The sequence below is a fragment of the Ostrinia nubilalis genome, chromosome 9, assembly GCF_963855985.1.
Source record: "Ostrinia nubilalis chromosome 9, ilOstNubi1.1, whole genome shotgun sequence".
Taxonomy (NCBI): Eukaryota; Metazoa; Arthropoda; class Insecta; order Lepidoptera; family Crambidae; genus Ostrinia; species Ostrinia nubilalis.
In genome coordinates this window covers 1,083,176-1,227,354 of record NC_087096.1, presented here as the reverse complement: position 1 = coordinate 1,227,354, position 144,179 = coordinate 1,083,176, and the positions used below count along the sequence as shown (strand labels likewise).

At 37.6% G+C, this 144,179-nt stretch overlaps 11 protein-coding genes across 11 annotated transcripts; 8 read left to right on the top strand and 3 right to left on the bottom strand.

Moving 5' to 3' along the window:
* The first annotated feature begins 8,580 nt into the window (after positions 1-8,580).
* LOC135074895 (lipase 3-like) lies at positions 8,581-10,351 on the top strand. Its single transcript, XM_063969270.1, has one exon. The coding sequence runs from the start codon at positions 8,618-8,620 to the stop codon at positions 10,100-10,102; it is 1,485 nt and encodes a 494-aa protein (XP_063825340.1). The 5' UTR covers positions 8,581-8,617; the 3' UTR covers positions 10,103-10,351.
* Positions 10,352-22,054: 11,703 nt separating this feature from the next.
* On the top strand, positions 22,055-25,630 carry LOC135074361 (sucrose-6-phosphate hydrolase-like). The gene is made up of 2 exons (XM_063968620.1): positions 22,055-22,133; positions 23,887-25,630. The coding sequence occupies exon 2, from the start codon at positions 24,018-24,020 to the stop codon at positions 25,311-25,313; it is 1,296 nt and encodes a 431-aa protein (XP_063824690.1). The 5' UTR covers positions 22,055-22,133; positions 23,887-24,017; the 3' UTR covers positions 25,314-25,630.
* A 1,199-nt stretch (positions 25,631-26,829) lies between these two features.
* On the top strand, positions 26,830-30,563 carry LOC135074788 (uncharacterized). The gene is made up of 2 exons (XM_063969169.1): positions 26,830-28,369; positions 29,052-30,563. The coding sequence occupies exons 1-2, from the start codon at positions 26,830-26,832 to the stop codon at positions 30,518-30,520; spliced, it is 3,009 nt and encodes a 1,002-aa protein (XP_063825239.1). The 3' UTR covers positions 30,521-30,563.
* A 35,614-nt stretch (positions 30,564-66,177) lies between these two features.
* On the bottom strand, positions 66,178-69,509 carry LOC135074896 (ecdysone oxidase-like). The gene is made up of 3 exons (XM_063969271.1): positions 69,387-69,509; positions 67,812-67,945; positions 66,178-67,731 (listed from the first exon to the last, which is right to left on the bottom strand). Exons 1-3 carry the CDS (start codon positions 69,502-69,504, stop codon positions 66,664-66,666), a joined length of 1,320 nt encoding a protein of 439 aa, XP_063825341.1. The 5' UTR covers positions 69,505-69,509; the 3' UTR covers positions 66,178-66,663.
* A 3,029-nt stretch (positions 69,510-72,538) lies between these two features.
* LOC135074357 (ecdysone oxidase-like) lies at positions 72,539-79,737 on the top strand. Its single transcript, XM_063968616.1, has 3 exons — positions 72,539-72,657; positions 75,919-76,052; positions 76,341-79,737. Exons 1-3 carry the CDS (start codon positions 72,546-72,548, stop codon positions 77,871-77,873), a joined length of 1,779 nt encoding a protein of 592 aa, XP_063824686.1. The 5' UTR covers positions 72,539-72,545; the 3' UTR covers positions 77,874-79,737.
* A 7,147-nt stretch (positions 79,738-86,884) lies between these two features.
* On the top strand, positions 86,885-89,441 carry LOC135074358 (ecdysone oxidase-like). The gene is made up of 3 exons (XM_063968617.1): positions 86,885-87,016; positions 87,603-87,736; positions 87,932-89,441. Exons 1-3 carry the CDS (start codon positions 86,905-86,907, stop codon positions 89,429-89,431), a joined length of 1,746 nt encoding a protein of 581 aa, XP_063824687.1. The 5' UTR covers positions 86,885-86,904; the 3' UTR covers positions 89,432-89,441.
* A 367-nt stretch (positions 89,442-89,808) lies between these two features.
* On the top strand, positions 89,809-95,681 carry LOC135074359 (ecdysone oxidase-like). The gene is made up of 3 exons (XM_063968618.1): positions 89,809-89,943; positions 93,777-93,910; positions 94,108-95,681. The coding sequence occupies exons 1-3, from the start codon at positions 89,832-89,834 to the stop codon at positions 95,599-95,601; spliced, it is 1,740 nt and encodes a 579-aa protein (XP_063824688.1). The 5' UTR covers positions 89,809-89,831; the 3' UTR covers positions 95,602-95,681.
* A 1,433-nt stretch (positions 95,682-97,114) lies between these two features.
* On the top strand, positions 97,115-98,930 carry LOC135074360 (ecdysone oxidase-like). Its single transcript, XM_063968619.1, has 3 exons — positions 97,115-97,230; positions 97,996-98,129; positions 98,825-98,930. The coding sequence occupies exons 1-3, from the start codon at positions 97,119-97,121 to the stop codon at positions 98,909-98,911; spliced, it is 333 nt and encodes a 110-aa protein (XP_063824689.1). The 5' UTR covers positions 97,115-97,118; the 3' UTR covers positions 98,912-98,930.
* Positions 98,931-100,949: 2,019 nt separating this feature from the next.
* LOC135074763 (ecdysone oxidase-like) lies at positions 100,950-106,962 on the top strand. Its single transcript, XM_063969146.1, has 4 exons — positions 100,950-101,025; positions 103,964-104,097; positions 104,513-105,493; positions 106,222-106,962. The coding sequence occupies exons 1-4, from the start codon at positions 100,950-100,952 to the stop codon at positions 106,795-106,797; spliced, it is 1,767 nt and encodes a 588-aa protein (XP_063825216.1). The 3' UTR covers positions 106,798-106,962.
* A 21,534-nt stretch (positions 106,963-128,496) lies between these two features.
* On the bottom strand, positions 128,497-131,210 carry LOC135074356 (ecdysone oxidase-like). Its single transcript, XM_063968614.1, has 3 exons — positions 130,977-131,210; positions 130,701-130,834; positions 128,497-130,467 (listed from the first exon to the last, which is right to left on the bottom strand). The coding sequence occupies exons 1-3, from the start codon at positions 131,206-131,208 to the stop codon at positions 128,998-129,000; spliced, it is 1,836 nt and encodes a 611-aa protein (XP_063824684.1). The 5' UTR covers positions 131,209-131,210; the 3' UTR covers positions 128,497-128,997.
* A 664-nt stretch (positions 131,211-131,874) lies between these two features.
* On the bottom strand, positions 131,875-134,117 carry LOC135074762 (4-pyridoxate dehydrogenase-like). Its single transcript, XM_063969145.1, is given in 5 exon segments — positions 131,875-132,393; positions 132,590-132,881; positions 133,474-133,574; positions 133,699-133,886; positions 134,108-134,117. Coding segments are annotated over 5 exon segments (1,047 nt in total). The 3' UTR covers positions 131,875-131,937.
* Positions 134,118-144,179: the final 10,062 nt, after the last annotated feature.

Sequence of the window (144,179 nt, the reverse complement as noted above, 5' to 3'; positions counted from 1 at the left end):
TTAATTTTATCCCAATGGGGAATCGAAAAATTTTACATAGGGCTTTCAAGACTAGGCGCAGACCACCGATTTTTAGTTGGCCGATAGTTGTGCCCGATTTTAATTTGTATGAAGAATCGGCCAAATCGAATCGTGTAATGTGCGCACTTCCATACTGATCAACTGTCCGACTAAAATATCGGCCGACGAAAAATCGGTGGTCTGCGCCTAGGCTAAACAGTAGCAGATCCATATCAAACTCAGACTATGACAAAGTTCAATGGTTTTCGTTTAGAAAATAAGTCTATAAGACAGGTTGTAGGTAGGTAGGTACTACATGAAGAAAGATTGCGATCAAATACCAGTGCCTATTGTAGTGAATAACAAGGACAAAAAAGTAACATGGAGAGCAAAAATACGCTTCGAATTTCATGTTTGCTGTTCCAAAGATTCCGACAGGGGTTTGGGGTTAGGGTTGTCAGGTGTCCGGCTCTTGCCGGACGAAATTGTACGGTCTTGTCCGGCTTTTGTTAGGATTTTTATTTGGCAGCAGGGCAGAGCCTTATGTAGGTACGTACTTTTGAAAACACTGGCTAACATACCTATTTTCGTGTAGACAGTGCCGGATTAAGCAATTGATTAGGCCACCTGTTAAGGGGCACCAAAAAGAGCACAAAAATTTTGCTACCACTTAAATTATATTCCGCGAATTCAAGACAGAAGGGGGGTTATGCTCATGAATATCCAGCTTTTAGGGTAAAATGTCTGGCCAAATTAAGCATTGAGTCCGGCTGCTTTCGTGTTTTTGGACCTGTCAACCCTATTTGGGGTCGATTGTGCCCGACAAATAGGCTCTCTACATGCAAGGAATCCGCAGACGTGGCCATTCCGATGCTGACCCACGAATACCTTTGTTAAAATTCAAATTGTTGCGGTAAGCCCTAGCGATAAAATGGGACTGTTTAAAAATAGACTTCAATGTCTTACCTAGGTAAGTGCTTAGAGTCTAGAATTCTAGATCGAAGGCCGGTAACTATTAATTTTGAAGCAATGAGCTTTTTTTGAACCAATGAGCCTTAGATTCTTTTAAAAAGTAAGTATAGAAAGATTTATTTATAAAGGGTACATCAACAGCAAAACACGTAAGATGAAAATTTTACTTATTTCACAAAAACAACCTAAAAACCACACATTTTTAATTACCTACTTATTAGTTTTTTTCAATAATGACTTGAAGGGACTTTGACCATAATATAACGTTGAATCTATAACATACAATGAATCGCAAAATCTGTTGGTAAGCGCATAACTCAACAACGCCTGGACCACTTTTATCAATTCTTTTTTTTAAATGTTCCTTGAAATCCAAGGATAGTTTTTACGGCGAGAAAAATTCCAATAATTCCGGATAAACCCCGAGCGAAGTCGTGGGCGGAAACCTAGTGAATTAATAAAAATAATCGACTTTGTATTGTTTATACACGAAACATGGGCCTGATTAAGTAAGTATATTATTTTTCTGTATCATATTTCTGTGCAAATAAAGAAATGATTATTATTACAATCACATTTCGTTATCCGAACCGGGCACTAAGAGAAGTAATTAATAAACTAAAAAAAATATTAACTGAAAAAAATATTTCCAGAAAAAATGAAACTATGATTGTTGGATTCAAACACTCGTTGAATCGTTTCCCACATCCACATCGGACACCTGAAAACTAACGCTTTGATTTTGTTCCCGAAAATAGTTCCAGTGCCGACAAAAAATAAAAAAATGGCATCAACGATTTGATTGACCGCGTACAAAATGTTTTTTTATTCGTGCCTGTGTAATCTGTATTTGCCGTGCTAAACCAAATCTTTTTTTATCTAGATTTTTTACATTTGTTGAACCCGGCTGGCGATTTTCTATTGGCTAGAATAATTAATTTCGTTGCGGGTCCAATGACAGTTAACTTTCCCCCGGGACAAACTTGACCTTCACGGGTTGTGTTTATTGGCGTTCAAGCTGTAGATCCTGACTACACAGGAGTTGCAGCGGTGGGAACGATAACGGGACTATTCCCACCTCTCGTTCCCACCACTGCAACTCCTGTGTAGCCGGTGGGAACGATAGGTGGGAATAGTAGCGGCTAGAATGGGTCGGGGTTCGATTCCCACTAGGGGCAAAAGCAGTTGTACCCGGAGTCGTGGACGTTATTATAATATACCTTCTATGTTCAGTACACTGAATCCATAGTTTGTGAAAAAAGACACAAAATGAAAATGTACATTTAGCTTTTTTATTACCTACTTAGTTAGGTACTACCTACTTTAAGGTCTACTTACAATTAGTAGATTCATTATTTTCATCACGTGTCTTAAAAAAAGAGTTATCTTAGACATACATGAGACATGTGAAAACATGTTAATGGTTATAAGTTTTCTAAAATGTTAGTCTACATAGTTTCTACACTGTATTGTTTTCCTTGTAAAATAAAAATAAAATAAAAATAAAATACTGCGCATTAATATAAAAATATTTATACTTGCTTAGAAATATTTTATGATTTTAAAACAATAGCATCCGGATTTTTACCTTGACCTTAAACTTCAATACGTCAATGTACGTTATAGGTTTTTCTTATCATTTTACAAGTTCGTATTATCGTTTTATAATGTTGGTTAAGTTTGTCATTTGATAGCATCAGAATTAAATAATTATTTAATTTAATGGCATTAATTTTTTGTTGCGAGAAGCTCAAGACCGAACGAGATGGAGGATTGTTGTGGACGCCCTCTGCCCCATCTAAGGGACATAGGACCATAAGTCAAGTAAGTCAATTTTTTGTTGAAATAACCAAATTAGTAAGTATCACTTTTATTATTGGCTTCAACGGAAATTGAAAATTTTCACCAAAATTTTTTCCAGTCAGTCTTTTGATTCGAGAAATATAAAATCCCATCAAAAACAATACTTGTCAAAAAAACCAAGTCTCGCATGAAAACACGTGTAAACTAAATTATTTAGTGCGATGGCCAAGTCAATAATTTATGTAAAACGTTAAAGATTTCCTGGCCTGGACTTGGTATTACATGGATCTCACAACTTTTTACCGTAGAACAACTGAGTTGCGAGACTTGGTTTTTTTGACAAGTATTGTTTTTGATGGGATCTCATTTCTTTTTGTATTTTGTAAACAGTTCTACTTTTCCTTTTCGGTACCTTCTACTTATTGTATGTATATCTAACCAGCAACGAATTTTCTTAAAGTCCTCTCTCTGACTTATGAAATTTTCTTATTTTTGTAGGTAGCCTTCCGTTTTCTCTTTTCCGGTTCTACTTCTTGAGCTGAAAACCGGACCGAAATTGAAAAATTTTACTAGACTTAGCGGTTGCACTACCGTGCCCCCAAATATTTTAGTTTTTCCTTGATTCATACACCAAACACTACTTATATTCCAAATTTGAAGCTTCTAGGTCTGCTAGAAGTGCCTTAGAATTTTGATGATCGGTGAGTCAGTCAGTCAGTCAGTGAGTGACAAAATTAATGACAAAATTAAGAAACTTTGACCCGTTATAATTCTTAAACTACTGGTTCAAATTGAATGAAAGGACATCATCCATTTTGGTCCAAAATCAAAAGTGCCGGCCAAAAAATAAAAGTGCTGTATTCTGATAGAATACGTCCGCCTTAGCATTTATTACTATGGCACCAAAGCTGTAGCACCACTGTGCATCGTAGTATTTGAGTTCTAAAAATATATGAAACGACTGACTTTGATCTCAAATACTACGACGCACAGTGGTGCTACAGCTTTGGTGTCATAGTAACAAATGCTAAGGCGGACGTATTCTGTCAGAATACAGCACTTTTTATTTTATTGGCCGACATTTTTGATTTTGAACAAAAAATGTATGAATCGTCGATGAATTTTAGATCTCAAATACTCGACGCATAGTGGTGCTACAGCTTTGGTGCCATAGTAACAAATGCTAAGGCGGACGTATTCTGTCAGAATACAGCACTTGTTTTTTTATTGGCCGACACTTTTGATTTTGAACAAAAAATGTATGAATAGTCGATGACTTTTAGATCTCAAATACTCGACGCACAGTGGAGCTACGGCTTTGGTGCCATAGTAACAAATGCTAAGGCAGACGTATTCTGTCAGAATACAGCACTTTTTTTTGTTGGCCGGCACTTTTGATTTTGGACCAAAAATATATGAAACGTGGATGATGTCCTTTGAAATATACCGTGTCTTTACAATGCCTGCATGGATACTAAAAATTCAGTCTTCTAGTTTTATCCACAACGATGATACAGGGGGTCGAAAATGGCCTGAGTTGCTTCGAGAAAAGGATGGTACGGCCGTGCTGCTTTTTTGCTCGACTTGGTGGGGGCACTGCCGTGCCCCCAGATTATCAATGTTTATGTTTATTTTTATTATTTATCTATGTGCAATGTCCATTATTAAAAGCTTAATGAGCTCATTAAAGTCTGTTTTATTAAAATTCAGCAATCTATCTAAATATATAAGACTCAAAGTTGACTGACTGACTGACTGACATAGTGATCTATCAACGCACAGCCCAAACCACTGGAGGGATCGGGCTGAAAGGACATTGTCAGAAACCGCCTAAAAACCGCCCAAAAACATTAACCCATCATAATTATTTTCTATTTTTTTTAATACATTAAGCACCCTTTCATTCTAATGGACACTTAAGCATTGAAAAATTAAATAAATAAGTCTTTTAACGTTTATTCTATAATACTATTACAACTTCCGGACGTTTTGGTGCGTGGCATGGTCTAAAACCTATCAAGTTCCATAATTTTTGCCGATAAAATCTGTACGAGGCATTACCGTACTTTATTGCTGGGAGTCCATGTATAGTGATGTTCCTGCGGCCATCATAGACAATAAAATATTGATTTTGAAAATAAAATAAATCGATTAAACTGCTTTGAAGACTAGATTTGCGTTAAAAGCTAAAAAGATATTGACACTATTACAAGAAGCTATCTAAAGTGTCCAACTGGTCGAAGGTCGTAAATAAAATAAAAATAATTAGGACCATAAACTGATATTCATGGTATCATAACTGTAAAAGTGTCAGAATCCGATGTTGAATCCAATGCCAGTTGAAGTGTGAGAAACATATATCAACCTAGTATAGTTGCCAGTCTCTCATAATCTATGCCAATGAGGGGTTTCGCGATTGAAAAATCCGCCAGATGGCAATACGTAGACGTGAGGTCCAAATGCTGCATGATTGGTTATTTTTGACATGACATTGACAGATATCCACCAATCATGCAGCATTTGGACCTCGCGTCTACGTATTGCCATCTCGCGGATTTTTATATTCTCATTCATAGCACATGTATAATAATAGACCAAATGAACTTTTATAGATTGTGAAAGAGAAGATAAAGATTTTATTATTTTATTAAAATCTTGCCACGAGGTAGTTTTTCAGTAGAAACCAGGATTGGATAATCGCAACAGGCAAGTATCAGAACATTTTATAAATATTTTTAATCGATTATATCCTTGTGAATCGTTTTAATAAATTGTCATTTTACTTTTTCAATTAAAACTTTTTCAATCCCTAGTCTTGTCAAACTGTCATAATGTCAACAAATTATAAATGTCACGTCAGTTGACTCAATTTCAGTCTTCTGTGCGTTTATTGTATTTTTATTTCAATGAAATAGTGCTAAAGGGTTAGTACTAAAAGTGAAAGCCTTTTTTCAGAAAGAAAACCAATGTGGTGCCCTTATTATTCATACTGTTTGAAAGTTACAAGTCAGTGATACAGAGTTGCCGACATTATAACTCCGTAGTGATACCATACCAAAGAAGAAGTTTTCCTAAACACTTGTGTTATTTTTATATGTGATCAAATAAAAAGGATTAATTCTACTGCTCAAATGGAATAACTTATCCCAAGAGCCGGATATAAAAAAAAAACCTCTCCATAGAAATTATCACCATCACGAGGATGTGAATTTTTTAGAGAATTTTATATTGGTCCTGTAAGAAAAGTAGTTGTATTTCAGTAGTAGAATCAACCCTTCTTGTTTCATCAGCAAGAGTAACTATAAAAACGCCCTGTAGGTAGGTATTATTAAGCTGAAGAGTTTGTTTAGTGTCAAAGACTGTCACACAGTGTAACTTAAATTGGCATATTATGATAATGAACATAAAAACTTAAATAAATTTTATGTTAATATTTTTTCTATTTATTTATTTTCCCAAAGCTTCACAGTGACAGCTGAAACAGCAATACTGTTGTAAAACTAAACTTGGAACAAACTGTTACAAATATTTTACAAATTAAAATAAAACCGCATGTTGCTTTACTTTCTCGTATAGGTAATAAATGTAATTAATGGCTAGATTATTAATGTTACTTTGTTACCCTCAATAGTGAGGAGATCTTATAAAATGGTAACCCTGATTTTCATTGTCATTCAAGTGCTCTTTCTTCGCATAGGCTTCTGTGATTTGGCCAAGGGCCACACACATTGCGATAACATTATGCGACATTGATTTGACAGCAGCGGAGTGGTCTTGCGACTATGCAAAATGATACCCTGTAATCGTAGCGCATATAGACATAGACGGGGCGGGGCACATAGCTCGTAGAGCTGATGGCCGCTGGGGCAGGAAAGTTCTTGAGTGGCGACCACGAGCCGAAAGACGTAGCGTGGGCAGGCCTCCCACTAGGTGGACCGACGATCTGGTGAAGGTCGCGGGAGGTGCCTGTATGCGAGCGGTGCAGGATCGGTCTTCGTGGAAATCCTTGGGGGAGGCCTTTGTCCAGCAGTGGACGTCTTTTCGGCTGAAACGAACGAACGAACGATACGTATTACCACTATTTACCAGACATTACTATTTATTGCATACTCGCCGGATTACACGTAGGAGCACGCGCGTTACAGCTTCGGCCTTGCATTATTATAAGATCTTGTTCCGCCCTTTTACGAACTTCCTCCGTGAGGATATCCCCGCCGAATTCTATGATGAACCTATCAAAAGTCATATTCTGCAATGTCAACCCACCACAAGGTGGACCGACGACCTGATAAAGGTAGCGGGAAGGCGCTGGATGCAGGCTGCTACCAACCGTGCGATGTGGAAGTCATTGGGGGAGGCCTATGTTCAGTAGTGGACGTCCTGTGGCTGAAATGATGATGATGATGATGAAATGAATGAAAATGACAAATCTTCGAACGTGTGTAATACCATGCCAAAGTAATCATATAATTTTGGCACCTTAATAACTATTGCCGTTTTTGTTGTAAAGATCATGCAGCGCTACTTGCGGATATTATTGGAAAGAAAACTATGTAGGCTCTAGATCTGAAGCCACTTTAACGAACACGAAGTGCTCATACAATGCGGCGTATTTTCTTCCAGTCTTTAGTCAGGACTTTAGTCGAATTAAAACCCCGGTTGAACGTGATATAGCCGCACTAGAATACGATGCTTTTTTGCATAATCGCAAGACTTCGTTCCGGTGTCGACCGAATGTTATCATGATGTATGTGGCCCAGGGGTTACCGTAGCCGCTAAGGTTTGAAACTTCTTGCTTAAAATATTGTAGTCTTTGGCATAGACTACGACGGTAGTCATGGAGATGGGAGTTTGTTATCTCGTGTCAGATGTAAATGGTGAAAAGAAAACTCATGATTCGTGTTATTTTTAAGCAATATGTAGGTATTTTATAAAAGTGGAACCCCGAGTGATCTCCAAAACCCATTCTATTATTATATACGATTCGGCTTCGATATCTATAATACAATAGAACTCCTATTTTATTTCATGTGTCAGATGACAAGGGTGGAAACAACCTACGATTCATGTTGTTTATTTACGTGCAATATGTGGGCATATTATAAAAGTGGAATGCCGAGTTGTATTTCTAAAACTTGTTCTATTATTTTATACTATTTGGCTGCGACTCGGCGTGACGACAATACAAAACATTTTTCGCGAATCGGTGTTCATACATTCACACAATACATTAGACGCCATGTTGTCATAAACGACATATTATAAAATCGCTGTGATTTAATATTCTTAATCATTAATTTTATGGCAAGTGTCCATCAGGAATCATTGTCCTTACACACAGAATCGTATTATTTCGCTTTCGGGTAGTAATATGTCAAAATTGTTGGTTTTTAGGCGAACAATGTATGGAGAACGAACATTGTCCTTTGGCATGCAGGTAGACGTTATGACGTAGGCATCCGCTATGAAAGGATTTTACGAAACTCCACCCCTAAGGGGGTAAAACGGGATCCACGCGTACGAAGTCGCGGGCGGCCGCTAGTTTTTGATAATTCTGGTATCATCATCTGACAGATCGTTAACTGCTCCGTAGAGATAGGTCATTGGAAACTAATTATAGACTATTATGTACGAGTATGATTCCAAGTCTTTGTATCGTTTCATTCCGGATTCAATGATCATTGTTTTTTATTAAATTAATCATTCAATGATTATTTGTACACGACAATATACTTTATCTGAATGACGTCCGGGCTTGATCCCGGGGGTCAGCAGGAATATGTTGTTCTAGTCAACGTGTGAACTCTGAATCAGTATAAGCGCGAATCTTAAAACGGTCAACATGTCTCAGAAGTTAATTATCTGTGCTGTGCTAATTATATCGCAATTTCTGCCAAATAACGGCTACGCGCTCGACGATTTCTTCAAAGAACAGACAGATGTAATGAACACATTCTTCAAAAACCAATTTCAACGCGTGGAACAGGCTGTCAACACACAATACGACGAGGCTGTTAAAGTGCAAACGAAAGTGAAAGATTACATAGAAGAACAGAAGAAGAAAATCTCCGACGATGTCAACAATTACGTCGATAAAGTCAAAGATAACGGAAGATACTTCGTCGATACGTGGTCCTTCATGCCAACTGAAGACCCTGAGTCGAGACTGGTAAACCCAGATCTAGTTTTGTCTGTTCCATCAATTATTTCACGAAACGGTTACAATTGTGAGACGCACACGGTTTTGTCCAAAGGTTACCTTCTAAACGTACACAGGATACCAAGACCGAAACATGGAGGACAGATACCGAAGAAAACGGTTCTGCTGCAGCACGGACTATTCGCGAGTTCTGCTGATTGGATCATGAATGGACCAGAGAAGTCTCTCGGGTATATTCTGGCAGATGCCGGATACGATGTCTGGATGACGAATATTAGAGGGAACAAATACTCCAAAGAACATGCCTGGTACAAAGAAAATACCAAGGAGTATTGGAACTTTTCATGGAACGAAGTGGCGTTGTACGACATACCGGCTGTCATAGATTACATTAGGAACATAAAGGGGGAAGACACGAAGATAGCTTATGTCGGGCATTCGATGGGGACCACGATTCTGTTCACGATGCTGTCGCTGCGACCAGAATATAACGATAAATTAAGCGTAGGCGTAGCGTTGGCTCCTGAAGTTTTTATATCAAATATGAAATCCCCCATTAAATCTCTAGCCAGCATCGCGAGCCATCTTGCGCACACCGAGATGATATACGGCGCTCACGAGTTTTTACCGAAAAAGTCATTTTTGGGGCGAATGAATAAGATGTGCGAGGCTGAGAATATGGATGTTTCTGTGTGTAATAATGTTGTATTCTACATTTGTGGAGCAGACGAGGAGCAGTACAACAAAACTTTGCTGCCTTTCTTTCTGTCAAACTTGGGCACGGGTACGTCTTGGAAGACTGCTCTTCATATGTCTCAGATGGTGTTAGCGGAGAAGTTCCAGCAGTTCGATTATGGTTATGCGGAGCGGAATCAAAGGATCTATGGGTCAGATAGTCCCCCTGAGTATGATTTGAGCAAAGTCACGTTGAATGTTACGTTGTTTTGGGCGAAAAACGATTTGTTGTCAGATGAGAGGGACGTGATGAAGCTCCACGAAAAGTTGCCGCATTCGACGCTGTACTTAGTGCCCTTTGAGAAGTTTAACCACATGGATTACTTGTGGGCGAAGGACGCTCCCAGATTAGTTAATGACAAAGTTATGGAAGTACTCAATAAGGCCATGGACACCGAAAACAGAAACGTATTTTTTTCGTTTAAATTTTAAAATGTTTTGAGTTTTACTTGAATTAAACTAAAATGCTACCTCCCTGGAACTGAAAAATATTTGTAAGAAAAATATAACGGCCTATTGAGCTAGCTAATATAAAACTTGTATAATTAGGACTAGGTAATTTTAAAGTATATTTTATCTTACTTGATATCAGTATTCCGTCCAAAATGTATATTATTTTAAGAAATATGTGTAGCCTATTTTAATTGTATTTCAAAAAATAAAATTCATTTTTTAAATGTATTGGTCTTCTTTTATTTTAGAAATAAAATACTTCATAATGTTATTCCTTTTTAAAGGGATTTAGGACCCTAATTATGATGGCATAAATAAGAAATCCCTTTTACTTATGTTTTCGTATTTTTTATTTATTTTAATTTACTATTAAAATACATTATTAGGTATGTTTTATAAGTAGGTTAATAAAGTATTACTTATACTACCTACTTATTCTTGATTTCTAGAGATTGAGTGAACCCAGTCATAACAGACTATTAAGATAACTTATTATTCTGTAAATAAGTACGAAGCCGTTGCTATAGTTGCATGAATAAAATTGTTAATTAAAATTAGTACCTAACTGATACTATAAATTATTAATTAAAAAAAACTTTTTTAAAAACAAACTTTATTCTGAAATGCAGTTATTGTACCAAAACGAAAAAAAAAATTGTATGCAAGGTTCAAATAATTTCGAAAGCTTGTATCGCGCATGGAATTTATTCCTCTATTTTTCTGATTGCGCTTAATTGCTCTTCGGACGAAGGCGGGGCACGGGTTGGTTTGCAATTAAAACTAATGTTATTCATAACAACAAATACGTCATTTTCTTGGTAGTAATAGCCATTATCATGTTCATAACCGGGATAACCGAAGGATGACTTTACAACGTTATGTTATTGTAGGTACAGTCAGCTTCATACTACACTCGACATCAAATAAACCGCACCTTCTGCGACGCGAACATTAAAGATTTTCTTCTGACACAATCATGGTGCCACAACAATATTGGTGTTATTTGAAAGCCCAATAAATATCCTTAAAGAAAAACACATTCAATTTCTAAATAAATGATTAACATATACCATTAGGGCATTTCTACGGGGACGACCGATCGACCTACTGGGGCGAAAAAAGTACCTTTAAAATTGAAGTACGGACTTGAAAAAAATCACACGTATTTATAGGACTCTTGACTTGATGGAGAGCATATTTAGAAGACCGCCAGGTTTTACATCTCGCCTTGAAAAAATCCGAAAGTTCAAAAACGGGCGAAATTTGGCCTAAAATGGAGTGTCCGGTTTCCAGAATTTACTCGTTTTTGCTTCATAACCTTTGAAATAATAACTTCCCCATTATGAAACCCACATTCACAGAACAAGGGATAGTTAATAAAGCTATATAAATGAGTTTCTTTATTGTAAGTCCTTGGGTTTTAATACAGTAACACATTTAAATTTTGTCCGACATGTGTGCCTCAATTCCGTGATTTTTACTTTTGTGCTCCTATATCACTAACAACGCACAATACGAACACCCACGCCTGATTCCCATAAACTAGCTGTTTCACTCGAGTGGTCGAGCAGTATAAAAGAGGGATCAGTCGCTTTGAGGAGCATTTTTCAGAGGTTTGAAATCACTCAGAATTTTTGGTCACTGGTCATTTCTCAAACCGGTGTGCGATATTAACAATGTTCATGAAGTATTTAATGAGATTACTGCTGAATTAATTAAGTATTTAACTGATATCTGCCATTACGTTTGGTAGAAATCGTTGTAATTTATAATATTTTCGAGTAATTTTATGAAATGTGATTTTTCCTCAATTCCGTGGATCTCAATTCCGCGGAATATGGGGCATCGAATTGAGAAAACACGTACACCGAATTGATATTAAATGAAATTAGATACTTTTATTGTGCTATAAATTGTTTGTGTAACTTAAAATAATAATGAAATCAATAGAGCATAATAATAGGGTGAACTACCAATCATTGGACCGTACCAGTCATTGGACAGAAGACAATAAAACTAATTTTTTGAGGTTTCATTAAAAAAAAATACACTGCTATTGCTATCTTATTAAAATAATTCTTCCAGGTTCTTCCCTCGACCTTCACAAGATCGTCGGTCTACCTAGTGGGGGCCTGCTCACTGGTCCGTGGTTTCCACTCGACAACTTTTCAGTTCCAACAGACATTATCGGTACGAGCTATGTGCCCCGCCCACTGCTACTTGATTTATGCAATTTTACGGGCTATGCTGGTTACTTTGGTTCTCTTGCCGATATTCACATTTCTGATTTTTATTAGGCTCATAGTAAGCGACCAAGTTTCACATTCATACACCATCACTGGCAACACACACTGGTAGAAGACTTTTGTCTTAAGACGCTGCGGTATTTCAGACGTAATAGCGAAGCTTCCCGATCGATGATTAGCTGAGTTGAATTCAGCGATAGACCTCTTTCTCAAAGTTGGACCTAACTATCTGGACTCTTGTCCCAGGTATACACAATTGTCAACAACTTCGAGTGTAGTCTCCAACCTTCAGAGAAGTGGGTGCAACACGGACATTTGACATGATTTTTGTCTTGTCCATGTTCATTTCGAGACCCACTTGTTGAAAGGCTCTACGGAGGCCATGACTCCAATATCATCCCCGATATCGCGACTCCTTGGTCTTCTGTATAATCTGCCGTAGCGTACCTGTGTGTGTACCATAATACTAAAGCCTTTTCGGAAACAAGCTTGTTCGGAAGACTGGAAGTCGTCGAGTCTGCGAGCGAGATGATTCGAAAGGACTCTCGAAAACAGCTTGTAAACACGCCTCATAAGTGAAATGAGTCTATAATGCTATCACCACACTTCTGTGCCATGCCGGAGGCGTTTTTCCTTCGAGAATGACGTAATTGAACTGCTTCTGTAGAGCCTTTAGTACCGGCGAAGCTCAGCTATAATGCCGTAACACCTGGTGCCTTGTTGTATTTCAGCTATTTGAGTGCCATTTTAATCGTGTACAAACTGACGTCCGATATAATATCTTCGGTATAGTGTCAGGTCAATCTAGCTCTTGGGTTTCGCAATATTTGTTTTATGTTTAAGGTTAAGAATAAATAAAAAAGAGACCCTGTGTTATGTATTTATTTGTTTTGTTTAAATAAAATTAAAATAATATTTATTATAGTTTCTTATTAAAAAATTAAACATATTGATTAGGATTTTTGTTTTATTCCATTGGTATTTCAGACACATAAACCTAAAATGAACCATCTAACTAATAGACCAGCAATCAGATATCAAAACGTTTTAAGTATTTGTTATATTAATTATTGAAATACATTAGATATTTCTTCATAATGTCATCAATTCTAAGTTTGCGGAGCGATTTTTATATTAGGAGATTCATTTAACAATTCCGTGATTCATTTTCTCAATTCGGTGCTCTCTCAATTCGATGCTTAACATTTCTCATAAACCACTTCACAATATTTAGTGACAATGCTATTTTTACGTTCGGAATGGAGTAACATTTATTTTTTTGTATTGCAACTACTTTAAAAACGAAATATAAATTTTAGCACCGAATTGAGAAAAAATACACCGTACAGTAGAAATGCCCATTAATGTGACTTGAAAACAGACCTCACTTTGGGCTCACCTCTGGGATCAATTAGACCAATTTTTATGGTTATAAAACCAAATAATGATCTCACGTGTCCTCTTTAACAGATGGATAACGATTAATCCCAACTTAACAGTTTTAAAGCCATAAAGTTGGCTCAAACGTAAATACCTATTTTTTTGAAGAAGTGACTCTGGATCCTTCTACAGACACATTTTTGGGGTAAAAGCCTTTCCTTGATTGAAATGAAATTTAGAACTAGGCTTTTAAATGGTGCCAATATTGTTGGGAAGTGGGGATGCATACTTTTGAAAGTGCTTGTCGCGGGAGGTGCGATTTATTTGATGTCGAGTGTACTCGTATATCGGCGTTACTATTTTTGTACAACAGATTATTGCCTTGTCCTACTTTGATAAATTGATTTTTATGCAAATGGTTATTATAATAAGCAGGTCGATTTTATGCAATGAAATAAATGAATCAAAGTACCCGTAAAGTTGACCAAAGGTTCAGCCAAACCAACGCGATCACACGCGATCAGCCGGCGTGCAGCGATGGCGACCAGACTTAAATGCATTGAACGCCATCGCTGCACGCCGGCTGATCGCGTGTGATCGCGTTGGTTTGGCCGAACCTCAAGAGAGAAGGAAAAATTGTTTTTTACAATATACGAGTAAACAAAGCATACTTAAAAAAATGAAGTAGTTACTCCTGCCTTTGCATTGATATCTTTCATGTTTAAGTATTATGTTTTTGTTATTAGCGGATAATTTTCGTGCCTGACTGTACTTCAGACGTTTAATACTTAATAAACAGATACTTAAAACGTCTGTGCAGTTCTGAATGCGCTTTATTTGCACTAATAATGGTTTCATAGTATTTCCCTTGATATCGTTTGCATGTTGATCTCTTGACTTTAAATATTATAAGTATTTTACTAGCTAGCTTGTGCCCCTGGTTTCGCGGATGTGTATTTGTAGAGTATAAATTCAGTCATTGTTCACGGGAATAGATATAGAAGATTTTTTTTTAAAAGATACTGTAAACGAAATATTGACGGAGTTTCTTGTGCTGATTCTTCTCAGCTTTTTAAGATTAACTCTACCTACCCTTTAGTGCTAAAACTATTTTGGTTGCTCTTTAAAGGGCATTTACTGAAAATATTTACTAGGATTTCATACGACATACCCATAAGGAATCGATACTTATTATCTTTCTTGTAAATTCGATTTACCAATCTTTGTCAGCGGTTTTGGCGTGAAGAAGTAACAGAACAGACAGACTTTCACATTCACATTAGTAATGCATGGTTGTTATGTGTTGTCTAGACGGTAATCCAATTAGGGGTTATTTAGAGATATTTAGAGATACTCAACTTGCCACGTTTCTGTTTATTACGTAAATGCAGGTCTTAAGGTTAGGAAAACACGAGTTTACTATTGTTAATTTGTTACGTAATATGAGTAGATAGCAAAGACTCTTAGTTTTATTGATAAACTAGCTGTGCCCGCGACTTCGTATGCGTGGATCCCGTTTTACCCCCTTAGGGGGGGAATTTCGTAAAATCCTTTCTTAATGGATGCCTTCGTCATAACATCTACCTGCATGCCTTTCAGCCCGATCCGTTCAGTGGTTTGGGCTGTGCGTTGATAAATCACTATGTCAGTCAGTCAGTCAGCCAGTCACCTTTGAGTTATAATATATTTAGATACTTAAGGCCGCAAAGAAATAAACTAATTAACTAAATAATTAAGTAAAATACACTTCTACATTACGAGTATGTGGTATGGTGTTTATTGTTGTACCTTACAAAACTGATAATCAGTAGAACATTAGAAATTAATTTGAGAAAAAACAATCCCTAAGGTTTTCCACAAAGACCGTTCCTTTGGGGGAGGTCTTTGTCCAGCAGTGGACGTCTTTCGGCTGAAACGAACGAACGAACGAAAAATTTACTGAGTTTAGGCAAAATAGCGAGGTTCAAAATGAGAATGATATTTAATTTATTTACTTAATTAATTTAGATAATCGACGGACGCAACAGCTTGGCTTTCCTTTCGGCTGCGTTTAATTTCGCCAAGTTTCAGCGCTCACTTCGCTGCAAGTTCTAGACTCTAAAACAACATTCTGAAGGCTTCTAAATTTCGCAACGAACCAACAAGCTTCTGCTTTAATGATAGAGTGACGTTGAATTGGGGATTAAAATTGCAGGATATAGTTAATTAGTCAGGAGTCAAATTTATTTATTTAATCATGAAAATCAATGGTATGATGATCAATATTATTGTACAGTCTCGTTCTATCGCAAAGAATCGCTATTTGATGAAAGCGAGAGAAAAAACGGAAATGGGTAGCTGGAACTGTGGTCCACTGTGTACATACCTACTCGTACATTTTAAATTAGAACGAAAATAAAGTAGTGTAATTCATGTAAACGTATTCTGTATACATTTTCTTATCTGGACCAAGTCTTATCCTGTTATCAAAGTCAAAGTCAAAATTTCTTTATTTGTTTAGACTAATAAATAGTACCTACTTACAAATCGTCAAATATATTGCTCTTAAGAAGCCTTTACATGTTTCATAATCTTTTTACCCTACCAGCGCTTCGAGACCAACATTTGGCAAGTGCTGAGAAGAAGCGCCGCAACAAACTCAGTCACCACTGTCTGCCGGTTAATATAAATAAATATAAATATCCTGGAAATTTGTCGTTTATTTGGTCACCCCATAATCTATTTTGTTTGTCCCAGTCCAAAGTTAGATATTCATTGCACATCCCGCCGCAGTCAGGGAAAAGTTTCAGATTTTTTATTACCTCATTATCTTGCCTTATTTTAATTCTGAATTCGCGGAGGTTGTAACTTGTCACTGCGTCTCATTATGGGACTCAGTAGTTTTCCTGAATGTGGCACTGGCGTTTAATTAAAAATAAGGGTTTAAATAAATTAAGTAAGTATTTGAGAATACGATTTCTACGGTAGAGACATCTGCTTGTTTTGGCTATTGGCTGTTTGTGAAATACCTACCTACATAGTTAATTTCTCATAAAATATGTATGTGATTACAGTCCACATTTAATAAGAAATAAATGTTCTTTAACTTAAATAACGGTTAAACGGAAGTCTGTGGTGTGGTAGACTCTTCAACTTGGAGGTACTAGGTTTGATACACAGATGGGTCATGGTATCTTTTTGGCTATAATATAGTAAGATAAGAATGATTGTCTGAAAATTAAATAAAAATAAGATGTCTTGTATAAAATTTAGACCGAAATCTGTGACACTGATATCTTGGTCCGATGAAGTAAATAAACGTGATTCTTGATCAAGATCTGTGGTACTATGAAGATGATTGATCTGTGATGAATATCTTGGTCCTAAGAAGTAAATAACATGATTCAGTAACTGCAGGAATAAGTACGTAATGGTAACAGAAAAGGGGAATCACAATTTGCATTCTAAAGATGGCTGGACCTTGACTTCTTGATAAAAGTTCAAAGATAAGTTGGAGTAGGTATCCAGTATATTGAAAGAACTAAATGATAATGGGGCACACAAAAAAGTAAGTGTTTAAATTATGATATTGGTATTTCCCTCGATTCGATCATTAAGTACTTATGTTATCATTTGTATCGCCTTTATGAACACTACTGCCATAAAATAATGTTTTTTTTTAAAGACGTTTGAGTTTATTTTCAACAAAAGAGTGTGGAGGTGATCTAGCGACTATAAATTCCTATTCGTTCCCGCTGTTTATTGATTTGTTGACTAATCCCTTAAAAATCCCTCAGGGCTATTTTCCACATTTGCGATTTGTATATTATCAAGATCTTTAGCTGGGCAGCCAAAAAATCTTAACAGCTTGACCCTTGGTACGACTTGGTAGTAGTACCATAGGGCTTATTTTTCCCGATACTTATAGATCTCGACCCAATTTAAAAATCCACAAACGCTGCCAACAACACCGGTCCAGAGGGACTCAACACTATTGTCTGCAAAGACAAAGGTTCTATTCCTCGAGGGAGCGCGTTCGACACGCTTCCGGAAGTGTTACAAATAGAGTACATAATAACTTCGGGGATTTCCCTGATAGGGTATTTCAGGTCTAAACGTTGAAACACTAAAGTGGTTTAGAAGTAGATTTAGCTCTCCAGCTAAACATTTATTCATCAAACTCTCTTAGCTATGGTAGTTTTTTCATTCATCATCATCATCATTTCAGCCTTAACCCAATGCTTTACATTTTGATCGAGTGGTAGCGGTCTGCGTCCAGCGCTTCCCTGCTACCTTTTATGATGTAGTCGGTCCACCTTGTGGGTGGACGTCCCACGCTGCGTTTTTCGGTACGCAGCCTCCATTCCAGAATCTTGCTGCCCCATCGGCCGTTAGTTCTGCGTACCTACTATGTGCCCTGCCCATTGCCACTTCAGCTTGCTAATCTGTTGGGCTATGTCAGCGACTTTAGTTCATAGACATTTTGTCATATTCATAGACAAAAGTAAGTTTTTGAGCAGAACCACAGATAATTTGCAGAACCAAGGAAGTTACACAACAAAAAGTCTTCGAAAAGTCCGACTCCAACAGACATATTTTACAAGATAGCGAGCATTTTATCTACTATTATCAAACATAGATAAAATATATAGATATCCACTTCAGATCAAGATCAAGGACAAGTAATACAATGGAATGATAACTCAAAGGAATATTGTATACCTAGACGACTTCACGTCAAGCTTTACACTGCGATATCTTATTTAATTGTAATAGGTAATATTTTGGAACAAAAATCTAAACTTACTTTGATATTTTTACTTTGTTAAGTCTAATGAGCCACTCATTGATACTCAGCCACCTGATTCCGGAATGTCCACTAATATAAGTGCATGGTGATAACATAGAAGTCTATGGTTAGAGAGTTGAACTATCCCAGATCCAGAGGTCCTGGGTTCACTTCCTGGACAGCAAAAGCTGGCTGGACAAGTAAATTGAAAAACCTCTGCAATCTGGTAAAACGCGTGTATGTTTATTATATAGAAAACTTAACACTTCCATTTGGAGTCTTATAATTACTGTAAGCCAAGGCGCAGACCACCGAGTTTTAGTTGGCCGATAGTTGGGTCGCGCTGTTAATCAGTACGGAGTACGGACATGTGTATGAAAGTGCGCACATTACACCGATTTGGTATCGATCGATTCTTCATACAATGGGAATCAGGGCCAACTATCGGCCAACTAAAAGTCGATGGCCTGCGCCTAGGCTAAATATAAATGTTAAGTCAAATGGCATGCTCTTCACTAGCTTAGACAGTTTGATTAAATTTTACATTATAGAAAATTAAAATTAATCGAAATATTCCAGAAAAAAGGCGGGTTTTTTTCTGTATCTTTGAGCGAATTTTAATAAGAATCCATCAATATGGCAGCCTTGGCCAATTCCCGAGCATGATTGTTAGATCTCCATTACAAATTCATCTACAAACGAAAGATTTATTAAAACGCTCCGAGAAATGATAAATGGGAGCTTTGGCGTTTTATTTGAAATTTCATACTCACTAACTTCATTTTATAGAAGTGTATTTTAGCCATTTTTTGGCTTCAGCTATTATTAATATTATAATAATAAGGAGCAAACTTTTTAATCGTTTGTATTATATACTTGTATTGCATTAGCTCTGAAACTAGTAGGTATTGGACCGATTTCATAAATTCAATGTCGTAAATGCAATACGAAGTTTGCATCTCAATAGGACTGGTAAGACAACAGTCTATCGTGTGTAAGATTTTAAACTTTGGCGTTCCATTTCAACTAAATTAGTAAGATACGGGTCTTAACGCGACGTTTATTAATAATTGTAACTCATTAATAAACGTCGCGTTAAAACCCGTGTCTTGTAGTCTATCGTGTGATCGAATGGATCGGTATTTTGGGGGCACTGTAAACGGGATGTTCATGTTAGTTAGCAATAAATTACCACAAACTGTTGTAGAATTGCCCATTCATAAATTTAAAGCACATATCAAAAGCACCTTAATGAAAAAGGGCTACTATAAAGTTGATGATTATATAAAAGATAAAAATGTTTGGAATGTTTAACTACCTAGCTCGCATCAATACTTATGACTAGAGATGAAACGGATATCCGGTAACTATCCGGTAGGCCGGATATCCGGCCTAAATTTACTATCCGGCCGGATACCGGATAGTAACTCACTATCCGGCCGGATACCGGATATTAAAAAACCGGCCAAGTGCGAGTCGGACTCGCTCACCGAGGGTTCCGTACAAACCTGCAAGGTTTACAAAGTTCGTTCATTACGACAATCGAGTCATAACTATGGTATTTTTATTGCAAAATGAAATTCATAAGTTTATATTTATTAAAAAATATATATTTTGTAATGTAACTAAAAATTTAAGGTTTTCGGAATTTTTCCTTCATGTGTGCTATAAAACGTTGCTTCATGCCAAATTTCAAGATTCTAGGTCGACTGGAAGTACCCTTTAGGTTTTGATTCCCTTGCGAGTACTTGCGAGTTTCAAAATATGCAGCTTAAATTGCTGTTTCTTTTGATTGCGTTGACATAGAAGTTTGATTTTGTTACAACTTAAAGGTATTATAGACCTGAGTATTTGGTATGAATTTCAATTTAATACCTCTACGCGTTTATGAGGAAATGGGTAGTAAGTTTAAAATTATTAAAAAAAAATATATTATGTGATGTAACTAAAAATTTATAGTTTTCGTAATTTTTCCTTTATCTATGCTATAAGACGTTGCTTCGTACCAAATTTCAAGATTCTGAGTTCACGGGAAGCACCCTGTAGGTTTTGATTCCCTTGCAAGTGTCGAAAATTTGCGGCATAAACGGCTGTATCTTTTGATTGCGTTGGCTTAGAAGTTTGATTTTTTCACAGCTTCAAGGGACAGTAGACCTGAGTAATTGATATAAATTTCAGCTTCATACCTCCACGCGTTCCTGAGAAAAAGGGTCTTGACAGACGGACGGACGGACAACAAAGTGATCCTATAAGGGTTCCGTTTTTTCCTTTTGAGGTACGGAACCCTAAAAACTACGATAATTTCCTAGTAATAAAATGAAATACATTAATCTTTGAGGTAAACATCAATAAAATGGCCTATAATAATGACGGCTATAGAATAAAAAGTTACAAAAAGGCATATCAAGGCCTTTAAAAAAACTAATTTCTTTTGCTGGGCTATTCACTCTAATGACGAATACATAAATAGTAAATATCTGTTAAGTCGAAATATTGCCAAATAAAATAGGCGATCTTTTTTTCACTGATGGTCTGATGTCATGATGCAGTTCAGTCAGATTATGCAGTAAGTAATTTAATTTTTGCTATTCGATCACCTACTCACGATGGCAACCGAAATCGCCCGAATTGATCTGCCCCCTAGACAAGTGGCAAAATCTGACATTCTATTCAGAAAAGTGTGACTAGTCTACTTGCTCTAAAAAAAAATACATTATTGATTTAATATTCAACAAATTGTTTTGTTTGAAACCGAACTCCGGCAATTTCAGCCGCAGATTTAAAAAAAAAGTACTAATAGACCCACTGATCGCTTTCGAACATGCAACGAGACAATGGGTCAACTATCCGGCCGCCGGATATCCGGCTATCCGGCCTAGCAGCTGGCCGGATATCCGGTATCCGGTATCCGGCCAAACAACTATCCGTTTCATCTCTACTTATGACTATAATTTGTATATTTTAAAGACTGTAAACCCTTGAAAAGGAGGCTGACAATAGTGTTTGAGTTTCTTGCGCTGCTTCTTCTCAGCACTGGCCCATTTATTGTCCCGAAGCAGTGGTAGGGTTAATATTGGGACGTGTAAAAGTGCTTTTGAAAAGCCTATTTGCAAAAATAAATGAGTTTTATGAGTTTTAGTATTAAAACCTACCTATACCTACTATAAGCGGGATCCTTTCAAAACCAGTTCTTGCAAAAAACGGGATGCTTCAGTGGGAATAAGCCCTTAGTATTAAAACGGGATCCTGCAAAAAACGGGATGTTCCGTGGAAACAAGCAAGTCGTCTGACATTGAATCATATTCCAAACAAACAGATAATGTCTGGTTTTGTCTAGCTGTCCTGACACCCCATATTTTCTGGTTTCCACATCTTGAAGGCATATCAGATTGATCGCCGGCGCTATCAGTCGCCTGTCACTCACAGAAATTGTTCCTACGGTGAATTATCGTTATCGGGCTTTTGATTAAAATCAAATAAGATTTTGGAGAATACCATTCACACACTTCAAAGGGGACGAATTTTGTGTAGATTGCTGTTTTGAAACGCTATTTATGAAAATAAGATATTATACAGTTTGTTTCTACAAATCTATTTGGGGTTGGAATTTAATAAGGTATTATTTGTGTTAAGGTTAATTAATTAATTAATTAGTTAATTAATTATTTTTGCGATGAGACCAACATAAATTATGTTTCATTCAAGTCAAAGTCAAAATTTCTTTATTTGTTTAGACTAATAAATAGTTCTTACAAATCGTCATATGCTCTTAAGGAGCCTCTACATGTCTCATAATCTTTTTACCCTACCAGCGCTTCGAGACCAACATTTGGCAAGTGCTGAGAAGAAGCGCCGAAACAAACTCAGTCACCACTGTCTGCCGGTTAATATAAATAAATAGAAATAGTAGTAGTAGGTACATTCGATTCAGGAGCAGTTCACTGAATTTACCATGCATTCTTGTATGGTGTATCATAAGAATGGGTATACAAGATTGCGTGGTATATTAAACAAGGTAGTGACGTGCTAATATCTAGACTTACATATTAAGGTACTAGTAGAAATGACTCGCATACATAAATTTGAATAACTTGGATTGACCAGTCCCCGAAAGCAGCGCCTGTTCACAGACATGACGAGTGAACCAGCCATCGCTTCACTCGACCATATTAGAGGGAATGTAACGACCCGCCTCACTACGCCACCACCCCAGAGACATTTTAGTGAGAATGACAGTGCCAAGTTATCTCTTTAAAAAAAAAACTAATAATAAAGCTAAGTAACAGTCCAGATTGAGAAGCATGACACTATAACATTTGAGAAATTATTATTAGTTTATACAATATTACTTTTCATTTTAATTCTTTTTAGTGCGAGCATGAGAGGACCATAATCCTACTCCCAGGATGACTTATCATTAAGAAAATCTCGAGTTGTATAATAGGCTTTTTAAGCATGTGATCTTTAACTATACCTTTAAATTTATTATACGGTAGCTCTTTATATTTATCAGGGACTTTGTTATAAAAATGGATACCTTGTCCCATAAAAGTGGCAAACACTTTATTAAGTCTAAAAGCGGGTATAGCCAATTTATTTTTATTTCTAGTGTTAATTTGGTGAATAGTTATCACTTTTCTTTTTGAATTCGTTAATATTTTGTTGAATAAATAGAATACAGTTTAAGATGTATTGTGAAGCGGCCGTGAGAATGCCAATTTCTTTAAACAATTCTCTAAGGGACGCTCTTGCTTTCATTTTATACAAGTATCTTATCGCACGTTTTTGCAAAATAAATATTGTTTCAAAATCTGCAGCTTTGCCCCATAGCATGATTCCATATGACATTAGGCTATGAAAGTAGCTAAAGTAGACTAAGCGAGCTGTTGAAACATCGGTTAATGACCGTATCCTTTTTATTGCATTTCAGTAGATAGAAAGGATAAAATCCTAAGTTAAAAATGATTTTTGTTTCAATATAATTTTTGTCTTTGATGAATATAGTAAATACGTGTGTGACATTCAAATGTTTCTATTTGTAATTTCTTTGTTTGATTTAAGTATGTGAATGTATGTTAAAAATGTAAAAAAAACTTATTTTCCTGGAGAAATCTCCTTCGTTTTGAAGTTTCATGAATTATGTAGTAGTTATTTGTAGACATTTTATGATAATAACCTAACAGGTAATCACGTTGATTGGAGTGCTACTTTATAGGGGACTAAACAAAACCCTTAAAACAATACCTTATCAACTTCACATTAAAATATCTAGATAATTAATTCCATATAAATGACTGAGCAGCTTCAATTATTTCGATTAACGTCCACCATGGCGTTTTTACATCAACTTGTAATTCTGATAATTGCAGTCGCCGTCTCTTTACAATCACCCAAAGGGAGAACCAGCAAAAGTAAGCTTGCAGATTACATAGCTCATAAGAGAGAAGAGATCAATCAGCGGTACAAGCTTCTCTACCACGTCACTCCACCAGTGGGGTGGATGAACGATCCCAATGGGTTCTCCTTCTACAAAGGCGAATATCACATCTTCTACCAATTTTACCCTTACGACAGCGTGTGGGGACCAATGCACTGGGGTCACTCTACAAGTCAGAACCTGGTCGACTGGAAGGAGCAACCAACCGCTTTGATTCCAGGAATAGAACAATGCTTCTCAGGCAGCGGCGTGGTCGACGGAGACCAGCTTGTGCTCATGTACACGGGCCACGAAGATAGAAATACTCCACCCTACTACAGGGAAACTCAATACCTGGCTTTCAGTAACGATGGTGTCAATTTCGAAAAATACGAAGGTAACCCAGTCCTCTTGCCAAGTGGATCTCCAGATTTTCGTGACCCTAAAGTGTGGAGACATGGAGACCATTGGTATGTAGTTCTTGGGAGTAAAAGTGACGATTTACAAAGAGGTAGGGTACTTCTTTACCGGTCAACAGACTTGAAGAACTGGGATTTTTTGTCAGTTATTGGAGAATCAGACGGAACATTGGGATACATGTGGGAATGTCCAGACTTTTTCGAGCTAGACGGGAAATATATTTTACTTATGTCACCACAGGGAATGGAACCTCAGGGTGATAGATACAAGAATACCTTCCAAACAGGCTACATCATTGGCAATTTTAATTATGAGACTTTTGAATTCGTGCCCGAAGTTGGGTTCCAGGAGATCGATTATGGCCATGACTTTTATGCGACACAGACAATAGGTAACGATGGTAAAAGATACGTGGTTGGATGGTTTGGAATGTGGGAGGTTCCTCACCCGGAAGCGGCTGATGGCTGGGCGGGCGCTATGACCATCATTAGGGAGCTGAAACTCGTCGGAGACAGAATCATTCAGACACCTGTCGAAGGTATGATTAATTTGAGAGAACAAGGTAATATAATTTCATTGGCCCCCTATAATGTTGTAGAATTTGAGAAGACAGCCGAAATTATAGTAAATCCAGATTTGAATCAAGCGATTGAACTTCAAGTAGAAGGAAAATATGGTGGTGGAGGAAAGATTTGGCTGAAATGGGATCCTGCAGTTAGAAAAGTCATCATAGACCGTGGCTCCTATGATATTCGTCAAGTGGAATGGGCTCCGATAGGTTCTCATTCTTGGAGGATTTTCCTGGACGCCAGTTCCGTAGAGTTGTTCTGTGGTGAAGGTGAAGCGGTGTTCAGCAGTCGGGTGTACCCTGATGGCGATTGGAAAGTGACAAACCTAAGTCCGCAGACATTGGATATTGAAACTTATCATTTAAGGAAAAGTATTACAGAACTAAATTAAGTGGGGTGGGTAATAGAGTCTAAAGTTTTTCTATGGTTATTCATTAGGTTGATATCACTGTTTTTGTTTTGCTTTATTTAACTTGGATTTATTATCTTACAGGAGTATTTTGACTTCTAAATTGATTTGTATTAAGTAATTGCAGATAAAATTGTATTGTAGGTAGGTAGATTTGGAATCGAAGCTGCGTCTCTGGCAAATTCGGGTCACATAATATACGAGTACCTAATTATATACGTTACATTTAAGTGTTCATATAGTTCATGTATGTCACAATGTTCAAAATGTAGGTAATAACTTTAAACATTTTGTGTGAAAAATAAAGCATTATTATTAATCCCATATTTTTTTATTCACCTTTTAGAAATATCCTACTTCATCAGTATTTTACATATCCGGATTTCAATGTGTTGCAGTCAAGAACAGATGCTGTATATGAACACAAAAATTGGGTGACAGGTATTCAAAATTACAGCCTTTTGTTATCGTTATAGGCACTACTTCTTTGAAAGACGTTATGATAACTGCATTAAAATTTGCTGTTCGTAAAGTTCCAATCCTTGCAATAGATAGACGATAGAAAGAGGTCATGATACTTTATAGCTTATTCTGAGATGTTTGTCCGTGGAATTTATGTGTATTACAAATGGCAAAATCACTAAGGCTGGGTTGCACCATCTTACTTTAACTTTGACAAACGTCAAAAATCTGTCAAACTCCATACAAAAAGCACCGGTTATCGTTATAGTTACGGTCAAAGTGGTGCCACTCAGCCTTAATTATCAGATTTTTTGTACTGTAACGTCAAGTATATTCTTAAACGTACGTAGTCATCTGTCTTATAATTAAGTTACGTAGAGGTATATCTAGTTTTGCTAGTGTAACAAAGTGATTAGTGATAATTTAAACTCCTGTAGGATTATATTTTTATGACAGGTCAGTAAAATATTATTCTAAAATATATTTATAATGACGAAAACCAAAACCCACTTCAGCCCAAGACGTTTAAGTAGGTACTTAATATTTTATCAAAGGAATATTTTGAATAATTTACACTTATGAAGAGTTCGATACCTACTTGACACTTCAAATTAAAGTTGGTATCTCCGCTAAATGGGTTCCACTAACACAGACCACTCATTTTGTTCAATTATCATAAACAAAGTCAAAAATGTATTTTATTTTTTAGAGTATTACTACTTGTATTACAAATCGTCATTTCTGTATTGAAAAAACTGAACTGAATAAGAATGACAACTTAACTTTCCTTCCTGAACATACATAATAATATTATTTCGTTACCAGTCTTCACGAGTTTCTAAAAATGGTCATTTAATGAATAGCTCAACAAATAAGCAAATCACGTTGAAATGAGTTAACTACTTGACTAGCTACTTAAAGGGAACTAAACAGAACTCTTAACGATATCTTATCATCTTCACATTAACATCTTCAGATAATTTTATTGTCCATATAAATGATTGGGCTGCTTCAATTAGGCTGATTAATTTCCATCATGGCGGTTCTCCATCAACTAGTTTTGGTTCTGTTAATCGCAGTCACCGTCTCATCAAAAACGTCTAAAGAGACTAATAAGACTGAGCTTGCACAATACATAGCTGATAAGAGAGAAACCATCAACCAACGCTACAAGCTTCTCTACCACGTCACTCCACCAGTGGGGTGGATGAACGACCCAAATGGATTCTCTTTCTACAAAGGCGAATATCACCTCTTCTACCAGTTTTACCCTTACGACAGCGTGTGGGGGGCGATGCACTGGGGCCACTCATCAAGCCCTAACCTGGTCGACTGGAAGGAGCAACCGACCGCTTTGATTCCAGGAATAGAACAATGCTTCTCAGGCAGTGGCGTGGTCGACGGAGATCAGCTTGTGCTCATGTACACAGGCCACGAAAAAATAAACGAATCCATCTACAATGAAACCCAATACTTGGCTTTCAGCACTGATGGTGTCAATTTCGAAAAATATGAAGGGAACCCAGTCCTCACAACAAGTGAATCTCCAGACTTTCGTGATCCTAAAGTGTGGAAGCATGAAGATCATTGGTACGTAGTTCTTGGGAGTAAGACTGACGATTTGCAAAGAGGAAGGGTACTCCTTTACCGATCAACGGACTTGAAGAACTGGGAATTTTTGTCAGTTATCGGGGAATCAAACGGCACTTTGGGTTACATGTGGGAATGTCCAGACTTTTTCGAGCTAGACGGGAAATATATTTTACTTATGTCACCACAGGGAATGGAACCTCAGGGTGATAGATACAAGAATACCTTCCAAACAGGCTACATCATAGGCAGTTTTAACTATACTACTTTTGAATTTGTGCCTGAAGTTGAATTTCAGGAGATAGATTTTGGCCATGACTTTTACGCGGCGCAAACTATAGATAATGGTGGTAAAAGATACATGGTTGGATGGTTCGGAATGTGGGAAGTTCCACATCCAGAAGCCGTTGATGGTTGGGCTGGTGCTATGACAATTATTAGGGAGCTGAAACTCGTTGGAGATAAAATTATTCAGATACCAGTCGAAGCAATGGTGACGTTGAGAGAACAAGGAACTACAACGTCATGGGCACCTAATGCGACAATAGAATTTCAGAAAACAGGTGAGATTATAGTTAATGGAACTTTGAACCAAACTATTGAACTGCTCATCGAAGGGAAAGATGGTGGTGAAAAAGCTTGGTTGACCTGGGACCCTGTAGTTGGGAAAGTGATTGTGGACCGAGGTTCCAAATCCAATGATACTCGTCAAGTGGAATGGGCTCCGATAAGTTCCCATTCCTGGAGGATCTTCCTGGATGCCAGTTCCTTGGAATTGTTCTGTGGTGAAGGTGAAGTGGTGTTCAGCAGTCGGGTGTACCCTGATGGCGATTGGAAAATGACAAACTTGAGTCCACACACGTTGGAAATTGAAACTTATCATTTAAAGAAAAGTATCACGGGATTGTCGACTGGGGCGGGTAGTAGAGTTTTGAGCGGCTATGTGAGTTCAATCTGCTTACTATTTTTAATTAATTTACTTAATTGACCCACTTTGATGTAACAGAGTAGGTCATAGTACAATTTTGTAAAAGAGCAACACTTTAACCGTCTTACTAATAAAAAGTTAATCTTGTTTAAAATAACTTTTCCATACAAAACGTTACTTTAAAGACGGATTCAACGGGCGTATAACTTTTATTAGTTAGGGAGTAAATGTTTTACTAAATTCAAATACAAAATAAAAATAATGGCAGGGCTGTTTAAATAATAGTAATATTTCTGTGAACGTTACTTTGTTATTTAATGGACTTTCTTTTGATGTATGTAAATTAATGTGTAATGGAATCCATCCTAGAGGTTCGATTTGAAATATTATTATTGCTTTTATTATGAATGTTAGTTGCTATTGTAAAGGTAGATTTTTTTTGTTACAACAAAAAGAAAATAAATAATTATAGTTTTATATAAATCATTGATAAATTATATTTTCCACATCACAATAAATAATTATACCCTTGCTTTATTGATTTCTTTGTTTTAATTTACGTGTGTTAGTATACTATAACAGTAACATTGCTCAACATATAAAAATATAAAAAATACCCCCAATGCTATCTATTGTATCTAAACAAAACTCTTCAGAAATATCTTATCACCGCGATCAGCAAATACAGATAACTGCTCATATAAAAGAGTCTCATCTCAGAATCGATACATAATCTTAAGTCATGGCATTATTACACCAGCTTGTGGTATCTTTTTATGTGATAGCAGCAGTGACGTCAAAGTCGTTTCGTCAACATGACTCAGTTCTAGAAGTTGAAGAGTACATAGCCAATAAGAAAGCAGACATCAATCCTCGGTACAGACTTCACTACCATGTCTCTCCACCAGTTGGATGGATGAACGATCCTAATGGCTTCTCTTTCTACAAAGGCGAATACCACCTCTTCTACCAGTTTTACCCATACGACAGTGTGTGGGGACCAATGCACTGGGGACACGTATCTAGCCCCAATCTGGTCGAGTGGCAACAACTACCTACGGCTCTGATCCCAGAACAAGAAATGTGCTTCTCAGGCAGCGGGGTGGTTGACGGAGGCCAGCTAGTGCTTATGTACACCGGTCGTATAAACCTAGACGTTGAGCCCTTTTACAACGAAACCCAATATTTGGCTTACAGCGACGATGGTGTTAACTTCCAGAAATATGAAGGGAACCCAGTGCTCCCGGCAGCGCCGAATGGATCTCCAGATTTCCGCGACCCAAAAGTGTGGAAGTATGAAGACCACTGGTATGTTGTGATTGGCAGCAAGACTGATGATGAAAGGGGAAGAGTTCTTCTCTATAGATCACCAGATTTAAAGACTTGGGAGTTTCTATCAATCATCGGAGAATCGCAGGGTGACATGGGTTACATGTGGGAGTGCCCAGACTTCTTCGAACTAGACGGAAAATTCATTCTCCTCATGTCCCCCCAAGGAATAGAACCTCAAGGGGATCGGTACAAAAATACCCATCAAACTGGTTACATAATCGGCAGCTTCAACTACGAGACGTTTGAGTTCGTACCAGAGGTTGAATTCCAAGAAATTGATTTTGGACACGACTTTTACGCTACACAATCAATGGAAAAGGACGGGAAAAGGTATGTTATTGGATGGTTCGGTATGTGGGATGTTCCTTTCCCTGAAGATGTAGACGGCTGGGCTGGTACAATGACTATTGTCAGGGAACTGAATCTAGTAGGAGATCGTGTGATAATGAAGCCAATTGACGAGATGGTGATTTTGAGAGAACAGAATCTAATTACTGGAGCATTGGAACCTAATTCTGTCGTAGAATTTGAGAAGACAGGTGAAATTATCGTGAATGGAGATTTGAGTGAGAACATTGAATTGTTGATTGAGGGCAGCAACGGTGGTGGAAAGGCTTGGGTAAGATGGGATGCTGGAGAGGGCAAAGTAATCGTGGATAGAGGATCTAATGACGTGCGCCAGGTGGAATGGGAACCTATTAAATCTCACTCTTGGAGAATTTTCTTGGATGCTAGTTCTCTGGAGTTGTTCTGTGGTGAAGGTGAAGTGGTGTTCAGCAGTCGGGTGTACCCTGACGGCGATTGGAGGGTGACCAACCTGAGCCCACAGACTTTAGATATTGAAGCTTACCATTTGAGGAGAAGTGTTCCTGAATAAGTTATACTGATAAGATTTAAGATAATAAATACTTAAATGTAAACTGTTATATTTTTTAATTTTGAAATATTATCCCAATGACAAATCTAGTTTTTTTATAATGATAAATGAGACGTTCTTAAGGTAGGTAGATTAGGTACTATTTTTTCACATACCTATCCCTAACCCTTGAACTATATTTTAGCCAATATGAATGAGTGTAAAAATATGTTGTTATGCAGCTGCACAAATATTTGCACCCAGCAGGATTTGAACCCGGAATTTCATTGTATTCCATTATGCAAACTGCCAGGCGGCTGCCAACTATAGACATTAGTACCGAGTAAGGCTATTTTTCATCCCACATTAATATTCAGATCAATTACTGTACTGACCCCTCGACGTACATTTGCTAAGCCTAGGTCTCTAGTATTGTAGACCTAACTCACAATGTAGTTAGTCACAGTAGTGCCTTAGGTATTTATAGCAGTTTGTCCCCAAATGACTGAATCACCAATTTCAGGGACAAGGATCTAGTAAATCACAGTCAAAAAATTATTTTTAGAAAAATATTTTTATTGAATTTAATAGCTTTGTAATAATTTGATAGAGAATTTCTCTTTTTAAGTTTATGTAACCTGTTTTGAAAGGAATCCACTCATTCGTCATATCTATAGATATTCTCCCAGTCTAAAACTTACAATAAGTGATAGATACTATTCGTTATCGTATCAAATTCGTTCGTATCGTATTATGTAATCATCTCACAAAATAGCGTTGAGTACAGTCAAGTGCAAGTGGCGACAAAACAATTATTCTGGTTAGCCTGTATATTGCAACCACGTTAATTTTGGAATTACGTTGATCTTTCTAGCTCAAGCCCGCATCTTTTTCTGACCTAGTCAATGTTGTATCTCTACTACGAAGCTATGAAACCTAGCTACAGCCTCCAGCTATAATACCGTTGGAAATAGCGGGTTCCTACAGCTTTCTCACGTAAAATTACATCAATTTTTTTTACATGCTTTTATTTGACTTCCCCTGTTAGTATGTGTGTGTATCTTGCAACTGAATTTTAGACCAGTTATCCTCAACAGATTGAGCTGAATATTGGTTTATTTATGTAATTTCCATTTTACTTAGGAGATGACATAGGTAACCTACTGACTAGAGTTTTATTGTGACCTACAATCGTTAGTCAAGCTCTGAGACAAACCCACAATTATTTATGTAACCAAATGCCATTAATTTACTAGTGGGCAGTTGCAATTTCTACAATAGAGAAGTTTCGTGATGTTCGAAACATTTTTCACTGAATGGGATTAAAATATAGACCAAAACTAAAAAGCCGCTGAAGTTATTTTTGAAATCCATCAAGAAATGGCTGAGAAATTAATTATTTAAATTACCTTTACATTTTCGCGTGGAACTCAAACATAGGCGGTGCGTTGTATTCACGCCACCTGTGCTAGTTTCAACCACAATTCTTACCACCCTGGTGCGTTGTCGAGAATGACACTATCTGTCGAAGTTTTCTTCTTCTTTTTGTATATGTCAAAAAAAGGTTACATAATAATTTTACTAACAAAGAATCTTGAGTGACCCTGGCTGAAAAATTTAAAACTACTTAGATTTCATCATCAGACCAGCTCAATGGTGCCATAACATTGCATTGTCATCGTACTTACATAAGTATACCCAATTTCAGCTCAATCGGTGGAGAACTGGTCTTAAGGCGATTAGTTTTTTTTAAAGAGATAACTTGGCATTGTCATTCTCACTAAAATGTCTCTGGGGTGGTGGCGTAGTGAGGCGGGTCGTTACATTCCCTCTAATATGGTCGAGTGAAGCGATGGCTGGTTCACTCGTCATGTCTGTGAACAGGCGCTGCTTTCGGGGACTGGTCAATCCAAGTTATTCAAATTTATGTATGCGAGTCATTTCTACTAGTACCTTAATATGTAAGTCTAGATATTAGCACGTCACTACCTTGTTTAATATACCACGCAATCTTGTATACCTACCCATTCTTATGAAACACCATACAAGAATGCATGGTAAATTCAGTGAACTGCTCCTGAATCGAATGTACCTACTACTACTATTTCTATTTATTTATATTAACCGGCAGACAGTGGTGACTGAGTTTGTTGCGGCGCTTCTTCTCAGCACTTGCCAAATGTTGGTCTCGAAGCGCTGGTAGGGTAAAAAGATTATGAGACATGTAGAGGCTCCTTAAGAGCATATTTTATGACGATTTGTAAGAACTATTTATTAGTCTAAACAAATAAAGAAATTTTGACTTTGACTTTGACTTTAAAGTCCTCAATGACCTTGGGCGTTTGACCTTCACGCCGCGAGCAACACCCGCGTACCCCGCACCAAAAACTCCGATTTGACACCGATCAAAAATACACGGGCATAGGTAGATACAGAATAGAAGCTCTTTCTTCATACATTACTGCCTATTATTTTAAACTTAAATTGATGAACCTTGATGTCGGTGTCATTTAACTCAGGCGTAAAGGTATTTAATAAAAATAACAAAATCCATGAACATTTTGTACGGGATAAAATTTTATTTTATTTTTCGTAAATTTTCTAATGCTTTTGTCGGTTCAGTCGAGCTTTTATTTAACTTGCAATTTATGATGTATGTAGGTAATTACATAAATGTATTTGGGTCCGTGGCCGAGTCCCCCAGTATTTGACGCACCCGTGGTGGACGCCCCCGATTTAAATAATTTTAATATCATATTTTTTTCGGCTTTTGCACTAAGTACAGTCAACGAAAAAAGTTTCACAAGCTAATTATTATACTAAACTATGCATGTTTGACGCTATTTATGCAATCTGGGAGCAAAATTTTAACCCAAAACCAGCAGTAGTAAGAAACAAAAAACTTTTGTAGAAATTATTTTCATTTCATTAGATTCATTTTTGTGTTTAATTCTACTGGCCTAATAAATATTTATTCGTTTATAAACATTTTTGTGCCTGACTGTACATTTGATTAAAAATTGCTTCAAATCGAATTTAACTGACCGGGGGCGTCGACCACGGGTGCGTCGAAAACTGGGGGACTCGGCCACGGACCCGTTTGTTCGGGTGGAATCTTGCAAGCTGAATTAGTTGCAAGCTGAATTAGTTAGACCAACTTCCTGACGACAACTAGGCTAGATGACAAAATTTCAATTATTTGTCCGCCAGACAGATAATTAGAAAATATTAGACTCATATTTTTTATTTTCTTTCATAATTAAATAATAACAGTGCTACATCGAGTTGAAATGGCGCGATACGCCACGCTTGAGTAGAATTTTTACTCAAATGTGACGTCACGCGACATTTCAACTCAATATAATACTGTAATTATTCGATTATGGAAAAAATTAAAAAATATGAGTCTAATATTTTCTAAGTATCTGTCTGACGGACTAAATAGAATTTCGATTTCATTACCCAGTCATCATCCCTATTGGAAAGCATTAGTACCTAGTATTGTCTATGGCCTAAAAAAGCAAATGTTTCTGCTTTTGTCTATCACTTATGAAGAATAAACTGAAAATGTATTTGTCTTTTTATTAGAAATCCTTCATCAATTGATTGAGTTCAAATTTCGGATATACATGTAATTCGGGTGACAATGCAATATTGTGATGACATGGAGCTGATCTGATGGTAGAGCTGGAATGCCAGTGGCCCCAGAGCAACTCCGGGAATAAACGATTCCATCGAGTTTAGGCTCGTTTGATTTGTATTTATTTATTATTATACCTAAATAATTTCATTACAATCTTCTAAAAATGCACAAAAACTTAAAAATCTTGAAAACGGTGATATTTTTACTGGGGTCAAAATTGGACGTTATCCGGGAGACCATGGCGAGGCCTATCGATGGTTGAAGGGTTATCCATTGTTTTTGGGACACCCTGTATAAGCAAGTACCTAATGTATGTAAGTAGGTACGCTACTTCGAAAATCATGAGTCTTCAATTCTTTAAGGGAAACTGCAGGGTCTGATGATGGAGCTGGAATGTGGTCATAGGAATAGGCTAGTTTCTTTAAAAAAGTCTTTTGGTCCGTCAATTTTACATTATCAAAAAATATTGGACACAGGATATTTTTATTTTTCAATTAAACAAGTAATTACGAAGATAATGATGCGATGAAATTCCGCGTGACGACACAAATCGCCACATTTTTAAGCATGCCTTGACGTCATGTGCCTCATCTTCTGAACTTTGGTGCGCTTCATCTCTTTAAATTTTCATAAGTTTAAAAAAGTGAAAAATACATTTAGAGCTTTTTTTTGGTAAGTTCACCGACGGACTTATTCAAACTCTTGCTACTTTCTTGCTTTATCCACGAAACATCCCTATTCTTCGAAATTATTACGATCTACAAACGGAAAATCTCTGCTACTACGCCGCAGTAAATTCCCCATCATAAATAAAAAGTTTTTTTTTAAAACAAGCTCTTGTATGCTAATAATTTTGGTTTCATGACATGCTCCTAAAATTCATCACCTTATAAGAGGATTTCAGTTTTTATCTGCGAAACTTTTTAATAATATAGGTACGTTTCATGGTTTGGTAATTTAGGGAAGTTTATTTGCACTTAACATGAAAAATATGGGATCAATGTACTGAGTACCTATGCACCTTCAGTGGCAACAACAAGGTCTACTGGGTACCTATAGTCTACTAAAGGCATGAAATAGATTAATTTCACTAAAAATTAAAACCAACTCCAAAACGAATCACCAAAAGGTAGGACACTGACACCGACTCCGAAAATGGCTAATTTTGTAATCAGTATCCAAATTTTTAATAAGCTCTATAGAACAATTCAATACCACTTTATCTTAATTTTTTTTAATGTGACAGGAGGCAAACGAGCAAACGGATCACCTGTTGGTAAATGATTACTGTCACCCATAGACACCCGCAGACCCAGGGGCGTTACAGGTGTTATTTTTAATTGTGGTATTTTCGCGAAGAAACATATTTAAAATCTAATTCTAATAAGTATGAAAAATATAAATTGTTTTCTTCACGTAAATCGATTAAGTTACAGATTCTGACTAGCTCCTAATTTGGATACTGATTGCAAAGGCCTAGTAAATAAATAACGTAATAATTTTTCTATTTGTATTTATCTAGTGCAGTTGTTTTGGAGTCAATTATAGTTTTTTTACACTAATAGATTCTATTCAGGTAGAAAATAGCGTCTGAGCGCGTCATAATTCAATTGTATTGTCTGACTGCACGTACTCTATGAACAATTCTGACATAAAATCTATTGTCGAACAAAAGCTGGGTGGCACCATCTTACTTCAACTTTGACAAGCGTCAAAAGTCTGTCTAACTCCATACAAAAAACACCGGTTATCGCCAAAGCTACGGTCAAAGTTAGGTCACGTCAGGTGGTGCAACTTAGCCAAAGAAAAAATTCATTTTGATCGCTAATGTCAGTTTGCAGCGAGTGACACAACCTCCCCGTCTGAAGGCCAGCGGCCGACTGCCGCCCGCACCCCGCGAAGGCCCCCTCAACAGCAAAACGTTCGGAATTTATCAAAAGTAAAATTTATGAATGAAAGTAATGTTCGATTAAAAAACGCAACGTGTCATTTAAAGATTAAAGAATTCCCAATCTATTCGTGCAAAAATCTTTTAAATTAACATAGCCGTTTTGGAGGAGTAGGGAATTTAAGTAAAAAATCGATGTCCCGTATTTATTTTTTTAATCCAAAACAAAGAGACGTAGCGAAAATTCAAACGTCACAAATGTAGTCCTTGAAATGTTGTATAACATATATTTTTTTCAACTATTTCTGTCCAGCAGTAAAAGAGGAGTAGTCTTTACAAAATGCCCATTTGGCGCGGATTGAGGACACTAATCGCCTTAAGGCGATTAGAGTCCTCAATGACCTTGAGCGTTTGACCTTCACGCTTCGAACAACACCCGCGCACCCCGCACGAAAACTCCGATTTGACACCGATCAAAAATACACGGGCATAGGTAGGTACAGAATAGAAGCTCTTTCTTCATACATTACTGCCTATTATTTTAAACTTGAATTGATGAACCTTGATGTCGATGTCATTCAACCCAGGCAGGCGCAAGTGATCGCCCGAAATGTTATAAACTAGCGCACCGTATAGGAAGGTATTTATATTTAACAAAAATTACAAATCCATGAACATTTTGTATGGGATAATATTTTTTATTTTATTTTATTTAGCTTACAATGTATGTTGTGTGTAAACTATGTTTGTTCGGGTGGAATTTTGCAAGCTGAATTATTTACGGCCGAATACTGAAACACTACTCAAATCTTTCACTCAGCTGACGAGCTCCTAAATTTAAGTATCCTTCAATTTTAAATGGTATTCTCAAAGTGGTAGCGTTTGCGCTACTCAACGGATTTGAAGCCGTGATCAGCTAAGCAGCTCTCAAAACACAAATGATGACTTTACGTTTTTTATACATTACACGCAGCATCATTTGGTTATGTATTGTCTTTTATGGAAATATACTCAATCAACTTAACATAGAACAGTTTATTTTTAGTTTGTATTATATATAAATCTCGTTTTATTATATAAAAAAAATAATGCTTGCATTTTTATTTAATTAAAAAATAATAATTTAAAGGTGATACTTTTTATTGTTGAAATCTATTAAGTGGCGATCGTGGACCGAAACGTAACCACAATTGACATTTATCATTGTTGACAGAGCATCAAATTGACAAATCAACAACTCTTCGAAATGCTGCTATAGATGACCCACGCTGAAGCGTCTTTCCGTTCTATACATGGCCAGAACGCACCCATAGGAAACTGCTCGTGTATATTTTGTAGTGCCCGTTTGTAAATCTGTGACTCCAAACTATACACGAATTTTGCGTACTGATCGTGTATAGTTTGGAAGAGCTTAGTAAAAAAAGTCATATCCAAACTATACTCGATTAACTAGTTTCTACTACACCACTTACACTTGACTAGAGTGTGTTTAGTTGATATTGATTTAGTAAAATATGGAATTATATTTAAAATTGCATTTATTCGATATTATTACATAAAATATTATTATTTTACTGAATCTATAATAAATCTAGATTTTTAACACTATTGTAAGTGGTTTTTGAAATAAAATTGATTAGGTAGATTTCAAATTAAATAACAATTATTAGTGTAATCATAAATTCATTTAAAATGAGAGAGAGTGAGAGAAGAAAGTTCAACGTGCATTATTAATACATTATGCGAGACTTTAAATGCTAGGTTTGTATTATCGGCCGTTTGGTGTAGTGTTTCGAAACGGACTACTATTCCGGAGGTAGCGGGTTCGATTCCCGCACAGTACAAACATTTGTGTGCATGAACATATTTGTTTGTATTGGACTGGGTGTTTTCTATGTATAGTATGTATTTACAAAAAAAAAGTATTTAAGTATGTATGTTTAATACTTAGTATTATGTAGTTTGGGACTAGAAGCGCAGTGTAAAATGTCTAAGGATATTTATTTATTATTTATTTTATTTATTAACTTTTATCTCAAGAACAAAATCATTTTGACAAATTTCCATACCTACATAATTCTTAATTTAAGAGTTATTCGAGAATTGGTGAAAATTAAATATCAGCCCCAAAACAAATATCTTTTCTATGGCAGAATACGTGTCGAAAGATGATTCAGTGTTTAAAGTAGACACGCAGATATTAATTAATATGTAATAGAAAGAGATATCAATAGGACAAAATGACTAGCATGCAACTACTCGCGTATAAATTGTAATCACGCACTTATTACAATACATACGTGATTAGTCCGTATGCGTACTGGCGATGTATATTTTGGAGTAAGATATTTGCCCTAAGTCACTACAAAGTATACGCGAGCAGTACGCAGCATATGCGTACTGGTCGTGTATAGTTTGGAGGAGCTTAGTAAAAAAAGTCATCTCCAAACTATACTCGATTAGTTTTACATCCTTGCGTTCTGGCTATGTATAGAATGGAAAGACGCCACGCTAAACTGTCCCACCAAACTCAATGACAGGGGGGCGCTACCATCGTTAAACTAAATGGTTTCCAACATGGCAAAAATCGGAACCAGCGATCCGGTATTGACGGTGGCGCCCCACTGTCAATGTCATTGATAGGACAGTTCAGTATTTTGGAACTATATAGCTTAAACCCATTTGCGATGTCCCCATATTCCTCAGAAATAGGCCTGTTTATGTAAAGCGATTTCATAGCAGCTATTTTGGTTGTTACTTTGTGCACTATATGATGTACAGTTGGCTGTTCGATGTGGAAGAATCACCTAGTACACGTTCATAACTTCCCGTTGCCTAGAACCGTAGAGTTATAATAAGTATTTGGTCCACTGGTTGTATGGCGTTTGGTGAGGTGTTTCAAAGAGCTTCCAAATTATGAATCCAGAAACAACACCGTTTCTTTTGAGACGCGGAACCTCGCTCGGAAATGCATGTCATTATAATAATATTTTTCAATAGCGTTCAGCCTTATTGCGTTCCGTTATGTCGACTTTCAGTAGCAACAACAGAGTCAACAACAACAAAAGCATGAAATAAATTAATTTTCACTAAAAATTAAAACCAACTCCAAAACAAATTACCAAACCGTAGGCTGCCAGTGCTGCCACCGACTCCGAAAATATCAATCATGGTATAAATTTGACCTAGTAAATAAATAACGGAATATATTTTCTACTTTTACTTATGTAGTGTAGTTTGTTTTGGAATCGATTTTTTTACACTAATATATTCTATTTAGGTAGATAATAGCGTCCAAGCATGCCTTAATTCAATCGTATAGTCTGACTGAACGTACTCTATGAACAACTCTGACATAAAATATATTGTCAAACAACGGCTGGGTTGCACCATCTTATTTTAAATTTGACAAAAGTCAAATATCTGTCAAACTCCATACAAAAAAACACCGGTTATCGCCAAAGCTACGGTCAAAGTTAGGTCACGTCAGGTGGTGCAACTCAGCCAAAGAAAAAATTCATTTTGATCGCTAATGTCAGTTTGCAGCGAGTGACACAACCTCCCCGTCTGAAGGCCAGCGGCCGACTGCCGCCCGCACCCCGCGAAGGCCCCCTCAACAGCAAAACGTTCGGAATTTATCAAAAGTAAAATTTATGAATGAAAGTAATGTTCGATTGAAAAACGCAACGTGTCATTTAAAGATTAAAGAATTCTTAATCTATTCGTGCAAAAATCTTTAAAATTAACATAGCCGTTTGGGAGGAGTAGGGAATTGAAGTAAAAAATCGATGTCCCGTATTTATTTTTTTAAGCCACAACAAAGAGACATAGGAAAAATTCAAACGTGTCAAATGTAGTCCTTGAACTGTTGTATAACATATATTTTTTTCAACTATTTCTGTCCAGCAGTAAAAGAGGAGTAGGCTTTACAAAATGACCATTTCACGCGGATTGAGGACACTAATCGCCTTAAATTCAGTTGCAAGATTTGTCCCACACATACTAACAAGTGAAGTCAATAATGATTAGGCGGTTATCACACTGCGCCGCGCTCCGCCGCGGAGCGCGTGATTTTCATATAAAAAATCACGCGCGCGGACGCGTTGTCAGTGTGAAGTGCCTCGCGTCACAAAATATAACAGAAGGTAAACTCCATACTAAGCGCGCTCGAGCCACGCACACATAGACACCGCTCACGCACGCGTTATCAAGACTGTCTCGGACGAATGCGAGGCGCGACTGCGTTCGCTTGAGTGACGCTGCTCACGCGTTTGTGAAATATTTTTTTTTGTGCGAAAATGAGTGAACAGCAAAAAAGGGGTATTATAATATTTGTTAAGTAGATGGTTGCTTACACTCAATATTAAAAACTAAATTTTCGTTTTTTAAACTAAGAATTGATTCCGGGAGGTAAGTAAAGTAGGTAATATTTGTATTTCAATAGTTCGTTTAACGTTGACAAATAGAAAGCCAACTCAATTATTAGGAATATCGAAGTGTTTTAAAGAGGTTTTAGGAATTTTTTTTTTCTTTTTTTTTTTTCTAATTATATCGTATATTAAAGATACATTACAAATTAATATTAATCTGTTTCCACTTTATTTACAATAAAATTACATGTCAAGCTACACAAACCTATTTAGTCTTATTTGCGGCGTAGACAACTTACTATTCAATTAGTTCATCTACCTCGATTTAACTAATTATAAAGAAAATATATAGATATCTGTCGTCAATTAACTGTAAGGCGGTTATCACACTGCGCCGCGCTCCGCCGCGGTATGCGGGACGACAGATTTAATCATTGTATAGAAAACCTCAGTTTGTATAGAAAACACGCTTATTGGATAATAGTGTCAAATACCTAACTACATACTACGTCTTACTACTTCCTTCTCGTGTATTTGTTCAAAGTCAAAGTCAAAGTCAAAGTCAAAATTTCTTTATTTGTTTAGACTAATAAATAGTTCTTACAAATCGTCATTTTGCTCTTATTGCAAACTATTACTATAATAATAACGTACTAAACATAACTACATAATTATACGTGGATAATGTTTATATCTGTTATTGTCTTTCTTCCATAGTATTAAAAGTTTTATTTTTCTATCATAAAGAAATAAACGCAACACGTGACAAGACAACCCTAGCACGACGGCCGAGCGCAGGTAGGCGAAGCGAAGTACATACATGAGTTTACCTTCTGTTATATTTTGTGCTCGCGTGTTTTCTGTACAAACTGAGGTACTTGCATACAATGATAAAATCTGTCGCCCCGCGCTCCGCGGCGGAGCGCGGTGCAGTGTGATAACCGCCTTAAGGCTTGTAAAAATTGGATCTGTCAACAGCACTGGACTAGGGGTGATTCACTGTTTGTACTCCGAATGAGTGCCGTGATGTCACCGATCAAATGGCGCGAAATATTTGTTATGCGCAACTTTGGGGTCCTGTAACTTCTATATTTGCAGAGATATTTCAATGATTCTTTCACGATCACAATTATTATTGGATTTACTTATATTTTCAAGTTTTATTTATAGAAAAAAATTGGAAACTTCTCCATTGAAGTCAAGTTTAGCTCGTAGACTAGGATAGAAGATATCTAAAACTAGATGACGTCAATGTAAATAAAAACTGAATTTTTTAATTATACGAGTAAAATTAGGAAATTCTTAAGCAAAATTTTTACTTAATGGAAGTTGAAATATTAATTAGAAACTAATTAAAATATTTCCAGCGAAAAACTAAATTTAAGACAAAAAAGAATCCATCAATCACTATTAGAATTTGCTACAAAAAATGTTATCTGTTTAAAGAAAATCAGTTTTTTTCCATAGTCTATTGGGACAATGTTTTCATAGTTTGTCTTGATAAGATAAAGGTACTTCTTAGATTAATATAAATAGACTATTTTTCTAATGTACGTACAGTCGTCAACGTCAAAAGTACATTATTGGAAATACCCTTTACAATTACCTAACATGTTACAGTGCAGTACGAATAGCACCTGCCCAAAATATCGATAGGTGCTCTAAGTGAAATAGGCCAGGTGCTATTCGTTCAAGTGCTATTTCACCGGGAACTCTAAGTGGAATACAGTTTGATCGATCATATAATTTCTTTCTTTCCGTGGTTTTAGAAAACAGTATTGGAAAACAATAATTTATTATTGCAGGCAGTCTTATCGCTACAAAGCCATCTCTTCCAGACAAAAGAGTGAAGAAGAGTATCAATTATGTTCCAGAATTGGCACCAAATTAAAAAGTCTAGCACAATTAATTAATTTGCCTGGCGCTATGCTGGACTAAGCCTATTCTGTCATTTGTCACATTCTGATTTAGTCCCATTAATCATGTTACCAAAGCCCATTAATTTTCGGTCAGAAATTTGCACAACTCAGAGTACTTGGCTTTGACTATCACCATACATCACATCAGAAGTTTCGAGTTTAATCCAGGGATGTCATGGATATAATATTTCGGTTATGTATACGGATATAAGACCTAATATTATTTCGGTTACAGTTACGGATATGAAATCATTTCAGATAATCCGATAGATTCGGATAATTTCGGTTATAGATATTAGAATGTAAAGAAAATTGTGTGCCAGACTACCCCTTCAAGTACCACCGAATCAAGACTCAATAGAAATAAATTGTTACCGCGGTATCATGTGACCACTTAGGTTGTGAGTTAGGGTTCCATGAAATAAGCCAGCTGGTCTACGATACGCAAGACGTCTTACGCTTTTATCCGAAACTGACTCTTTTGGTAGGTTGGAATTTGTTACGGATATTGTTTTATTTCGGATATCCGATAGTTTCGGTTGCGGTCACGGAGCTCCATAACATCTTTGGTTTAATCTTCGCAGTATTATTTGAAAGTTTCCAGTTAGTTTTGTAGCTTTATTTTAGTTAACGCCTTCGCAGTTTGTAGTGAGGCTCTCTTTGGTTCGGGGTTTGATAGGAATCAAACCAAGTGGAACACGAGGGGCTTGTTACAAAAAAAAAACGTCTGTTGAACACTTGTTTAAATTTACATTTAGTATGGAAATGACGGATTAGCAAGCTGAAGTGTCAATGGGCAGGGCATATAGTACGCAGAACTGACGGCCGATGGGACAGCAAGGTTCTGGAGTGGAGGCCGCGTACCGGAAAACATGGAAAGCATTGGGGGAGGCCTATGTTCAGCAGTGGACGTCTGAGATGATGATGATGATGATGAAGGGCCCATTGTTTTTATTAAATACCTACTATTCATATGTTTAGCTACCTACTTTAGTCATTGCAGAGCTGAATCAACCAGATCTATTTTGGTTATTTATACGTATTAGACACGTTATAAATGTAGAAGCTGATACCCATAGTACAAGGCCAAGAGCTTCTTTGCTGTGTGGTTATAAAAAACACTGCAAAAGGAATAGAAAGGCGATTATCGCACTGCACCGCACTCCGCCGCGGTCCGCGTGGCGACATATAACGAATCCCGCGCGCAGACGCGTTGGCAGCCGCGCGTGTTTTCTGTACAAACTGAGGTACTAGCATATAATGATTAAATCTGTCGTCCCGCGTACCGCGGCGGAGCGCGGTGTAGTGTGATAATAATCGCCAAAGAAAGCAAAGTTTACTTACTGTGAGAACGTCGTGTGCGGCGTTTTGGTAGCAATCGGTCGGTCCAGCTCGTCTCATCACTGGCACTGGTAAAGCTCGTACACGCGTGATGTCTGTCGCAGAGCCCGCACTGGAAAGATTTGCAATTTAGTTTCAATCGTTCAACAAATATGCTGAGTTTAAAACTGTTTATATTTTTTTGAAGGCAACGAAAGACTTTGACGTTGACAATTATAGCACAGAGCAAGTAATCACAATGTTTGTTTTTTTTTCTCTTTCTAAACAACGGCTATTAATCCACGAGAAAGGGAGAAGTCAACGAAAAATTCTTGACCTGCCTGTTATAACTTGGTATCGATGTGATATTTAAATAAGTAAACTTAATTTATTTTTATTTTATTTTCTTGTTTTGTAGTTTTTTTAATTGTCTTCCCTTTGTATTTTTTTTTGTTTTCTAACTATGCATTCATACCCTTGGACACAAACATTTGTATTTTGATTTGTAAAGTTAAAACATGCTCGCTCTATGTAACTCCTCGCTCAAAACATAGTGGAACTGATATAAACTTCCGCAGGCAGTCTAAAACGCATTAATAAGCTCCAGAGCTCATTTCTCCCAACTTTTACTCTAGTTGCCGACTGCCTCTATAAAAATGCAAATTCCTCATCTCCTGCTGCACGCGAAAGGCACGCCACTGCTTTTACTGCACCAACTTTTAGAAATTTATGTGTTTTGAACTGTCTCTGAAAAGCGCACAAAACTGTTCATGTTTGAACATAATTTTTACTTTAAAAATCGAAGACTATAGCTGTACAACACCGAAATGTTTTTTCATCAATATTGCATGGGGGTTCCTTTTAGAACGTAGCGTAGGTGCTCACTAAGAACGGATTTTACGAAACTGCACCCCTAAGGGGGTAAAACGGGATTCACGCGTACGAAGTCGCGGGCGGCCGCTAGTTAGTTACAGATGTATCTTGAGCCCTGTTAAGTAGGTAGCTATAATATACATAAGTATTACAAAAATTGTACATCGTGTAGGTATAGAAATAGGTTGTGAGAGACCGGTGTCTGAGCTAGGCGAGGGGCCTGTATTACAGAGAAGTACTCTCATCTCTCGGAGGTAAATTGCTATGTTTTCCAGGAACGCTTAAACTAAAAATTTATTACTTCGGAATATTACGTCAAGCACAAACGGTACGATTCATCACGGGATATTAAAAATTACCCTTTATTAAGGCGCCCATAAAGAACGCACGTACTCCGCACGCGCGTGGTTGTTAATGTTATTACTTGAGAGGGTAATATTAATTTTTATTACATATAAAGTACTTCAAAGTAGGTACTTAAGAATAAGAATAAGAATAAGAAATTTATTCATAATGTTCATTACATGTCAAATTTTCAATATATTTTCTTATTAATAATAAACAATTGCAGCTTTCAAAACGAGGTCGAATCAGGAATGAGAGGATCCGTAAGTATTACCTTTTAAATATGTATTACAACTTTTTAACACCAAGTGTATGTATTACCAAATGCAACGACGTTTTTATTTTATTTTATTTCAGTAGAAATGGAAGGTACAAGTATAATACTTACTACAGTTTGGAGAGCAGGCGAATCGTTTTAGAGTTCGAATTTGTATTATTTGTCATGAATTAGGTACATTACCATTATTTAATAGTATATCAGGCGTTATTTTTGCGGAAATCCATAATTACTTATTAAAAAGATAAATTACTTAGCTTAAAAGCTTGATAGTTACCACCTACTATATCAGGACAACACATCGGTGGATTTTGCTAAGAAGTAAGTACCTATTTCTTCTCTCAAAAAGCTCAGTGCTACGTTAGCATCTACGTTTTGATTTTAATGGCAAATACGTTTTCCATACAAGAAATATGATATTTTATTATGTTTACAACTTTACATCTATGGCTGTGACTACGAAAGTTCTAGATATTGTAAGAGACCTGGCAGTGGCGTAGCAGTCGCGACATAGTCGCGTTACAGTCTTCCCACCTCAATCTGTAAGCACCTTTGTATCCAAATCCTTTATCTTGTAAACTCGTGAATATTTGACGTTTCAGAATTGAAATTAAACTCTAAAGACGTTTAAATCATGATTTACATTTTGAACTAAAGCAAAAGACGTGTCATCTTGTCTAGATTAAACCCTAAACGTGTCTAATCTGGGCTTAACCAGAGTAAATACAAATGAGTAGGTCATCTTCATAGGAACGCCCGAGCGCGGTTTTATGTGAGCTCGCCAATACGTATGCGGCGCGCACGAACACACTGACAAAAATTAGCGTGGATTAGCGGGGAGTTACGCCGAATTTGGTCAGTGTGTGCGTGCGCGCCGCATACGTATTGGCGCGCGCTCACATACAAACCGCGCTCGGTGCGTTTCTATGAAGATGACCTACTCATTTGTATTTACTCTGGCTTAACTCCGGATCTTTGCCGAACCGAATACTATCGTTAATCCGGTTAGGCGGCGGAATTCACTCGTTCCTCGTAATCCGGTTAAAACAATGAGCTTCTGAACAACTTTGCCTTCTGATCCTTGACGGTTACGGTATAGAACGTAAGCGATTGCGGTCACTGGTTTAGTGTAGTTTGAACCTTTGATGTGATAATACGGATTAGCTTTAGCTAGATATTATACGAGTACCTACCTAGTCTTTCATTTACCATACTGATGTTATAAAGAGGGAAGATTTGTATTTTTATGTCGTACGATAATTTCTGGCAAATGCCGTCCATAGCTGGACAAAAGCACAACAAGCATCTCCAAAGGATTTCCACAAGGTTTCTGGTTCGCGCTTACCTACAAATACTTCCTAATTCTAGATGATTTCTGATTCCAGTCGCTTCCCTCGACGTTCATCTTCTGATCGTCCACCTACATTACGTTTTCCAGCAGTGGACGAAATTTGGTTGAAACCAACAAATTGGTTTCTTTAATCCCTTCGATCAACAATATTAACTAGATATCGGGTCAGTGTAAAAATCTAAAGCCCGGTCTGTGAGCACGTAGAATTTTGTCCAATGACCCCAAGCTACCCATCCTTATCGCGCGCGCGTAATTATGTTGCTGTCGCGCTCGCACACTTACTGCGGGCGCCCGTCGCACAGTCGCGACAGCAATATGATTACGCGCGAGCGATAAGGATGGGTAGCTTGGGGTCATTGGACAAAATTCTACGTGCTCGCAGACCAGACTATAGTTGGTATTGGTTGATCGAAGTTTAATCCCTATTATATCAAGCTATTTCCTATTTCGTCCTATTTTCCACCCGCTCTCTCTTCCATCAAAACCCGCTGTATCGCTCGAATCAACATAGCCGGATTACTGCCAGTTAACATGCTGTGTCTAAACAGCCTGCCAAACGTTACTCCCAACTAATCATGCAGTTTTAACTTTAGCTTAACTTGGAATGAAGTAGCATGTTAAGCTTGTTACTCACCGGGAGCATTTGATATTTGCTCTGCGAGCGTTCATTGCATTGCTAGCTTGAATAAGAATGGGGCTTATTAATTGGATCATAAATAAAATCTATAATATAAAAAATAATCGCAAAATGTGTTGGTAAGCGCAGAACTCAACAACGCCTGGACCAATTTTACCAATTCCTCGTCCGAAGATGGTTTTTACGGCGAGAAAAATTTTAATAATTTCCGGGAAAACCATAAAAAAACTCGAAACCTCACCCCTAAGGGGGTAAAACGGGGTTCATGAACACGAAGTCGCGAGCGGCCGCTAGTAGGTATATTATTTTCCGATAGTCCACTACCTGATTGATTTTTCCTTCTAACAAAAGGTAGTTGACTGTGTCAGTTAAAGGTTTTTTACAAAAACTTTTACGAGTAGGAACCACGAATTAAATCTATATATTATAGAGGGTGTTAGGTAAATGGCTATATGAGCCGACACTAGCCCATGTTAACATGGGCATATAAATGGTATGGCGAAGTCAGAGATATCATCATTTTAATTTTTTTAATTTTCATACAAAATAAATTTTATAAAATCCGATTTGTATGAAAATTTTAATAATGACTGACTGACTGACTGACTGACTGACTGACTGACTGACGTCTGACTGACTGACTGACAGACTGACAAAATGATCTATCAACGCACAGCCCAAACCACTGGACGGATCGGGCTGAAATTTGGCATGCAGGTAGATGTTATGACGTAGGCATCCGCTAAGAAAGCATTTTACGAAACTCCACCCCTAAGGGGGTAAAACGGGATCCACGCGAACGAAGTCGCGGGCGGCCGCTAGTAATATTATAAAACATTAATGACATCTGCTAAAAAGGTGTTGGTAATAATTTAACAATCTAAAGAATGCGTATAAAACACCTAGAACCACTGGTCGCAAACAAAACACACTCGCAAATCGCAATGCCAATTCACTCGATGAGTAGCAATCCTTAAGCGAGTCCCTTTACGTTTGCCGAAATAGTTTGCAAGATGTTACTCAGCAAATGAGGCAGGGTTGAACCGGGTGAGTGACAAGTTGAAGTGGGTTGAATACGGAATGCACTTACAAACAAACAACTTTGGTAACGAGCCCAAAAACTTAGTAACTAATTTCTAGATTCCTCCTATTTCAGGTATCAACCCACCATAGTCTCATTATGTATAATTATTTGTTAATTTGAATTTGAATATTATCACATTTAAGGGTTCCCTATCCATAGGATGTCCACTTACCTACCTACTGTGTGCTTAGATTTATGTAATATTTGTAAAACAAATCTACTCAAATATTATAAAGAGGAAAGATTTCATTGTTTGTATTGAATACGCTCCGAAATTACTGGAGCGATTTTAAAAATTCTTTCACCATTAGAATCCAATATCCCTGATGAACATAGGCGATACGAATTTCGCCGGGTCTAGTTACTACTATAATTGTCTGTACCTACACCACCCAACTGAATATTCATTACAGCAATTACGACAAGCCTCTAGCCTAGATGCAGAGTAAATACAAATGAGTAGGTTATCTTCATAGAAACGCACCGAGCGCGGTTTGTATATGAGCGCGACAATATACTTATGCGGCGCGCACGCACACACTGACAAAATTCGGCGCAACCACGACTGGCTCCCAGATAAATCCACGTCCACGATAAATTTTGTCAGTGTGCGCCGCATACGTATATTGTCGCGCTCACATACAAACCGCGCTCGGTGCGTTTCTATGAAGATAACCTACTCATTTGTATTTACTCTGCTAGATGCTTACAAAGCTGAGGGTACTCTAATAAATCAGATCAGAATGAGTAATAGGAACGTGATTGCAATCGACAATAATTCTTGAAGGCAACAAGTTAATGTAGCCTCTAGGAAGCTGTAAGGGTTTGTACCCACGCTAGTCTCGTTCTTTGCAGGAACTGTTTTTTGCGGGATCGTTTAGTAATTTCGTTCGTTTCAGTCGAATGATGTTCAAAATCAAAATCAAAATTATCTTTATTTTTATTAGACTAATTAAATTAGTACTTACAAATCGTCAAATGCTCTTAAGGAGCCTAACATGTCTTATTATTTTTTTGCCCTACCAGCGCTTCGAGACAAACATTTGGCAAGTGCTGAGAAGAAGCGCCGCAACAAACTACTGAGTTTGTAGCTGCTGGACAAAGGCCTCAACCAAGGATTTCCAGTCCTGCGCCGCCCGCATCGAGGCACCTCCCGCAACTTTCACCAGATCGTCGGTCCGCCTAGTGGGAGGCCTGCCCACATTACGTCTTCCGGCTCGTAGATACGTTACGTGATTTAGTAATATACCGTGTTTTATTAATATTAACATTTACACGAACGAACACTCTGTTTGCAGCGTCCCGCAAAAAACAACCTTTCAAACACACATAATGTACATTCACACGACAGTCCAGTTTTGCATTATCCTGCATCTGGATTGCCGTGAGAACGAGCCCTGAGAAGTTAGTATACCTATCGTTTTCAGCCAAATGACGTCCACTGCTGGACAAAGGCCTCCCCCAAGGTTTTCCACAATGAACGGTCCTGCGCTGCCCGCATCCAGGCTCTTCCCGCGACCTTCACCAGATCGTCGGTCCACCTAGTAGGAGGCCTGCCCACGCTACGTCTTCCAGCCCGTGGTCGCCACTCGAGAACTTTCCTGCCCCAACGGCCATCGTCTCTACGAGCTATGTGCCCCGCCCACTGCCACTTGATTTTGGCAATTCTGCGAGCTATGTCGGTTACTTTGGTTCTCCTGCGGATCTCCTCATTTCTGATTCGATCACGCAGGGAAACTCCGAGCATAGCCCGCTCTATTGCCCTTTGGGTGACCTTGAGCCTTCTTATGAGGCCCATAGTAAGCGACCACGTCTCAGCTCCGTATACCATCACTGGCAACACACATTGGTCGAATACTTTCGACTTGAGACACTGCGGTATTTCGGACGTGAGTATATGGCGAAGCTTCCCGAACGCTGCCCATCCGAGTTGGATTCGACGATTGACCTCTTTCTCGAAGTTGGATCTACCTAACTGGACTGTTTGTCCCAGGTATACATAATTGTCAACAACTTCGAGTGTAGAGTCTCCAACCTTCAGAGGAGTGGGTGCAACACGGACATTAGACATGATTTTTGTCTTGTCCATGTTCATTCTGAGGCCCACTTGTTGAGAGGCTCTACTGAGGCCATCGAGCATTGTGCCTAGATCCTTCAAGGTCTCAGCCATGACTACGATATCGTCCGCGAATCGAAGGTGGGTGATGTACTCGCCGTTGATATTTATGCCAAATCCGTTCCAGTCCAGAAGCTTGAAGACATCTTCCAGGGCGGAGGTAAACAGTTTTGGAGATATGATGTCTCCCTGTCTTACCCCTCGCTGCAACTGGATTAGAGGTGGGCGCCGATAAAAAATTGGCCGGCGGCGGCGCGCCGACTTTTTGACCTCGGCGGCGGCGGCGTCGGCGGCGTGACCTTGTTTGACCTTTGTTCATTAGGTTTTTTTTAAATCTGCTTTTTTAGTATCTGTCGTCAAGACTAATCAGATGATTTGCAGTTGGTTGGGGTTTGAGCCACTAGAGTGGTTTACCCTAGTAAATTAGCTCTCTTGATCATAGATACTTTGATATTTGGATAGCGGGTTTGGTTGAGATCAGGTTCTCATGTATTTCCTAAAGGCGAGCGTACCAATGTGCCGATAAAAGTACCCTTAACATGTATTTTTGAGCTCTTTGGAGGCACATAGTTAATGTTGGATTAGCTGAATGTCGGTGAAATATTATATTTAGTTCTGTTTTATTTATATTTATGGTCTTTCCATGTCATCCTACGGTCCAGGATTTTAATGCAGGTTGATTGCAGCAATTTGCCGAGGTCTAGATTGGCCGGAGGATAAGTTTCACGTCTTAAATGATAATATGGTGAGACTTCGGGGCTTAATTACATGCGCCACTTGGTCAGCCAAGCAGCTGACTTTGCAGTCTAGTCACTTTAAGATTACAGTTACATTTGAGGAATGCCGCAGCTTTCTGGTGTCTCGGCTACTTTACTAGTAGATGTTATAGAGTATCGGACCAAGTACAGAGTCCTGGGGTACTCCAGCTCTGCAGCTAAAAAGAGGATATTTTGTCACCGAGTTTGATTTAAAACTGTCTGTCACTGAGATGAGAATACATCAGCAGGTAGTAGAAGTGTGCTAGAAGGTACTTTTTAATTTCATAGAGTAGTCCTTTATGATAAACCCAGCTGAAGCCGCAGCGAAAGCAGACGTACATGATTCTTTCTTTTCCAAACATTGTACTGATTATGATTGGTATGGTTTCTGCCAAAATTTATGGCCGGGTATACTGTATTACATGGGTCATACTTAGGCAAGGGAATAAACGAGCAAGAATGATCCTTTTCCATAATTTTAACAATACAAATGACAGATTAATTGAGCGATAAGAGAATTCGTTAGGCGACTTGCCAGCCTTATGGATCATTTCCAAAGTTAAGAGGCGAGGCGACTTGCGAGGTTCTTCTCACTCAGTGTGGTCATTGTCAAGACCATGGACTTCATGGTGATCAGATCAAATGCAAGTGCTTTACGAGGGTCCATTTTGGCTATTTCTTTAGCTTAGTCATCTCTCTTAGCGTTAGTTCTTTCGTTTCAGCCGAAAGACGTCCTGCGCCGCTCGCATCCAGGCACTTCCCCAAATAGTCGGTCCACCTAGTAGGAAGCCTGCCCACGCTACGTCTTCCGGCTCATGGTTGCCACTCAAAAATTTTACTGCCCCAGCGGCCATCAGCTCTACGAGATATTATTATGGGCCCCACCCACTGCCACTTGATTTTAGCGATTCTGTGGGCTATGTCAGTCACTTTGTCCTCCTGCGTCTTTCGTCCGCAATTATTAGCGTAGTAGGAATCAATCTTCTACTTTGAACTTGAGGAGGGTAAGCGGAAATATGGCGGTCAACTCCTCAGATAGTCAAGTATAAAGATGTCCAGAAGCAGCACACGAAAAGATGCAAAATGAGCCCTCTCAAATCACATGGGAAGGTTTGGAAGCACAGCACCTAGAATGGCGGGAGATTGTGTTGTATAGAGGCGAGTCCGCGAATTCAACGAGCAGCGCACAACTGAACTCAACGCAAAACGCGATGATGTAAATGCCGTCCATCTGCCGCCATTCACCATAATTATGTTGGCGGCGGGTTACTCTCAATGTGCGAGGAGTTTAGGTACCGCGAAGATCGGCTATATGTAAGCCATCTTCGGGCGCACCAGCGCCGCTAAGACAGCTAAGTCGAAGTGGTCACTATGACCGAAATCGATCGAATGAATCATCATCGAGACTTGGAGCTATGCCTGCCATAGGAATCAAAGGCAGGCATAGCTCCAAGTCTCGGATCAAGTCCAATGCTTGATCTTATTTTTTTTTATTGAATTGTAGATTTTTTGGATTATCCGTGTCAATGGGTTTAAATAAACCGGCTTGTCATGTAGCAAAGGTCTGAGATTTTTCTTGTCAGTTCGCACTCATGTAGTCCGGTAACCGGACCTAATAAGCGGAGAACACTTTGAGGGAGGTATTTTGTTGCCTTCCAGAGGTTGTGGTTCCCATTTGCAATCCGAGACATATTTGCCAATCTCTGTGTGAGTGATTCGCTTAAAGAATAGTCCAATAGTGTGGGTTATCTGCCAGACGAAGGCAGGGATTTTTTTCTTGACAGCAAGAGGGACCGGCGCCTCTCGCGATCAATTATTTACTAGACCAAGCAGTAACTTGAATAATGTACTTGATTAACTGTTAATATAGTTAGTATTAAGTTACTCAATCCATTTATTAGTATATCAACGGCATTAAGTTCGCCTTGTGTATCAATTTATATGGCATTAAAGAATAAATATTATAGTTAGTTCTTCTGTTATATGGTTTACTGATGGGTCAAAAATGGGCCCTAACGTAGGCTTTGGCGTGTATGGAGAGCAGCCAAAGCTTAGGCTATCTCAAATCCTGGGTAAATTTGTCTCTATCTTTTAGGCAGAAGTCTACGCCATTATTGAATGTGCGGAAGCTAACCTGCGAAAAAATTATGCCAACCACATAATTTACATTAACTCAGACAGTCAGGTAGCGCTGATGGCCTTAAACTTCAACTTAATCACCTCAAATTTGGTAGAAAACTGTATGAGTCGACTGAATACACTAGGAAAACGTAACAGAGTAACGCTGAGATGGGTTCCAGGTCACGCGGGAATCGTGGACAGTGAAAATGCCAACGAACTGGCCAGAGCGGGAGCGGAGGGAACACAATATGGTCCAGAACCCTTTTGTGGCATTCCCAAAAGTCTCGCTCGAATGACCCTGGAGAACATCTATTTAAACAAATCCTTTAAGACATGGTCAGACACGCCAGGATTAACTCATTCTAAAGCTTTTATAAAATGCTCTATGACCGAAAATGCTCAAAGCAGATCATAGGACTGAGTAGGATCAAAATGCGCATCTTAGTTCGAGCCTTCACTGGACACTGCAGCTTAAACAAGCACTTGTCCACTATGGGACTGTCCGAATCAAGAACGTGCAGGATGTGCCAAGAGGCAGATGAAACGCCACTACACATTCTCACGGACTGCGGACCTTTGATGCGCAAGCGGAGCTTACACCTGGGCAAACACATCCTAAGCCCACAAGATGTAAAAAATATCGCCCCCCAAAAGATACTGCAATTCCTAATGGATGCAGGAGTCAGGACTCGGAGGCAAACTGTAAGGAAAATAGCGGCGATCACAATAGATCGGTACCGGTCGCAGTGATACTAGGACTTAATTGAACTAGAATAGCCGCTCAACTTAATAAAAAAATAGTTTTTCTGCGTTTGAAACACATTAGTACCTACAGTATAGGAGAGGAATAAATTGCAAATAGTTTGTACAGTATCAGTATCGGCGCGCCGACAGCTGGTCGTCGGCGGCGGCGGCGTGAAAAAATTCGCGGCGGCGGCGGCGCGCCGGCGTGGCGCCCACCTCTAAACTGGATAGGTTTCGAGTCCCGATCCTGGAGGCGGACCGACATTGTGGCGTTTTTGTACAAACCCCTCAACACTTCGATATATCGATAGTCAATTTGGCACCTTTGGAGAGACTGTAGCACTGCCCAGGTCTCGACCGAATCGAAGGCTTTCTCATAATCCACAAACGCCAGGCAAAGTGGTTGATTACACTCCTCGGTCTTCTGTATAATCTGCCTTAGCGTATGTATGTGGTCTATGGTACTAAAGCCTTTTCGGAAACCGGCTTGTTCGGGAGGCTGGAAGTCGTCGAGCCTGCGAGCGAGACGATTCGTAATGACTCTTGAAAACAGCTTGTAGACATGGCTCAGAAGTGAGATGGGTCTATAAATTCTTCAACAAGGTTTTGTCACCTTTTTTGAAGAAGAGAATACTTTTCCCCACCGCCAACAGGAGGCGTGTCGTAAGAGGCGACAAACTCCTGTAGCACCGGACGGGCAGCAGCGTCTGCGTGCGAAACCAAGAAAAAAACTGCGATCGCCAACCCGCCTGCCAAGCGTGGCGATTAGGGCAAAACTCTCCAAATGGTGGCACAAACAAAAAAACGGCCCCTAGTCCCCGGCGGCCCCACTATCCCGGACCACGGTAGCGGTCACGGTAACGGTGGGGCAAGGGGTGCGAAGAATCCCCGGGGGATGCCAGGCTACCAACACCGACGACCTCTGGCCCTGGCAACCTATAACGCTCGCACACTGCGTACAGACGTGAAGTTAATGGAACTCGAGGAAGAACTGAGCAGGTTACGGTGGGATATCGTAGGATTATGTGAGGTCCGAAGAGAGGGGGAGGACATCATAACTCTCAAATCCGGAAACCTGCTCTATTTCCGGGAGGGCGACCAGCAGTCCCAGGGTGGTGTCGGGTTTATCGTCCACAAGTCCCTTGTCAACAACGTGGTCCAGATCGAGAGTGTTTCGGCGAGGGTAGTGTACCTGATACTCAGAATCACCAAACGGTATTCGCTGAAGGTCATACAGGTATACGCACCGACCACGGAACACCCCGACGACGAAGTGGAGACCATGTATGAGGATATTTCCAGAGCCATACATAGCTCCCGGTCCCATTTTACCGTTGTGATGGGGGACTTCAACGCGAAGCTGGGTAAACGAAGCGATAATGAGCTGAAAGTGGGGCAATTTGGGTACGGAGAGAGGAACGCACGTGGCCAACTGCTGGCTGGCTTTATGGAGAAGGAGGGCCTCTTTATGATGAACTCCTTCTTCAGAAAGCCAAAACAGCGAAAGTGGACATGGCTGCATCCCAATGGCGTTACAAAAAATGAGATAGACTTCATCTTGTCGACGAAGAAGCATATATTCAATGATGTCTCTGTGATCAATTCGGTCAAAATCCTGTTTTGACCGAATTGATCACAGAGACATCATTGCATATCAGACCCAAGCTCGAGAGATGTCGACTGATGAAGTCTACGCTCCGTCCAGCGCCCATCCAACTCCAAAACCTCAAAAGCTTTCAGCTCGAGTTGCCAAATCGTTTCGAATGCCTAGGAGACTGCGAAAATGTGGACGAATACAATGACAGGTTCGTGGAAATTGTCCAAACGACTGGGTCTAAGTTCTTTAAAGCCCGTCGTTCAAAAGGAACCAAAAAGATCTCTGACCTCACCAATCAACTCATGGAAGAGAGACGGAACTTGGTTCTGCAGTCCTCTGAAGATGCTACTCAGTATCGGTGCCTTAACAGGCAGATCTCCAAGTCTTTGACTCGCGACCTACACCAATTTAATACAGACCGTATTAAAGAGGCGATTGAGCGAAACAAGGGCTCTAAAGTGTTCGCAAGAGATTTGTCTGTTGGGCAAAGTCAACTGACCAAGCTGAAGACAGAGGATGGCGGAGCCATTTCGTCGGGGCCGGAGATATTGGAAGAGGTCGAGAAGTTCTACGGACAATTATACACGTCACAAATCTAGCCGAAGACCCAAGAGCTAGACTGACCCGACACTATACCGAAGATATCCCGGACGTCAGTCTGTACGAGATTAGAATGGCTCTCAAACAGCTGAAGAACAACAAGGCACCGGGTGATGATGGAATTACGGCTGAGCTTTTGAAGGCAGGCGGAACGCCGGTACTAAGGGCTCTTCAGAAGCTGTTCAATTCCGTCATCCTCGAAGGAAAAACGCCTACGACATGGCACAGAAGTCCTAATATACCTAAGTCTTGTTTATTTTGTAACATGTATATTTGTATATTTTAAAAATGGTTCTAGATGGGATTATTATTATTCCTAAAATACCATTATTTGGTTTGAACAGGAACAATAAAGGAAACTTGGCTATTGAAAACTTTGAACAAACAAGTGATAAAATTTTATGAATATTTAGAATGGAGTTTACTAAAATATCACAGAAACTTCTTTGCGGATAAAGTAACATTTAAATATTCTGTTTTGTCATCAACTTTTGAAATGGTGATTTCTCAAGAATCCAAGGTTATTTATCAGAAAGTAGGTGTACCTAGTCTACAACTCTTGTCTAATTTATAATACTCTCAATACAACGCCTGATGCATAAAAAACCTAGTTAAACACAAAAAAAAAATGCAGGTTTCCAATGTATTTTCAGTTTTGATATTATATTTTAAGTGGTATTAAGCTTCAGGTATTTTATAGTAATCGTTCTAGATTTTTGTGTTTCAATCAATATAGTATATTATTCGTTGAAAAAACCTTTTTGGGATGCTAAGAATATAAAAATGTGAAGCAACAGGCACTTACTATCTGCTCCGTTGAGTCCTCGATAGAAGATTCGCATTTTTCTTCACTGCACTTAAATTATTTAAAGTACGAGTAACAATTTAATACACAGAAAGAACTAAACGAAGCTTTGGAATCTAAAACAGCCTATATACGCCATATCTATGCACCGAAAGCTAACTCAACCAACATCCAACATTTTTTGACAACATTTTCACTATAAATTTATCACTATTATGGGATTTTGCAACAAAACACTTTTCTAGGTAAACCGGTATTTACCCTCCCAACGTTTCAACTCGGTTGCACGAGTCGTAGTCGCGGGCAGACTGAAGAGATGCGGCGTCGTCTGCTCGGGCGCGATGAGTTTTCTTTACCCACCCGCATTTGCACAATATTTTCGTCCGTGGTACAGTCAGTCTGACAAACTACACTAACAGTGTCTGGGTTTCTTTTAGACTGCCTAGGACGCGATTTGCACTTCGTTATCACCGGATTCCACGCTGATATACTTTTTAATTTCAATGGCTTTTACGTATTAACCTAACATGGTAATATGCCCATCAGTTGAGAGGATTTTTGGGTCTAGAAGTTCCATCCAGTGATTAACTTCCGAAGTTTATCTTTATAAAAATGTTTTGTTGCAAAATCCCGTAGCAGTGTTAATTTTTTTATTGACAACTAAGTAAAATAAAATCATAGGTACTAGCCACAAGTTTTAAGAGGTTTGCCTTGCGTGTAACTAGTAGGTAGTCTATTGGCAATTTTTTCTTAAAATAGTTGCTAAATTTTTCACATGTAAAACTTTTTTAGGAGTCAGGTAGGGATGTATGAGAACAAGAGTGTGCATGGATACATTGACTCATTTAGCCAAAATCTACAGCTACTAAAGAAATTAAAAATTAATGTCGGTTTTGGTGACTGAAATGGGAAGATCCGTCTCGATTTATCGTACGAAGTGAAATATTTCAGGCTGTAATTTTAATTGACCAAAGCTGGGACAGTCGTTCCGCTGGATATAGCGTCGAAATAGCAATTTAAACGAGCATTTTAAACAATTGGCGCCATAAATCTACCCGCTTTACAGCCGTCTTTGTGGGTAGTAAAGTAAGAGCTTGGAGTAAGAGGCATCAAAAATTGTCTCTGAAAAGTGCTTTTCAAAAAATCAAAATCAAAATTATCTTTGTTTGTATAGACTAATTAAATTAGTACCTACTTATAAATCATCAAATGCTCTCAAGGATTACACAGAGTAAATACAAATGTAGTAGGTCATCTTCATAGAAACGCACCGAGCGCGGTTTGTATGACCTACTCATTTGTATTTACTCTGCTATACATGTCTCATTCTTTTTTTGCCCTACCAGCGCTTCGAGACAAACATTTGGAAAGTGCTGAGAAGAAGCGCCGCAACAAACTCAGTCACCACTGTCTGCCGGTTTATTTTGTTATAAGAATTAATGTTATGATTAAAATTCGTTAGTTCGGTTACTTTAAAAGAAATATGGGCTCACTGCTACCATTATTAAGCATTAAGAATCTAGCCAGCTGTTAAGTTACTCAATCATTTAATTACATTTCACAATGTGAACAATTTGTTACAAAAACATAACCCTCTATCTGACGCAGTCGGATAAGAACATAGTTTTGATCACCGCGGCACCGTGAACTCTGTCGAGCTGCGGGCACAACAACAAATGGAGGAGCAATCGAGAAGAGGAACATTAATTGATCTGATGAACAAAAGTTAAGTCGAGTGCGTTAAAAATATATGAAGATATAAGTTCTTGAAAGTTTCCGCTAGAGGCGCTGTACAATCCGTCATACATTTAATCTCACCTTGTTACGTAGTCGACATCGAATGCGTTTGAAGTAAACTCACACTACACCCTCTGATGAAAAAAGTTAATTTTAAAGCACCCAGATCACACTGATCAAGCCGGCTAAAGGCCAGAGGCGTTGAGAAAATAAATCTAGTCATGAAGATGTGATTATTTAGGGCAAAGACAAGCTAAGACACTTGGCCTCATTTTCTAAAGACGTATTTTAATATTCATAGCGAGTTGTCCTAAAATTGGATACTTTACAAGATGTCACAAAAATGTTTTCAAGAGTTTCCATTATGATAATATTTTGATAAGTTACTAGAAGTTCATTTCCTGAATAATTGACTGCCATCGTTCCTGGAACACAATATTGTTTTATGGCCGTAATTAAAATATTAATCAGCAGTGGACCTGTGGCTGAAACGATGATGATGAGAATTAAAACGAAGTCATTTTAATAGGATAAAGAGAGATACAGGGTTGATAATATGAAAATGTTTGTAGCATCCATTAAATTAGTGTTTTTAGACACAAAATCTCGCGTGGAAAGTCGCAGGCAACAGCCACTAATAGGCTAGTTTCCTAAAAAACTTTTAGTTCGTTAATTACATTATCAAAATATATTGGACACGTATATTTTTATTTGTCAATCAAACAAGTAATTACGATGTTACGATTACGATACGTTAAAGTTCCGCGTGACGTCACAAAGTGATACATTTTTTAGCACACCTTGACGTTTCTTTTATACTTTGGCGCGCTGTATCTGTTTCAATTTTCATTAGTTTACGTGTCGAATATTTTTTGACAAATTAACTGACGGACTAATTCAAACTCTTGCTGTTTTACCCACAGGAAACATCCCTATTACACTATTCTGGTCGATATTTGGCTTGACAGTAATTAAAGAAGCCCACACAAGGACTATGGAATTCCTAAGAACCCCCGGATTCCCGGAACGAAATAACTTGCCCTGATGAGATACCGAAAAGGCTACAAAGCGGCTAAAGGAGGGGCTTTTTATAATAATTGGATCTTTCGAAATTGAGTAAATCTGACCCTTATTGAAGAAACTGGCCGTACATTATTTTATTGTCCTTTTTTGTTTTGTGCAAAATGGATGTTAGACCTAATTCAATTTTTTATCAGTCGTGTGTATTATAGTGTAATAGGGATGATGACTGGGTGGGTAATGAAATCGAAATTCTATTTAGTCCGTCAGACAGATAATTAGAAAATATTAGACTCATATTTTTTTTCCATAATCGAATAATTACAGTATTATATTGAGTTGAAATGTCGCGTGACGTCACTTTTGAGTAAAAATTCTACACAAGCGTGACGTATCGCACCATTTCAACTCGATGTAGCACTGTTATTATTTAATTATGAAAGAAAATAAAAAATATTATGAGTCTGATATTTTCTAATTATCTGTCTGACGGACAAATAATTGAAATTTTGTCATCTAGCCTATTGTGTTGAGCCTGTGGTTGACCTTCCTGCCAGAATGTAAGGTAGTTATTTTTTAAAATCACAAATGCTTACTAAAAAGAAATACTTTCTATTGGTAAAAATTGTATAAAAATCGAGACAGCCTACCTAGTTCCTGGGAACGCATAGAAAAAACACAAACTCAGTGCATCTGTCATCAGTGCATCAAGGGTATAAATAAATGTAGGGATGATGATACTTGACAAATGAACGGAGTCCTTTTGGGAAGTGCAAAAATGAATTAACAAAACTCTTTTGTAGATTTTATCTAAATGTCAACGCGGGTTGTCCATCTCTGTCGACCCCTGTCACGCCGACGAGTTAATGTTTCGCAATCGGGGATTGACTCGGCCATTTATAATGCAGGGGCACTTGTAACTAGGGTTGCCAGGTCCAAAAATAAAAAAGCCGGACTCTGTGCTTCATTTGGCCGGACATCTTACCCTAAAAGCCGGACATATGACGGGACAATTACTGTCATAGCTCACGAGTGAATACTATCGGTTTCCCAAAATGATACGTGCGCTTCATAATAATCTGTGGCTCGACTTTTGCCTGGCGTCGACAGCCACATAAAAAGCCGGACAGGCCGGACAACACAATATTTGGACACGACCGTAAAAAGCCTAACATGTCCGGCTAAAGCCGGATACCTGACAACCCTACTTGCAACGGGAGATAGGCCCGGAACTGACGAAGGTCCAGTTTTATACAATTATGATGTATTTCTTTTGTTTCGGGTATCGGACGAAAACAACAGAGGTGTGATTTTCAAAACGCCATCTATGATGTCGCCTGATAGATTGTTTATTGTTTGAAACGAACCAACGACCGAAGACCTAGGTGAACAGAAAACCTCATAAAGCTTGCAGGAAAGCGCTAAATGCAGGTCGTTGCCAACCGGCCAACTGCAAATCATTGGGGGAGGCCTATATTCAGCAGTGGACGTCCTGTGGCTGAAATGATGATGATGGAGGCCTTATAATCTGCGATGATACAATTAAAATCACGGGAACGAATCAATTATGAAACTGTGTAACTAAATTAATCACTGCCTCCCGTCCTAACCCGAACTTTCTAATTTAACCCGTTCAGCGATCGACACACGTCAATCCGCGCCTAACCGAATCCGTAATTGTGCCTCACGCTTGGGAAATTTAAACTGCCTACCCACAAATAAAACGGATGCAGTAGGTAGAATGGGCTGACTTTTTTGTAATAGTTGGAAACTTAATTTCCGTGCTTTAAAGCGATTTAGTGAAAAATATTATTGGCAGGTAGTTGCTAATTGCTCATAAGATAGGCCCCCTTAATTGATATTTATTGTCCGTGGTGCATAATCTTTTCTTAAAGGTTTTAAACCTTTGTTTGTCACCTGTCATCCGCTTTGCAATGGAGGGAAGTCGAACCTTAATTTCGAACTTCTCCTATGTTCTTCTGATTAATTTCGTTGCGGGTCCAATGACAGTTTAACTTTCCCCCGGGACAAACTTGACCTTCATTGGTTGGGTTTTTGTGGCGGTCCATCTGAAGATCCTGGCTACACAGGAGTTGCAGTGGTGGGAACGAGAGGTGGGAATAGTCCCGAAGAAATTTAATTATGTTAAAGACTTACTTAATCTGTATGGTTTTGCAACTTTGGATTTTGCAAGAGAATAGAGCTAAATTGATAACAATGTTTTTTATGCAGCTTAAGGCAGAAGAAAGTGTTTGACTTTCTAGGATGGTACATTATCTGCTCTGTAACTGTAGTAAGTGCCTATTCACTCTCGTCTTGAAAGGGCCTGGATTATATTATTAAGGGACTCAAGAAAAAAGTTCACCTGATGACAGGAGAAAAGCATTAACTCGATTACCTACATCTTAGGAATAATGATGAAATCACAATGTTGAATGACTGTCAAATGCCTCAATATCATGCTGATAATTAACATAGGTGATAGTACATAATTTGTGTATTAGTTTTTACACGTTTCATTCCCTACTGATTGCGATTGCTGTGTACCTTTGTGTTCTATGGTAGGTTAATTTATATCTGTTCACATAATATCCAGAATGCCGGAAACGTAATCTAATCGATTGGAACTGTGCATTTAATGATTAGGTACAAATTAATTAAAGGGATTAATTTAGAGGTAAAATTGTTTGTAAATTATGTGGTAAACCATAAAACATGCATAAAATACTTCATAATAGTAAACAGGCACATTGATAAAAAAGTAAAAACAAATGTCATACATAATTATTTTAATGTACTGTACGTTATAATTTAGGCCAGATGCTGTAATAAAACTTTGTGTTATGTCTCCTATTGTTTTATACTATGTAAGTTTATTATCTATGTTCCTCAACAACCCATATTGTGGGCTTCCTTGATCATGTCAGCCGCTTTCTCAGCGATCATGATGGAGGGCGCGTTGGTGTTCCCACTGGTGATGTAAGGCATGATGCTGGAGTCCACCACCCTCAGTCTGTTCACCCCGAGCACGCGCAGCCGGCTGTCCACCACGGAGCCCATCGCGCAAGAACCAACGAAGTGGAACCCTGAACTGATCATGCACTGCACGTAACACTTCCAGTACGCTCGGCTCCCTTCCGCAAAATTCTGACAACTTGGCAACGATATCAGCTCAGCTCCAACACTCTTCATATAACTCGTATTTGCAATCCGACCTATGTCTTGTACATTGCTCACTAAGTTTTCCAAATCGTCTTCCACAGCAAACGGTCGGACACTAATCGATGGATTCTCTTTCGGATCCAAACTCTTTAGTGAGATTACACCCCGTGATTTAGGTTTCACGTTTTGGATTCCTATATACACAACTTTACTACCTCTTAATTTATTATAAAAATACTCACAGATTTTATTTTGATAATGAAACATTATACAATTTGAAACAAAGGTTTGATCATTGATATTTAAAGGTAGAACCTGGAAATCAGGCGATCGTTCTGATGCATTAAGCGTCAAAAATCCGGTTGGCAAAATAGAAGTTACAGTGTAAGGATTTACAGGCATTGATGTTGGACTTTCTGGAATGCGAATCAGTAATAATGTGATGTGGTGGTTTTGTAAATTTTCTCCTACCGGAAGATCTACTATTACTTTTGTACCTAAACTTTGCAGTTGTTCTTTTGGGCCAATTCCAGATAGCAACAGCAGCTGCGGACTGTTTACAGATCCTGCTGAAATTATAATTTCTTTTCTTGCATAAATTGTAAAGGTATTATTGTCATGATCAGTCACTACAACGCCTGTTGCAGTATTTCCACTAAATTTCACTTTTGTTGCGAGGGTATTCTTTAAAACGTATAGATTAGGGCGATTTTTGATGGGAGACAAAAATGCGTTGGCTGTGCTTTGACGAAGACCGCTTGCAAATGTCACCAATTGGTCACAGAATCCTATATTGTCATTTCCATTTATGTCTCGAACGACCTTGTATCCCATTTCTTGAAAAACTTCTTTGAATATTTCTGAATCACTATTATTGACCTTGGTGACGGCAAGATATCCCTGAGTGCCATGGAATTTTCCATCAGCAGAATTCAGAATATCGGCATCTTCAAGTCGTTCACTTTTCATAAAATATCGAAGTACATTAGAGTAGTTCCATGACGGATCGTTTACAACTCTGGCCCATAAGTTGAAATTTTCGGGATGTCCACGAACATAATACATTCCGTTGATACTGCTGCAGCCGCCCAACGTTTTGCCTTGGTGCGCGCGGTACCTGTACTCTGCTAGACATGGAAATGCTTCTTGATCTTTATCTGAAGTATAAGTCCAATCTACGTGTGAATCTAAAAGGTAAGGGGCTAAACCTGCAATCTTAAGAAAGTAGAAATTATTTCTATTTGATTCGCGGTTTGATAAAACTTTACTAAATGATTTAATTATTATCTTACATTGGACTCTATGGGCGGGTCGGGGCCTGCCTCTATCAGCAGCACCGTCACCCTCGGGTCCTCCGTGAGCCTGTTGGCCAGCACGCTGCCTGCTGAGCCCGCGCCCACGATCACAAAGTCAAATGTTGCTCCATCTATAAAATTAGTGAGTAATTTATTGTATTTCCTTTGTATACAATCTCTATCACCCTGTAGTAGTTTTCTAGCATTTTTTTAAATCTTCTGATGGATGTCATTCAATTAACACATTTGTTATTACATCATCGCCAACGTCATCACTAGCTTTCAACAGACCACTGCTGGATTTATGCCTTTCCCAGAACCCTTTTATTTTTCGCATTAGTCTCTAACCCACTTATTACAAAAAGTTAGACTCGGTTTGAACCCTGTTTTATATTGACATTTAGTATGGAATTGTCACTTTAATCCAGAGTTCGTCCCGGGTTTAACTTTTTTGTAATAAGGCCCTTATAGTTGTGTTAAATATTTAAGTAAGTATTTATGACTTTTTCATGAAGCACGGAAACTGTGTAGGTAATAAGGAAATAAAATATGATTGGGAAGATCAGACAGGATAGATCCTTACCTCGTATGCCAGAATCTGATTGTGGATATCTGAAAGCGGTAAGCTGCAACTCTGCCAGCGTCGACAAGGCATATTGTATTCTCGCGATGTTTGCCAAAAACGCGTCCAAGAACATTTTTATATGCCAAAAAAATTAATTATTACCAACTATCCTATCAAATTACATTTAACAAGGTAGGTACCTACATATATTTATCATTTACTTGTGAATTGTATGAAACAATTGAAAGCCATAAGAAGGTACCTACTTAAAGAAGTTAATGCACCATTAAAATCTATACTAATATATGAGCAATGAAGGTACCGTCTGTTTGTTAAACATCCGAACCTAAAATTCTAAACTTATTTTCATTAATTTGATATAGGTAAGTAGTGATAGGTCGAAATTGGGAGAAGGAAGGTGAAATGCAAAGTTTGTCCAAGGAACTAATAACTAATTTCATCATCAAGTGTGTTTGCTTAGAAATTATGATTGATTTGCGCCCATGTTTTGATCGGGTGTGTAAATTCTGTGACAGAATTTTGATCGGGTGTCGCTGGGTGAAAATTCTGTGAGGGTACCCACTTCGGGTGAAGCCGAGGACATAAGTAATATAAACGTGAATCGTGATACAAAAGGAGTCATTAATCATTTAATAGGTTAATGAATAACTATCTTGGCTAACGTGCAGTTTAAGTTTTTTATTATTGGGCTTAACCCGAAGGTAAACTGGTAGACACGTGTTAAATAGATAAGTAGGTAACTAGATTATTAACTTAATTTTAAGTGATTAATTGAGTGTAAACAGTACTTAGGCGGGTCGTTACATTCCCTCTAATATGGTCGAGTGAAGCGATGGCTGGTTCACTCGTCATGTCTGTGAACAGGCGCTGCTTTCGGGGACTGGTCAATCCAAGTTATTCAAATTTATGTATGCGAGTCATTTCTACTAGTACCTTAATATGTTAGTCTAGATATTAGCACGTCACTACCTTGTTTAATATACCACGCAATCTTGTATACCCATTCTTATGATACACCATACAAGAATGCATGGTAAATTCAGTGAACTGCTCCTGAATCGAATGTACCTACTACTACTATTTCTATTTATTTATATTAACCGGAAGACAGTGGTGACTGAGTTTGTTGCGGCGCTTCTTCTCAGCACTTGCCAAATGTTGGTCTCGAAGCGCTGGTAGGGTAAAAAGATTATGAGACATATAGAGGCTCCTTAAGAGCAAAATGACGATTTGTAAGAACTATTTATTAGTCTAAACAAATAAAGAAATTTTGACTTTGACTTTGACTTTGACTTACTATTTAAAATTTAGTTACCAATTTATCTACATAACACGTGTAAATCAGCCTTTAAGTTCGCCTTATGTATCAATTTATATGGCATTAAAGATTACATAAATAAATAATTCCGTATAGCAAAATAACAGTCAAATAAACAAGAAAAATTTATGAACATCATGGGTAGCTAATTCATGTTACATGAGACATAATATCAAAATGGTGGAAACATTTGCTTTACAATTCGCGTAATTTTCTAAACTTTTAACTTCTCCAAACACACATATTATTATCTTCCTTGATCATGTCAGCTCCTTTCTCAGCGACCATGATGGTGGGCGCCATTGTGTTCCCGCTGGTGATGTAGGGCATAACGCTGGAGTCCACCACGCGCAGCCTCTCCACGCCGCGCGAACCCTGTACTGATCATACACCGCGCGTAACACGTCCAGTACTCTCGGCTCCCCACCTCAAAGTCCTCACAACTCGGCAAAGTCACCAGCTCTGCTCCAATGCTCTTCAAATAAGTAGTATTAGCAATCCGACCTATATTTTGTACATAGCTCACTATATTTTCCAAATCTTCTTCTTCAGTATACGGACGGACACTAATCGATGGACTCTCTTTTGGATCCAAACTCTATGAAATCACCCCCCGTGATTTAGGTTTGACATCTGTGATTCCCATGTACACAACTTTATGACCTTTCACTTTATTATAAAAGTGTTCACTGATTTGATCATTATAATTGAACATTATGCAATCAGAAACGACTCCTTGATCGTTGATAACTTGTGCAAGAACTTGGAAATCAGGTGATGTTGCTGTTGCATTCAGCGACACATGTCCGGTCGCCAAAGAAGAAGTGTAAGCATAAGGATTTACAGAAGTTGACTCATCTAGATCTGGTAACTTAAGTACTAAGAATACAACATGATGATTTTGCAAATTTTCTCCAACGGGAAGATCTTCAATTACTTCTATATCTAAACTCTCCAACTGCTCGCTTGGGCCGATTCCCGACAGTAACAGCAGCTGTGGACTACCGACGGATCCAGCCGAAAGTATAACTTCTTTGTTTGCGTTTATGGTAATAGTATTATTATCATTATCGGTCACTACAACGCCTGTTGCAGTTTTATCATTTATTACCACCTTTGTTGCGAGGGTATTTTTTAAAATGTGTAGATTAGGGCGATTTTTGATGGGAGATAGAAATGCGACGGCAGTACTTTGACGAAGACCGCTTGCAAATGTTATCAGTTGCTCACTGAATCCTATAATATTGGCCTTCCCATTTATATCTCGAACAAACTTGTATCCCATTTCCCGGAAAACGCCTTTGAATTTTTCTGTATAAGTATTATTAACTTTGGTGACCCCTATATATCCGTTAGTGCCGTGGAACTTTCCGTCTCTAGAACGAAGGATGCTGAGATCTTCAAGACGTTCGCTCTTTTTGAAATATCGTAGTACGTTATTGTAGTTCCAAGACGAATCATTTACGGTTCTGGCCCATAAGTTGAAATTTTCTGGATGTCCCCGCACATAATACATTCCGTTGATGCTGCTGCTGCCTCCCAACACTTTTCCTTGATGTGCGCGGTATCTGTTGTCGGCTAGACATGGAAATGCGTCTTCATCTTCATCTATAGTGTAGCTCCAATCTAGGTTTGAGTTTATTACATATTTGGCCAAACCTGGAACCTGGAAATTGTGTGGGTAAATCACCAGATTGTTTGGTATGAAATAAAAATGTACATAACTGTAGTAGGTATATATCTTACATTAGATTCCATAGGCGGGTCGGGACCAATCTCTACCAGCAGGATTGACACATTGGGGTCTTCCGTGAGCCTGTTGGCCAGCACGCTGCCTGCCGTGCCCCCGTCCACGATCACGAAGTCAAACGACGCTCCATCTGTCATTGTTGTTGATATTTTTATAAGATTAGGGAAAAAATTAGGTCACATAAAACAAAAGAATACAGGGTATGGTTAGTAAAACAACGTCCATCTCAGGGGTGGTAGTACACTACAAGAAAAATATAAAATTTTTACCATTACCACAGAATAATAATAAGTACTACCACAGAATAATAATAAGTACTACGTACAGAAGTTTTACTTCGCGAAGGTATTTAAAAAAATGTATGCTCAATGTCATTAACAATATGGTGTAATTTAGCCTGTCTCAAGAGTCAAGCACCATTTTGTTGACAAACGTCAGTGATCGGCACTGCGCCGAAGCTATAGGGCTGACTTCGGTAAAATGATGTGACGTGAGGTGCCAAACTGCGGAAAATGGCTGAGGAAATACATGATTTAGCATGAATTATCATGAATAATATTAACTACTTATTTATCTCTCAGTGTCTTGAGGCAACTTAAAAAAGTACATTCTGTGTTTTTATTATTATTTAGGCAGTTAAAAACTGCACAGTATTTAGTTTCTTCCATCATACACAAGAATACGCGTGCGTGAGTCAATGTTCGCTCGTATGTGAGGCCTTGTCGAATAGTATCCTGTAGGTGCGCCATCGTGCGTGTTTTGTTTTCGATGTAAACTCGCGGAGATGAACAGGCCTGGTACTACGTACAGAAGTTTTACTTCGCGATGGTATTTAAAAAAATGTATTCAATGTCATTAACAATATGGTGTAATTTAGCTTGTCTTAAGAGTCAAGCACCATTTTGTTGACAAACGTCAGTGATCGGTACTGCGCCGAAGCTATAGGGCTGACTTCGGTAAAATGATGTGACGTGAGGTGCCAAACTGCAGAAAATGGCGGAGGAAATACATGATTTAGCATGAATTATCATGAATAATATTAACTACTTATTTACCTCTCAGTGTCTTCAGCCAACTTAAAAAAGTACATTCTGTGTTTTTATTATTATTTAGGCAGTTAAATACTGCACAGTATTCAGTACACCATTTTCTTCATTTTTTTCCATCATACACAAGAATACGCATGCGTGAGTCAATGTTCGCTCGTATGTGAGACCTTGTCGAATAGTACTCCTGTAGGGGGCCATCGTGCGTGTTTTGTTTTCGATGTAAACTCGCGGAGATGAACAGTCCTGCTATTACTTTCTTAGTAAGAAACCTTATTCACCCTCGCGTACCCTGCTACACCACCGAGCACAATACATGCGGCCACCGTCCCAGCAGAGCCGGGGGACTGACCGATAGTTCGCCCGCATAATAATACCATTTTCCTGATTTCATAGATTTTTCCATGATAATTTTAAGGTATTTTTTTTTATATTTTTTTGACATGAGTGTCGTGTATTCTACCACTTCTGAGATGGGCGTTTACAAAATCACACCTGTATAAGAGTAACAGAAGGAAAGCTTACCTTGTAAACCAGATTCTGACTGTGGATATCTGAAACTGGTGGGGTGTATTCCATCTGCTATCGTCGACAGAGCACATTGTATTCTCACCAAGTTCTCCAAGAATGTATCCAAAAACATTGTGAAAAATAACAGACTCCTAAAATTAGAAAATAGAGTTTATATACGAGTAAGTCTGAGCGTCATTCAATTTCAATTAAAAAAATACGATTTAGATAAAATACGACAGTTTTATGTTAATATGCGCCTAATTTGACGGGAAAATCCAATTTTCCTCTGTGTTAAATGGGATTTACAAAGTAATGATTACCTACGCTCACCAGAAAAAGCTCATAAAAATGTCCAATGTAGAGTATTTAACAGAATAATGCCAAATAGCATTATTAAAGTAAAATACCTTCTATAAGTTCATTCATTTTCGGATTTTCGTAGAGCATTGAAATAACAATCACTAGAAGATATTTGGAACGCAACAGTAAAAAAAGTCTTATTATAATGGTATCTCTTAATATTGTACAAAGTTATAATTAAAACCGATAAATGAAACATAATATTTTTATTATCCTACAGAATATTTTGCAAATTATATCCTACAGGAAGATCTGCTATCACGGTCTTTTTAATCTCTATAGGTATACAAGACAGGAGAGGTAGCTGTGGTGTGTATAGTTCCTACTGATAATATCACTTCTTTGTTTGCTTCAACTGTTTAATCATCATCATCATCATCTCAGCCATAGGACGTCCACTGCTGAACATAAGCCTCCCCCAGTGATTTCCATTTGATCAATTGGTAGCGGCCTGCGTCCAGCGCCTTCCTGCTACCTTTATGATGTCGTCGGTCCACCTTGTGGGTGGACATCCCACGCTGCGTTTTCCGGTACGTGGCCTCCACTCCAGATTGTATTATATTGTATTGATGTAGCGATGTACGGGACTATTCTCACCTCTCCTTACCACCGCTGCAACTCCTGCGTAGCCAGGATCTACAGCTTGACCGCCAATTAAAACCCAACCAGTGAAGGTCAAGTTTGTCCCGGGGAAAGTTAGCTGTCATTGGACCCGCATCGAAATTAATCAGAAGAAAATAGGAGGAGTGTAAGTTGTAAGTTCGATGTAACGATTTAGTAATCTCTAGGTACCTGCCTTGTTTTACATTAAAAAATTACAATCCAGAGATAAGACTGTTTGTAGGGTAGGTACCACCTAAGGCAATTTTACCCATTAGCGTAGTACTTATTATTATTCTGTGCATTACTTGGAGGAAGATAGTAAAACTAATTAAGTAAACAACCCCAAACATTGTTTTTACGTTATTTTTGAGATTTAATTAGTCTGCTTGATAAATTGGATGTTCAATATTTATTTATTGTGATGTAGCAGCGACACACGCGTACAATCACATACATTACTATGTTTAGTTAGGTATATGTAGTTTAAACATGTTCGTGTATTTCATGCAAACATTACTTCATTGATTGCTTTGGTTAATTACTTACGTGTATTTAAAAAAAATATTAATATATTATTATTTGTTTAATAATCTTGCTTATGAAAATAGCAAAGGAGTCTAAAGGCGGTGATTCACTTGCTTTTATGTATAACTGAACGAACAGTAGCTTGCATGCTTTTTAACGACAAGTGCAAGTTACTGGCACATTGTGGATGCATATTTTGCATTGCGTCTTTGTTTACAACTAAAAAGATTAAATAAAATTCAAACGTGCAATGGTCACGTTATTGGAAAGCGCAGCGTAGGACGTTCAGCTACAAGGTGGACCGACGACCTCATAAAGGTAGCAGGAAGGCGCTGGATGCAGGCAGCTACCAACCAGCCATTGTGGAAATTATTGGGGGAGGCCTATGTTCAGCAGTGGACGTCCGATGGCTGAAATGATGATGATGATGATGAAATGTGTCATGTACTCATTCACTTGCCAGATTCAGGTATACCAGCATAACGTATGCACATGGAAGTTGGTCGCACGTGCTAGAAACTGGTATGCAAGTGAACTAAGTAGTTCTTCGTTCGTTCGTTTCAGCCGAATGACGTCCACTCCTGGACAAAGGTCTCCCCAAGGATTTCCACAAAGACCGGTTCTGCGCCGCTCGCATCCAGGCACCTCCTGCGACTTTCACCAGATCGTCGATCCACCTAGTGGGAGGCCTGCCCACATTACGTCTTCCGGCTCGTGGTCGCCACTCGAGAACTTTTCTGCCACACTCTAGTTTTAGTTTTCAATTTGCAACATTGCAGGCATGAATCACCTTAAATAATGCAATGCAAATAAATGATTCGAATTTGAATTTAAATGAAATAAAAAACATTTGGGTTTTTCTTTTTGAAAAAAACGTGTTGGTAAAAAATGTGTATAAGATACACGAGTACTTCACTGTTGTTCTGTTATCACACTTTGAGTCGTGAGTGAATACACGAGTAAAATAAAACACAGCGACTACACAAGCTATTTAATTAGATAGACGTTATATATCTTACAATTGTATACCATATTTTATGCAAATAAACAATTATTCTATTCTATTCTTAGGTACATCGCACTTGTACATACTGCCTGGTTCAACAAACCTTCTTTTTGACCTATGTATTAAAAACCGGTTGTTCAAACATTTAATGAAACGACTTATTTACATTATCGAACTGAAATGTTAATTGAATAAATTAACGACACAGCTGAATTATTATTATCAGCTACACAGATAACAGATTAGTGTTGTTCAAATGCCATATTGAAAGTAATCCTACTAATTTATAAATACGAAAGTTTGGATGTCTGGATGTTTGTTACTCTTTCACGCAAAATTGTGATGAAACTTTACAGTATTGGTGAAGCCGCGGGCAAAAGCTAATATTTCATATTATCGACAGTTCAATTCCACTATTCATTATTATCTCACTATACTGGTTTTAATTTTCGGAAAAGAAAAATGAAAATTCTGACTGTTTCTTACAAAAGATATAGGTTTGCAAATTGCCGATGTTTAACAACAACTAATTAATTAACTGTTTAACAACAACTGGTTCATTTTCACTTGCTTTTTTCTAGTCTATCGATAGCGGGATCGGTACAACACTAGAACCGTGCACTACCTACTAAAGTAAGTCGTGCACTCGTGCCCCAAGACATTTTGTTGACAGCAAAATGTACGTGACAGCGTTCTTGTCCTATGTTGCTAAAATACAACAAGCGTTTTCCACAATATCAGTATTTCAGTTGACTGCCTGGCGCTACCCTCCTGATGCGACTGTGACTGGTGTGTATCAAAATTATAGTACTCTTCATCATCATCATCATCTAGTATTATAACAAAATGTTTTTTGTGCCGTTCACTCGATCGGACGTGTCAGCGCTATGAAAATAAATATTTAATTTAACTATTCACTAGCAAAATCGCGACCTACATTATCGAAACTCGGAAGTGTTTTATCTGTGTCATTTATTTCTAATTGAACACTGAACTTATAATGATTTGTGTATAGACTTGATAATATGGAAGGAAGTCCCTTCAACCGGAGTGCGCTCACACAGCGCAGCCCTCCGCCCACGCCCACGCAGCACGCGCCGCCCGCCGCCCCCGTCATGGAACCACTCGAAGTGGTGGCCACTTCAGAACTCCAGAACTGGATGAAAAGCATCGAACAGTGCCTGAATGAGGTGTGCATAATCTCATCGGAAGGAAAGCTCAACACTGACCAGAAACTGAGGATTAGTAACCTGTGCAGAAAGGTGAGCCATGGAACATCCCAAATGGCCGTGCAATACCAGTCGCTAAAGCAAAAGGCCATTCAAGCTCATAGCAACATACAGGTCCTTAAAGAAAGTCAAGACATTTCACAGCAACTTCAAGACCTCAAGAAAAGCATAGAAGTGACCTCAAAACCTATCTCGGGAGCGTTTTCCTTTGCTGACATGGTTAAAAAGAGTCCTGTCAATTTTATTCAGCCCAAAAACTTCAGTTCTGTGGCGATTTACCCGAATGATAAAATGAAGTCAAGCGAGGAAACCAAGTCCCTAGTGCAAAAAATAATTAAGCCCGAAGAAATGAAATTGCACGTGAGAGGTCTACGGAAAACTAGAGATGGTGGCGTTATCATCAGTACCAACTCCAAAGACGACATCGAGAAGATAAAACAGTCAACGCAATTAAGAACATCAGGCCTCATCATAGACGAGACGAAGAAACGGAAGCCTAGGATTATAGTACTGGGTGTTCCTGCTTCCATGGATGAAACTGAGGTATTTAAATGCATATACCATCAAAACCTAGCCGAAAAACTTCAAAATACGTCACTGGAAGCGTTCATGTCCTCTATTAAGCTAAGCCATAAATCAGAGAGGAAAGACACCGAAACCTGTAATTATGTAATTGAAGTCACAGCTCAAATACGGAAGACCTTGATAGCAAATGACAGAGTTTTTGTGAACTGGTCATCGTGCCCTGTTAAAGACTTTACTCTAGTGACAAGGTGCTACAAGTGTCAGCAGTATGGACACGCTGCTAAGACCTGTCGTGAAGCTAATATCACTTGCGGCCACTGCGGAGAAGTGGGTCACGCATTAAAGGATTGCAATAAAAAGGATGAGCCCTCAAAATGTGCGACCTGCTTGCATTTCAAAAAGCCCAACAATCACAAGACAGGTGACGCTGAATGCCCTGCTAAGAAACTAGCAGAACAAAGATATATTAACACCATAGATTACGAAGGCTCCTAAGAGCGCCCCTTGCGAGTTTATGTTTGTCATGATGTGTCAGTTTTATCATTAGCTAATTTACTGCCTAGATTGTTAAAATTAACTTTTACCATTAGTACCTACTAGTAGATAACTCCATAATTAATCACAGAGCTGAGCTGTCCCACTAACCTTTTATCAAATCTACCTTAACAAACCCGAATTGCATTTAAGTATACCTAGAGTAAACATAAATAACTTGTATGATTTTTGCAACATTGAGCGTGACCCAGTTTATTATTTTTGTTTACGCAGACACTGTATGTTGGATGTTTTTAATAAAGTATGTAGAACAAGCAATATTATGTAGCACATTGTATTGATTTGAAATCTTAAATGTAACTTGTGTAGATTTTAGTTTTTAATTTAAATATTATTATGTATAAATATTAGATTATATATTTTGCTAGAAATAGTTCTATTAATAAAGTAATGTAAGCCTTTTTTTTTGCCTGAGATACAGGAATTATAATTCTTAGTTCAGGCACGTATGTACTTTTACCTATTATAGTTTAATATTAGCCTATTGTTAAAAACTGTCACATAAGTTATTCAATAAAGAATTTATTTATTTATTTATTTATTTATAATACTGCAGGAGCAGCATCATATAATACATCAGCGGTGTCCTAACGTGTCGACACTGTTCGCGCACGTTTACCAACAAGATTGGCTACTGTAGCCATGTGAGGGCACATGATCGGGCAGCCCAGCCCTCTTATTGCGTACTAAAGGAATTTTGTCGTAGTTACCGTAGCCGAAAGCGGCTTGGGAGTATATTATATATACTGCAGGAGCACCCTCTCTCGATTCACCAGATAGTCCAGTCAATAAAGTAATGTGAGGAACACAATTTCTGACTTCGTGACTTTATTTAGATTAGTTAGGAGGTGAACATATCAAAAGTCCCCGCCCTTAGCCCTTGAGCCGGTGGAGAGGGGGGCTTGAAGGTCCCATTTTTCGGTTTTTCGCTTAACTCTCACAAACTATGCGACCTAGAGACATGGCCACTATGAACCAAAAAAAGCTGATTAAAATATAAAGAAAAACTTGACTAAGTCACATGTAGCAAATTTAATCAGCTTTTTTGTTTCATAATGGTCCCTGATTAAAGCATTCATTGACTGGACTAAGAGGCTAATTGAGGATTTGTTCTACTATTGTACAGATGGCGGCATGTCAAGTTAAGCATTGTGAGATCGTATGTAGTTGTAATGGAAGAGAATTTGCTGCAAAAATGAGATGGGTCTTATGTGCCATCGTATGTGTAGAAGAATAATATCTTCAAAGTAAAGAAATGTACGATTCGATTCTCAACACACTGACTGCAAACGAAGCCTATATGTTTACGTACCGAGCTTTACCCAAAATTTGAGGTGGCTTAAGCCATATTCAGACCCAGAACGGTTTCAGTCACTAACCGTACGTTGAGATAAATATCAAATAGCCCTATAGTCTCTGACTTAACGAATTTATACCAAGTTATACATAAGGACAAACTTTTACGAGTTTATGAGGTACAGAGTGACCATTATTAGCAATTACCACAAGGTAACTGCTACTAATGGTCAGAAATCACCTGTCAAGTCATTAGCGACCAAGTCAACCGTACCGTCACCGAACCGTTGGGGCGCTACTGAGTTAGAAATATTTCTTTTAAAACCAATATCAATCCCTCGCTCACCACAATAGTCGACGGGCGAAGGATCCTAGGATCTCGAGCGTTCGGCTATTGCCGCTAATACTTCGTAGTCAGAACTAATACTATATTAATGGATTCCAGATGGAGCGTCGTTTGACTTCGTGATCGTGGGCGCAGGCTCGGCAGGCAGCGTGCTGGCCAACAGGCTCACGGAGGACCCGAGGGTGACGGTGCTGCTGATAGAAGCCGGCCCTGATTCACCCATCGAGTGCAATGTGAGTTATTATTGAGCCATTTGAGCCGGGTCAGCAAATAAGCTCGTTTGTTCCTTTCAATGAAATGACGTCCACTGCTAGACAAAGACCTCCACGATGAGTGATCCTACGATGCTCGGATCCAGGTACTTCCCGCAACATTCACCAGATCGTCGGTTCAACTAGTGGAAGGCCTGCCCACTCTACGTCTTCCGGCCCTTGGTCGCTACTCGACTTTCTGCTTTAACGGCCACTAAGCTCATAATATACGACAAGTCCAGTTTGTAATTAATAAATTTTACTTTCCAGGTTCCAGGATTGGGCTCGTATGCCAAGTCGTCGTATTTGAACTGGAAACACGTCACCGAACCAGATGAAAATGCTTATCAATGCTTGGAAAATTACATATACCCCGTAGGCCATGGCAAAGTTCTGGGTGGGACTAGCAGCATAAACGACATGTACTATGTTCGAGGTAATCCTGAAAACTACAACACGTGGGCTGATATCATCAAAGATGATTCGTGGAATTACAAACATGTACTACCATATTTCAAAAAAAGTGAACGTCTGGAAGACTCGGCAATATTACATTCACGCTATCGAAAATATCACGGAACCAATGGCTATATGAAAGTCACTAAAGTAACAATCAGTGAATTTAAAAATTACAGGAGCGTGTTTCAAGAAATGGGCTACAAGGTACTTCCTGATATAAATGGCGATCAGCACGTAGGAGTTTGTGAACAATTAATGACGGTTGCCGATTGTCTTCGTCAAAGTACTGCTAATGCTTTTCTGTCGCCGATAAAAGATCGCCCGAATCTGCATGTCTTAAAAGAAACTCTTGCTACAAGAATAATTGTAGATAATGGCAAAGCCACAGGTGTTGAAGTAATTGATAATGATAACAAAACTTTAACAGTCAAAGCAAACAAAGAAGTGATAATATCAGCAGGAGCTATAAACACACCACAACTTTTATTGTTGTCTGGGATCGGTCCAAAAGAGCATTTACAGAACTTTAACAAGACGGTCGTAGCAGATCTTCCTGTAGGATATAATCTGCAAAATCATCAATTTATACTCATGGGCATTACAATGCCAGGAGCAGAAGCGATACCTGTACCTGTAAATCCATATGCTATAAACTCGGTTTTGGCCACAGGATACCTGACAGCAAATGCATCCGCAAAATACCCTGACTACCAAGCCTTCTTTTTAAAAACAGGTGTTGATGGATTCGTTGAAAGTTGTGTGTTCTTCAATTTTAACTATGATCTATGCGAGAAGTTGTATAACGAAGTTAAAAATATTAATTTCGTCGCAGTCGCAATAACAAGTTTTAATGTTAAAACTCGTGGAACAGTAGCACTAAAAAGTTTGGACCCAAGAGATAGCCCTCTTATTACTTTAAAACCATATTTGGAAGAAAGTGATTTAGAGGACATGATCAGGAACGTAGAAGACTTCGTAAGGATTGTGAATACCACGTATATGAAGAGTGTTGGCGCGAAGTTCATAACGTTACCCAGCTGTGAGGACTTCGAGGAGGGAAGTAAAGAATACTGGAGGTGTTACGTGCAGTGTTTGGTCAGTTCTGGGTTCCACTATGTGGGGACCAGCGCTATGGGATCCGTGGTGGACAGCCGGCTGCGCGTGCTCGGTGTTAGAGGACTGCGGGTGGTGGACGCCAGTGTCATGCCCACCATCACTAGTGGGAACACTAACGTTCCCACTATTATGATTGCGGAGAAAGCCGCTGACATGATTAAGAAAGATAACCACATGCACAATCAAATTATTCCACGTGATTTTAATATTCATTGCAGGTCATTGTAGTTTAGATTAGACTTCCTTACACAAAGAGGCTTCCTTATAGCATAATTATCATTTAATTTACCCCCACGATAATGTGTGTTCTAGATTAATCCTACTAATTCCTACTAATATTATAAAGGCGAAAGTTTGGATGTCATGATGTCTGGATGTCTGGATGTTTGTTACTCTTTCACGCAAAAACTACTGAACGGGCTAACATTATAGGCTATAATTTATGACGATCTGTGACATACTAAATTTCACGTGGATGAAGCCGCGGGCAAAAGCTAGTTTGATATAATATTATGTAGAATGTTCATTTCGAATAAAAATGATAGTAGAGTACTTAGTAGATTATAAATGATTGCTAATTTTTAGTGATGGGCCGACTATGGTCTTTGCCGACTAACCGACTAGCCGACTAATCGGTTTTCATATTGCCGACTAGTCGGCCGACTAATCGGCAATGCCGATCATTCTAATACCTACTTGTCCGAAGAATAATATCTAGATTTCTCAAAGAAATAAGAATATCTAGATTTCTAAAGAGATAAATATAACTTCTTGAGAAATGAGATTTCTTTAATATGAGAAAAAATAAAACGCAACATTGACCTGAGGTAGATGTCATAATTTTCGACGGCGGAGGGGTCGGAGGTGACAATATATGATCGCCTCCTGCTGGGTTAGGATCCTGCACGGTGGTGGTCAGCGAGCTGGGGGCGTGGGGGTACCCCCGCCTGCATAGCACGGACTACCACCACTGTCGGATAGGCAGGGCTCGTCATACAAGTAGGAAATTGCCGGGATGGACTGTGATAGTTGATGGCTTTGTCCGGATTCCCATAGTTCTTCACACTAAGGCGATCGACGCAGCTCAGGGGCTATTATTTATGTGGGTATTCCTCATCCTTCCGATGAGAGGAGCCCCACATAATCTACCACTTCCCCGCAGGATAGGTATGCAATTCCATGCATATTTTTCCCGAAAAAAAAGTCATAATTTTTATATGGACAAATTACATAAACTTTTCACATTTTTGATGATTTCCTGGTAATTTTAACTAATCTTAACTTTGTATGAATATAGACTGATTGCCAAAGTTTTAAATCTGGTGAAACCACTTTATACTGAATTTTTGCAGTCAAAAGTGGTTTAGATAAACGCCCTTAGTCTACCTCATAATCATCTTGGCGATTATGAGTTTTATTTCATTTACATATTTAATTTTTTAATGCGCCGATTATAATCGGCATATTTTGCCGAATAGTCGTCACTAGTCGGCCGACTACAAAAGATGCCGAATAGTCGGCTTTCCCGACTAGCCGGCGACTAGTCGGCCCATCTCTACTAATTTTATGAATGTTCATGAAATGTGTGTTACATTTTTTAAATTTTATTATCAAATCTATCAAACAAAGATTATTATTAGAATTTGAATCCCTATCTTCTACCCATTTTAATAAAAAATATGTAGCGCCCCTATCCTTACAGTTGCCGCCGTTACAGTTCAGTGATAGGTACATAACGAACAAAACGTTTTCCTTAATAAATATGCATGATTAAATATATTAGCTTTAGGGCTATCTCTACGTAGCGTAGAAAGAATTAAATGAGGTTTATTACACGAATATTAAAAAAACGAAGAAAGATAAAATTTGACTATTTAATTATATCAAGATTCAGCTTATGACCGCAGTCTGTGGAGGAACACTATTATGTGGTCACGATCCTCATCAGTTATCGGTAAGGGACCAAGGAAGAAGATATTAAGATTTTCAGAAATGTAGGGGTCTCATAAAGGTAATCTTTAAAGATTCAATAAAACATTAATTAGGTACTAATAAAATTGTTGTTTTAATTTTTGGAGTTCAGCATCATGCTCACCGTCACCAGCAGCAACACCAATGCGTTTACGATCATGATCGCCGAAAAATCAGCTGACATGATTAAGGATGATAGAACATTCCAAAGTGAAACTTCTGTCTGTTTCAAATTACTTGTACTTATGTATTTTTAAAAATCTATTTAAATATTTGAGCCTACACCTGAGCCACTTGAGCAAACACTTTTGAAGAAATGAAGCTAAGAAGTAGATAAGTACCATTGTTCTCTCAAGTAACAGACAAATGACGTCAAGATCCCATACACATTTTGGCTGAAGAACGAAGTAAAGGTGCGCGACTAGTTAAAAAAAAGCAGTTGCGGCGATTTTTTAAGTCATTATAAAAACTTCTTAGCGATTAAAGTCGCTTCTCAAACTAAATGGAAGAGCAGTCGCCCGGCAAGCGAAAGGTCGTGGGTTCGATTCCCGCCTTAGGCAGTTTGATTTTTTCAAGTTGTTTATTTTAAAAAATAAGTCATATTTATTAGGTTGCGATGAAGTCTACGCTCCACCCAGCTGCAGCGCCCAACCAGCTCTAAAGCCCGAAATCCACAACCAAACATGTGCTCATTATCCACTGCGGTATCAGCACTCAACGTTCGAATAATCTTTAGTACTACGCAAGCTACGTCTTCCGGCTCACTACGTGGTGGGCAGGCCTCCCACTAGGTGGACCGACGATCTGGTGAAGGTCGCGGGAGGTGCCTGGATGCGAGCGGCGCAGGACCGGTCTTTGTGGAAATCCTTGGGGGAGGCCTTTGTCCAGCAGTGGACGTCTTTCGGCTGAAACGAACGAACTACGCAAGCAATGTAAGCTGTTTATATTATGACGTCGCTGCTGTCATCATTGCTGTCACGAGCAATGTGTTCTGTTTTTGGGCATATTGCTGCGAGACCGGCCCCGCCCCCTTGTCACATGCTCCTTTTAGTTTCTGTGATCTGTGGTCTTATCTGATGATAGGGTGTGGGAGTGGATTATCTAAAATTAATGCTGATATTGCCAACTTCTTTATATTAGTTTCAAGGGACTTATTTTATGTCAATTTCTACTTGATACCTCCTAGTTTCTCTCACATACGTTGACATAATTTATTCTTAAATTCTAGACAGACTATGACGTACATATGTCGTGAAAGTATATTTGAATAGTTTAATTAACCATGTAAAATGAAGTAATTATTATAATTGGAGTAAATAATAATGTCCAAAGTATAGTCTGACCTGAAAAGTAACAATCCATAGCGATGGAAATACCTAAAATACATTATAGATTATGAATAGAGCTTAAACATTTGTAGAACGGCTTTTACAAAACGCCAGTACGATGCACTTTCCTGTAAACTGTAGTGTACAATACACACACGCACACACGCACACACACACACACGCACACACGCACGCACGCACGCACTCACACACAGCACATAAACATTCACACAGACAAATATACACTCCTCTCGTGTATACCGCTCGGCCTAGCCAGTACAGAAAAAAGTGGAGCGAGAGTGAAAAGTCTTTTGCCACAGTTAGTGTAATGACGACTAATAACTATTGTACTGAAAACTATGTATTTGTGGAAGAAAAAGCTTTTTAATTCTATTTCTTTTTTTTTTTTTGCATTATAATTTTAACCTACGGAAGTCATCATCACCTTGGCATGCCCTTATCAATTAGTATAAAAGGACATTCTTACGAATTCAAGACGAGTACAATTGCCTTCATAAGTCAAAAATTGTGCAACCTCTCAAAACTTTTAGAAGATTATTTATTTATTGCAATTAAATACATTGTACAGGTTCAGACAGATTATGACCGCAGTCTGTGGAGGAACGCTGATGTGGTCGCGATCCTCATCAGTTAGGGAAAGAGCAAGAAAAAAAAGATAATTAAGAAACTTAAAACTAGCCCAATTACACAAAATACCACTACACCCTATTGTGAATCAAATTGACTCACCGAATATTTTAATTGGCGACATTGATACTATTAATTTAATTTTACATTGACATTTTCTTAATTATTTGACATTAATACTATTGAATCCTGTAATTTTTGCACGTCTGCGAGCAGACTAAACACATGATCCTATTTAATATTGTCACTCTGTATTACTGTGTTTTTAGCAAATAAACGTTTTGAATTTGAATTTGAATTTGACTTATGGTCTGGTGAAACATGGTGGTGATGTTGCCACCGTTAGTTGGAAAACCGCAGCCTTTCGTGAAGGACTCTTGTCTCTTAGGGATTCATATCTAAAGAGTGTATGTTGAACCTCTGAATCAAAATAAACGTATCTTTGTTTGGACCAATTAAATTGGTTCTTACAAATCGCCAAATGCTCTTGGAGCCATTATCTTTCTTATTATCTTTTTTCCTACCACACGCTTCGAGACGAACATTTGGAATGTACTGAGAAGAAGTGCTTAAAGATAGGAAAAGTATGAATTACAATAATATTTCAGAAGCAAGCAAATTACTGTTACTTACCACTCATTCTCGCTGTTAGGAAGTGCCTTACGATGATTTGAAGTTGTTATCTGGAGTGACTTTTTACTAATGCCCCTTTAAAGGATTGCCTCGAGGTGCTTGAAACCATATCTACATCAAGCTGTAAGTACTCGTGTTCTTAATAAAAGACCCGTTGTTCCCAATTTTAAAATTGATTTTGTTAATAGTTGATGTGTTGTCGACTGTACATTGTTTTAACATAAGGATAAACATGTAAGGTAAAGTCAAAGGTATCAGTAACACAGAAGCCATGGATGCAGCCACCTCAAAATTAGCTTTGGACGTAGCACATAGTGTACTCAGCGCTATATCTTTGTTAAATTTAACGTCTTTCCGATACCCTGACGAAGCAAATGTAAAAGGTGAGTCAGCAGTACCTAAATATAGGGCTCTTTAATCAAACTGACAACAATTTGTATGAAAAGGTTTTTTTATAACACTTAAGTATTTGAACTTCCTTCTCCTGGGAAAAGTTGCTGCTTTAGACGAGTAGAATCAATCCTTTTTAGGGTTCCGTAGCCAAATGGCAAAAAACGGAACCCTTATAGATTCGTCATGTCTGTCTGTCTGTCTGTCCGTCCGTCCGTCTGTCCGTCCGTATGTCACAGCCATTTTTTTCCGAAACTATAAGAGCTATACCGTTGAAACTTGGTAAGTAGATGTATTCTGTGAACCGCATTAAGATTTTGATGCAAAAATAAAAAAATAATAATAAATATTGGGGGCTCCCCATACTTAGAACTGAAACTCAAAAATTTTTTTTTCATCAGACATACGTGTGGGGTATCTATGGATAGGTCTTCAAAAATGATATCGAGGTTTCAGGTGACAGACGCTTCCAAAGTGGAAAAAAGTTGGTCCCCCCCCCCCCTCTAACTTCTAAAATAGGAAATGAAAAATCTAAAAAAAACATAATATGATGTACATTACTATAAAAACTACCAACGAAAATTGTTTTGAACGAGATCTAGTAAGTAGTTTTTTTTTAATACCTCGTAAATCGTAAACCGCTTATTCTTTCATACTAATAACTTAAATAAAAAATAATAATTTTAATTTCATAAATCAATGGTACGGAACCCTCGGTGCGCGAGTCCGACTCGCACTTGGCCGGTTTTTTTTTAAAGGTTATTAGCAATTTGTATTGCACAAAATACTAATATTCCGTTTATCCCCTCGTGTTAAGCTAAATAAGCTTGTGTTACGAGTGGGCTCACCACAATAGTCGAGCGGCGGTGGGATTCGAACCCGCGTTCATCGGATCTCGGGTCGGCCAGTCCGACCCATTCACCGTTCGGCTATTGTAGCTATAACCGTAACCGTATATCATCACTAGAGCCTTTAAAGGACAATGACCAAAAATGTATGGAGTGTGGTCCAAATGTCCACCACTAACGAGACCTATGTAGTAAAATAGTCTACTAAATACTGATTCATTATAACTAAACCGCAATCAAAAATATGCTGTCAGTAAAAGTACCTTTTCATCCGAAAAATGTTCTTGATATCATTCTTTCTATCCATTGCACATTTTGGACTAATCTACGCATGTTATGTCATGTCGCATGTGGCGCGGGGTTATAGATGAATTTTATTGAATACTAGCTTTCCGCCCGCGGCTTCGCCCGCGTGGAATTTTGTCTGTCACAGAAAAACTTTATCGCGCGCGTCCCTGTTTCAAAAACCGGGATAAAAACTATCCTATGTTCTTTCCCGGGACTCAAACTATCTCTATCCCAAATTTCATCAAAATCGGTTGCGAGGTTTAAGCGGGAAAGCGTAACAGACAGACAGACAGACAGACAGACAGACAGACAGACAGACAGACAGACAGAGTTACTTTCGCATTTATAATATTAGTTGGGATTATATTAGCTGTGCCTACGACTTTGTACGCGTGGTTTGAATATTATTTCCCATTTTTACAACATTTGTCTTTACTGCTCCGCCCCTATTGGTTGTAGGGTGATGTTATTTATCCTTAAACCATCCTTGATAAATGGGCTATCCATAACAAAAATAATTTTTCAAATCAGACCAGTAGTTCCTGAGATTAGCGCGTAAACTACTACAATTTTCAAACTTTTTACTGACAGCTTATTTTTTTCGTCCCATATTAAAAGTTAATCTCTATTTAATGGACTATAAGCCAATATAGGTCTCATTAGTGGTGGACATTTGGACCACTTTTGGTCATTGTCCTTTGATACACCACCAGTGGGTCGCCCTGTATACATGATGCAATAAAGAATATGTTGATTTGCCTAATTCCAACCACCAGATGGGGCTGTGTTCGACTACATAGTTATGGGCGCGGGCTCGGCGGGCTGCGTGCTGGCCAACAGGCTCAGCGAGGACCCGAGGGTGACGGTGCTGCTGGTCGAGGCCGGCGGGGACCCACCTCTAGAGTCCAACGTAAGTGACTTCATTCATTTTATTGTTCCGTACCCCAAAGAGAAAAAAACGGAAACATTATAGGATCAATTTGGTGTTCATCTGCTAATATTGTACCCAATCTAAATATACATAATTCAAAGGTGACTGACATAGTGATCTATCAACGCGCAGCCTAAATCACTGGACCGATTGGGCTGAAATTTGGCATGCAGGTAGATGTTATGACGTAAGCATCCGCTAAGAAAGGATTTTTCGAAACTCCACCCGTAAGGGGGTAAAACGGGATCCACGCGTACGAAGTCGCGGGTGGCCGCTAGTATTTAATAATTTAACATAGCAATATTTTCAATCTAATGGAAATTGCCTCGTTTCAGCTACCGGCTTTAATGGGCGTTGGTTTACGAACTCAAAGCGACTGGAGCTACACTACTACTACTAACGCATCATGCTCTGGATATAAATGTCATGTTAACAACGTGGATCATTTAGCACGAGGCAAAATGCTAGGTGGTTCAAGCAGCCTCAACTTCATGTATTACGTACGAGGAGACCCAAACAATTATGACACTTGGGCTAATATCACGAACGATCAAAGCTGGAGTTACAACAACGTTTTGCCTTACTTCATCAAAAGTGAAAGAATGGAAACTGCTGCTATTTTAGAATCTCCCACCGGCAGGTTTCATGGTGCTGACGGATATTTGGGTGTGACGAAAGTACATGATAGCAAAACAAAAAAATATTTCGATGCTTTTCAAGAACTTGGGTACAATACCGTACCCGATACCAATGGTAATTACACATTAGGATTTACAGAGCCGCAATTTACTATGGCTGATGGTATACGCCAAAGCACAGCAAATGCTTTTTTGTCACCAATAAAAAACCGACCCAATCTTTATGTTCTCAAAAACCATTTGGCAACAAAGATCAATTTCGAAAACCAAGTTGCTGTAAGTGCGAATATAAAAAGTGACGAAGGAGTAACAATGACATTAAAAGCAACAAAAGAAATAATATTATCAGGTGGAGCTATCAACAGTCCTCAACTACTAATGTTATCAGGGATTGGACCTAAAGATCATCTGGAAGATTTAGGAATAAATGTCGTTTCTGATCTTCCCGTGGGAGAAAATTTACAAGATCACAAGTTAGTAACATTATATCATACAGCAGGACTGGCGCCCATTTTCAAGTTTATTAACCTACATGAATACCCTACTGAAGATAATATGATTGGCTTTGTAACATTGGAAAGAAATCAAACCTACCCTGATTATCAAACAATAATCATTACTGGAGGTGCAGAAACCACACTTTTAGTGTGTAATCTTTTATTTTTATTTGATAGTGATATTTGTCAGAGTTTTCATGATAGAAGCAAATATAAAAAAGTAATGATAACTTTCTTAACTGCTATGCAACCGAAATCTAGGGGGCAGCTGCTCTTAAAAAGCACAGATCCTGAAGAATATACATTAATCTACACAGAGCCATATTCTGATGAGAGTGATCTAGAAAGTGTAGTAAGGTATATAGAAGATTATTCCCGGATTATTAACACGACGTATTTCAAGAAAGTTAAAGCAGAATTCTTGGAGCTGGAAAAATGTTCGAGCTACCCTGCTGGCAGCAAAGCTTACTGGCGGTGTTACGCTCAGTGTTTAGTTACCACATTTTACCACCAAGTGGGCACGTGCGCCATGGGCTCCGTGGTGGACAGCCGGCTGCGCGTGCGCGGCGTGGAGAGGCTGCGCGTGGTGGACGCCAGCGTCATGCCCACCATCACCAGCGGCAACACCAACGCGCCCACCATCATGATCGCCGAGAAAGCCGCTGACATGATCAAGGAGGACAATACCATTCAAAACGAACCTTAATACATAATGTGTGATGTACAGTTTAATGAACTATAGAGGTTTTTGCTTTTCTTTGTGTTCTAACTGCTTATCATAGGTACCCATAAAAAACAATTAATAAATTAAAATAATGACTTCTAATTTTTGTATTCCTATTTTTAGTTGGGTAAGTAGGCACTTTAACATTTGTAGTAAAAAAATATCGAACCTACTTCTAGAGCTCAAAGTCTAAATTTAAAAAACAGTAGGTTTACTTGCATAATAAGCATACAGGATTATCGTATGTTAATTAAAATGATTCTGCCAGAAATCTACTTACATAAACAATTATTTTCTATAAAAGAAATTAAGCTTGGTATTAAACATGCATTCTATTCAGTGTTCCGGCAGACGTGACACAAAATGGAGGTAGTGAACACCCTCAAACAGGCAGCCAGCATTCAGAATGCCTTGAGGGTATTATCAGTACTCAATCTGACCGCCTATCGATATCCCGAGCAAGCTAATGTTAAAGGTAAGGTAGCTAAGTAAGAAGTAACCTGTGATTCATTTAGACAGTTTAGAAACCCCGCTCGGACGCGTCATGAACAATTCGAACCGCAGAATGGACTATTCTAGCCGAAGTCGGAGTCTACTTCCTTTGTAAAGTCTTAAACTAAGTCAATAAATTGGTTTTTATAATGTTTTTTTTAGTTATGAAAAAAGTCTAAGAATTATCTAATACCTAATACATTACATGCATTTTGTATTTTGGTATTTAAATGCAGTCGTTACACGTAATATGTTACACGTAAGTTTCTTGACATTGTATTCAAGAATCAATCAATACTGAAATCATAAAGGACCCTTCAGAGTACTGTAATTAATGTTAAAAATTTAAGGATGTTTTCTGACGACATTAAACACAAATGTATAATTGATACAATTTTGTATCCCGAGTGAATTAATCAACTAATGCCTTTTTCACCGTCAATCCCTAATTTTCAAGTGACCCCTAACGGTAACACATAACAGGAATTTTTCATAGGGGTCACTTAAAAATTAGGGATTGATGGTGAAAAAGGGCTTAAGTCTATAATTTTCTGTATATCAACCACCAGATGGGGCTACGTTCGACTTTATCGTGGTGGGCGCGGGCTCGGCGGGCTGCGTGCTGGCCAACAGGCTCAGCGAGGACCCGAGGGTGACGGTGCTGCTGGTGGAGGCCGGCGGGGACCCGCCTGTGGAGTCCAATGTAAGTTCACCTTGCCATTTGTGCTTTTGAAAATAAAGCTTCATATCAACATCATAGATTGAAATCTCGACAAATCTTGAAAAAGACGACGAAACGATAATGTCATGTACTTTTGTGTCATCATACCTGTCCCTTTTATTTTAATTTGACATTGATTATTTGATCGACTGATAATTATTATTCTGTCTGTTCTAGCTCCCGGCTTTGTACTCCTATGGATTTAGAACTCAAAATGACTGGAACTACACTGCTGCCAACAAACCATGTTCTCCATATAAATGTCACATCAACAACGTGGATCAATTACCACGAGGCAAAATGCTAGGTGGTTCCAGCAGCATGAACGTTATGTTTTACGTCCGAGGAAGCCCACATGATTATGACACTTGGGCGCGTATCACGAATGATCAAAGCTGGAGCTATAATGACGTTTTACCTTATTTCATTAAAAGTGAAAGAATGGAAAGCACTGCCATTTTGGATTCCCCAACCGGTATTTTTCATGGTGCTAACGGATATTTGGGTGTAACACAATTAAATAACAGCGAAACAAAAAACTATTTGGATTCTTTTCAAGAGCTCGGATATGACACAGTATTAGACACTAATGGGAACCATACACTAGGATTCATGGAGCCACAATTTACAATAGCCGATGGTATTCGCCAAAGTACAGCAAATGCTTTTTTGACGCCGGCGCTACATCGACCTAACCTTTACGTCCTGAGGCACCACTTGGTAACTAAGATCAATTTCGAAAACCAAGTAGCTGTGAGTGTGAATGTGAATAACGACAAGGGCCAAACAATAACATTAAAAGCAAAAAAGGAAATCATTGTATCAGGTGGGGCAATTAACAGCCCTCAGTTACTGATGCTTTCTGGGATTGGTCCTAAAGATCATCTGGAAGATTTGGGAATAAATGTAGTTTCTGATCTTCCCGTGGGAGAAAATTTACAAGATCACAAGCTAGTGACATTGTATCATATTACCGGACCGGCACCCATCTCTTTGCCTATCAATCCTCATGAATATCCCAATAAAGATATTATTGGCTTTGTAGCATTGGAAGAAAATCAGTCGTACCCAGATTATCAATCACACATACTTATCGGAGGTTCAGACATTCTTCTTACAGTTTGTGCCATTGGATTCTCATTTGATGCAGACATTTGTCAGAAATTTTACGATAAAAGCAAAAATAGAGAAGTTATGATAACTGCGCTGACGATTGTTCGCCCCAAATCTAGGGGACAGCTACTTTTAAAAAGCACTGATCCTGAAGAACATCCCTTTATTTATACAGAGCCATATTCAGATGAACGTGATTTAGAAGATGTAATAAAGTATTTAGAGGATTATTCCCGGGTTATTAACACAACGTACTTCAAGAGTGTAGATGCAGAGTTATTAGAATTGGAAAAATGTGCAAGCTACCCTGCTGGCAGCAAAGCTTACTGGCGGTGTTACGCTCGGTGCCTGGTGACCACACAGTACCACCAAGTGGGCACGTGCGCCATGGGCTCCGTGGTGGACAGCCGGCTGCGCGTGCGCGGCGTGGAGAGGCTGCGCGTGGTGGACGCCAGCGTCATGCCCACCATCACCAGCGGCAACACCAACGCGCCCACCATCATGATCGCCGAGAAAGCAGCTGACATGATCAAGGAGGACAATACCATCCAAAACGAACCTTAATACATAATGTGTGATGTACAGTTTAATGAACTATAGAGGTTTTTGCTTTTCTTTGTGTTCTAACTGCTTATCATAGGTACCCATAAAAAACAATTAATAAATTAAAATAATGACTTCTAATTTTTGTATTCCTATTTTTAGTTGGGTAGGCACTTTAACATTTGTAGTAAAAAATATCGAACGTAATTCTAGACCTTAAAGTCTAAATTTAAAAAACAGTAGGTCTACCTTGCTTTTATAAATGCATAATAAGCATACACAAGATTATCGTAGGTAGGTATGTTAATTAAAAATGATTCTGCCAGAAATCCACTTACATAAACAATTATTTTCTATAAAAGAAATTAAGCTAGGTATTAAACATGCATTCTATTCAGTGTTCCGGCAGACGTGACACAAAATGGAGGTAGTGAACACCCTCAAACAGGCAGCCAGCATACAGAATGCATTGAGGGTATTATCAGTACTCAATCTGACCGCCTATCGATATCCCGAGCAAGCTAATGTTAAAGGTAAGGTAGCTAAGTAAGAAGTAACCTGTGATTCATTTAGACAGTTTAGACACCCCGCTCGGACGCGTCATGGACAATTCGAACCGCAGAATGGACTATTCTAGCTGGAGTCGGAGTCTAAGTAGACTCCTTTGTCTTTGTAGAAAGGAAGTCCTTTGTATAGTCTTAAAATAACTCAATAAGTTATTGTTTTTTAATTATTTTTTAGTTTTGAAAAAAGTCTAAATGAATTACCTATCACAATACATACAATCATACCTACATGCAGTTTGTTTTTTGCTATAATGTAATCGGTGTCAATAGACTTAAGAGCGTTGTCACATTTTTCATGCAGAAATCGAGAATTTGGCAGATTTCGAAATGATTTTAGTCATATAATTTATTGTTATAGCTTCTTTTGACTTATATCATCGTAATTATCATACGTTTTTACGGAATGTCTATTGACAAAATCTCGTTCAAATTGGATTTTTGCCTACGAAAACAGCGAATTTCGAAAGCCCGATTTCCAGGTAACTCGCGAAGGCACAACTTTGAACTAATATTACAACAAATTTATTTCTAAGTAAGAAGATAGAATGTATTCATTGGAATAAGCATACCCTGAAGAAGAAAGTGTATTGAGAAAATTTTGATGTTTAATTCAATAAAATGCATTTTTATCATGTCTAAGATAGTCAAAATTCGAGAAAATTACTGCAAGAAAACAGGTCACATCTCATAATCTAAAAGTCATTTGGCAACATAAACTACTTTATACTTAAGAAGAAACATAGTTCTATTATTGTGTGAAAAAGAAAAAATATCTATCTTCAATATTCAAATGAAAAATTAATTTGAAAATACTATAAAATCGGGTGCATCAAATGGCATAAATCAGTCGTGCTTTGGCACTCGTAGACGCCGGGTCTATGTCAGTTGACTGCCCACTGACGTATATGCGTCACGCGTGATGTTTTCGTAAATTGTAGTATGATTAAGTACTTTTGATCCGCAAGTATTTTTAATTTATTTGTTTAGGTAAATCGGACTTGTAATTTCTTTCTTTTCAAACTTTTTATTATTTTACTTACAGAATATGAGTAGAATAGATAAAAGATATTATTATGGTATCTGTTTGGTCAGGAAAAAATAAATGACTAATAAAAATTTTAACAGGGTGTCAAAACATTAGTCTATGCTATTGTGTTTCTACCAACATAAAATATACTCTTCCTTACTAATAAAAGTTGAATAGCGTCTGTATGGTCACACAACGCTTCGTCATGTTTTTCCGAAAGTTCAATTACTGACGACTGAATGAAAGAAATTGGTGCGTAACTATTCATCTGATATTAAACGTTTAGTAATAAAGGGGTAGGTCAGGTAAATGGAAAATCCACCAGCGGTCACTCGATGACACTTAGACAAATAGTTTTATAAAACGTCAACTAAGTTGGTTAGGTATTTGTATTGTAGATACTTATATACAAATGAACGTATAAAATGAGTTTATTTTTAAAAGTATAGGTACAGGGTGGAAACGATAAGTGATTTCACTTGATTTTTAATTATACAAGATATCGAGAAACTGTTTAATGTTCCTGTAAGTGCTTCATGAGCTCTTTAAAACAATAACAATAAATAGGTCAAAGAATAAACTGGATCTATGCGAAAATTCAATGTTTCCGAATTTCATACTAAATGTATGCCGCCAGCCATACCTACCATATTAGAAGTGTTAATTTTTTAAATTTAAAATTTTAATTGAGTAATATATAATAATCAAACAACAAACTCGTAAATTGCATTCTTATTTAAATTATTTACGTAAAACATGATTTAACTTGCTACAATATCATCAAGAGATACTAATTAATAAATGCTAAATAAACAGATAAAGGGGACGGCATTAAGGCACTCAGAATTCTCAGAAACCATTGATTTCGTGTTGGTTTGTAACTGTATTAAATGTATGAAAGCTGGAAATATAGGTTTTTTGAATAGATTCAGTTCGTTCTTAAACATATTATTGATGCCGTTTGCTAGGTCTCATGAAGCACTTTTTCAGTAAGTAACCATTTGTTCGACATCTTGTATACCTACTATAAGAATATTCGAGTGAGATCACTTATCGATTATTTTCGTCATCCTTATTTGTATTAAATTTAATTAAAATACACTAAGGCTGAGATGCACCACCTAACTTTGACCCTAACTGACAATAACCGGTGTTTTATGTTAGAGAGATCTTTGACATCCAAAATTTTGATGTCAATGTTAAAGTAAGACGGTGCAACACGGCCTAACAAATGTATCGTAGACAGTACTTTTTATTTTCTTCATAAATCTTTCTTTTCTTTGTAAAGCTATCTACAAGCTTTTATTTTCTTTGACATCTGGAGTTGTAAAATCTTGCAACTTAAAATTTACTTACTTCCCGTTTTCCCATTGAGCTGAAATTTTGCATGTCTACACAGGCATGCAAAATTTCGTTTCATTTCGCTAAATAATTTAATTTACACGTGTTTTCATGCGATGGCCAAGTCAATATATTTATGTAAAACGTTAATGATTTCCTGGACTGGACTTGGTATTACATGGATCTCACAACTTTTTACTGTAGAACAACTGAGTAGTGAGACTTGGTTTTTTGACAAGTATTGTTTTTGATGGGTTTGTATTACAGAACGCATGTGTACCTAATGGGATAACTGTTTAAAAACACGATTAGATAAATTTTGCTCTATGGATAAAAATCTTAAAGTTACCTCTGATTTTTTAGCATTATACGACCGTGGTTTATAATAATAAATTCTATAAAATCACAATGATATCAGTATTTACCTCTTTGATTTCCTGACTTGTTTAGATTCACAAAATCTAAATATTTATTATTAACTTTTAGATAATAATTTGAATGGCGCTTACGATGTTTAGTTACGAGCTCTTTGATGGACACTGATATTATAGATGACGTTTAAAAAATGGCACGCTCGTTTTCATACATTTCATTCTATTTATTTAACCTATCCATATTTATGTGCGGAAACGTCACAAAATCAGAATAAATTTTAATTTTTCCATCCCGCATCATAAAAACTAAAAAGTCAAAAGTAAAATTTAAAAATAGTAAATATTTTTCATAAACAAGCTTTTGATCCTGTAAAAAGAATAAAATAAAACATAAATTCTTTCAAACCCATCAACTTATTACTTTACTCAGTTTAAAGATTAAAAACTTGTCGCGGGATTTACTAGTGTAAAAAATACATTAATTACGTAACTTGATTTTGCTAAAAGCTGATCTGAGAAAAAATCAAATAGGTAAATTACACATTATTTCTTTATTATTATGTATGATGTACTGTCTTAGGTACGATACAACTACGGATTAAGATCGTTTAGTCGACGCAGCGTTGAAATTGTACAGATAAATGCAGTTTGCGCACTCACTACGCGACGTCAAGCAATAAAAACCTAAAATTCGAACGCCAACTTTTTGCTACAACGCTCTTAAGTAGTTTTGCAGATAAGACTATGTTCCAACACGTAAGTTTCTTGACATTGTATTCAAGAATCAATCAATTCTAAAGTCATAAGTCTAGATCAGTGTGCTTACCATGAGTTTACGTTAGGTGAGCTCGCTAGCGAATACGTCAAAAAATTCTATGAAGATTTTATTTCTTGAAAGTAGCCGCTAGAGGCGCTGCACAATATGTCATACATTTAAATGTCATTTTTTTACGCAGTCGCTAGCGAGCACACCTAACGTAAACTCATGGTAAGCACACAGGATGTTTTCTGACGACATAAGTAAGACAGTCTATAATTTTCTGTATATCAACCACCAGATGGGGCTACGTTCGACTTCATCGTGGTGGGCGCGGGCTCGGCGGGCTGCGTGCTGGCCAACAGGCTCAGCGAGGACCCGAGGGTGACGGTGCTGCTGGTGGAGGCCGGCGGGGACCCGCCTGTAGAGTCCAATGTAAGTTCACCTTGCCATTTGTGCTTTGAAAATAATATAACTTCATATCAACATCATAGATTGAAATCTCGACAAATCTTGAAAAAGACGACGAAACGATAATGTCATGTACTTTTGTGTCATCATACCTGTCCCTTTTATTTTAATTTGACATTGATTATTTGATCGACTGATAATTATTATTCTGTCTGTTCTAGCTCCCGGCTTTATACTCCTATGGATTTAGAACTCAAAATGACTGGAACTACACCGCTGCCAACAAACCATGTTCTGCATATAAATGTCACATCAACAACGTGGATCAATTACCACGAGGCAAAATGCTAGGTGGTTCTAGCAGCATGAACGTTATGTTTTACGTCAGAGGAAGCCCACATAATTATGACACTTGGGCGCGTATCACGAATGATCAAAGCTGGAGCTATAATGACGTTTTACCTTATTTCATTAAAAGTGAAAGAATGGAAAGCACTGCCATTTTGGATTCCCCAACCGGTATTTTTCATGGTGCTAGCGGATATTTGGGTGTAACACAATTAAATAACAGCGAAACAAAAAAGTATTTTGATTCTTTTCAAGAGCTCGGATATGACACAGTGCTAGACACTAATGGGAACCATACACTAGGATTCATGGAGCCACAATTCACAATAGCCGATGGTATTCGCCAAAGTACAGCGAATGCTTTTTTGACACCGGCGCTACATCGACCTAACCTTTACGTCCTGAAGCACCACTTGGTAACTAAGATCAATTTCGAAAACCAAGTAGCTGTGAGTGTGAATGTGAATAACGACAAGGGCCAAACAATAACATTAAAAGCAAAAAAAGAAATCATTGTATCAGGTGGGGCAATTAACAGCCCTCAGCTACTGATGCTCTCTGGGATTGGTCCAAAAGATCATCTGGAAGATTTGGGAATAAATGTAGTTTCTGATCTTCCTGTGGGAGAAAATTTACAAGATCACAAGCTAGTGACATTGTATCATGTTACCGGACCGGCACCCATCTCCTTGCCTATAAATCCTCATGAATATCCCAATAAAGATATTATTGGCTTTGTAGCATTGGAAAAAAATCAGTCGTACCCAGATTATCAATCACACATACTTATCGGAGGTTCAGACATTCTTCTTTCAGTATGTGCCATTGGATTCTCATTTGATGCAGATATTTGTCAGAAATTTTACGATAAAAGCCAAAATAGAGAAGTTATGATAACTGCGCTGACGATTGTTCGCCCCAAATCTAGGGGACAGCTACTTTTAAAAAGCACTGATCCTGAAGAACATCCCTTTATTTACACAGAGCCATATTCAGATGAACGTGATTTAGAAGATGTAATAAAGTATTTAGAGGATTATTCCCGGGTTATTAACACAACGTACTTCAAGAGTGTAGATGCAGAGTTATTAGAATTGGAAAAATGTGCAAGCTACCCTGTTGGCAGCAAAGCTTACTGGCGATGTTACGCTCGGTGCCTGGTGACCACGCTGTACCACCAAGTGGGCACGTGCGCCATGGGCTCCGTGGTGGACAGCCGGCTGCGCGTGCGCGGCGTGGAGAGGCTGCGCGTGGTGGACGCCAGCGTCATGCCCACCATCACCAGCGGCAACACCAACGCGCCCACCATCATGATCGCCGAGAAAGCAGCTGACATGATTAAGGAGGACAACAATAACAATAAATAGAATAAAGTAGCTGTCAAAATTTTTAGTTTTTGTACTACACAATGTAATATGTTAGCACAGATTACTAATAACTTACTGTATTAGGATAATAAAGTATTATTTGAAATGTTGCATTTTTTATAATTATTATTTGTCAATGTTTTGTGGAAGACCAAATTATAAGTAAGTAAAAAGATGACGTCTTTTTACTAAAATAAGTTTAACTCATAATTTGGACCGCAACCATACCGCAACGTAATGAATTTTGTGAAAACAATGGTAGCCTTGGAATTAATTTGGTTAATGTATGTTATAAGAGTGATTTAATTACTATAGGTAAATATTAAAAGGGGATTCTTACTTCAGTGTCACAACGTTACATAAGAATAAAATAGTTTATTATAATATTAATATAAATAAAACTATTTTAGTTGAAATGGAGCGCGAAAGTTTAAAATCTTAAATTACACTAGCTTTTGCCCGCGGCTTCACCCGCGTGAAATTTAGTTTGTCACAGATCGTCATAAATTATAGCCTATATGTTATTCTGGGTTATAAGCTACATATAATACTGCAAAGTTTCATAAAAACCCGTTCAGTAGTTTGTGCGTGAAAGAGTAACAAACATTTTAACATCCAGACATCAAGACATGCATACAAACTATCACATATCACACCTAAGGACACTTACCTCACATTTACATACATACACATCACACCCATGCACACTTACCTCAATTATAACCTTGTGTACTTAACAATGTTATTACCTACTACTAGCAAATCTATCACGTAAATCTAAACTAATTTGTAACTAAGGTGGAAGAGCGAGGTACTCCCAACACAAGTATCTTACGATTACTTTCTGGGAGACCCCGATAACTTTATTGTAAATGATTTACAGAAATAAACAATTTTTATTTATTTATTTATTTATAACTATCGCATTTATAATGTTAGTAGGATAAGAATATTATAAAAACTTAAAAAAGTAAAAGTTATCACAACAAAACACATAAAAGCAGGCTGAGTTGCACCTTCTTATTTTAAATAAAAAAAATATATTTTACCCGTAACAATGACCGGTGCTTTTTGTATGGAGTTTGACGGATTTCTGACGTTTGTTAAAGTAAGATGGTGCATCTCAGCCTCAAAGTTTATACCGTCAAGCTCTGGGATTGTGTCACAATGACATCGATAGGAGCTCTACGGGTGACCGGCCAGCATTCATCTGACATGAAAGGCTGAATAATCGGTCCCGACTGTTCGGCGTCGATTATAAAATAAAATTCTATAACAGAATTCTAGACTTTCCCGATTTTCCAAATGTTGTTATTCACAGGCTGTTTTTATCCTTTTTCCGAAGAATTATGATTTTTTTGCAAGGCGTTGTATAGTTTTGCCGAATATCCTCTTACATAACGTTTAATACGTGAAAACTACGTATTTGTTTAATACCAGCGAAAAGATGTTCAAATATAACATTTTTCCAAAAATTTACAGCTGTTGTAACATAATTATCTCAGCACAGGCACACCATGGACGTAGCTAGCACATTATCAAATTTTGTAAATTTGCAAAATGCTTTTAGTGTGATATCACTGCTTAATTTAACGGCTTTCCGATACCCTGAACAAGCACAAGTTAAAGGTGAGTTACATACTTATAAAAATATATTTCTTATGAATTAAAATAATGTATAGCCAATTTGCACACAACTTGTGGGATGCTAAACTGATTAGATCATAGAACTCACGTCACCAGCCAGTGCCGTATTATCCATAAGGCACTTTAGGCCAGTGCCTAGGGGCCCACTATGACCAGGGGCCCGGCACTCCCGATTAAAAAATGAAAAAAAAAAAAAAAAAAAAGAAAAATGTTAGATGATGTATCAGAAAAGGTCAATTTTCAAGAAGTTTTAAACGATTTTATATCTAAAAAAATTAGAAGGGTTAATATTTAAACATGCTTCTCAATCAGTACAATATGTACATTTTTATTTTTTAATGTTTGTTAGTTTTAATTATAAAAATATGCAAGATTTTCATAAATGTTTCATTTTTAAATGACTCCGATACTTCGTCCTGTAGATTGTGGCGAAAGTCTTTTCACTTGAAGGAAGGCGTATACCTTGGCAATGTGATGACTAAAGTCTGTTGTTGATAATGAAGGTACCTTCATTCAATTTCGTAATGTAGACAGTAAAAATTTCCAAATTGCATTGTTGTTGTATGAAAAAAGGGGGGCCCGAAACGAGCTGTGCCTAGGGGTCCCGAGATGGTTAATCCGGCCCTGTCACCAGCGATGCTTTGACTCTGGTTAACGCAGAATCAGTTCAACTGACTCAAAAATATTCGTAGTTAACAACACAGATGAGAGCTGTGGATACACACGTATTATTATTATTCCCACCAGATGGGGCTGTGTTCGACTTCATCGTGGTGGGCGCGGGCTCGGCGGGCTGCGTGCTGGCCAACAGGCTCAGCGAGGACCCGAGGGTGACGGTGCTGCTGGTGGAAGCTGGCGGGGACCCGCCTGTAGAGTCCAATGTAAGTTCGAAAATTTTTCGAGAAATACTCGGATCTTGCCATTTTGTGCTTTGAAAATAATATAGCTTCATATTATCAACATCACAGATTGAAATCTCGACAAATCTTGAAAAAGACGACAAATCGATAATGTTATGTACAGTCACGGAATGAAAAGGTTCGTCAGTTTTCAAATTGATTCCTTCAACGAATCGCGAGCACATAATTACCTTTTGAAACTGTGTTACAGTATAATCTCGAGTTAGAGAAAATAATCTTTAACTGTTCGTCAGTAAAGTTCAAAATTATTCAGATCAAAGTTGTTTGACGATTTATCTTGTCAAGAAGATTATTATGATTGATAAACTAAAACCGTCTTGTTGGTTCAACCTGCCATTATTATTTCTATTAAATAAAAAAAAAACTATTGTCAATTGGTCAGTGTCATCATTGCATTGCACTGATGGGATAGAAAAATAAAAAAGCAAAACCTTATTCGTTAGTAAACGTCATATTTATTTAAATGTTAGCAGCACTGTTTCTTGCACTGTTATGTTGGCAGGTTTGACTCTTACAGTACCTAGTGCAAGCGAAAACCGACACTAAGGTGACGAACCTTTTCATTCCGCGACTGTACTTTCTTGTCATCTTAACTGTCCCTTTTATTTTAATTTGACATTGATTATTTAATCGACTGACAATTATATCCGTTCTAGCTCCCGGCTTTATACACCTATGGATTTAGATCTCAAAATGATTGGAACTACACTTCTACTAACAAACCATGCTCTGAATATAGTTAAATGTCACATCAATAACGTGGATCAATTACCACGAGGCAAAATGCTAGGTGGTTCTAGCAGCATGAACGTTATGTTTTACGTCCGAGGAAGCCCACATGATTATGACACTTGGGCGCGTATCACGAATGATCAAAGCTGGAGCTATAATGACGTTTTACCTTATTTCATTAAAAGTGAAAGAATGGAAAGCACTGCCATTTTGGATTCCCCAACCGGTATTTTTCATGGTGCTAACGGATATTTGGGTGTAACACAATTAAATAACAGCGAAACAAAAAACTATTTGGATTCTTTTCAAGAGCTCGGATATGACACTGTGTTAGACACTAATGGGAACCATACACTAGGATTCATGGAGCCACAATTCACAATAGCCGATGGTATTCGCCAAAGTACAGCGAATGCTTTTTTGACACCGGCGCTACATCGACCTAACCTTTACATCCTGAAGCACCACTTGGTAACTAAGATCAATTTCGAAAACCAAGTAGCTGTGAGTGTGAATGTGAATAACGACCAGGGCCAAACAATAACATTAAAAGCAAATAAAGAAATAATTGTGTCAGGTGGGGCAATTAACAGCCCTCAGTTACTGATGCTTTCTGGGGTTGGTCCTAAAGATCATCTGGAAGATTTGGGAATAAATGTAGTTTCTGATCTTCCCGTGGGAGAAAATTTACAAGATCACAAGCTAGTGACATTGTATCATATTACCGGACCGGCACCCATCTCCTTGCCTATCAATCCTCATGAATATCCCAATAAAGATATTATTGGCTTTGTAGCAATGGAAAAAAATCAGTCGTACCCAGATTATCAATCACACATACTTATCGGAGGTTCAGACATTCTTCTTACAGTATGTGTCATTGGATTCTCATTTGATGCAGATATTTGTCAGAAATTTTACGATAAAAGCAAAAATAGAGAAGTTATGATAACTGCGCTGACGCTTGTTCGCCCCAAATCTAGGGGACAACTACTTTTAAAAAGCACTGATCCTGAAGAACATCCTTTTATTTACACAGAGCCATATTCAGATGAAAGGGATTTAGAAGATGTAATAAAGTATTTAGAGGATTATTCCCAGGTTATTAACACAACGTACTTCAAGAGTGTAGATGCAGAGATATTAGAGTTGGAAAAATGTTCGAGCTACCCTGCTGGCAGCAAAGCTTACTGGCGGTGTTATGCTCGGTGCCTAGTGACCACTCTGTACCACCAAGTGGGCACGTGCGCCATGGGCTCCGTGGTGGACAGCCGGCTGCGCGTGCGCGGCGTGGAGAGGCTGCGCGTGGTGGACGCCAGCGTCATGCCCACCATCACCAGCGGCAACACCAACGCGCCCACCATCATGATCGCCGAGAAAGCCGCTGACATGATCAAGGAGGACAATAACATCCCTCACTAAAAATAACACTTAATAGATTCCATATTTTTTGTTTTTCTTACTACTTATGTATTTACCTTACTATTTACTTTAACGTTTCCTTGTTTTCTATTTGTTTAAAATAAAATGAATCATTTAAAGAGCACTTTTTATGTGGATATAATGATTATAATGTAGAGAAGAAGCAACTTAGTTATTACCACCCTCTCTTCCAAAATTGTTATAAAATTTTGTATTATTTTATTTCTGACACATAAGACGTCCTATTTTCTATTGATTAATTTCGTTTCGAGGTAAATATTAACCCGCAGTATAACTTTCTTCTAGGATAAGCTTGGCCTTCACTAGTTGAGTCTGTTGAGTTTTTATTGGCAGAACTGCAGTTGACTGCAACTAATAAAGACAGTACTGCGGTTTGAAACTAGAATCGTGATTAAAAAATTATTTATGACTTCTGACTTCATTTTATAAGTATCGTCATCTTTATGAAGTTGTTTGCGATATTACGAAATTACTTTTTTAATTTCATTTACACAGCTGAAAGAAACTACCTACCAAATCATCGGAATTTGTGAGTCGTTCGCCGCAGAAGGAAAGTTTTTGTAAAGTGTCATGTACGTGGCTGAGTTTTTGTCCTACGTTGCTAGCATGCAGCAAGCGTTGTTCACAATATCCCAGCTGCAGCTGACTGCTTACCGCTATCCTCCTCAAGGGACTGTATATAGTAAGTATGCACTGATATTATGTATTTAACATCTTTACATCGCGATCACGGCTTCATCTGTATTAAAAAGATTATGAGACATGTAGAGGCTCCTTAACCTCGTAAGTCCCCGCGTACTTGTACAAGTACATATTAAGCATAGTAGTTCAGACCTGACATTTAAACTACATAGCAAGAGTAACTGCCTAATGTACTTACCCAAGTACAAATTTTTCTTTCCCCATTTACCGGGTAGTTTTTTTACAATGGCAAAAATGATACGACCATACTCATTCAATACTCTATGGTCAATTCCGTGATGTTAGACAGGTAACGTCAACTGTCAGTGTCAGTGTAATTTTTTTTCAAAATGGTTACGCGGTCGGATTGCCGGCCGGCACGAGGATAGTTTATCTGTTTATATCAAAGTAATCTTTTGTTTTTTGTCTTGTTTTTTAAATGTATCAGTAAATATAAATTATAGTTTTTGTAAATTAAACAAAATTTAAAAAGAAACTTAGTATTTTAGGAGGTTCATGATCGGTCAAAATAATTTGTACTTGATATAGTACGTTAGGCGTTTGTTACACAAATAATTGTATGAAATTTGTATTAGGTATGAAATTAGCGCTTTTTTTGTTCTTCAATGCTCATTACTATGTAATTTCTTTCATAGTATAGCTATGTTCATCTTTATTTTTTTATTTGGAATTGGACTTCAAGGGCTTACTTTTACGTATAAAATGTTAAACATAATTTTATTTTTTTAATTAGAATTTAATCTTCAAAGACAGCTCGTCCTAATTGTCGTCAGTTTCCATTAAACAAAAATAAATATATTTTTATACAGATACTAATTTTAAAAAAAAATCCTATTTTTTTTTATATTTTAATGTTGTTTCAATCTACCTACAAAATTTCATAAAATTTGAATTTATGGCTTTTTAGAAAATCACAAAAATATTAGTATGGAAAAAATAATTTTGGTGAAATTCTCCATACAAAACGCTAAAGCTAAATAATTTTGTCTTAAAGACTGAATTTTATAATTATTGCTTACTTAAGTGACGTTTAGAAGAAAAATGTGATTTATTTTTAATACATTAATAAAACCTTTATCTTAATAATATTATTTTTTTACACTGTATAAAAAGCCTAACGTACTTACAGGAGTACAAACTATTTTCAATATTTTTCTTTTAAAACAGGTGCTAAAGATGCTAAACTTACAGTAAAAAATACAAAACATAAAGTAACACTTAAAAAACTATGTAAAACCGTCAACATTTTCTCTCGGTCTGAAGCACATTTCTTAGTTTGTACTTGGTATAGTACATTCGGCAGATATGAATACTGCTGTTGAAAAAACACAGGACTTACGAGGTTAAGAGCAAAATGACGATTTGTAAGAACTATTTATTAGTCTAAACAAATAAAGAAATTTTGACTTTGACTTTTGACTTTGACTCTAAGCGCAAACCTTTTTGGTGCCTTGGTAATTATTTTTTTAAAACTATTTATCGATTTTATGCAATCTTAGTATTTCCGCTTACTATTGTAAAAATTAACATAAAGGGAATATGTTTACAACCAAAGAATCGCTTCATTAAAAATTACGTGTCTGTGTCCCTTTATACAGTGTGAGTCACGTTAAAGTGTACATATGAAAATAGATGAAACTAGACCTATTTTTATCGACAAAAAAGAGGTCAAAAAATTTTTGAGATTTAAAAAAAAAAAATTATAGAATTTTTTTTCTTCCAATTACTTATTGTTAAGAAAACGTAATAACTTTTAAATTAAGCGGTATATCCTGATAAAATAAAAACAGTAATAATGCTAAATAATAGGCGATACTAAAAAAATACATAAAATACACAAAAAAGGCCAACAAATAATAAAAAATGATACTTTTTTAAAAAAATCTGCTTTTAAATTCGTGTTTTTTTGGTTATTTGATAATTTTCTCCAAAAAATGCCCCTATAACCGGTGGTTTTTATTACTTTGTATTATTCTCTATCGTATTACCTTCGTAAAACCAAAAATGGCATGTCTCTATCCCTATCACAACGTTTGCAATGATCGTTTCTAGTTTCATCTATTTTCATATGTACACTTTAACGTGACTCACACTGTATTTTTATCATACGTAGTTAGTTCTTAACAAAATTTTGGTATAAGTAGTGCGTTTCAGCCAAATGACATAAACTGCTGGACAAGGACCAAGGATTTTCACAATGACCGGTCCTGCGCTGTCCGCATCCAAGTGCTTCCCGCGACATTCACCAGACCCGAATGGGTATTCAAAAGTCAAAAAGTCAAAAGTCAAAATTTGTTTATTTGTTTAGACTAATAAATAGTTCTTACAAATCGTCATTTTGCTCTTAAGGAGCCTCTACATGTCTCATAATCTTTTTACCCTACCAGCGCTTCGAGACCAACATTTGGCAAGTGCTGAGAAGAAGCGCCGCAACAAACTCAGTCACCACTGTCTGCCGGTTAATATAAATAAATAGAAATAGTAGTAGTAGGTACATTCAATTCAGGAGCAGTTCACTGAATTTACCATGCATTCTTGTATGGTGTATCTTATAAGAATGGCTATACAAGATTGCGTGGTATATTAAACAAGGTAGTGACGTGCTAATATCTAGACTTACATATTAAGATACTAGTAGAAATGACTCGCATACATAAATTTGAATAACTTGGATTGACCAGTCCCCGAAAGCAGCACCTGTTCACAGACATGACGAGTGAACCAGTCATCGCTTCACTGGACCATATTAGAGGGAATGTAACGACCCGCCTCACTTAAATGGCAGTTGGGCACATAGCTCGTAGAACTGGTGGCCATTGGGGCAGAAAAGAGCCTACGGGCCGGAAGACGTAGTATGGGCAGGCCTCCTACTAGGTATAAGTAGTAGTATTTATTATTAGGAATACTATGAATTCCAGATGGAGCGTCGTTTGACTTTGTGATCGTGGGCGCGGGCTCAGCAGGCAGCGTGCTGGCCAACAGGCTCACGGAGGACCCGAGGGTGACGGTGCTGCTGATAGAGGCTGGGCCTGACCCACCCATTGAGTGCAATGTAAGTAACTGGTCATGGCCATGCATGGGCATGAAATCTCCCCTCTAATTGTTGGCTTTTCCCATAAAAGCATAATTATATCATTTTTTTATTTGTCATCAAGTATTACATAGCTAGTATATGCTATAATATAAATAAGGTTAGTAAAATTGTGTTTCAAAAACTAGTAATTGAATTAATAAAAATCTTGTGAAACGCATCCATTTTATAATGTGGGCTGATGACAAACACGGCAATTTATTTAAAGTTTAGAATCTAGTTTAGGTATGGAACACGTTAGATTTATTAATATCATTATCATGCTCCCAAAGCAGTCAGGATAGGTATACTGAGCGATCAAGTGCCCCTTTTGGCACGTTTTCTTTTTAATTATTAAATTAAATTGTGTAGGTATTTATTTTCTTTCTTTTTACAGATTCCAGGACTGATGATTTATGCTGAATCATCATATCTGAACTGGAATCATGAAACTGAACCTGATGATCATACGTATCAATGCTTGCGGAATCACAAGTACCCCGTAGGTCATGGCAAAGTCTTAGGAGGAAGTAGTAGTATCAACGGCATGTATTATGTACGGGGAGTTCCTGAAAACTACGACTCATGGGCCGCAATCACCAAAGATGCTTCGTGGAACTACGCAAATGTGCTCCCATATTTCAAAAAAAGCGAACGTCTGGAAGATCCAGCAATATTACATTCACGTTATCGAAAATATCATGGAACTGATGGTTACATGAAAATCACCAAAGTAATGAACAGTGAAATGAAACTTTTCAAGGATGTGTTTAAGGAAATTGGCTACAAATTATTCCCTGATATAAATGGTGATCAGTATATTGGATTTTCTGAACAATTAATAACGCTTGCTGATGGTCTACGACAGAGTACAGCTAACGCTTTCCTATCTCCAATAAAACACCGTCCAAATCTACATGTTTTGAAAAATACTTTTGCAACAAGAGTTATTATAGACAATTATAAAGCTACAGGTGTGATAATAACTGACAACAATAATAAAACTTTGACAGTCAAAGCAAACAAAGAAGTGATATTATCAGCAGGGGCTATAAACACACCACAACTACTTCTTTTATCCGGTATTGGTCCAAAAGAACATTTAGAGAGATTTAAAATGACCGTGATAGCAGATCTTCCTGTAGGATATAATCTGCAAAATCATCAATATATATTTTTGGCTATCAAAATGCCGAGTACAGAAACGACGCCTAAAACTGTAAATCCTTACGTCTATAACTCATTATTGGCCACAGGGTACCTGACAAAAAATGGAAGTTCTCCTGACTACCAAGCAGCGTTGCAAGTAGTAGACGCTGCTGGATTTACTGCAAACCTTGTGGTATTTAATTTTCAACCGACTTCAAAAAAGGAGGAGGTTCTCAATTCGACCCGTATGTTTTTTTTTTTTTTTTTTTTCTATGTTTGTTACGCGATAACTCCGCCAATTATGAACCGATTTGAACAAATCTTTTTTCGGCGTATAGGTAATACCTCAAGGGTGGTCCCATTTAAATTTAATAATAAAAAAAACAACCCCCAAGGGTGGAAAATTAGGGATGAACTTTTTTATACGCAATATCTCCGCCGATTATAAACCAATTTGAACGATTATTTTTTTGTTGAATAGGTATTATTAAAAGGGTGGTTTCATGCGAATTTGAAGAAAATATTTCACCCCCAAGGGTGGAAAATTGGGGATGAACTTTTTTATACGCAATATCTCCGCCGATTATGAACCAATTTTTTTTGGTCTCAGTGTACTGCCTACCTTCAGTGGTAACATCAAGGTAATAATTAGTTAACTAAAAAGCAAGAAATAAGTAAAATTTTATAAAAAAAAATAAAACCGACTCCAAAAAACCTACACTAAAACGTAGAAAAATAATTACTAATTACCTACTTATTTATTAGGACGAATTATTAATATTTATGTAGGTATACCATGATTGATACTTTTGGAGTCGGTGCAGGCAAACTTTACATGTTTCATAATCTTGGCACCGACTCCAGAAGTATCAATCATGGTATACCTACATAAATATTAATAATTCGTCCTAATAAATAAGTAGGTACCTAATTAGTAATTATTTTTCTACGTTTTAGTGTAGGTTTTTTGGAGTCGGTTTTATTTTTTTTTATGATAACAAAACTTGTGAATATTTCTATAATGAGCTAAAAGATAAAAAAGTTTTAAATATAGCAGTGGCAAGTTTTAAATTTAAAACTCGTGGAAGAGTTTCACTAAAAAGTTTGGACCCGAGACAGAGTCCTTTAATTACTTTGAAGCCATTTTTGGAAGAAAGTGATTTAGAAGATGCGATCAGGAACGTAGAAGACATCGTTAGGATTGTTAATACGACTTATATGAAGAATATTGGTGCGGAGTTAGTAACATTACCTAGTTGTGAGGACTTTGTAGTGGGAAGTAAAGAGTATTGGAGGTGTTACGTACAATGTATGGTCAGTTCTGGGTACCACTTTGTGGGGACCAGTGCTATGGGCTCCGTGGTGGACAGCCGGCTGCGCGTGCGCGGCGTGGATAGGCTGCGCGTGGTGGACGCTAGCGTCATGCCCACCATCACCAGTGGGAACACGAATGCGCCCACTATAATGATTGCGGAGAAAGCCGCTGATATGATAAAGGAAGACAATAATATGCGTGTTTGTAGGAGGGTGTAAATGTTAACAAGTTTAATACAAATTATTGTCCTCATCATTTTGATGGTACTTACGTACTACTTCAGTTGTTATTCAAATTTTCAATTTAGTTGTTAAAGGTGTAACGTGTTAATTGTAATTTTCAGTAATATGTCAATGAAATAAATTGGCTAATCATAATATCGATACCTCTGGGCTCAAAGGTCGTAAAGGACAAAATACCGAAAATGAGTTATTTATACAGTTTTACTCAGAATTTAATTCTCTATCGATCTGTATATTTAGTTTGTCGAAATTCCCAAAAAAAGTGCCTTTACGACCCATCATATTTGGTAAGCTAAACAGAATTCATCGTGAAAATTGGGATGTAAATACCATTTGATTTTTTAGTACAGTTACCATGGTAGTAAAGAACAAGTAAACACCAATTTTTGGGCGTATAATGTACATGTAGTATATCTTTTGTCCTATACAACCTTACATTTTCATACCCAAGTCTAAATAATTTGTCCTTTACGCCCTTAGATTATCAAAACAAATATTTTTAAAATCTACACAGTGAGGATATTAAAATAACTGTGAAGGTAAATTTTATAGATGTTTCTTATAGTATTTAAGTATGTGCGTTTGGAACAAACGAAAGAACCTAAAAAATCATCAAAAATATATAATAATAATAATAAATGATTCTTTATTCAAGTAACCAGGACTAAGTTTGTTAGTAACAATTGCACTTAAAAACTATGTTAGTTGAAACAAGATGTAAAATAAATTGAATTTAGATTTAGATTTAGAATTGAAATAAGTATCATAATAAATTATACTCATTTCAATTCCAAACCCACAATTAAGTGTGAGGTTATGCATACATGAGTCATCCCCGCTTCACTCCATAGGCTGTGTCACAGCAATGCCTCACGTACACACAATCCAACCTGCTCGCAATCATGGTCAGGATGCTGTTGCCACTACTCCGGACCCTGCGCACCAGGGATGCACATTTTTTGCGCATTATGGTAAAAAAGCAGTTGACCCGTGCCTCTGCAAACATCCCTGACGCACTGCAGAAGCGGGGCAGTCCCAACAGCACCCTGAATGCATTATTGTACTGCACCCTTAGGGCATTGAAGGTTTTTTGAGTGTATCTAACCCACAGGCTACACGTGTAGAAGGAGGTACAATATGCTCTAAAAAGAGCAATCTTGACATCCGCTGTACAGCGCGCAAACCTGCGAGCCAGCATGTTCGCTCTCACCGACAATGCCCGCCGTTCTCTTTCTATATCCTCATCATCCTTGAGGCCAGGGGTCAATACGTGACCAAGATATTTAAATTTATGCACTCTCTTCAGTTCAGAGTTATTAAGGAAGACCGGTGGTAATACATCATGACGTCTACCCGTGGCCTCAAAGACCATGAGTTGGCTCTTTAAAACATTATAAAGTAGACCATGGGTCCACGCATACTCCTCACATTTGGCCACCAATTTTCTCAGACCACACACAGATGCGCTCAGCAGCACCATATCATCCGCGTAGCTTAAGTTATTGACGCAAACTCCATCTATATGACAGCCAATTCTGGTGCCGCTGAGCTCGCCTATGAGGTCATCAACGTACAAGTTGAAAAGCGTTGGCGAGCACGCTTTCTAAAGTTATTTGGATCAGCTAATAAAGAATAACTAGTAGGAAAAATATTTACACAACATGGGAAAATATATGTTGAGATTTAATCTACTAAAAGCGTGAATGTAGTTTTTTTCGAAGTTATATTATTTTTATATTAAAAATAATTGGCTTTTAAAAACGGTATTATGTAGGAGTAAAGTAAGTGGATGTACTTTACTGGAATGAAAACCTTCCTACTTGTAATCTTTCTTACCTAACTTTTCTACTTTTATACCAAGTACAATGACATAATTTTAAGCTACTATGAATTAATAATGTTTAATTTATTTAGAATTTAGAATAATTATAGTTTGGTTTTCGTTTGTCCTTAATAATTATAATTCTATTTGCATTATCATAAGGTCAACTTGTGGACAGACTGCCCTATGGAATTAAGTCCGCTATTTGTAATTTTTCGAAACAATAATAATGATTAAATATAAAAATAAAATTAAGATTGGTTTCGGTTTTTCCTATAAAGTAGATATTTATGAAGTTTCATTTAAAAGCGTCATAATATTTATTTTCTAAATTCGCTTTTATATCGGAAATAGTTTCTAGTTCGAAGATATCAAAACTTCTACTTAAATAGTTTCATAAATTGTGTGCATTAAATTATGAAGCTACGGAAAATCATTTTATTTCATTTAAAAGACCATAATTCATTAAAAATATGTGAAGGAATGGTATATTACATATGAATTACCATAAAATATTAATTATTTAAGCTAAATCATCAATTTACCCTTTCATAATATCTTACCTAGGTGTCCCGTTACGACCCATGAAAACCTAAAAAACTATGTAAATTGTCATTTATTACCTAAGTTTTGTAGTTTTGTGAAATAAAAATAGACTTACGTCCTAAGTAACTGGTCTAGGACGAATATTTGAGGGGCGTAAAGGTCTTTTTATTGTAATTTTGAGGGCGTAAAGGAAATCTATCTCAGTAAATACAGCTCTAGTCCAGTTTTTCAATACCTCTTCGGAAAATGCTGTGAATTCTAAGCACTTTCTTCATAAGTCATAATTTAATAGCTCAAAAAACAAAAAAGTTATCGTCGAATAAAAAAATAAAAAAACGTTTTTTGCTTCTCCTGAAAAGTCGTACTTTGTCCTTTACGACCTTTGAGCCCAGAGGTATCGATATTTTTTAGCTCATGCGACTGATCTTTCCTACATACATTATTAAGATTTTTCGATAGCGATACTAACTTGGTATAAAGATTGTTATATTGATTTTAAAACTGTTTTTAAAATAAACACTTGAAATTGTTTTATGGAATTATTACCCGATTGCGCCAGAGTCAATCATATTTTATCATTATTTTAAAAATACAGCCTACCTGATAGCATTAATCAATTTCAGTAAGTCAATCCTGTGCTGTACCTCATAAAATCTTGACTTAACTCTGTTTTAGATGTTGCATTGTTGGTTTCCATTCATTACTAGGTCTTACAGTGCGCGTGGACGCACAGTGTGACACACAGTTACACAGACCTTTATTCAACGCTGTGCGTACGATTTGCTGCTTCACAAGCAACAATCGTTTGTGAATACGGGCGTAAGTCTGCCACAAATAGGGAAAAACCACAGATCACAGAAACTAAAGGAGATGTGACAAGGGGGCGGGGCCGGTGTCGCAGCAATATGCCCAAAAACAGAACACATTGCATGATGTCAGCAGCGATGTCATAATGTAGACAGTTTACATTGCTTGCGTAAGTACTAAAGATGATTTGAAAGTTGAGTACTGATACCGCAGTGGATAATGAGCACATATTTTGATTACTTTGTATGTGTGAATTTCTAATGCGACATTAAGTTTCGAACTCAGCGCATAGTTGGCATCTCTATGCGAAAAACACATATAACTAACTAATAATCTTTTTAAAAAAATCTCAGGTGTGGCGCGACCTTCATTTCTGTGGTCTTAGTAACATTTTTGTCTACATTTTAAGAGAAAGAGTGCCAATTTATGACTATGGTTTATAATTTACTTAGCTTTTTATTGAATTTTTTGTTGACACTGGGCAGTAATGGGTAAATCTACTCATTAAATTTCTATCAATATTTATATTTTAAACAAGGACCAAGTTTGGACGGTGATTAGATACTGGTACTTATTTTACGAATGTCGCGTAACTAACCACGGTCATTGTGGTCAATGTCGTGTAGTTATCAAAATCAAAACACTTTTCAGAAATAATCCTAAGGTTAAAGATTAAAGTAAGTTTTGTAAAATTCCGAGAATGCAGACCACAAACCTTATCTCAAAATTATCCTGCAAGTTGGCCAAGATAATTATATTATTATTCATTAGCCCAATAAAATATTCATTACTCTTTAATGTATCACGATTGTAATAGCCGCTTGAGCCCCGGCTTCACCCTCGTGATGACAGTACAGAAAGCAATGTGTTCGTAAAACTTAACTAATCTAAAACATTCTTAATGCGTTAGAAAACGCATTTTATCGACATTAAAGACTAGTGAATGAAATTTAATTTAGAGGTTACTTAGTAGATCTGAAAATATAACAAACAGACGGTACAATCGCATTTATAGCTCTATCCCGTATAATTGTAGGTAATAATGATATTTACTGCATAACTGTTTTAATTACTTATGGCTTTCATTCGGTTCCATGCAATTCCCAAGTTAAATACCTATAAACCCGATAAAATTGTTCATAATAATTATTATAGGCATCTTGTGAGGGGCCACTGAAAAAAAATTGATTTGGACTCCACACACTAGTATTGCTAACCTCGTACTTTAACAGGCACATAAATATAACTTTAGTTTTAGTGGTCTGATGTATAAAAATGTTCGTGGAAGAGTTTGTGGCAAACGTCGCGAGAATACAATATGCCTTGTCCACGCTGGCAGAGTTGCAGCTCACCGCTTTCAGATATCCACAATCAGATTCTGGCATACGAAGTAAGGACAATTCTAACTGGTCTTCTCAAATATCTCATTTCATTTTCTCATACACAGTCATACTTGTCAAAAACCACAAATGCGCACATATTTTGCTTATTTTCAAGACAAATTAATCAACAGTTATTGGGTAAGGCCTGTGTTTTAGAGCAGTGGTCTGCTGTAGGATGATGATAGCAAAAAAATGATTAAAATATTAAAAATAATTAATAAATGCTAAAATACTAAGGATAAAACTGATCTGCTTGGTGATATAAAAACGAAAATGGAAACAACTAAATATTAAACAATAAATTTATAGATGGAGCAACATTTGACTTTGTGATCGTGGGCGCGGGCTCAGCAGGCAGCGTGCTGGCCAACAGGCTCACAGAAGACCCGAGGGTGACGGTGCTGCTGATAGAGGCAGGCCCCGACCCGCCTATAGAATCCAATGTAAGTATTATAATTTTTATAGCTTTCTCAGATTGCGACTTAAATGGTAATTTAATTTATACTTTCTTAAGCTTGCAGGTCTATACCCATACATCCTAAATTCACACGTAGATTGGACTTACACGACAGATAAGAATCAAGAAGCATTTCCATGTCAAGTGGACAACAGGTACCGCGCACACCAAGGCAAAATGTTGGGCGGCTGCAGCAGTATCAACGGAATGTATTATGTTCGTGGACATCCCGAAATTTTCAACTCATGGGCCAGAGTTGTAAACGATCCGTCTTGGAATTACAACAATATTCTAAAATATTTCAAAAAAAGTGAACGACTTGAAGATGCCGATATTCTCAATTCTCCGGATAGATTTTTTCATGGCACTAATGGATATCTTAGAGTAACCAAGGTCAATAATAGTGATTCGGAAAAATTCAAGGAAGTTTTCGAGGAACTGGGATACAAGTTCGTCCGAGATATAAATGGGTTTGATAATATAGGATTCAGTGACCAACTGGTGACATTTGCAAGCGGTCTTCGTCAAAGCACAGCCAACGCATTTTTGTCTCCCATCAAAAGTCGCCCTAATTTACACGTTTTGAAGAACACCCTCGCAATCAAGGTGGAAATTGATGAAAAAACTGCAACAGGCGTTGTAGTGACTGATAATGATAATAATACTTTTACAATTAACGCAAGAAGAGAAGTTATAATTTCGGCTGGATCCGTAAACAGTCCGCAGCTGCTGTTACTATCTGGGATCGGCCCAAAAGAACATTTGCAAAGTTTAGGTATAGAAGTGATCGTAGATATTCCCGTGGGGGAGAATTTGCAAAACCACCACGTTGTATCATTACTGATAAGCATACCAGATACTAATAATTCAACAACAATGCCTGTAGATCCTCACGCTTATTCTGCTGCTTTGCCAACAGGACATGTGTCGCTTAATGCATCAGCAATATCACCTGATTTCCAGGTCCTCACACAGAGTATCAACGATCAAGGATATGTTTCAATGTGCATAATGTTTCATTTTAACGATCATGTTTGTGAATATTTTTATAATAAATTGAAAGGCAGTAAAGTTGTGTACATAGGAATCTCAAACCTTAAACCTCAATCACGGGGGGTGATCTCATTAAAGAGTTTGGATCCGAAAGAGAATCCATCGATTATTATCCGACCGTATGAAGGAGACGATTTGGAAAATACAGTGAGTTATGTGCAAAATATAGGTCGGATTGCTAATGCGAGTTATATCAAGAGTGTTGGCGGAAAACTGGTAACGTTGCCGAGTTGCGGGGACTTTGAGGAGGGGAGCCGTGAGTACTGGACATGCTACGCGCGTTGTATTGTCAGTAGCACGTTCCACTTCGTGGGCACGTGCGCGATGGGCTCCGTGGTGGACAGCCGGCTGCGCGTGCGTGGGGTGAACAGACTGAGGGTGGTGGACTCCAGCGTCATGCCTTTCATCACCACCGGGAACACCAACGTTCCCACCATCATGATCGCTGAGAAAGCATCTGATATGATTAAGCAAGACAACAACATATTATAGGTAATAATATTACCAAATAAATACATTTTTGATTTTGACATGCCTTGTTGTGGAACATGAATGTAAGCGTACATAGCTTAAAACAATGGGAGATAAAACGTTTTTTTAGAACTTTGGTCATTGATTGATGTAAATTCTAAAGTTCAGTGTAATAAAAAAATATGTATTTTTATAAATTAATGTTTCATTTATTGTTATAAAGTTTTTATTGGCATAAGTAATTGAGTTGGTAAATAGATAGAGTGACTTCAAAGTACCGAGATGCTTGTGATAAATGAGTATTACAAAATAAAACGATTGGTCGAAATGATCACCATTTGTGCTACCTTGTCTTATTTCCACGATGTCCAATCATCATCCAACAGACCGACGACATCATAAAGGTAGCAGGAAAGCGCTGGACGCAGGCCGCTACCAGCCGGGTGGCATGGAAAGCATTGGGGGAGGCCTATGTTCAGCAGTGCACGTCCTGTGGCTGAGATGATGATGATGATGATGATGATGAGACCAATGACAGTACCTACTTAGATATAAAATACGTCATAGTATTACTATTTCGCACTGTTAGTTGTAGGTAGGTACATCGTACACATTGATAGTTGAGTAAGTTTTTCGCAATTATATTGATGGACATCCTAATGTCAAGTGGTAAGACCACCTGCTTCAGATGCAGAGGTCCCGGGTTCGATTCCCAGTGGGAGCAGATTTTTCTGTTCGGTTTGGTGGGTGGTAGGACTTGTTCTAAGTCCGCGGCTAGCTAACACCATCTTACCAAAGTCTGTCGCCATAACAACAATGTTAACAGCATTGTGTTCCGGCAGTTAGAGGTAAGATAGCCAGTTCCTCCGTGGTTGAGGATTCCGGGTGATGCTCGCTTCCACCTTCGGCCTGATAATCACTTACCATCAGGTGAGATACAAGATACAGGCCAAGAGCTTCCCCGTTGGGGATAAAAAAATCCCCCAAATAATGTTGCTTCAACATAGGCGAAAATAATAAAAAGTATAACCATGGTAGTCCCATAGCAAGCTATAATTTATACGTAGATATTTCAGTCAGTAGGTATAGCAGCGCCTTCGGTAGCGAGTAAAGGTAAAGTTGAGCCATAAATCGGCGACTACCCACGTGTATCGTCAGGCCTGGCTCACTCCGCGCGGTACATCCGATAATTACCTACAGCGAAGCGCCCCGCCGGCGGGTATTATATCAGTCGAGTGTCACGCGCGCGCTCGTCAGGACGCTGGCGTGCGTTGTAGTATGATTATAATTCTATGATCGAAGTATTATTTAAAAATGGACATAAAGAGAAAGAAATATTGTGCGGCGTTCGGGTGTTTAAATTCGAAAAGTAATCTACCGGATTTAACTTTTTTTTTCGCTTCCCAAAGATGCTGAAAGGTATGTTGGCCATGTAGGTAATCAATAATTCTTAGGATAGTATAGGAACCTAACCTACTATGACTACTGCTCAGAATGCGTTCGTTCGTTTCAGCCAAATGACGTCCACTGCAGCTGGACAAAGGCCTCTCCCAAGGTTTACCATAATGAATGCATACTTACCTACATACGTAGGTCATTACAAATAAGTAGATTAATTATTTTTTCACTAGACAGCAACCCTAATAGCGTAAGAAGAGTTCAGAGGCACGCGATAGAAAGAGACAAAACTTGTAGGTGAATAAAATTGTAGGTACGTAGTGCTGTGCGAGCTGAATTCCACTGTATCGCGTCGTAGCAAGACTCGCATTTATTTAAATCGTCTTGCGGAGTAATCCTTCTGTACCTGTACTATTACTTATTCTGTGGTATCGTGTATCTGAGATATAGAGACGTATATTCATAGCGCGACGCGTGCATTATTGAGGCACCGCCTGTTGTGTAAGCATACGGGAGAATAGTTTGTAAGGAATCGTGACGACTTTCGGAATAAAGCCTAAAAATGTAACCATAAATTTCGGAACCTTGTGTAAATTATAACATGATGATGATAATAAATGAAAATCGCCAGAAAAATATACTAGTCATTTAAGAAATTAAATATCGGTTTTTACTAACATAGGTTTAAGTAGGTACGAGTTTAAAATAATAGTCACCGCTAGGAGTCCCACGTCTATCATGTAATATTAACTTTGTAAACATTCGAAATATTTTTTCATTTTCATTATAGACGTAAACGTAATGCAGAAAAAAAAATTCTAATTACCTACAAAGAAATAAATTACAATATCGATTAGCGAGTAATGTTGTGTGTATGTTGGTGACAAAGAGAGATAATTAAGAATGTAAGTTATTCAATAGTCAGTGGGTACGTATTTCTTTTTAATAGCTGTCTGTAGTGAGTAGTTGCTCCAATTTTGGAAACGAGCGTATAATGTAACAATAAAAAGCCGTATGTGCTCAGCGGCCATCTTCTAAATTGGCAGTCACTGAACACTGCGACAGTGTAAAATACTGGCACGAGGATGTCTACGTCGGCTGCAGTCCGAGACGCTTCCATATTGGTATTACAATTTGCTAGACTGAGTACAGACACGTGGGGCCAGAAGCTGACCAGTGCTTAAGTAATAACGCCCGTATTCACAAACATTACTATGAGGTCTCACAGTGAGCGTGGACGCAAAGGGTCCACACGAACCAATCACAGAGCTCTATTCAACGCTGTGCGTTCGTTTGCTGCTTCACTTAAGCAAGCATCGTTTGTGAATACGGGTGCAAGTCATTTATTTTCTGTGTAGGTTTTTACACGTCTCTGATTCCCTGTATTTTTTTACCCTGCTTCGGGACAATTAATAATGGGCAACTAAGAAAAGGCAGCTAAATAATAACTTCCATTTTTTAAATAAAGAAAGCAGTGATGGCGTAATAATTACGACTAGTACACAAGTATTTTCACGCAAGACAATATTTAGTAGACTTATGCCCGTTTTCACCATCAATCCCTAATTTTTAAGTTACCCCTATGGAAACAAATAACAGGAATTTTGTTTACATAGGGATCACTTAAAAATTAGGGATTTATGATGAAAACGGGCATTAGTGCCAGATCGTAACGTAACATAGAAAATTATTTGGTCGAAAAGGTCAAAAAACACTATGAATAATTATTTCGACTTAAAACTCTTTGTATAATAATTGTAACGACATATTTACAAACGTTACTACAGATACAATCTAAATAATTTTATCGATCGAGATAATAATATGAATGGAACGTATAAAAAAGAATGGAGGAGATGAACATAAAACGCTTCTGCCACAATATACTCGTGCGATCACTATTTGGCGCCGGAGAAAACACAATTGGACAATAACTTCCAGGCATACAAAAAATATAAGCTCAAGATCAGATCTGATATAAAAATACGAATTATCTGTGATTAGTATTTTTCAAAATTTTACAGTAGCCTACCTACATAAATGAAGACTAAACTATAGACAAGTAAAGGCAAGTTTCTACTATTGAAATATGAAATTGCTTGGTAAAGCTGAAGGCGTGGGCGTAACTGGCTGAAATAAAAGACAAAAAGAAAACTGCATAACAAGATAATATTATTAAATACTACGACTTACCAGGTTAATGGCAGGATCACTGCAGTCTTACTCGATAGATTCTACACCGTTGTTGCACTACACTTAGCACTTTCACTTCACTACACTTTACACTTAACGAATTCCCTTCACAATACAGTCAATTATTATCCGTTTTATCCCAATATTAACAGATAATAATAAAAATAATAGGGACAACCATGCGCTATGAGAAGCGAACCGAGTACTGAGTCAAACGACAAGTAACAAAAAACGATCTACCTTCCAATATTTTATATTTTTCAAATACGACATTCACCGACAATGCGATGTTCTTTTTTTAAATACACGCATTTAATAGGAAAGGATGTGCTGTCAAAAAATATTAAGCCTTATTCGTTTGTAATAACATAGAATTAATAATCTGTGGTAAAATGTTGATTTGTGACCAATGCTAATCATTATTGCCCAGGTTTTTTTGCAATTTATGTTGCTACTTAAATCTAGCTGCCTAACGATCTAAAGACACATTATTATTAACATTTAGAGGCAAGCAAAAAAGTCTTCCTTTTTGTGTCGGAGACAATAAAGAGCCTAAAAGCCATAATAATATTACATAAGGGAAAGGGCCTTAAAAATAAAGTGTAGGGTCCCTTAAACAGGACCAAGGAAATAACGGCGTCCGAAAACTAACATTTTACGGTTCAGACAATTTTATAGGATCCCATTCCGGCTGTAAGTAACGAACGCGCCTTATTATGACGCAGTACAAATAGAAAAGTATTTTTACAAAAAGTATGATTTTTCTCATTAAATAGCGACTGAGATTGGAAAGAAAGCACTTAGATTAAGTTAAATACGTTGTAGATATTGATTGTCTTCCAGTGTATGTCTTGTCGGTTGGCCTATTAAATAAATAAAAATAAAATAAAGAATAAGTACTATAACTACTTATTAAAGTTTGGGAAACGAAGTATAATTATTGTTATCAAAGTAGCCAAGACACTTGATGACTTCTAGACAATCTCGCTCCAGATTTTATAATATGTAAAAATATTATCAATAGCCGCGTAGGACGTCCACCCACAAGATGGACCGATGACCTCACCAATCGGTCATTAACGGAAATGGGGGAGACCTATTTCAGCAGTGGACGTGCTATGGCTGACATAATGATGAATGATGATGATGATGATTATCCACAGGGAGTCCATTTTGTAAAAGTATTTTTTATATCATTGTTTGAATTTTATCAATTTCGGTCATAATACATGTAAAATCCGTGTCCGTGGGTATATTTTTATGCACTTGATTGGGAGTTGTTCCTTGTAATTAGGAAAAAATAGCATAGAACGAGTAAATGGGTTTTTAGGTCCTTTGATAATCCTTTCAATATAAATTACTTTACTTCAACTTACGCTGTGGTTACAACTATGAATACCTGGTTTCCATTGACGTGGAGGTGTTTGAAGGCTTTTTTACTACATTTTTATCTCAACACGTGTGAATGTATTACAGCGTATTAAATCTACTTTAATCCGGGACTTTTTGCAGAATTGACTACGCGCGGGGCAATTGATAATGTTAATTTATACAAATAATGTTGGGTTTTTTATTTTTTTCTTGTTAAATACAAATATTTGAATGTGAGTTAAAAGAAAAGCGTGCGTGTTTTCTCAATAAGAAGTATCTAGCAAAACAAAAGTTCCCATGACCACCTTCCAGCTCTATCATCAGACCCTGGTTACAAAGACAAACTACTCGTCAGGACGATTCAAACGAGCCCAAACTCGATGAGCTTGCATCGTTACATTGCGAAGTTCCTAAGGCCACCTTCCACCTCCAGCGATTTACACATCAAAATTTCAACATTCAATTCAAATTTAATTTGCAAGATTTGATGACAATGTAATATGGGACAGGTGAAACTAAATAAAAGCTTGTAAAAAATGTTTGTGTTAAAATATTTATGGTCCTTTCAAGGCCGCTTGTAGTTATCAGTTCTTTTAGGACTTTGAAACAATTACTTTGCAGTACAGGTGGACGTGCTGTAACATGTTTCCATCTAATTAAATCCCAGCTCCTGACGCCATAAATCCACCATCACAGCCTAATTAAGTATCACCTCCGTAAATCACTGCCTCGTAAATCTGGAACTTACGTTACTATGCGAGTAGGGAATGCGGAAAAACATACGTAATTCGGTAAAAAGTAAATAGGTTTATGGGTATTCGACGACTGTAAGACGATAATTATGTAGCATCTTTGGTATCACAAAAAAATCTATTATTTTTTTCAAAATTTTCGTGAGAGTTATATTTCTCCATTAGAAATATATCCATAGAGAAATATCCATTTTTTATTTTAATAAAACTTGAAAATATAAGTAAAACTAATAATAATTGTGAAAGAATCATGAAAATATCTCTACAAATAAAAAAGTTACAGGGCCCTAAAGTTGCGCATAATAAATATTTCGCGCCATTTGATCGGTGTAGTCACGGCAGTCATTTTTCAGTGCTGTTGACAGATCGTTTTTTTTTTAATCTAGTAGTTTTTAATTTTTCAGCCAGGGTCATTCCAGATTCTTTCTTAGTAAAATTGTATAACCTTTTTTCGACATAATCCCAAACCTGGCCATATACAAAAAGAAGAAGAGGACTTTGACATTAGTGTCATTCTCGACAACGCGCCAAGGGTAAGCATTGTGGTTGAAACGGGTGGCGTGAATCACGGCACCGCCTAACCTATGTTTGAGTTCCACGCGAAAATATGTAGGTAATTTAAATATTTAATTTCTCAGCCATTTCTTAATGGATTTTAAAAAAAAAAACTTCACGGTCTTTTTAATTTTGGTCTATATTTTAATCCCATTCAGTGAAAAATGTTTTCAACATCACGAAACTTCTCCATTAGCCAACCTGGTGATTGCAAAATTTGCAATCGTCATCGTATTTAATACGATAGTTCTCCTCATTTATGTATTTATTGCTGAAGCTAACTGGTGAGCGGCATTGCAGCTAGGTGTTACAAAATAAGTGTTGAGCATAAACAAAAACTTACATTGTTAAACTGCTTAATGGAAAAAGAAGGCCCAAAATCTAATGTAATGTCCTGTATTTTATTAATAATAAACGAAAAATCATTCTATAGAAACTTAGGACAACCACAAACCGTAAATCTTACTACTGAAACACCTACTACCCAATCGCTACATCATTTTTGGGCACAAATATGGGAAAACCCTGTTTCCCATAATACCGAAGCAGAATGGATCCAGAAAATCGATAACACAAAAATAACCGACATGACATTTGAACACATATCAGTTGACACATTTATCAAAGTTATTAGTAGAACACATAACTGGAAAGCTCCCGGAACCGACAAAATTCACAATTTCTGGTACAAAAAACTAACATACATATACCCATATATACATAATCATATAAATAACTTCATACAATATCCCGATACAATACCTGAATATTTAACACATGGTATTACCTACATGCTTCCTAAAGATAAAGACACCAAAAACCCTGCTAAATATAGACCTATCACTTGCCTTCAAACCATTTACAAGATAATTACAGCATGCTTGAGTGAAACTATATACAACCATCTGGAAGAAAATGATATTTTATCCGAAGAACAAAAAGGTTCGCGTAAGTACAGTCAAGGGTGCAAAGAACAGCTCATCATAGACGCAATAGCCATGAAACAAGCACACACTAATAGGAAAAATATACACACTATGTACGTAGACTATCAAAAAGCCTTTGATTCGGTTCCTCACAGCTGGCTTTTATCAATTTTAGAAAAATATAAAATACACCCGCTTCTAGTTAAATTCTTAGAAACAGTAATGGATAAATGGCAGACAGTCTTAAACATTAGAAATTCGGATATAGCGACCGAGCCAATAAAAATCCAAAGAGGCATATTCCAAGGAGATGCCTTAAGTCCTCTTTGGTTTTGTTTAGCGCTTAACCCTCTCTCACAGTTATTAAACGATGCCCATTGCGGATTCAAACTTAAAGCAACAATTCATATTTCAATTTATCGCATCTCCTTTACATGGACGATATCAAATTATACGCGTCTAATAAAAACGATCTGTACAAACTTGCTGATTTAACAGAAAGATTCTCACATGACATTAAAATGAATTTCGGGGTCGATAAGTGCAAAATATTTTCAGTACATCGAGGGAAAGTAGAAAACAATAGCTATATGTTACAAAATCAAGAAATCATAGAATCACTCGGAGAACATAATACTTATAAATACTTAGGATTTCAACAGGCAAAACAAATTAATCAAAAACAGACCAAAATAGACCTAACTCAAAAATTTCAACGTAGGGTAGATCTCATCCTTAGAACAGAGCTTAACTCAAAAAATATTATAAAGGCTATAAACACTTATGCAATCCCGGTACTAACGTATTCTTTTGGCATAGTAAACTGGTCCCAAACAGATTTAAAGAAATTACAACGAAGCATTAATACAAAACTAACTAAAAACAGGAAACACCACCCAAAATCGTGCGTTCAGAGACTTAGTCTACCAAGAAAAGATGGAGGAAGAGGGATAATTGATATCCAAAATCTACACAACAGACAAATCACGACACTCAGAAACTTTTTTCACACCAAATCACAACACTCACCATTGCATCAGTTTTCCGTTAGCATCGACAATAATTTTACACCCCTAAATTTGCATGATACAAATCTACAAAAGAACGAGCACATTGTAGATAATGAACAGAAATTTAGAGCTTGGGCTGAAAAGTCACTACATGGCAGGCATAAAGCAGATCTGGATCAGGAGCATATCGACAAAGATGCCTCAAACAAATGGCTTCAAATAGGAGACTTGTTCCCTGAGACAGAAGCATTTATGCTTGCCATACAGGATCAAGTAATAGCGACACGTAATTACAGGAAATTTATTATAAAAGAGCCTAACCTTCCCACTGACTCTTGCCGCCTATGCAATAGTTCAAGCGAGACCATACAACACATCACCAGTGCATGTAAGACCTTAGCAAACACCGATTATAAACACCGTCACGACCAAGTCGCTGCAATCATACACCAGGATCTAGCACACCAATACAATTTTATCAATCAAAAAACACCTTATTACAAATACAAACCGCCACCAGTACTAGACAATAGAAAGCACAAAATTTACTGGGACCGCACAATTTTAACCGATAGGACAACTCATTACAACAGGCCCGATATTACCATCCACGATAAAGAACAGAATATAGTATACCTTATAGATATTGCAGTACCGAATACCCATAATATACAAAGCACAATTAATGAAAAGCTCACAAAATATACAGATCTAGCCATACAATTAAAAATACAGTGGAAAGTAAAATCAGTCCATATAATCCCCATATAGTCCAGTCATTTCGTCCGAAAAAAAGGCAAATAAAAGAAAATGAATTTGCGCTTCTAATTTTTTAATATGTTTTAGGGGATACCTAGAAAAGCTTAACTTGAGATTGTCGACCAAGCTTTCCTAGGAGCTTTCGCCGCCATCTTGGAAAACGCTTAAAATTTGTTTTTCGGCAATAACTCGGCTATCCGATGAGATTCGAAAATTTTTGTAGGACACTTTTTGTAGCTTTCTTTGTGCTCTACAATAACGCCCGAACCATTTTTAGCGTATCATGCAGCGTTATCGAGATATCGATCGATAAAGTCAAAAATTTTGGACACAATTTTTGTTTTTTGCTTTTTTTTTCTTTGGGTCTTAATAAATATGAAAAATTCCGAAATAATTAAATAATTAATTAAAAAGTAAAAAGTAAAATTTAATTACTTTTAATAACTTTTTAATTACTTTTTTTTAAGTAACGGCAAAGCATTTGTATTAGTTGGTTCTTGTTTTGATCCCTTGTGAGAAACCTCTCCTGGCTAACTTTTGGAGTAGTTGTCTCATCGAATGTGAACTCCGGCGATTGGTTTTTTCTCGAACGTCGTACTCTTTCCGAAGTTTTCGTTCCAGCGAGTGTCATATCAGTCGGATAACCGTCGAATATGATTGCAACCTTTCCTTCGAAGTTATGTTGTACGTATCTGACGTTAATTATTTAATTATTCCGAAATAATTTGTGTCCAAAATTTTTGACTTTATCGATCGATATCTCGATAACGATGCATGATACGCTAAAAATGGTTCGGGCGTTATTGTAGAGCACAAAGAAAGCTACAAAAAGTGTCCTACAAAAATTTTCGAGTCTCATCGGATAGCCGAGTTATTGCCGAAAAACAAATTTTACCCCTTTTTTCAACATGGCGGCGAAAGCTCCTAGGAAAGCTTGGTCGACAATCTCAAGTTAAGCTTTTCTAGGTATCCCCTACAACATATTAAAAAATTAGAAGCGCAAATTCATTTTCTTTTTTGAATGTACGTAATGACTGGACTAATAGTACTATCAGCAACAGGCGTAATACCCAAATCCTTAATAAAGAATTTATTTATTTATTTATTTATTTCCAAGCTTAAGCCTATTTTTACAGAAATCCAATACAATAGACAAGCGAAATATGACAGGAACGTAACAATAGTAATATAAGTAAATTAAATGAAAATATACAAATAAACCTAAGAGTAACATATATTAAAAAGCGTCATCTTTGTGAATTCACCCAGAGTACAATGAAACAAGTCAATCCGTTCAGCTAGTTCATTGAGGGTGTGCAGTGTGAGCGTCAGCGCCGCCCTGCTCTGCAGCTGCGTGCGCCCGCGCGGCACCGCCAGCAGCGGCGGCCGGCGGCGCCGCTCCACGTACCTGTCGGGCACGCAGAACCCTATCTTTCCCAATATTACCTCGTTAAGCACTTTACCTCTCATTACTTTGAATATATACAACGCCAGAGCAAAGTTCCTACGCACCCGCAACTCATTGTATCCTACCATACCCAATACAAATAAATTAGGGTACATCAATGGATAGAAGGGGTACACCCCATATTTCCTCATATACAGATACCTAGTAAATTTATTCTGTATGCGCTCCAACATAAGGTTGTAATGTATTTGGTGTGGAGCCCACACTACAGAATTAAATTCAAGATGGCTTCTCACAAGGGCATTGTATAGGGCTACAATGGCTGAGATGCTGGTGAAATCGTGAACTCTACGGAGTATGAGTCCCAAGTTTCTGTATGCTTTCTTACATACATTAGTTATATGGTCTTGAAATCTTAGATCATCTGTAAACCAGACCCCCAAGTCTCTCACTCCAGTAACTCTCTTCATAGGCACCTGGTTTACATTGTAGTTGAAGTGTATAGGACTACGAGTTCTTGCAAAGGATATCATGATACACTTTGAAACATTAAATTGCAGCTTGTTGTTTGAAGAACCTGGACATCCTCAAATTAAAAAGCAACTCATATCACTTAATGCAGAAAGCTGTTATTTTAAATTCATGCCGAATCACCCGAAAATTTTTAGCCGACGCGCGCTCCACATGTAACGAGTACTAAATTAAACATCATATCAATGCTATCCACTTGGTCTCGACCCGTGGATAACATTAATACCAGCATAAAATGCTGAGAATTTAAAACAACTTAAAATAATAATAATAAGCCCCGCAGGGCAGCTTTGTGGCGAGCTGTTGGTGAGTAGCGACACCACGGGGCCAGTTGTTAACCCGAGTGCTCCCGAGAGTCGGTCAAGACCCTCGTCTTCGGCTTGCCGAAGTGGAATCCGAGAGGGTCTGCAGGACTTTCACCTCTGGCTTGCCTTAACCGGCCGGCCAGAGTGGAGCCGCTAGAGCTATATGCTCCAGGGGTGGAAGTGTTAAAGGGCATAACGCCGCGAGTAACCTCGGAGAAAGCGCAGCACACCTCTCTACACCCCTGAGCTGGCAGACGCCAATGTTGCCCCTCAGTCCGGTCTATACGACCCATGACGCCAGGGGGGGCCCATTTAGTCGCTGGCTAGTCACCGCCTGCCATTTTTTCAGTCCGAGACTATGAACCAGGCAGGTGACCCGTAGTCTCCATCCATAGCCCAGTAACCAGTCCATCTATCCTTCATCCATAACCCTAGTCCATTCTCCAATAACTGCAATAGCTCCTGTGCACAGGCTGGGGCTGGTCTCTGGCTACATCCCATGATATAGTCAGACACTAGATCCAGCATGTGCACCACTTTCACTTTTGTCGATTATTTTGCGCTTAAAACGGCCTCTACGTGTTGGATCTGTATCCCCACGCAAGCCTTATAAAGGACCGGGCCACTTTTGACCCGTGAGCTCCAAAGCGTACAAACATAATAATAATATCATTTATTTGCAAGAACATGGTTAGATTGGTGTTAGTTTAGTTACATTTAATAAGGCACGTTTTAGCATTGTCAAACTTTTTGTATCAAGAAGAAAGATGTTGTCGTAAAATTCATAACTTTTATGTTCCTACAGGAGCATCAAAAACTTGTAACAGTTACAAAACAACTGAATTAAGAACAGTTCAACAATGACAATAAAAAATAACTTTGCAAATTTTGACCGTTGAACGTGAAGCTAGATACTTTTCTTCCCCTGAGTTTAAACTTTAGAGCTAAAGGATAGCAAATAGATTAAGAACTATGACTATTTAAAGTTGGATGCATTGTCACAGGTGCAGTCTTCAGAGGGACAAGGGACGAACTCAGACTTTCATTGAAATGACTTTAAAACTTTCGTGTTGCTGAATTTTTATAAGTGAATACTGGAACTACTTAGTACGATACTACAAGCTTATGTTAGGTATGCTTATTAGGTTTCATGCTGGCTCGATTTATGACTGCTCAGAGCTTCATTATAACCCGACGAATCGAATCGTCTCAGGCGATTGTAAAGGTACCTAATACCGGTATTCTTAAGCAATACCTGGGTATTTTTTTCTTAAATTCCGAAGTTTTTTTCAGAGGAAGGTAAGAAAAGTCAATTATCATGAAAAATCAACACTAGAGCAAGAACGAACTACTTGCAAACCTCCGAAATTGACTTTTATTAAGTGACTATTAATTAGAATAATAGCTGAAATAATAAATCCAAAAATATTCATGGGAATCCGTATCATGGCTCCAAGCCTCGTTTCATTGAGATGCCGAAACCAACAGAACTGTTACTTTATGGAATTATATCTCCCTTTGTTCCCCTTAAAAGGTTTTCTCGAGCCCGAATAGTTTAATAAACCAGCGAAACAAGTGCGAAACCAATTTCATTTGTTTGTTGAAACAAAATGAGTTTTTGTTTGTACCCGAATACGGGCTTACTTCTGTAGGGGTGGGTTGCACCTAACAGGGGTCCATCTAACTTTAACTGACAAACGTCAAAAATCTGTCAAACTCCATACAAAATACACCGGTTATCGTAATAGTTACCGTTAAAGTTAGGTGGTGCAACTCAGCCTAGGTGTTCTATTGTCATAGTAAAATATAATAGTAAACTATTGTATAAAGCAATAGTTGCCACGTGTTGGTAAGTGTCACAGAGGGGAATAAGGTCGATGTCAATGCCAATATTACGTTAAGATGTTTCTGGCATATACACAACTATTCACATAGATTTTCTCTGATCTTTCGGGTAGCGCCTGATCGGTATCATTTCTATTTTGTGTCGGTACGTTTAAATAACTGTTTATTTTTACAATAGTAGTGGAAGTGCCTACTATTCAGAGGAATTGTTACGATATTCACACTTATTAAGTTGCAATGATGTAGGTACTTACCTAATATTATATCATATTTCTTTATTCTTTCCTAATTTGAATCTTTTCGTATTTTCATGGAGCCGTAACTAAATAACAGTACTTATATTATAACTAATTAACAGTAAAAAGGCGATATTAATCAAGCTTCTATCAATTGCGCGTTGCTGCGTAGAGATGTATTTTCACTGTGCATCTTCTATCGCATGTATCACGGGGAGTGCTCCGAAGAATTATCCGGACTTATTCCTGCCGCCACTTTTCGCCACCGATCTACCCGACAACACTTCCACCCCCATCACTTAGATGGTTGGCAGTCCACAACAGTACGTTTCTCTAGAAACTTCCTGCCCCGTACAACCAAACTGTGGAATGGACTGTCGTCTGCGGTGTTTCCGGACGGATACGACCTGCAAGCTTTCAAGAGGAGAGCGTATCTTTACCTTAAAGGCCGGCAACGCACCTGTAACGCCCCTGGGTCTGCGGGTGTCTATGGGCGACGGTAATCACTTACCATCAGGTGATCCGTCTGCTCGTTTGCCTCCTGTCACATAAAAAAAAAAAATTAGAATTCAAATTTGAATTTAAATTTGAATTTGAATTCGACTTGATATTTCCTAATCCGCATCACTTCTCAAAACTTCACGGTATACAAATAAAAAGATATCCGTAGCCGCCAGCTACTTACAACTTTCCGCAACATCAAACTGTGAACCCAATAAAGCTGAAAACCCCAAAGTCCCTTATAAACGCGCCCGACCCTGTGATCGCCCGATATATCGCCGGGACACGACGCGGTATGATGCCCAGATATAACGGACTTATTTTTAACGGCTTTTACACCGTAACCCCAACCGATCAGGGAAAAATCGCACTCAATGGTCCACTCCATGAGTGTACAAGAAAGGCTACAATGAGGAATGGCGACGGTGTGAAGCTTGCCATTAAACCTGTAGGTCTAGACAGGTGGAACTTTTTGAACGAATCTAAAATCGAATCCATTTACAGAGCGATGTAACTCGATACAAAAAAAAAAACGCCCGAAGCTAAGGTCTTTTGACATTGAGTACAACTGTCAAGTTTTGCCATTTGTCTAATGGGGCAGGTGTAATGATGACGAGCACTCTGCCAAGAGAGTAGCGACGAAAAAGAAGATAACGTACAGTAGCTGGCTTTAGCCAATGTCTTCAGTAGATTACTGCCCGGTAGATTTTTTATTGCTAGGATCGTCACCATCGTCATCATGTATTCTGTTAGAGCACGCTTTCTTTTATTCATCATTAGAAAATTGATGATTTGGTCTACGCTTTCTATGCTGCGCTGGCTAAGTTAGAGAGGCCTGATGTTCGGTTATTTCTCCCTTACCTGACTCTTAGGTACATACGCTGATTTTGATTGATTATATTATTCTAATGAGAGAATATTAAAAAGTATTTTCAAATAGTCTATAGCAAAATATGCGCGAGAAGTCGATATCAAAAGCTATTAAGTCTGAAAGTTTTTGATATGTCTTCTTATGGCATGCAAGTTCGCCCTAAGTTATATTATGGCATTAAAAGAATAAAAATAAATAGGAACGGTGTGAAGTACAGCCGTTCTCGCTACGCCATAATCCGTTTGCTTCACCTCTTCGCAAAGGGGCTTGATAAAAAGTTCCCGGCTACTTTACACAATATGTTCCCGCATAATCCCCAGGGAAAGGCTCAGATCTGAGTCTTTGAAGCTATGAGATTATAGCATAATATATTATACGACATGTAAGTTAAACAGAATATATTATTCCTAAAAATCTTGTTTGGGAATTCATGTTTAGAAAAAAATAATGAAACAAAATTGATTAATTTTGGACATCACAAAGGCAAAAACAATAACAATCCTATTCCCATAACATTAACAAGGCAATTAAAAAAATAATTAAAAAAAGCAAGATAATTAAAACACCTCCTCATAAGCCACGATATTTATAAAGATACAAAGGTCTAGAAATATTCATCACGATATTTATAAGATAGTCTAGGCCTTGGAAATCGTTTTTTATAATATTTTATTCATCGGCAATCAAACTCAAAACCCTATGCAAGATTGAAGAGACATTATCAGTACATAGTTCAAAATCGATTTGTGTAATGCATCTTCATTTAATATCTCCATCAACAGAGGTCATTACTTCTTGGCCCTGTTCGTGCCTCACATTTTTTACCATATCATTTCCATTGCTAATTTATTAATCTCCAAGTAAACATGTTTTCAAACCATTAATACATAATTTAACCGATGCTTAACTTCATTCTGAACAGTAAATGACAAATTATATGAAATAACTTATAGATTTAGAAAAAAAAAATGTATTTTTTACATTTTCAAGTTATTGTCTTCCTTAATAATATCGGCTGCTTTCTCGGCGATCATGATGGTGGGCGCGTTGGTGTTGCCGCTGGTGATGGTGGGCATGACGCTGGCGTCCACCACGCGCAGCCTCTCCACGCCGCGCACGCGCAGCCGGCTGTCCACCACGGGGCCCATGGCGCACGTGCCCACTTGGTGGAATTGTGTGGTTACCAAACAACGAACGTAACAGCGCCAATAATCTCTACTACCAGCTGGATACCTAAGACACTTCTCCAGCTCTAAGAGCTCCGCTCCAACACTCTTGAAGTACGTTGTGTTTATCAAACGAGTGTAATCCTCCAAAAATGATACTACATCTTCTAGGTCACTTTCATCCGTATAGGGCGCTGTGTAGATAATTGGATATTCGTCTGGATCGGTACTATTCAATAGAATCTCTCCTCTAGATTTAGGCTGAATAGGGATAATTCTAGTCAACATTACTTCTCTATCTTTGCTTTTGTTGTAAAAATTTTGACAAATATCGCTTTCAAATGAAAATGCGCATCCAGAAATTACTGTTTCTGAACCGCCAGTAGCTATTGCTGCTTGATAATCTGGGTAGGACTGATTTTTATTCAATGCCACAAAGCCATTTATATTTACTTTATGGTATTCATTTGAAATGGGTGCAGGCCCAGTTAAGTGAAATAAAATAATGAATTTGTGATCTTGTAAGTTTTTTCCCACAGGAAGATCAGAAACGACGTTTATTCCAAAACCTTGAAGGTGCTCTTTTGGGCCAATTCCTGAAAGCATTAGTAGTTGAGGACTGTTGATTGCTCCGCCTGACAGTATTATTTCTTTTGATGCCTTTAATATCATTGTTACTCCTTCGTCATTTTTTACATTCACACTAACAGCCACTTGGTTTTCGAAATTGATCTTTGTTGCCAAATGGTTTTTGAGAACATAAAGATTAGGTCGATTTTTTATTGGTGACAAAAAAGCGTTCGCTGTGCTTTGACGTATATCATCAGCGATAGTGTACTGCGGCTCCGCAAATCCTAATGTGTAATTACCATTGGTGTCAAATACAGTTTTGTACCCAAGTTCTTGAAGAGCGTTTAAGTATTTTTTTGCGTTGCTAAAATTATTTGTTTTTGTCACACCCATATACCCTTTAGTTCCATGAAACTTGCCGGTGGGAGATTTTAAAATAGCAGTAGTGTCCATTCTCTCACTTTTGATGAAGTAAGGCAAAATGTTGTCGTAACTCCAGCTGTCGTCATTCGTGATGCGAGCCCATGTATTGAAATCATGCGGGTCTCCGCGTACGTATTTCATGTAGTTAGAACTGCTCGAGCCACCTAACATTTTCCCTTTTGACAATTTTTCTACATTGTTATCATGACACTTAAATACGGGGCACTGAGGAGTTGTATAGTTCCAGTCGGTGTGAGATCCAACTCCATAAATGCTCAGAGCCGGGAGCTGAAAGTTAAGTTTTAATTAAATTGATTAAACGGTTCATACAAAATGATCAAATAAGAACAAACAAATTAGATAATTGTATAAATTTAGAAGTAGAATTTTTTTAAAGAAATGGGAGTAAATACTTATGTAACTTGTAATAAGTGGAGATTCAAATGAGGTACTCAATTTAAATGAATTGAGGAAATTTGACTTTTGTAGTAAGCAAATGAATTCAAAAAGTTGGGCATTACGTTGGACTCTAGAGGTGGGTCCCCGCCGGCTTCCACCAGCAGCACCGTCACCCTCGGGTCCTCGCTGAGCCTGTTGGCCAGCACGCAGCCCGCCGAGCCCGCGCCCACCACGATGAAGTCGAACACAGCCCCATCTGGTGGTTGAAATACAGAAAATTATGTTGATAAATTCACTTGGGATACAAAATTGTATCAATTTATACCTACATTTAATTTTGTGATTAATTTAAAATGTGGAGTTCTTGTCAGAGGTTACTTCTTACTTAGCTACCTTACCTTTAATATTAGCTTGCTCGGGGTATCGATAGGCGGTCAGATTGAGTACTGATAATACCCTCAATGCATTCTGTATGCTGGCGGCCTGTGTAAGGGCGTTAACTACCTCCATTTTACGATACGTCTGCCGGTACACAGAATAGAATACAATGTTAATAGTTAGTTTAATTTCTTTTATAGAAAATAATTGTTTATTCAAGTGGATTTTTGACAGAACTATTTTAATTAACATTATGATAATCTTGTATATGTTACGGTTAATGAGATAAATTAAAAATTACGAATAATTACCGACAGGCGAGGTAAAAGTGATAAATTGATCACATTAATCAGTGATTATTTTCATAATGTAACCTTAATAATAACAAATATCATAAAAGAGAACACCGGCTCGTGTAGGTACAGCCTCACATTTTGAACGTTTTGATATCATATATTAATATAATTTGGCAAAATGAGTTTGGACTGTTTCTTGCGTAACATTACTTTGCCATAATGTCTACAGCACATTGTTTTAGTTTAAAGTGAAAGATAGGTTAAGGTGCGGCGGGGTGGCCCTTTTTAGTTAGTTGCCGCCTATTTAGTTTTATACACACATAAAATAATGATCTCACATTAATCACATTTACCAAATCATGAGGTAATTATTCATAATAACCGGCGATTATTCATAATTTTCACATTTATCACATTTACCGTAACATAATATTTTATACCATAGATACAAGCAAGTAAACACTGTTTTTCAATGTTAGACTTTAAGCTTTAGAAGTAGGTTCGATATTTTTTTACTACAAAAATGCTAAAGTGCCTACCTAACTAACAATAGGAATACAAAAAATAGAAGTCATTATTTTAATTTATTAATTGTTTTTTTATGGGTACCTACGATAAGCAGTTAGAACGCAAAGAAAAGCAAAAACCTCTATAGTTCATTAAACTGTACATCACACATTATGTATTAAGGTTCGTTTTGGATGGTATTGTCCTCCTTGATCATGTCAGCGGCTTTCTCGGCGATCATGATGGTGGGCGCGTTGGTGTTGCCGCTGGTGATGGTGGGCATGACGCTGGCGTCCACCACGCGCAGCCTCTCCACGCCGCGCACGCGCAGCCGGCTGTCCACCACGGAGCCCATGGCGCACGTGCCCACTTGGTGGTACAGCGTGGTCACCAGGCACCGAGCGTGACAACGCCAGTAAGCCTTAGACCCGACTGGAAAGTCCCCGCACTTTTCCAACTCTAAGAATTTTGCTTCAACACTCTTAAAATACGTTGTGTTAATCACTCGCGAATAATCTTCCAGGTACCGGACAACATCTTCAAGATCTCTTTCATCTGAATATGTCTCTGTGTAGATAAATGGATATTCTTCAGGGTTAGTGCTCTTTAACAGTAGTCGCCCTCTTGATTTAGGCTGAAGTGGTGCCAATAGACTCAAAGTAGTTTCTTTGTTCTTGCTCCTATCATAAAGTGATTGGCAAATTTTCTCATCAAATGTAAATAAAATAGCACAAGATAGTATCACCCGGATTGCAATGGCGACTGTGACTTGATAGTCTGGGTTGATTTGATTTTTATTTATTTATTTATTTATTTATTTGAACACCAACAAGGTTACATTGAGGCTTCACAAATGAGACGTAACCGTTTATTGCGATATCAGGGTATTCATGAGGGTTCACAGGTATGGGAGCCGGTGCAGAGCCTGTTGTGTGGTACAATGCCACAACTTTATGATCTTGTAAATTTTCTCCTACTGGAAGATTGGATACAACTTTTATTCCTAAACTTGTTAGGTGTTCTTTTGGACCAATGCCTGAGAGCATTAACAGTTGTGGAGTGTTAATTGCTCCGCCCGACAAAATTATTTATTTTTTTGCGTTTAGTGTCATGGTTTCTCCCCTATTATTTATTACATTAATGTTTACAGCAGCTAGTTTTCGGAAATTAATTTTAGTAACCAAATGATGTCTGAGAACATATAAATTAGGTCGACTCTTAGCTGGTGACAGAAATGCATTAGCGGTGCTTTGCCGAATACCATCAGCTGCGGTAACTTGTGATTCCGTAAATCCTAGAGTGTAATTTCCATTGGTATCTAGCACAGTTTTGTATCCAAGTTCTTCAAATGATTTCAAATAATTTCTTGTTTGGCTATTATTTAGTTTAAAATTATCACTTTACGGGATTTATTGCAACAATATCTATTTTAACGGTAAATAATATTTACCCTCCCGACGTTTAAAATATTATATTATTTAGTTTAGTCACACCTAAATATCCATTAGCACCATGAAAAATTCCAGTGGGAGAGTTTAAAATGTCAAGGTTAGTCATTCTCTCACTTTTGATGAAATAAGGTAAAACATTGGTGTAGTTCCAACTTTGATCTTTGGCAATACGAGCCCAAGTATTATAATCGTGTGGGTCTCCTCGCACGTAGAACATGAGGTTGAGACTGCTTGATCCACCTAACATTTTGCCTCGTGGAAAATGATCTTCATCATTGATGTGACAATTGTTGCCGGTGCATTGCTTAGTAGTGTAGTTCCAGTCATTTCGGGATCCAAAGCCGAAAGGAAATAATGCCGGTATCTGTAAAAGTTAAAATAGCCGACCTTAACTTAATTTGGTTGACCAAAAATCCTCCACGGGGTCTTAGGCCGTGGGATAAAGTTACAATCGGATGCATTATTATAGGTAATGATATTATAATTACATTAGACTCAATTGGAGGATCTCCACCAGCTTCTACCAGCAGCACAGATACACCGGGGTCTTCCGTGAGCCGGTTTGCCAGCACGCAGCCGGCTGAACCCGCACCGACTATTATGAAATCGAATGTCGCTCCATCTGTTGAACAATTGGGTATTCGTTCGTTCGTTCGTTTCAGCCAAATGACGTCCACTGCTGGACAAAGGCCTCCCCCAAGGTTTTCCACAATGAACGGTCCTGCGCTGCCCGCATCCAGGCTCTTCCCGCGACCTTTACCAGATCGTCGGTCCACCTAGTAGGAGGCCTGCCCACGCTACGTTTTCCAGCCCGTGGTCGCCACGGGTATTAATATTTTTGATTTCCTACTACATGCATTGTCGATGCAATTGGCTCATTATTCTTTTATTATGTACCTGTGTCCATAAAGCCTTCAAAATTAAAGTAACTAGGTATCTACTTTTTTCTTTAAGTAATCTGTAAAATTTTCCGGAACTTTTGTAATTCAATTGTCTGTCAACGTTTAGTGGTTATTTTTCTTAAAAATAAATCAGAAAACGTTAGATTCTGTAGTTCTAGAGTAACCCGGTACTTATTAATGATTCTATTTTCCAACATTTGCAATGAACCATGGAAGTATTGTTAGTTTTTGGATGATTTTATTTAGATAAATTCAAATTCAAATTCAAAACGTTTATTTGCCAAAAACACAGTAATACAGGGTGACAATATTAAATAGGATCATGTGTTTAGTCTGCTCGCAGACGTGCAAAAATTACAGGATTCAATAGTATGTCAAATAATTAAGAAAATGTCAATGTAAAATTAAATTAATACATATCAATGTCGCCAATTAAAATATTCCTTATAACTATAACTTAATTTCGATTAAGCTAGAACCTACCTATAACATTTGCTTCTTCAGGATATAGGCACGCGGTCCAATTGAGAACAGAAATCACACCCAAAGCATTTTGAAAATTTATAAATTCCGAAGTTGATTGTGATACGTCCATTTTCTATTTCACTTTTTAAACACTGGCTTTGGTAATAAGTGACATCAACAAATAGGTGTTTATGAAAGGGAAAAGCTGGCTGATGTGACCTAAATATTTTGTTGTAGGTATGTAATAAAATACTTTAGTTACCAACTTAATACAGTTGATAACTAAATGCTTAAAAATTTATATTATTATTATTCTTTCATAGTTATATTTAGATCACAATATTCACAGTTAAAACTACATTATTGTACCTATACTTACAAGTAATGCACATCAGTTCGGTCCCAGTCCTCGCTGTGAGTGTACGCGGTTATCGAATATTCGTTTTGTTATCACCTCGCTCGTTAACGCATCTACGCATTGCTAGCGACATCGCTTGCGATATGCACCTTATGAGTGATGACGGATAACTCAGATTCGCATGAAGTCGCAGGCGACTATAGTGAGTGCAGTAATGACATAACTTTGAACGAAAATATGGAAAAAATCGATGAGGACCTTACACAATTAAGTTACGATGGAAATGTTGAGATAAATGTGGATATGGAGACGGGAGACGTATATTTGAACAAAAGAAGAAGAGAAGAACAAATTATGGAGGACGAAGAAGAGTGGCAAACTGTGAACCAAAAATCCAAAAAGAAAAGATTGTTAGAAGACATACAAATAAGTGTTATGAGCATGGAAAAATTACCAAAACAGTTTACGATGGCTAAAATCATGAAAGAGAATAATCTAACGGGTATTATGAAAATTAAATACGTTAACCCATATAAAATGCTAATAAATTTTAGATCAGAAAAATGTGCAGAATATTTCATAAATTGTGAAGCTTTAAAAGAAAGGGGATGGAAATGCCAAAAAACATGGGAAGTTGGAGTCACATATGGCATAATAAAAGATATCGACTTGGAGCTAAATGAGGATGAACTGAAGAAATATTTGCATAGTTCAGTAGACATTTTTTCAGTTAAACGGCTTAATCGAAGAAACGATAGTGGCTGGCTACCATGCGAATCTGTAAGGATTGGTTTCGTTGGGCCCATTTTGCCGCAGTTTATTTATCTCTGCGATCTTCGAATAAAAGTTGACACATATGTATTTCCCGTTACACAATGTTCAAAATGCTGGCGCTTTGGACATAATAAAAAACTGTGTCCCGCTAATAAAGTTATATGCCCTAAATGTGCGCAGCACCATGATAACTGTGACAGCACCACTTATTTGTGTTCCAATTGTGGGGGCAAACACATGGCTTTGTCTAAAACTTGCCCTATATACATAAAGGAAAAAAAGGTACGGGAATTAATGTCAGAATATAAAGTCACGTACAAAAAAGCCTTATCTATGTACGTTCCACCAAGTCCAAGACAACAAAATATACAAAAGGTCTCGGAGCACACACCTATCCATATAGCTACACCTAATACAAGTCACAATACGAGATACGATATATTAGCTGAATGCTACGTCGAACCGGCCTCATTCACCCCGCCGCCGCCGGCCGCGGCGCAAGCGCACGTGTCTACGCCCGAGTCGCAGAACAAAAATACGTATGCAGATATAGCCGCCCGCACGCCGAAACGTAAACAAAAGAAACAACAGCCGCGCGATAGTTGCGAAATAAAGGAATCAGCTGCGATATCCAGCAATATCTCTGTCGATGAAGGTTCGCCGTGTGGATCGGAAATGGATGAACAAGAAAATACCAGGAAATTAATCAGTTTTAGTACTTTAATTGCAAAGATAAAAGACATTATTTTTTTGAGAAAATGTAATTTAGAGGAAAAAATTAAGTGTTCGATTTCTCTTGCAAAAGATTGGATTCTAGCATATTTAGTTGAGAGTTTTTCCGAATTAACCTGTGTTAAGCAGTTTTCCTCTCTCTTTAATGGATAGATACGTCACAAAAAATTCTTTTTTAAATATTTACCAATGGAATGCTCGTAGTATTAAAAATAAGTTAAGTTCATTTAAGCAGTTGTTGATCCAGGAAAAAATTCACGTTGCTGTTATCACTGAGACGTGGCTAGAGGAAGAGTATGAATTAAAAATTAAAAATTATAATATTTATAGACGAGATAGGGACTTGCCATACGGCGGAGTCGCAATTATGATACACAAGTCAATAAAATCAGAAAACATACAATTTATACATCCAAATTTACACTTTGAGGTCGTTAAAGTTAAAATCTACAACTGTAACATTGAATCCATTATTGGTATACAGGGTCCTTCTAAACTAGCTACATTCCTTTTAATGGGGGCATCTATACGGTACACTGAACAAGTTCACCAAATTTGAGTATGTGTTTTATAATGATTTTACAAAGTTACATTTTCTAACAAAAATAAAAATTCATTTCGTCTTACATAATGGAACATGCTGTATTTTTTACTCACACAACAAAGCTGTAGTGTATTCATTCTGCACAGGAACACGAGACACAACACACACAACGCTCACTACCACTGCACACTTTTTTGTTGTTTACACTCACGTCATAACAACTCACAGCAGTCGTCACAGCTGATAGCCGATTAGCTGATCGACTGATTGGGCGAGCTATCACTTTAATGTTACAGGCCTACTCTCATATCGTTGTCTATCCTTATTATCTTATGTTAATCACAGTAAAACGGACTCACGATACCATCGAAAAATCAACCAGCAAAGGCCATGATTTTTAAGGCGCGTCTTAGTAAATTTATTTGCATTTGTGCATCTGTGCGTCATAGTTCACTTCACGAGCACTACAAAACGCACCTTCACACAAGAAAGCTAATCAAAAACTGAATTAAATCAAAGCGCACGCGCCGACAAATGCCGACAAGCCGCACGCCTTTTGTTGACACAAAGACGCCGACGCCGCCAAAGCAAGAGCCGAAAAGTTGGCATAAGCGTACAGTCGACGACAAAAAAGAAACTTATTTGTTTATTATTTTATCTGCTTGCTTTCGATTTCAATTGATTCGAATCTAAATTATGGTGTTGTGTATTTCATGGTAAAATATCCTATAACAGATAATAATTAAAAATTAATCGAACTTATTGTTTTGTGAAGGTAATTCAATGGCCTAGTCAATTATTTAGAAACATTAAATTAGACTATTGAAGCAAATAAAACTCTTCAATTTGTTTGTATTGATATTCCATTTATCCTAAATCAAAGTCCATTCTTAAATTAATCGTTAATGTCATCATTTCTATTACAATAGAAAAGTAGATTAGGTAGGTAGGTACCTAATTAATTAGTTAAATAAAATTTCCGAATCATTTCCGTTCCAACTTGGTATTTATTTATGACCTATCTTATTATCCTGTGATTTAACAATAAACACAATTTTAATTTGAATAGTAAAAAAAAGTTTGTTGCATTTCTTAATTTTATTTTGGTGAGTGTACATTGCGCTAGCCGGCGGCCGGCGGCACGTGTCTAAAGGCGGCGGCACGTGTCTAAAAGTTCGTTTGCTGCGCGCCGGCTAGTGTTGTACGATACGACACTCGAGTCTTGGAATCTTACTTATTAAAAGTTTGAAGAAAATAAAATAGCTATGAATTAAGACTGTGTGTTTATTATTTTATTGGACCGTTTTAACTTTTTGATCACGAAAATCGTCAGTCTTTAGATGGATACTTCTGATTCGATTATTTGCGTTTAATGCAATTTTATTGATATTACATTTGTATTGTGCGATTTATTTTATTTTCAATTAGGATATAACATACGGATGATGATATGAAATCACTCATTATTGCCTATACACCAACTCAAGTTCATGTCATGATTCAGTCTAGCTCAAAGAACTTAAAATACTCGAAAGGACTCGGAAGACTCAATTATTCCCTTATTCATGTGACTAACGAGTCCTAGTCTTAAAAATAAACTCAAGTCTCAAAATAAAGACTTTAAAGACTCGAGGTTCTTACAACACTAGCGCGGTCGGCTATTGGTGGCTATTGTGAGGGACGGCTGTCTTTGATACCACCGACTCCGCCACGCATAAATAAGGATGTCAACTCCAAAATTCTTTCTAATCTTAATAATAATAATAAAACTATCATTATTTACTTTTATAATTTTTTTTTGTTTCTACGATGATTTTAATGATTATTATTTCAGTTTAAAATTGATAGTTGGGAACAATTATTTACTTACTAGCTTTCCGCCCGCGGCTTCGCCCGCGTGGAATTTTGTCTGTCACAGAAAAACTTTATCACGCGCGTCCCTGTTTCAAAAACCGGGATAAAAACTATCCTATGTTCTTTCCCGGGACTCAAACTATCTCTATGCCAAATTTCATCAAAATCGGTTGCGAGGTTTAAGCGGGAAAGCGTAACAGACAGACAGACAGACAGAGTTACTTTCGCATTTATAATATTAGTTGGGATTTACTTCGGAATACTAAAGACTGCCGATAATCACAGGTAGATAATTCGATAGCGTTTAGTTTCTGCTATGATCGAGTCAATTACGAATCACATTTTTATTTAATTTGCTAAGGGGATATTAAGCGATTAAAATTAACATGAAAAATGTGCCTGCTTTATCGTAATAATAACCGTAATTCTAAATTTCATAGTCATGGTAACTATCCCATTTGTGTATGGCATAAAAATAAGTCATTGATTTCGGCAACTAACTTTTTTGCTTCGTTTCGTTGCTACGTTTGAAATAAAAGATTTTTACAAGCGCAAAAGTATTTTAACGAACTTTTGAATAAACATCATTCCATTAAGGCCACTAAATAAGTACTTACCACATAAGATTTTTTTATGTTACCAAAAATAAATAAACTTTAATTTTCTGCTTAATTTAATTCCTTAAATAACTAGTAGTAGCCCTAGAATAGCTTGTGTGGCGCCCGGTCCGTCGTCCGGCGGCACTCTTGTGTTCGCGGCCAGTGGCCCAACGGCAGCACAAGCGCAATGGCGGCCATTACGTAAGCTCGTGTGCGTGCGGATTTTTGTCAGTGTAGTAGTGAATCAGCTGAACAGGGTGTTGTATTGGGTTGATAAGAAATGAAGTTGTTTCCTTAATTATCTCGGAAACTAGCCTGAATTTTTGGCTCAAACTTTGGGAACGTATTCAGTGTGACGTATACATGCTCCCATTAAACGGAACGTAGCTGATTTAGAAGGACCCTATATATTGTCCTAATAATATACGTACTACCCAGTCCGATTGGGACTACATATTTAATTTATGTAGCGTAAAGTCTGTTATTTTGGGGGATTTTAATGGTCACCATACAAATTGGTCGAATAAAACAGATTCGAGGGGCAAACAAATATTAGATTCCGTTTTAAATAGTAACCTAATTATTTTAAATAATGGCTCTTCAACACGATTACAAATGGTGGAGGGATCACTACGTGAATCAGCGCCAGATATTTCATTAATGTCTTCAGATTTATTTTTAGATTTCAATTGGAATGTTACCAATGAGTCGTTAGGTAGTGATCATTTAATCATTAAAATGTCATCAAAATTATTAATCAATACATTTTTAAGGGAAAAAAGAAATTTTAAAAAAGCTGATTGGCTCTCGTACAAAAATCATTTAGAACAATCATTTTCAAACCTGGCTATCCCAGATGACCCTCAATTAGCATACGATAATTTTCTTAATATTATTAATGGTGCAGCAGATTTATTTATACCATGTATTAAAATCTGTCAAAGCCCAGAAACCAAATTTACCCCTAAAGCTTTTTGGAACGCAGAATTATCGAAATCAGTTGCTGTACGTAGACGCGCCCTTGCAATGTTTAGACGCAACCCGACACCTGATAATCACACATTGTTATTAGAGAAAGTCCATGAATCTCAACGGCTCATACGAATAGCTGAAAGAAAAAGTTGGCATCAATTTTGTAACTCAATTAGTGAACAATCTTCTTCAAGTGAAACTTGGGCTAAAATGAAATGGTTTAAGGGTAGATATTCAGCACAAGTTCAAGTAGATGATGACAAGGCTTGTAAACTTCTAAGAAAGTTATGTCCCGATTATGTAACACCTCCTACTCAAACTTTTGATTCCAATAATATGATAATTGAGACGCCTATAGCTTTACATGAGCTAGAAGGATGTGTAAAATCAAAGGATACTGCCCCTGGTCACGATAACATTTCTTTCTCAATGATTAAAAATATGCCTCAAAATGGAAAACTGCATTTATTAAATTTGTATAATTTGTTTTTAAACACAGGTTTTGTTCCATCACAGTGGCGAGACATAAAGATAGTTCCAATTCCAAAACCAGGTCGGAACCCTAACTCCATTTCATCGCTGCGCCCAATTTCTCTTATATCTTGTGTATGTAAAATCTTTCACTCTATAATCAATAAAAGAATAGAATGGTATCTGGAAAAAAAATTTGCATTCTCAGAATTCACTTATGGGTTTAGGAAAACAAAATCATCTTTAGACAATCTCACTCAATTAATTACGGACATACAAATAGGGTTTGCAAACAACCAAGCCACACTAGGATGTTTTATAGATATTGACAATGCTTACAATAACGTTGATCTCACAGCATTAATGAATATATTAAATAGTCTCAATGTAGGATCCAAAATATGCAAATATATCTGGAATTTTTTGCAGGAAAGACATATAAATATCCAAATAGATAATACAAATGTAACTAGATATTGTGGTAGTGGCCTAGCTCAGGGTGACCCGCTATCCCCGTTACTTTTTAACATAGCTACTATAGATATTTGCAAACAAATCAAAAACGTAAGAATTACACAATATGCAGACGACTTCGTTTTATATGTATCAAGTAAAATGATAAGTCAGGGTTTAGTTGAACTGCAATCTGCATTAAATTTATTTTCAAGTTTAGTATTAAAGTTAGGCCTAGAGGTTTCATCAGCGAAAAGTAAACTCTGCATTTTTAAAAAAGGACCTTTTAGAGGATGCGTGGATCTTAAAATTAATAATACTTCAATAGAAATAGTTCAACAGGTTAAATACTTGGGCCTCTGGTTAGATCGTGCCCTTAGATGGGGCAAACATTTAAATGAATTAAAAGAGAAATGTTTAAAATTCCTGAATATTTTTAAAGTTTTAGCAGGATCTGGGTGGGGTATACATCAGAAACATTTAAGAAATATCTATATAGCTACTGTCCGCAGCCGAATGGACTATGGCTGTTTCTTGTATGATGATTCCTCCAAAGCTCACTTAAATAAATTGATTTCAGTGCAAAACACAGCAATGAGAATCGTAGGTGGTTTTATTAAAAGTACGCCAATCCATGTTATGGAGAGCGAATTATCACTACAACCATTGCACGTTCGTAGAAGATATCTCGGCTATAAATATTACTTAAAAAATAGATCTCTGACTGCTAATCCAATTATTCACTCCATTGAGAGACTTGCCAACCTCTGTCGAAGTAACAAATGGAAAAGAACTAAAACTCCTCTTTTGGTGACAGTCAGTGATTCTTTCCAAGAGTTAGCAGTACATAATACCTCACTTTTAGATATGTTTACATTGGATGTATGGGTTAGTTATATTAATATGGCGCACATTGTAAGACCTTATATTGCTAATGTTGATAAACCAAAACGACTTTGCAACTCAGAGCAACTAAAATCAACTGTTTATGATTTATTTAATACAGAATATAATGACTACTACTATGTATTTACAGATGGCTCCAAAGACTTAGGTGATTCAGGTGCTGCTATATACGACCCTCAGTTAAATATTAATGCTAAATTCAAAATTACTTCAAAATTATCTATTATGCACATTGAACTAATTGCCATTGCCGAAGCACTGTCTTACATCTTATCTATTAACGACAGAGTTCAGTTTGTACTGTTTACTGATTCAAGAAGCGCTTTGCAACATTTGGCTCGGTGCACCTCGACTTTTCGAGGCATCCCGATTGCCTATGTTATCCTGAAACTCATTGTAGAAATACAAAACCAGTCAAAGAAAATACTTCTTCAGTGGATTCCATCCCATTGTGGTATCTCCCACAATGAAACAGTAGACAGATTGGCAAGGGAAGCTTCTACAGATGGATGTCTTATACCGACACTTCCATTCTTCACTGAATGTTTACATTTGGCTAAGAGACAGTGTTACGAATTGTGGAAGGAACATTTTGATAAGAGATCGAGAGATGCTGGTATTTGGTATAGAACAATACAACCAGAACCATTAAGTATTCCTTGGATTGACAACTGCTTAAGTAGAGAAGAATTAGTAATAGCATTAAGAATTCGTTCCGGACACATTCCGCTAAATAAATTCGCTTATATGATGAGAAAGTCCGAGACGCCTAATTGTAGTGAGTGTAATGTAATTGAAGATGTTTATCATATCTTGATGGAATGTGTCCGCAACGAGCAATTTAGAATTAATTTACAGTTCTCTTGTGAAATTTTGTGGAATGTCGGAGGATGTAATAGTGTTATGGCTTTTCCTCTATCAAAGGAAGCCAGAGCACTATACAAATTAGTCAGAGTGGGTTTGAAACGGAGGTAACTCTGCTCAAACTCATTCATGTAACTAAAATGTGGCTGTACGGAGCGACATGGTCGCCTAATGTTGATCAAGCTCCTTAAATAAAGATTGAAAAAAAAAAAAAAAAAAGTAATGCACATGCACATAATTTTTACACCTACGCCTTATTATTTAAATTCTGTCATGAATTCCTGATAGCGATGGTCTGCATTACCTAATTATTTATTAATTTATTTATTTGCTTGTCACATGGTAATTATGTTAATAGTGCCGTTACAATGAACTTTGTAGAGTTGAACAACATTGAAGTGACCCAGTTTTGACATTTACAGGAGGGCGCTACTATCGATACTCGGCTATTTCCGATTTGTGCCACGCAGGACAATACTGAAGTGTTCCAGATATTATGACATTGACAGAAGGGCGCAACTATGAACACTAGGTTTATAATAAAGATGAACTACACTGCTGAACTGTCCCACCCATCCAGTTCCAGATATTACGAGTATGACATTGACAGGGGGTGCCACCATCGTTTAACTAGTTTCCAATGTGGCTAAAATCGGAACCAGCGATCCGGTATTGACGGTGGCGCCCCCTGTTAATGTCACGGTGGGACGGGTCAGTGTAGTTCATCTATAGATAATTTCCGATTTTTGCAACTTGACGTTTCAGAACTATATTTTACTAACAGGTTATGAGATTTAAGTTTCATTCCGAAATAAACACGAGGATTCTACCTAATTTCATAGGTAGAATCCTCGTGTTTATTATAGCAATTTTTTTTCAGGTAGTTTTTCTTCATAATGCATGAAAGACCATTTTCCTCAGAACGGTTCGATTACTAGTAAAGGCAACAAGAACTTGATTGGTCGATGGAAGCGCTAATAAGTAAACTAGTCAGGTAATAATGCTGATGGAAAAATAAAGTTCCTCTGTATTTGAGGATTCTGGCTGAGGTTCGCTTTATGCTTGTACTCGGACC

Coding starts and splice junctions, on each gene's coding strand:
- LOC135074763 (XM_063969146.1), top strand. CDS start 100,950: ATGCAGCAAGCGTTGTTCACAATATCCCAGCTGCAGCTGACTGCTTAC. Junction 101,026..103,963: donor TCCTCAAGGGACTGTATATA/GTAAGTATGCAC, acceptor TATGAATTCCAG/ATGGAGCGTCGTTTGACTTT. Junction 104,098..104,512: donor ACCCACCCATTGAGTGCAAT/GTAAGTAACTGG, acceptor TTCTTTTTACAG/ATTCCAGGACTGATGATTTA.
- LOC135074788 (XM_063969169.1), top strand. CDS start 26,830: ATGGCGGTTCTCCATCAACTAGTTTTGGTTCTGTTAATCGCAGTCACC. Junction 28,370..29,051: donor TTTAATTAATTTACTTAATT/GACCCACTTTGA, acceptor CATAATCTTAAG/TCATGGCATTATTACACCAG.
- LOC135074358 (XM_063968617.1), top strand. CDS start 86,905: ATGGAGGTAGTGAACACCCTCAAACAGGCAGCCAGCATTCAGAATGCC. Junction 87,017..87,602: donor CGAGCAAGCTAATGTTAAAG/GTAAGGTAGCTA, acceptor ATCAACCACCAG/ATGGGGCTACGTTCGACTTT. Junction 87,737..87,931: donor ACCCGCCTGTGGAGTCCAAT/GTAAGTTCACCT, acceptor TGTCTGTTCTAG/CTCCCGGCTTTGTACTCCTA.
- LOC135074357 (XM_063968616.1), top strand. CDS start 72,546: ATGTACGTGACAGCGTTCTTGTCCTATGTTGCTAAAATACAACAAGCG. Junction 72,658..75,918: donor TCCTGATGCGACTGTGACTG/GTGTGTATCAAA, acceptor AATGGATTCCAG/ATGGAGCGTCGTTTGACTTC. Junction 76,053..76,340: donor ATTCACCCATCGAGTGCAAT/GTGAGTTATTAT, acceptor TTTACTTTCCAG/GTTCCAGGATTGGGCTCGTA.
- LOC135074359 (XM_063968618.1), top strand. CDS start 89,832: ATGGAGGTAGTGAACACCCTCAAACAGGCAGCCAGCATACAGAATGCA. Junction 89,944..93,776: donor CGAGCAAGCTAATGTTAAAG/GTAAGGTAGCTA, acceptor ATCAACCACCAG/ATGGGGCTACGTTCGACTTC. Junction 93,911..94,107: donor ACCCGCCTGTAGAGTCCAAT/GTAAGTTCACCT, acceptor TGTCTGTTCTAG/CTCCCGGCTTTATACTCCTA.
- LOC135074896 (XM_063969271.1), bottom strand. CDS start 69,504: ATGTTTTTGGATACATTCTTGGAGAACTTGGTGAGAATACAATGTGCT. Junction 67,946..69,386: donor GTCAGAATCTGGTTTACAAG/GTAAGCTTTCCT, acceptor CAACAATGACAG/ATGGAGCGTCGTTTGACTTC. Junction 67,732..67,811: donor ACCCGCCTATGGAATCTAAT/GTAAGATATATA, acceptor CACAATTTCCAG/GTTCCAGGTTTGGCCAAATA.
- LOC135074361 (XM_063968620.1), top strand. CDS start 24,018: ATGAACGATCCCAATGGGTTCTCCTTCTACAAAGGCGAATATCACATC.
- LOC135074895 (XM_063969270.1), top strand. CDS start 8,618: ATGTCTCAGAAGTTAATTATCTGTGCTGTGCTAATTATATCGCAATTT.
- LOC135074360 (XM_063968619.1), top strand. CDS start 97,119: ATGGACGTAGCTAGCACATTATCAAATTTTGTAAATTTGCAAAATGCT. Junction 97,231..97,995: donor TGAACAAGCACAAGTTAAAG/GTGAGTTACATA, acceptor TATTCCCACCAG/ATGGGGCTGTGTTCGACTTC. Junction 98,130..98,824: donor ACCCGCCTGTAGAGTCCAAT/GTAAGTTCGAAA, acceptor TATCCGTTCTAG/CTCCCGGCTTTATACACCTA.
- LOC135074356 (XM_063968614.1), bottom strand. CDS start 131,208: ATGTTAATTAAAATAGTTCTGTCAAAAATCCACTTGAATAAACAATTA. Junction 130,835..130,976: donor CGAGCAAGCTAATATTAAAG/GTAAGGTAGCTA, acceptor TTCAACCACCAG/ATGGGGCTGTGTTCGACTTC. Junction 130,468..130,700: donor ACCCACCTCTAGAGTCCAAC/GTAATGCCCAAC, acceptor CTTAACTTTCAG/CTCCCGGCTCTGAGCATTTA.